At 40.9% G+C, this 121,896-nt stretch overlaps 2 protein-coding genes and 1 long non-coding RNA gene across 7 annotated transcripts; 1 reads left to right on the forward strand and 2 right to left on the reverse strand.

Annotated features, from left to right (window-relative positions):
* Positions 1–68,559: 68,559 nt before the first annotated feature.
* FBXO15 (F-box protein 15) lies at positions 68,560–97,157 on the reverse strand. Of its 5 annotated transcripts, none has more exons than XM_075416563.1 (10): positions 97,099–97,157; positions 93,620–93,739; positions 91,621–91,725; positions 87,219–87,461; positions 86,741–86,950; positions 84,760–84,889; positions 82,393–82,475; positions 80,572–80,717; positions 74,889–75,013; positions 68,560–70,236 (listed from the first exon to the last, which is right to left on the reverse strand). In XM_075416563.1, the coding sequence occupies exons 2-10, from the start codon at positions 93,649–93,651 to the stop codon at positions 69,967–69,969; spliced, it is 1,344 nt and encodes a 447-aa protein (XP_075272678.1). In that variant the 5' UTR covers positions 93,652–93,739; positions 97,099–97,157; the 3' UTR covers positions 68,560–69,966. The 5 variants fall into 5 exon arrangements, with proteins under 5 accessions (XP_075272678.1, XP_075272674.1, XP_075272675.1 ...); XM_075416559.1 differs by lacking the exon at positions 97,099–97,157 and adding an exon at positions 96,478–96,602; XM_075416560.1 differs by lacking the exon at positions 97,099–97,157 and adding an exon at positions 96,048–96,346.
* A 63-nt stretch (positions 97,158–97,220) lies between these two features.
* Positions 97,221–103,255, forward strand: TIMM21 (translocase of inner mitochondrial membrane 21). Its single transcript, XM_075416565.1, has 6 exons — positions 97,221–97,641; positions 98,891–98,953; positions 99,053–99,150; positions 100,471–100,544; positions 102,575–102,680; positions 102,775–103,255. Exons 1-6 carry the CDS (start codon positions 97,374–97,376, stop codon positions 102,865–102,867), a joined length of 702 nt encoding a protein of 233 aa, XP_075272680.1. The 5' UTR covers positions 97,221–97,373; the 3' UTR covers positions 102,868–103,255.
* Positions 103,256–108,004: 4,749 nt separating this feature from the next.
* On the reverse strand, positions 108,005–121,602 carry LOC142360867 (uncharacterized). Its single transcript, XR_012763472.1, has 2 exons — positions 121,552–121,602; positions 108,005–108,752 (listed from the first exon to the last, which is right to left on the reverse strand). It is a non-coding gene; the product is annotated as an uncharacterized LOC142360867 (long non-coding RNA).
* Between the last annotated feature and the right edge of the window lie 294 nt (positions 121,603–121,896).

Raw genomic sequence — 121,896 nt, forward strand, 5'->3', positions numbered from 1 at the left:
AAGACTCTCCGTGCCTCTCACCAGGATCAGCAGGGTCCTTCATTCACAGTAAGTACCATTTGTGTAAACCTACACAGAGCTCTGGGCCCCAACAGGCCTCTCCCCCAGCTCTGGTCACCATCCAACATCTCCCCTGAGGCGTGCAGTGAACATCCCTGCAGAGGTATTCTCAGGAGACTACAAGGAGCCAGCTGGATCCCCAGGATGACTGTCCAAACTTTCTCCTAGAAAGGTGACATGGGGTATGCTTCCCCAGTAAGACAAACCCAGATGGCTCTCCCTGGAGACTGTGTTCCTGAAGACACCACCTCAGGCACCAGTGAATGACTTTGCACAAGGCGTCATGCAGGGGCTCCAGAGGCTTAGTTTGCAGATTAATGCACTACTATAAATTAGGTCTCCTGTATACACACATTGAATTAATTCTTCCCACTGCCAGGTAGCTCAGTCTACTAGCCCCGAAACAACAAACAGGATTTACTTCATCTTTTTGTTTAGCTTGTCTCTGAAGCTACAAGCTAGCCCAGCTACTTTACAAGTTTCTGCAAATACAACGAATTACTCCCTGCAACTGAGCCCTTTGAAGTTCATTTAAAATTAGCCTGGGTCTTTCCAAAACTATCCATAGCACCAGTACCAGAGCTTCCTTTCTTTTTCTCTCACATCTCACTTCTCTCAGAAGTGCTGGGTTTTTTTAAAGTTTACTTCTAAAATATACAAACTATTTTGTAAGCAAAAACCAATGCATCTTCCTCTCCCCATCCCCAAAGAACTAAGGCTTTATCAGATAAGGAAGGCTCTCTGAAAAGAGTCCTATCTTCTAGCCTGAGCAATTAATCATCTCAATAAGAGCAGACTGTAGAAAAAGTCAAAGAATGCATTTCATAAAAGGAAATTCTATGTTTTACGGCTTCTCTCTTTAGAAAAAAAAAAAGAAAAAAAGCTAAAAAGAAACCCCCAGACTGATGAACTCTGAAACAATGCATCTTCAAAGCTTTTCCCAACCGGCAAAACATACCGGATGGTTAATAAATGTGTCTGTAAATAGAAGGATGAACTGCTAATGGCAAGCCACAGATTGTGCCCCAGTTTCTTAAAAAGCCATGTTGAGTAAGGACACATTTTTGACCCAACACACTTGCATAAAGATATCACTATTGCTTGAATTGATACTGAATACTGAAAAGCATTTTTGAAAAATAAAAATAATCAAGAACTCCAAACAGCAACCAAAAAAACCTCATCCCATGACGTTACAGTCGTACTGTCCAAGCTAACTGATATAAGCTGTTTGCTAAAAGGCTATTCAGAGAAGGCCATCGTCAGTACTTGATAGCTGACACGGACCATTGAGTAGGCAAAGCATCTATGTTCTGCAGACTGAAAACTGCTTACCTGGGATAGGTCTATTAGGCTGTACAGCTTCATTGACAGGAACAGAATTATAAACACGACAGTACCACCGAGGATATTAGATCTTAAAAGAATGAGACTAAAAGATCAGTGTAGTAACTGATGGACTGTTAAGGCCGGTTAAGTCTATTATTTTTTTCCACTCCTGATTTCTTAGCATTATCATTCTGCTGCTAATTACCTAATTAAAGGAGCTGTGTGATATTAACAGCACATCTACTTCTTGTGGAGAGCTGAGAAGACTGAAGATTAAGAACATATGGTCTCTTGCCACCTTTGGAGCAATAACAGAACCAACATTAGCAAAAGAAATAACATGCTTTTTGCTAAAAAATCCCTAAATTCTCCAAGAACATCAAGTTCACAACCTGCTGACAAACAGGCACCTGCGAGTTACCTCCAGCCTCAGAACACCAGGCAGACAGCATGTACAGAGAGACGCAAAGTTTACAATCCCAGTGTAAGATGAGGAGCAAACACTTCATGGGGAAACAGATAACTCCTCTGTCATTTTAGGTATTGCATACCATGATTCATAGTGTCAGCATATAGATGCAAGCTTTTACTTAGCAGCTTACAAACAACTGTCAGGAAAGTCTTGGCATGGCTTGATTTGCTGATAGGCTTGGGCTGCAGGCAGAGCTCTCCGTGGGCAGCAGAGGCCAAGGATCCTGGAAGTTAGATTAGTTCACAAATATAAAATGGTAGCAGTACTTAGTGCACTGCTTGGATTTCAAACACAGTGTTTATTAACTGGAGAGCTATGTAAGATTATGCCATGCAGAGGAAGCATGAAAAGATTTCTGGTTTGAACTTTTTCTCCCTAGCAGTGTGAGTGGGTCATAAAGCAGGATGACTCTCTGAAGGAGCTCAACTTTCTGAAAAACAAAACATGGACCAGTAGTTTTAAAAGTACTTTATTCCTATCCACTTTGTGCCATAATGATCAACATCAGCTTATTCCTCAAGCTTGGCCTAATTCAACATATCTGCTAGTGATACTGACTGGCTTAATTTTTAGATGTTCAATTAGCAGCATCTTAAAAGAACAAATCTCCTTTTGAAAGGCAAAGCAGTAATTCAGCATTTCTAGAGAGAAAAGAGTGCAATACAGATGCCTCTCTTTGTGCATAAAATTAAAGCATGCAACTGTTCTAATTATTTTTGAAAATACTGGCCTTAGTGTTGAGCAAAATGAGGACATCAGGACAGTTGCACATATTCTTCTAGCCAAACTTGCAAAAATTCCACTCACTTTACCTCCTATTCCCTGCTATTCCCAGTTTTTCTCTTGCCTTGTCTGCAGCCCTTCCAAAACATATAGCTGACAATACCCACAGAGTTATTCAAACAAACAAAACCACAGTAGTGGGACAGCTCTTGATTCCATCTTCATAATTTTTGGATTGTGCTCAAGAACTGAAAAATGGTTTTTACTTTGATTGATTCATGGCCAATAGCACGCTTCACAGGCTAAAGGACTTATGCAGGTTATCATAAAACATTTCCTTGAATTTCTTAAATACTGTAAAATTTTTCATTGTATTATCACAAAGTCATTAATTTGAGTATATACTCATTTGAATAAATGGTCAATTCATACCTGAGAACTATACTTCCAGTTTTATACAGACTCAGAGGTGTACATACTACCTTTATTCCAGTAAAAAATTTAAACAAAATCCTTCCAAATAATTTCTATTTAATGATATTCATCATTACCATCACCAGCAAGCTCAGATTCTGGAATACTGACAAGTATTAGCACTTCATAGTGCCCCCTAATATTTTTGAAATACATTGTAGAAACTGACCCTTCACACCAAATGTTTCCAAGCATAGCCTCTAGAATCCACATTAAAAAACTGTAGCTCATCAATTTAGCCACGCTGAAGAATGTTTTTACAGCAATTTTTCACAGTATCTCCAACAGACGTAGCATTTCTTAGAAAACATTAAAATTAACCACATCTCCTAGTCCTCAAAGTATGGGAACCTCCAATTTAAAATACAAGCACGTTTCAGCAAGCTGCTGTTTCAAAAAGGTCCAGCGGCAGGTGACCTTAGAAAGCTCAAAAATGTTTTGTCCAAGCATGAAGGAATAGATTTGTCATAGTTTTGGTCTGCATTATATAGGGTAGAGAGGAATTAACCTAACAGCATATTCAACCATTGAGCAGAATGACTGCAAATTTACTTCCAAATTCATCATTTTGAGTACTATAGCAGTTAATTCTACAGTTGAGATTACCAGGTTGCAGCATTTACTGTAACAGAAGAAAATATTAAATCAAACCAATTCATCTGTCCCATGAGCCAAAGACCTTGTCAGAAGCCACAAAACCCCAAATTTGTTCAGTCATGCGGACTTCTCCACAGTATATTTTTACTAACTGCACCATCTACTGGCAGAATCTTATAACTGTTTTCAATCGATTCCCCCTACATACAAATTTGATACTTCAGTGGTTCTCAATCACCTAACAACCCTTGAAAGATCACAGGCTATTTCTGTGAAGTTCATAAAGGCAATAAGAAAAGCAAATCCATTCTCAGACTTAAATTTGCTATTAGTGTGCCTTCACCTCAAATGGAAAAGGGTACCTAAATCAAAGAAAACTGAAATCACTGTCCTAGTTCAACTATTAAAACAGCTTTAGTAGTGTTTTCTCCTCCCTAACACCTCAAAAAAGAAAACAAAAAAAGCTCCGTAAGATCCAGAAGACACCTAAACATTTCCACAGATCTGGTTAGTGTAACGTGCTGGACACACAACACAGGCCAAAAAAGTAGGACCACAGTAACTCTACTTTGAAAATTAACTGGTCTGAGAAAACAAATCTAGATGGTGTGCACAGTAACTGAGATAGGCAATGGAAATATTATAACTCTTATTTTTACGTTTGCATGCATTTAAAGCTTACAACTCACACTCTTGCCAAAGCAGGCAAAGTGAAAACAAACATTCTGTGATTCTGTGTAAATAAGTCAGCTGTGTACCATCTAGCCTACAAACAACAACCAGTACAAACATTACACCAGGAGCATCAGTGGTTGATTACTGGAGCATGACAGCAGTAACAGATCACTGGTAGGCTTTCCCCAGACAAAACACTCTTTATTTCCGAGTATTTTGTGTTTTTTTAAAAAGTCTTTTAATGCAGACTGGATCTGTCTTAAGCTGTATAGCAACAGGAACAGCAAGAAATTCACATTTCATCCTCAGAAACAGTCACTGAACATAGTAAGCTCCCCCTTCATTTTTATCAGGTCGCTCGCATTTACTTCTGTCCTTGCTGATGTTTTACTGGGCTCAAAGTCTTTCCCTACTCTTGTCTGTAGTGCCCCTGCCATTCTTCACTGGAAAGAAACCAAAACAGGGGCCAAGTTCTCTGCCTGCTTCTCTCCGACACATCAAAAGATGTCATCACTTCTGTTCGGAAGGGGCACTTGTCCAAAAGGAACACCTTTGGAAACACAAGCTGAAGCTTCTCAAAATAAAAAACCTCAGCATATAACTTAAGATACTTTTTTAGAAAGCAATCATGCACCTCTTTTACACGTATCGAAGAAGTTTTTTTCTGATTTCAAGAGAGCAACATGGTTCAACTGCATAGTGCCATCAGAAGTATTTCTTTTTCTTGGCATTAGAACATACATAAGTATTCATTGATTCAGTGAAACACATGGTCATATTCAACATCTTTGGTGGTCTTCATGTACTCTCTCACTAGAAGCACCCTTGGGCAGTATAAATTAACATAAAATGGCTTTACCAACTACACAAAGTCACCGAGGGATGTAGAAACACTTCTCAGCTTCCAGTAGAGATGCACACCGTAACTGCGTAACAGAGCAAGTCCTGGGGGGGTTCAACACTCCCTTGCCTTTGAGCCTTGGCTTCCTTACGACAAGCAGCAGGCGTAATTGCTCCCACATGCTCTGGCCAAGCCCTTGATCTAGAGGAGTCTGGGTTGGGGATCACAGAGCACGCAGCATGACAAGGGCGTTGTGCTGTTGCATCAAGTACAAGGATGCGCAGAGAGAACGGAGAACATGGTCACACCACCCGGCAAGATCACCCAGCTATTTGCTGACATACAAGAAATGCTGGCCTCTAAAGGTTAGTGTGCTGCATTGCATCCTTGCGAGGTACCTAGAGCAAGCTCTGTGGATCCTCTCCTCACTCTGCCACAAAGCACCTGCACCAGCAGTTGATCACAGGCACCACACCTTTGCTCATGTCAAAGAGCCAAAACATAACTATCATATGCAGATGTAAGGAGGAGCTAGTCCAGGACATCTGTAAGAGCTTGAATTAAAAAATGCTTCCATCTTCCTCAGAAGTTTTGTCCATTCACGTAAGCAAAATACAAGGCTAGATAAGCTACTGGCCCTATTCCGAAAGGCAACATCTATATTCCTCAAGATCTATGTTACCAATGGACTGTTTGTACCTCAGAACAAGGGACTAAATAGCCTTCCTACACACACCAAGTGTCGCTAAATTACCATGAGATCTGCTCCAACCCACACAAGAATCTATTTGTATCCTCACTGCAGTTTTGGCAGTACACCAATTACTTTGACAACCCTTACAACTATAAGAATACGTATAAACCTTGATCCAAAGATCACAGAATCACAGAATCACAGAATAGTAGGGGTTGGAAGGGACCTCTGTGGGTCATCTAGTCCAACCCTCCTGCCGAAGCAGGGTCACCTACAGCAGGCCGCACAGGACCCCGTCCAGGCGGGTCTTGAATATCTCCAGAGAAGGAGACTCCACAACCTCCCTGGGCAGCCTGTTCCAGTGCTCCGTCACCCTCAGAGGGAAGAAGTTCCTCCTCATGTTCAGACGGAACTTCCTGTGCCTCAGTTTGTGCCCATTGCCCCTTGTCCTGTCACTGGGCACCACTGAAAAGAGCTTGTCCCCATCCTCCTGACACCCACCCTTCAGATATTTGTAGGCATTTATAAGGTCCCCTCGCAGCCTTCTCTTCTTCAGGCTGAACAAGCCCAGTTCCCTCAACCTCTCCTCGTAGGGGAGATGCTCCAGTCCCCTCACCATCCTCGTAGCCCTCCGCTGGACTCTCTCCAGTAGCTCTTCATCTTTCTTGAACTGGGGAGCCCAGAACTGGACAGAGTACTCCAGATGGGGCCTCACCAGGGCAGTGTAGAGGGGAAGGAGAACCTCCCTCCTCCTGCTAGCCACACTCTTCTTGATGCACCCCAGGATCCCATTGGCTTTCTTGGCAGCCAGGGCACACTGCTGGCTCATGGTTAACCTGTCGTCCACCAGGACACCCAGGTCCCTCTCCGCAGAGCTGCTCTCCAGCAGGTCCACCCCAAGCCTGATGGAATATCAAAGATGAAATACTGCTTTCATTAGCTTAAAATAACATTAGATAAGCAAACCTGCCAGCCATATTAGAACACTTTGCTGGTTTATTACGGTCTAGGGGAATCATCTCCTCCATTTTACCTCCGTCCTTCTGGTAGTTTGCGGCAATACACAAGGGAATATAAAGAGCTCAAAACCTGCAGCAGACTCCCCGTGTCAGCCATGCTAGTTCTTTACTCCAAATGGCTTTTATTCAAATTCAGCAGCTTGCAAACATTCACTGTCCATTTGTTAGGTGAAAGCAAAGTGGTGATCTTTTGTTCTACACAGTTTTAAAAGGCAGATAATTGCAGACAGATAATCATGGGTATAGTCTGTAGCCTGCCATCACTCCAGAAGAACATCCTGCTGACCTGTAAAGAGACAGAAGTCAGTGTCAGAAAGATGCTACCTTATGCATTTAAAATGCTCCAGGGGGGAAGGAAAGAAGGCACCACATATCTCTCCATTTTTACTTCTTTCTATCAGAGATTATTTCTGATGTTTCTCTGGATTTAAAGACTCAGTGACTGAATAAACCAATTGTCTGTGCTATGTGTCCTTGCCCCTCCTATCTGTACAGCTCAGTAATTTGTCCCCCTGCAAAATGTAATGCAGTCTTAAGGATTCTTGAAATTTTACACCACCAACTACACATCCACTAGATGACTCCAGGTGCCCCAACAGTGCAGCTCAGGACATGGCTTTGTAGCTTCTGCCCACTGCCACCTTCCCCAAACTTTCCAAAGTTACCTGTACTGGGATGCAAGAGGCTGCTCTACCCTGGTCACAGCCCTGCAGCTCCTGCCACCCTGAAAAGGCTCTCCTTGTTGTAAGGAGTAGCAAACCTTCAGAGCACAGTGACACTCAGCTCTTTTAACACTGCTGATTTGGGAAACATCACGTTAAAGGCTGAAGTATGAGTCTCCTTCTGTTGTTAGCTCTACATCTGCACCACCAACAACTGGTCTGGTCTTTCTTTTGCCTGGGGTCTTCAACTGCATCCCTGCCTCTCCAGGCTTTTATATTGCCAGAGCTCTTCTCCCCCTACAAAGCATGCCTGCCTAGAATATATCAAAGCTGACTGAAATGTGAAAAAAATCAGATGGTCAACCAGAAGTCGAAGATTACAGAAAGTGGAAATTTTCTCTCTGACATATTCAAATAGTCTAATTTAGCAGGCAGGTGAATATAGTACGTGCAATATAGCATAAAAAAAAATAGTTAATCTCCTTGCTTTTCAAGGAATTGCACAGGATTTTGAAAATGCACATAAATTAAAAAGGCTTTTATCCCTCTTTCTATTGATAGCACACCTTGAATACTGTAAAAAAGTTAATTATATTACTGATACTGCAGTAAGATCATTAAAGAAAATATACCACTCAGAAAACACTGTGCAGCAAGTAAATAATCAAGGATTATTTAATAATAAAAGATAAATAGAATGAAAGAGGGAATTGAAGGACAGCAGAGGAGAAAAGAAGGAGAGGAGAAATATTTATGGCAATTCTGTGATGGAAAAGTATTTCATTATACTGTTAAAACAAAACAGCATTTTCACAGTGCAGTTATGCCACAGAGTAGGCATGATTTCACTAGAAATCCACAGGCATGGCTTGCTGGGCTTGAGCAGGCAGAAAGAACTTCTATCTAGATGGTCCCTGACACAATACTGTAAGATAACACCTTCTAACTTTTTTAATTAATCCCACACGCATCTCCATATACTCTTGGAAATTAGGAACTGGAAGAATGTATTTTTCCCTAAAGTCATGAAAGAAGAAAACATCTTTTTGCAAAGTTCACCATTTTCATTTTGTAAAGCTCCCTGTCACAGAGGGAAGTCCCAGGTGAGGCTGCTCAGGGCAATGAAGTCTCTCAACCAGTTAAGGCTCCCAGTGCTCTCTAGGCCATCATAACAGGCATTCATTGCAATGGCATGATGCCATGACAGCAAACAATGCTCATGGCTTTCATTGGCTTGTTTTGTGACATTCAACTTTGCCTTTTTCAGTACAAGTGCCTTAGTTAGCCTTGTCTCTTTACTCTGAGATACACACACACGCTATTATTTAATCCAAACTGTTTTCCATTTTCCTGCAAGAAAGGAACACCCCGCACAGGACTATCTGCTTGCCTCTCCTAGGACAAAGAGTTTGTGCTCTTGACGAGAAGATGAGGAAAAAAGAAGACACCTCACTACAACTGTAGGACTCTCTTTTCTTCCTTAGCTATATTCTTTGCCTTATCTCTGACCAAAACATTCAAACCATAACAATTACTGATAGTCCTTTGCGATTAGTCACCATTTGCTTCTCTACCCTGTGATCTCTCTGACACTTTCTGCTCTGACCAAGCTGCAGAGCTACAGAACAGCAGCCAGACAGCTATTTTAGCTGGGATAGCTGCCTTCCCTTATTCCAGAAAGACAGTCCCAAAACTGCCTTGAATCTAACCAACATCAAGCAGAACGATGCAATCTCCATTCTACAGTAAAGGAAGAGCATAAAGAAGGTACGTTTTTTTAGAATTCACATTTTTACATATTTAAGAGCAAGAAATAACATCTGGTCCAGAATATCTAACACCAAATTGTATTTAAATAATGCCATATATATGGAATTCAGAAACACAAAGGATAAATAAGAGACACTTGGAAAGGAAACACAGCTTCCAGCGGGCTAGTTAAAAATACCTTTACTTAGCCAGTTTTAATGGTTTTTTGAAAATACCTCACCTATCTGTCATAACAGTAGTATCAAAAAGTACTTTGTGAAGGCAAAGTGATGTACTTTTATTCTATTAAGCACAACTATTTTCCATTTGTTAAAGTGGAATTTATAGGTGGTGAAGGTGAGCAGAGGTGTTTGCAGTTGCCTCAGATACTTCCCAGCTCAACTGAGGAGTTTCTAAATGAAAGAACCCAGTAGGCAAGTACTCTGCAATCACACAAAGTCATGAATGCATATACTTTGTATATGATGTCAGCATAGTCTGACAAATACAGCAAAGCATTTTAAATACATCAGGAGGGAGAATAAAAGAGTTCTTTGGGGTTTGAACTGATATTTGAGTTCCTGATGCCCAAGAAATTTGAATTAAAGCCTGTTTAACAACACAAACCCAATATTTATCTCATTGACCAAGTCAAAGATGAAGCGGTATAAGGATGGAAAAAGCAAAAGTTAGCTGCAAATTCAAGGGCATAAAGAGCAATGTCTTCACCCACATATGATATACCTTGTTGAATTCAAACCTATAGCCACCATTTAGACCAAGCACCCTCTAACAAACATAAGGAAACAAGACTGTCGAGAAGTGTTTTTTCACAATAGAAAAAAGCATTTTAAGAACGCTTACCAGTACTGCATCCAGCTCTGGAGCACTCAGCACAGGACAGACATGGACCTGTTGGAGCGAGTCCAGAGGAGGGCCACAAAAATGATCAGAGGACTGGAGCACCTCTCCTACGAGGAAAAGCGGAGAGAGTTGGGGCTGTTCAGTCTGGAGAAGAGAAGGGTCCGGGGCCTACAAGAAATGTGGAGAGGGACATTTTACAAGGGCATGTGGTGACAGGACAAGAGGTAATGGCTTTAAACTGAAAGAAGGTAGATTCAGATTTTATATAAAGAAGAAAATCTTTACTATGAGGGTGGTGAGGCACCGGAACAGGTAGCCCAGCAAAGTTGTGGATGCCCCCTCCCTGGAACTGTCCAAGACCAGGTTGGATGGCTTTGAGCAACCTGCTCTAATGAAAGGTGTCACCGCCCATGGCAGGGGGGTTGGAACCAGATAATCTGTAAGGTCCCTTCCAACCCAAAGCATTAAATGATTCTATGATTTCATGGTGTGGAATAATTACTTGGTGTACATCAAACTGAGCTGATGTTCAGGGAGATTTACCGAGCCCTGCCAACTGTGTGAATCACACAATTCTTTGTCTTATTCAGCATCTATGCTTTATTTTGAATACAACTACAACAGCCATGTAAATCTGAAATAAATCTAGTAAAGTTAATGGACACAATTCAAATTTGTACCAGTTTGAGAGTACCAGTTTGGGCCTTCAGTAGACAAATGGATCACAGGCTGTGAAACAAGCATATTGAGAACAAGAAAGTCCATTTATTTCAGGATAAGGATGAAAACAAATATGCACAGCTGCCTCTGTCCCTCGCCAGTCCATCTAAACAAGGCAAGGTTCCAGCTGGAAAGAGTTGCACAAATACATTGCAGAGCATATGAAAGCACTAAAGGCTGCAGAGACATCTTTACTGTAGATGTTTCCTGAACTGTAGGGTCTACTTCACAAAACTGGAGCCTATTCACAAAATAAAATCCTTAACTTTATAGTTATTTGAGTGAGTCCTTAAGTTCTGAAAACTTTCTGCTTGGCTCTCTTTCCTCTCCCCACTGAAGTAAATCAAAAGAAATTAACTTAAACAAGGCACACTTATTTGAACAGGGATGGTGGTGGCTGTCTTGGTGTGGGGGGAATTCTACTCGATTGTCTTCGCATTCATCTCTAATTTTCTTTGAATACATATAAATATATATTTATGTGTGTATTATCCCATATACATGTAAGGATCCATTTTTTGTGAGCACTTCAGAGAAGACTCAATGTTCTTTAGCACCTACCACCCACAGAGACCCTGGCACCCAGCTAGAGTTTCTAAGCAAGTGGATAGTATAATTATAAAAATAATACTTCTATACAAGATGTCTTCAAAGTTAGCAATCCAATTTAGCATTGTTCCTATCATATTCAGAGCTGTCCATATATTTCTACCATCCTCTTCAGCTGGGTAAACACATAGCAGAAAAGTACTTTTCAGTGGAACTATTACAGGAACAGCTGCTTCAGTTTCCAGTTTCTACAGAAATTTCAAACAGCCGTAGCTGATATATGTTTTCAGTGATAACCAGTGAAAAGCCATGAGCTCAGAAATCTCCAGAGAAAATATCTCCTGTCCCCTGTTAAGTGATATTACAGCAGAAACAGAATTACTCACATGAAGTGCAAGCATTACCACTTCTAACATGTAGTCTTCTGCCCTCATCCTCCCATCCCTAAGCTTGCTTGCTTTCTGTCACCTTAGCCTGTTTTAAATCCAGAGGAATGAAGCAATAACTCACTTCAGTTATGATCCACAAATGTTGAAAAACAAGTGATCCATATCCAGCCTGTAAAACCAGACTGGAACAGCAGTTAGTAGTAATTTTAACAGTCTTTCAACAACTCACATTACAGGTTGAGAAGCTTATCTAGTACAGTGGTTTTCCTTTGAGGCTGAAGTATTTTGCCTACAGAGAGTAACTGTCCTGTCTTGGCACCTCAGCAGCTTAAAATACCCTGAATTTCTGTCTGTACGTTAAAAAAGAAAATTTCTGGGAACTTTCTACTTACTTGTGCACCACTAGTCAAGTGTCAAGCCTTTGCAAAAAGAGTCCACGGCTCTATTTGCAGTAAAGTAGTGCTAAAACTAGATACAGCGTTGAGAGGGAGATGACCTACTAACCAGTATCCGTCATGGCTGCCAGTACAAACTGCTGCCGTCAGCAGCGAGGATAGTGATCAGTGTGCTCTTGGAGCGACCCCAGGGCATTCATATCAGGGCCCAACACAGAATTGCAGCGGTCTATCACAGAAGTTCCGATTGTGGATTATCCTTTAGAGTAATCTCATTTTCCGGCAGATCCCTTTTCATACCATGGCAGAGAAAGGAAGAATATGATGCAGCTGTGGATGCATGAACTCTTCTGCAGCAGGAGAAAAAGTAAATGGGGAGCAGCTTTCCTGGTAACAGTAAACCTGCTTTGGTAAGGATCACACAGTACATACAGTTTGGTCACCATTCCATGGGTGGTTGAACTCTCCCAGCTAATCCTGGGACACTATACATCGAGCAACACGTATTTTCCTGAGATTTAGGAAGATAAGTATCAAAGCAACCATAGAGGCATACTGCAGTAACTAAGCATGGTGAGCAATAACCTTTCCTCTTCACTCATTGAATCATTAATTCATATACCTTCAGTATGCATTAGCAATGCCCAAGGAGCAGAAGCAGAATGCAAGCAACACACAAAGCTCTTCTCTGCTAAAAGTGTCAAGTTTCAAATAACATATTTGAAATATCAGTGATCTTAGGTTAAGCCAACTCATTGAATTAATTGCTAGACATCTGAATGTTTCGGAAGCTATTAAGCAAGCGAGACTCTCCCACTAACTCAATAAGCTTTGGAACAAGTCCAAAAATCATTAATACGTAGGAAATTTATCTATGCTCGATCATTCCTTTTCAGTTACTCAAAATGCAGAAGCTGCAACAAGAAAAAAAATCTCTCCAGCAGCAAAACTCAACGCACGGTTCTACCCTGCAGCCCATGCTATACGTGTTTAGTTTGCTGGGTAACAAGTACAGCAGCTTGGCTCATTCAACACAGCAAGTTGTCTAAGCCAGAATGATGCTCAATGAAGTTTTCTGTAAAAACTCTTGAGTTCCTAAAAAAACAAATGCAGATAAACATTAATGCTTCCCACCAAGAAACTACTGAAGTTTTGCAGTCAAGGAAAAATGGCTGCATACGGAAAAATTAATTTTATATACCTGCAGTCCCTTCCATGTTGTAGATTTGAAACATTGACACCCTGTGGCAGCAATTTGACAAGTCATGAGAAGGCAAAAAAGGAGCCATAAACCAAGCATGATGTTCAGCTCTGCTGCTGGATAATAATAAATTTACCAGCACATTAGCAGATCTTCTTTTATCCAAAGCATCTTCAGTCAGCCACAGGCAAACTATAACCCACACCTCTGTATCAAATTATACACACAAATCACGCGTCTCTACACCATGTGCGTACGCGCACACACACTCCCTTTCATTAAATTGCAACTGCTGAAACTGTCACCAGTATAGCATGTGCTTAATGGCACACTCTTTTCTTGTATAGTGAATCCACAGACTTTCTTCAACAGCTGCCAGATTCACCCCACGTTCACTCAGCAGGATGTGAACCTCGCTGTTTAAATGGTTTTGAGTGAGTCAGAAAATAATCTGTCCTGTTACAGTTCTGCTCCAAAAATAGCACCGTGCTCATTCACAAACATTTCAGCAAGAGATGGGCCAGATATCTTCCAAGTCTTAGCCAAGAAACTAACTGCATCAAGAAGCCATACTAATTGGTATTTACCATATTCAATTCATTCCATCTGCGGGGAGATACAGATCAAACCAAGAAGAGACAGTTCCACTGAGTAGCACCGTTCTCTCCGGCTCTGGGAAAGCCCTGGTATCTTAATAGTCACATGTGGCTATGAAAGTCTGAAAAGTAAGGCATGCACTTATTGTCTTAGTTCAGCTCTAAAGGTCTAATTTAACATTAGCTGTCTAGAACATGGCTACATTCAAGTCTTCTCCATTCTTTCTACTAAATTAGACAGAGTTCCTTTCTTTCCCCATAGAAGCATCACAAATGCGGTGGTTTAGCACTTCAAAAGTCTCCCATAAGCCTTTGAACAAGTCAGATAACGTCAAGTTTCAGAACACTTCACAATTTTTATTCCCTAAATTATTTCATTTAGTCTTTAAAAGCTTGTGAGTATATTTAGATACTTGGTCAAGAACTTCTGATATTTGAAAACTGGACCTACCAGAGGAAACACTGAAAAGGAAGCGAACGGGACATTGAAAAAAAACATTTTCAAAACCAGATTACTACAAGTCAGCACTAATGTATGAAATCATCTACAAATGTTAATAAAAGACTAAGGTCTCCCCTGAAGCAAGTCCACATCAAGATATCAAGAGGTGTGACTGCATACTAGGGGGAAGAACAAGATTTGCAAGACATCCTACCACTCCAGGGCTGATCAAGTTTTCTGTCTTCTGTAATAGAAATAGACAGTTTGGAAACATTTATCAAGTGTAGGAAACCTAATCAAAGATCTGTTGTCAGGCCTCTGTTCTTTGAGCAGTCAGAATAAACCAAAAGTAGCAACCAAAATATTCTCCTGAGCTCAGTTAATTCCAGTTATGTTGTTCTCTTTCTTTCAAGACAGACTAACACTGAATAAAACATTTAAGCTTTTCAAGAAAAATCTTAAGAAAGGATTAGCTGACAAAAATAAAGACCTTCATTGCTGTAAATCAATACATTAAATTTATTGAAATCCAAGCTCAAAGTGTACAGAAGTCTCCATCTATGCACCTGTAAGGACTGAAAACACACAAAAGTAGGCAAGGCATAAACTTAAGCACAACTGCAGATAGTTTTACTTTTAAATAAGCAAAACCATTGTAATTTAGTGAGACTAGATACAAGGCAACAACAAAGTAGATTTTTGAATTTAAAAAAAAAAAATCAAACATGTTCTTGAAATACGAATAAGATACTCTTTCCTAAACAGCTGAATACCTTTATTATGTGCTGGACAAAAGTAAGAGGGTAATGCTAAGAAAGTCACTCTAACTATGCATGTACTTATGGTAGGGACTGGACAATGCAATATATGACAGCATGCCCCATGCTGTGCAGTAGGTCAACAATGGGAAAAAAAGTCTCTTGCTTCTTCTGTAACATTCATTCATTATTATATATCAAAAACACATCTGAAAAATCTCACTGAAGAGGATGACTGATGCCTTCATACATACACATAGATATATTCTAAACGAGAAAGCTGAGCTGTAGAGACAATCTCTAGTTGAGCTGAGCTGCATTCAAGAATAATTCCATTGAAGTTAAGTGACAGGTTTTCCTTTTCTAAAGAAATAATTAAACGACAAATGTATTCTGCAAAACAGTGTTTAGGGTCATACAATGAGTGGCAGATGCAACCAACACTCAGGAAACCCCAAGATCAAAGACAGCGCACTGACTAACTCTTCTTTAAAGTAAAGTTCATGTTCTTCCAACGTCTCCCAGCTGATTGATCAGCATGGCTCACATGAAGCATGCCTCCCTTGCTTATCAGGAAATAAAGAGCACATGTATTCAATAGGTATGTCAGGTGGAATCACAGGTATTCCAGGCAATAAAAGTGGTGTCATGTCAGCTCTGCTAGAAAAGCAGTTTCTTGTAGGAGGCACATCAGCCTTGCAACTGAGAGACAGTGAAAACAAACTTTCCTGCAAAAAAGCTAAAAACCAGCCCCCCCAACCTTTATAGCTTTTTTCTTTTTAATCACAGATCCACTTTCAGAAAACAACCTCATTTTTGCTGTAGTGTTTTGAAGTGAAGTTCAAGGTAAGACAGTGCAGTGTATGTTGGTCTGGTACAAGACTGAACACACTGCAGCATTTACAGGTTTGTTAGAATTTAGCACTGCTCAGGGGAGCATTTCACTTTAACACCTACTATTGATTCTGAAAGACTGGTGGGATAGCATGATCCTGCTCATCACTCCAGGCTATGCACCTTGGGATTACCATATTTGTCCAAGACGGTTACCTCTCCTTCTTGAGCCTGATTTCAAGTTATTTCTGTACCTAGAGAGTGATAGGTGGCACCACTCCCTTGTATAAAGGCTAGTGGATGACTTTTGCCCAAAACGCCCACCATTGAACCTTGGGCGATTTGCTACATCACATTCTGAACTCCACCAGAACACTGGTACTAGAAATCAGAATTTTGATCCTAAAAGTGTCAACACGGCTTTCAATAGCTAACCATCTGAGCTCTTCACAGGCCTTTCAGCTTTCTGCTTTCAGTGCCCTTCCAACAGCAGAGGCAATGAGCAAAGTGCAATTTAATAAGAACTCTATGTCAGAGAAACAGGCTGAATGCACCTCAGTCTCCAAGACTCACGTCTGGCATTCTAGCCACTAAGGCATTCAGCCTCTCTACGTTCTCCTCTGCTGAAAGCTCTCACCCTAAAAGAAAGTCTTGCACTAGCAGTTAATTTACTTGGCTTAGACTATGCTATTTCAAAGTGTTATCTTCACACAAAGAAAAACATCATGAAACAACTCAAAAAAAAAAAAAAAAAAAAAAAAGACATTTTCTTCTGCACTTCTCACTCTGGAACGCTGCCTTATTGGGATACTGCCACAGGGGCAGGCTATGATATAACACTGAAGCCAACGCTGAATATCACTTACTCCCTTGGCACTGACAACTGCAAATGCAAAAAAGGCCAACTGCGTGTTGACATTTTGTGTCCAATTCACACATTTATATACCTCATTTTCTGGACTCACTATTTGTACTCTTTCAAAATGAGACTGAAAAAGGGTTGTTTCATTTAGGGAAAATGGCATTAAAACAAAAATGAGTGCAGCTGACTGAAGAAAAAAAAGAAGAGCAAAAAGAGCTTATTCTCAAGGTGTCAAGAATATTTCTCTGCTTTTAAACTTCTTGGTTTTTGATTTTCACATAAGACCACATTAAAATTCATATCAGCATTCCTGTCAAGTCATACATATGGAAGCAAGTAGTTATTTAAAATCATGCTTACTCTACCATTGCTCATGAAAACTGATTAAAAGTCATTTGCTCTCATGGCAGCACTTAAGTCAGGGTTTGTGCTATACTGGCACTGAAGAGATTTTGTAAACTTGCATGAGTGCTGAAATCCTGGCCTGGCCCATGAGAATCTAAAGTTCAAGTAGTGTTTCTTTGCCAGAGGCAGGTAAAATCTACACTAAAAACCTTTGACTGAAGCTGAGCAAGAGCCTGAGTCAGTGTATCCCAAATCCAATATCCAACCACCAGACTTTTGTTTCCATCTCTATTTATTGAAATCTCTACTCTTCTTGCCTTCTGAATATTATCTACTAACTCTACTCAGATCAAGCCTAGCTTCAAGATCACAGAGGTAAATATAATTTCTTTGCATCTGTTTTACCTAACACTCCTTTAACAGGACTGCGTATAAATGTAACAGTCTATACAGACACAGGTGTATGCTAGGCACAGAAGGAAAATTCCAAAAGGTAACAATAAATTTCATGAGCAGAGACCTAAACTGAGATCTAGACCATCAAATCCTGATGCAAAAAAAAAGAAATGCTGTTCTAGAGCCTTTCTGACAGCATAGCACTTCTATCTAATCAGCAGCCACCAGTAACTGGACCACATTAACTCTGAAACCCCATGTCCTTTCACCAGGTGCTAACTACGATCAGCCCCCAAGGCACAAAAAAATTGTTGAGCATGATTCTCTTCAGTGTCAGTTTGCTGAGGACAGCAATCATATAGCTCTGATACATCACTATAGTTCCAGTTGCATGCTATTTTTTCAATTTGTTATCACAGTGGTCTTTGAGAAATAGAAGCACTATCTAAAATTCAAGATGTAGTAAAAATTCTTCGTTGGCAACAAATTGTATTTTAAATGATGTGGTTTGATTTTGTGTTTGGTTTTTTTTTTAAATAGAAGAAGCATACTTTCAAGGTGAAGTTCTGACAGGGATACACTGATTGAGAAAGAATAATTTTACGCAAGCTTTCAATCACCCCTACAGTCAATCCAACCCTGTATTGATTCCCCCACCAACTGCTACAGTTTCCTAAACCTAGTTTCCTGTGATTTAGGAAACTACGGTTTCCCACAGTAGGAAAACTATAAGGATTTCTTCTAATGCTATACCGATCTGTGCCAAGAAACAACTTAGTATAGAGTTGCAATAAAATCTATTAACTAGTTAAGGAACAGAATATCTTTATTTCCTCTAATCAGTGTATGTGTGTATTTGATAGACTATCAAATTTTTATTGAAGATGGACTACACTGTTTGTTTTTTAATAAAGACATGGCATAACAAATTAACATTTTAAAGAGATCTCAAAGCAGTCTTTTTCAACACAGTTAAGAGCATTAATATTTTCCCTTGACTTCAACGAAAACAATGATGTTTACACCTCTGATGTTTTTAGCCAATCTTTATTTATCCAAACATCTGCAAACTATTACACTGAAAAGAAAAATACATTCAGGAGCTGTTCATATTGTCCACAGCTGACCTCACTACCATCAACACCATCTCCTTGGTTTGAAATGAAAGAGGTAACAAATAAAAAGAATGAAAGAAATAGATACAGGTCAAGAAGGACTGCAAACCTTGCACTTCATCAAAGAGGCTTATTGAAAACTGAGAACACAGCTGAGAGCCAGCCGCTGGCACATTGAACTGGTATTAATCAAGCTGAACTGGGAAACAAAGAGAGAATTACAGTTTTTTTCTTCTCCATCTCCAATTGAACCATAACAAGTATACACTTGAAAAAAAATAGCATCTCTTTAATTGTATTTGCATCCCACTTTTCACATGTTAGTGAAAGAAAGAACAAATATGTGAGAGCTAAACTGCAGCCCAAGGTAGGTTTATAGCTGGTGATACAGAATTATCACCAAAATCTTCCTCATTAAGCTCAAATGACCAAGCGAAGACTTGGAAGGAAAATCTCAAGCAGCTGAGAACCAAGTTAAAAGTATCTGAAGCAAGAGGAAAAGAAAAATTTGTTTATATTTCTCACTGCAGAAACGGACCAGCAGACTTGCTGAACACAAGGCCATGACAAGGGCTAACCCAATAGTACGCTAGTAGATAGTGATTACTTCCCTCTGTGCAGCACCTACAAACTCTCACTTGGAACAGTGTCCAGTCTGGGGCTTCTCACTGTAAGACAGACACTGACAAACTGGTCAGTGGAGGAACACTAACATGGCTGGGAACTGGAGTACAGGGCATACACAAGCAGAGGCTGAGGGCAAGGGGTGTCTTTAGCCCAAAGACAGGAAGGTTAATGGGACAAAACTAGTGTCTTCTACCTCACAGGCGCCTATACAGAAGATGGAGCCACATTTTTCTCAGATGAGCACAGTGAAAGGACAAGAGCAATGGTCACTGGTTGCAACATAGCAACTTACTGCTAGATATAAAAGGCAAAAAAGGTTCTCGGTGAGCATGGATAAACACTGAAACAGCTTGCCCTGAGAGTGTGGGGATCTACATTCTTGGAGCTATTTAAAATTTGGCAGAACAAGGCCATAAGCACCCTGACTTAACTTTGAAGCTAGTTCAGCCCCCGTTTCAAGCAGCACAAGATGAACTTCATTGGTCCCTTCCAACCTTATCATTCCAGAATTCAAGGATTTACAGTCTTTATTTTTACGTATGGTTGCGCAATATTATACTCTAGATAAAGCTAGACAAGTTATTCTTCCATGTTGTCAAGTGCTGAGAATGAATCTACACAGGTCATGCATCCAGCAGGCATGAAAAAAGTTAAGGTACCTCCCACCCAAGGACTCACATTCTGGTATGCTCATGAACTAGCGCAATGTAAATGACAGTAGTGACAGCTGTCACACAAACGGGTGGTAGAAATGGAGCGATGTCCATGCCAGGCAAAAAACCTTTCTGTAAACAGTTGTTGGAAAACATATCCAGTCATTGTAGCCCCAGCTTTGTAGCTGAATTCAAAAGGATTTTATTTTTTCCTTCAGATTCGTTATCTGTAGCCAGACTGTGTCCTCCAATGTCAGCCATGCATTAGTAGTACACACCCCCATCATGAGCTAGCACACAGAATATGGAGAACAACCTACAGCAGCAACTCACCATTCTACAGGTTTCAGTTAACTGCACCTACCAAATTGTTTTAATAGAGAAGTTCAAATTCCCCAGTGATTTGTGTGATTGTCCTGTCCGGGAGAGCGGGTCTGTTGTGCGAGTTTGTGTCCTATTTTCTCCTTATCTGTGTCGTTGTTGTTCCTGTTCCCTCTGTTTGCTGTTCTGTTAAACTGCCCTTATCCCGACCCACCAGTTTCTGCCTCTTTCTTTCCATTCTCCTCCGCACGCCAGCAGGGGGAGGGGCGGCCGCGTGGCGCTTTTGTTGCCGGCCGCAGCCGAAACCAAAACATTAAATTGGCGCCCAGGTGTGGGGCGGGGATAACGGCAGGGCTGAGCAGCGGGTGTTAAAACTGCTTTCTTAGATTTTGTTAAGTTTTGTTATAGGCATTTTTCTGTGTTAGTTAACTAGTCGCCGGTAAAAAATGTTTCTGTCTGTGATCAGATGGCTGTGGTTTTTGAATTCTTACTTGCACTATGTTTTCCCTGCGGTGCTGTTCATCATCATGGGGAAAAAGATCAGGATGATGATTTTGTACTGTATGATATCGACTTATGACATGATAACATCACTGTGCATGAAATTAGGCTTGTATTTGCATGTGGCACTGCGGTCATTTCCATACCTCGGATCCTATGTCTTAGATTTTGTTAATAATCGAACCCAATCTGCAGGGAAAACCGGAGGGGACACCTTCCCCCACTGTTTCACTCCCCCCTCTCTCCTTCAGGCTGGTCCTAACCGCTTTTGAGAATTTCGAGTACCAGTGGGTTTCTATTGTTATGCTTCCTGAATGGGTTGCAGGTTTTGTTTAGGGTTAAACAAGTCGTTAAGAACATCGTGCAGAGACCTGTCTCGGAGCCAGATAGCTGTGAGTGGCTGGGTGTGTGGGACAGCATGGGCAAGTGTCTAGTCTAGAAGAGTGGGCACCTGCGGTGTGTTTTAAACTCACCCCTGAACACATACAGAATCCGGACAATCTGGTAAAATATCTGAAAAAAGTGTGCTGCCACCCTGGGAACTCCAGAGAGACACAGATCACCACAATGTGCTGGGATCTGGCCCTTGCCTACCGAGCCCTGGTCAACACTGTTCAGTGCCCTAAAGGGCAAAGGGGGGGAAACGAAGCAGCAGGCACTGCGACTGGCGCTGCCCCCCCAGCCGGCCCTGCAGCCCCTCCAGCCCAGCAGGCAGTCACAGCCCCCCAGACCGGCACCGCCGCTGCCACAGTTGCAGGGTCTGCCTCGGTTTCCCCGGCGGGCACAGCAGCTGCTCCAGCCCCAGCTCCAGCCGCAGGCATCACAGCTGAGCCCAATGACCAACCTGTGCCAGTAGCAGTCGCCCCCGTAAAACTAAAGAAAGATGCAAAGAGAGCAGATCGCTCCGGGAGGGATGACGATGAGCCAGGGTCATCGCGGGAGACAGAGACAGAGATCATCACCCGGTCCCGGTCCCTGGGCAAGCTGCGAGACATGCAGAAAGATTTCAGCTGCCACCCAGGCGAGCACATTGCCACCTGGCTGCTGCAGTGCTGGGATAACAGGGCCAGCAGCTTGGAATTAGAGGGCAAGGAAGCCAAGCAGCTGGGATCCCTGGCCAGGGATGGAGGCATTGACAAGGCCATTGGGAAGAAGGAACAAGTCTTCAGCCTCTGGAGGAGACTTCTCTCAGGGGTGAGGGAGAGATACCCCTTCAGTAACGATTTTGCATGTTACCCTGGCAAGTGGACCAATATGGAAAGGGGTATTCAGTACCTGAGGGAATTAGCTGTGCGGGAGCTGGTTTATAATGAACCAGACGATGACCAGTTACCCACAGACCCAGATGAAGTCCAGTGCACAGCATCTATGTGGAGAAAGTTAGTGCGAAGCGCACCCTCCTTATATGCCAACTTACTGGCAGTAGTAAACTGGAAAGGTAAAGAGGCACCAACAGTGGATAAGGTGGCTGTCAGACTCCAGCAATATGAGGAAAGTCTCTCTTCCTCCCTTGTCTCAGTTGTGAATAAATTGTCCCGGCAGTTCCAGCGATTCAAAGAGGGTATGTCCTACTCCCCACCTGTGCGGGCCCGCCTCTCAGCTATTAGGAACAAGCGTTTCTCTGCTCAGGAGAGGGAATACAGAGGCTACACACCATGGGGCACCCTGTGGTTTTACCTGGGTGACCACGGAGAGGACATGAGGAAGTGGGATGGAAAACCTACCTCAAGTCTAGAGGCACGAGTGAGTGAGTTGCAAGGTAAAACAATCACCAAAGGGAATTCTGTTAGGAAAAATGCCGCTCCAGTTTCCAGCAGCCAGCTCTCCAGACCAGGTAGACAGTTTGATTTTGATTCCGATCCTCTGGAGGGGACCTCCAAGTCATTTTTACAGCAGGTGAGCAGCAAATTCTCTGACCAGGATTAGAGGGGCCCTGCCTCCAGCCAGGTGGAGGAAAGGGACAACCGTGTTTATTGGACGGTGTGGATTCGGTGGCCTGGCACGCCAGATCCACAAGAGTATAAAGCTCTAGTGGACACTGGTGCACAGTGTACTTTAATGCCATCAGAGTTCAAAGGGTCAGAGTCCATTTGCATTTCGGGAGTGACAGGGGGGTCCCAAGAGCTGAGTGTACTGGAGGCTGAAGTGAGCCTCACTGGGCAGGACTGGCAGAAGCACCCCATTGTAACTGGCCCCGAGGCTCTGTGCATCCTTGATATAGACTATCTTAGGAGAGGGTATTTCAAGGACCCAAAGGGGTATCGGTGGGCTTTTGGCATAGCTGCTGTGGAGACGGAAGAAATTAAACAGCTGTCCATCTTGCCTGGTCTCTCAGAGGATCCTTCTGTTGTGGGGTTGCTGAGGGTTAAAGAACAACAGGTGCCAATCGTGACCACAACGGTGCACCGGCGACAGTATCGTACCAACCGAGACTCCCTTCTCCCCATTCATCAGCTGATCCGCCAGCTGGAGAGTCAAGGAGTGATCAGCAAAACTCGCTCACGCTTTAATAGTCCCATATGGCCAGTGAGAAAATCTACTGGAGAGTGGAGACTGACAATAGACTACCGTGGCCTGAATGAAGTCACACCACCGCTGAGTGCTGCCGTGCCAGACATGCTAGAACTTCAATATCAGCTGGAGTCAAAGGCAGCCAAGTGGTACGCGACAACTGACATCGCTAATGCCTTCTTCTCCATCCCTTTGGCAGCAGAGTGCAGGCCACACTTTGCTGTCACCTGGAGGGCATCCAGTACACCTGAAATCGACTGCCCCAGGGGTGGAAACACAGTCCCACCATTTGCCATGGACTAATCCAGACTGCACTGGAAAAGGGTGAAGCTCCAGAACATCTGCAGTACATCGATGACATCATTGTATGGGGTGACACAGCGGAGGAGGTTTTTGAGAAAGGGGAGAAAATAGTTCAGATCCTTCTGAAAGCCGGTTTCGCCATTAAGTGAAGTAAAGTCAAGGGACCTGCGCAAGAGATCCAGTTTTTGGGAATAAAATGGCAGGATGGGCGCCGTCAAATCCCAGTGGATGTCATCAATAAAATAGCAGCTATGTCTCCACCAACCAGCAAAAAGGAAGCACAGGCCTTCCTGGGTGTTGTGGGTTTTTGGAGGATGCACATCCCAAATTACAGCCAGATAGTAAGTCCTCTGTACCACGTGACCCGGAAGAAGAATGATTTTGAATGGGGCCCTGAGCAATGACAGGCATTTGAACAAATTAAACGGGAGATAGTTCATACCGTAGCCCTTGGTCCAGTCCGGTCAGGGCAAGATGTTAAAAACGTGCTCTACACCGCAGCCGGGGAGAATGGCCTAACCTGGAGTCTCTGGCAGAAAGCACCAGGGGAGACTCGAGGTCGACCCCTGGGGTTTTGGAGCCGGGGATACAAAAGATCCGAGGCTCGCTATACTCTCACTGAAAAAGAGATTCTGGCAGAGTACGAAGGCGTTCGAGCTGCTTCAGAAGTCGTCGGCACTGAAGCACAGCTCCTCCTAGCACCACGATTGCTGGTCCTGGGCTGGATGTTCAAAGAGAGGGCCCCCTCTACGCATCATGCCACCGATGCTACGTGGAGTAAGTGGGTCGAGCTGATCACCCAGCACGCCCGAATGGGAAACCCCAGTCGCCCAGGAATTCTGGAGGTAATCATGGACTGGTCAGAAGGCAAAGATTTTGGAGCATCGCCAGAGGAGGAAGTGACACGTGCTGAAGAGGCCCCACTGTATAACCAGCTGCCAGAAGATAAGAAACAGTATGCCCTGTTCACGGATGGGCCCTGTCGCACTGTGGGGAAACAGCGGAGGTGGAAGGCTGCTGTATGGAGCCCTACACAACAAGTCGCAGAAACGGCTGAGGGAGAAGGTGAGTCCAGCCAGTTTGCAGAGGTGAAAGCCATCCAGCTGGCTTTAGACATTGCCAGTCGAGAGAAGTGGCCAGTGCTCTATCTTTACACCGACTCTTGGATGGTGGCCAATGCCTTGTGGGGGTGGCTGCAGCAATGGAAGAAGAACAACTGGCAGCGCAGAGGCAAACCTATCTGGGCTGTCCCATTGTGGCAAGATATTGCTGCCCGGCTGGAGCAGTTGGTTGTAAAAGTCCATCACGTGGACGCCCATGTCCCTAAGAGTCGGGCCACTGAAGAACATCAAAACAACCACCAGGTAGATCAGGCTGCTAAGATTGAAGTGGCTCAGGTGGATCTGGACTGGCAACATAAGGGTGAACTGTTTATAGCTCAGTGGGCCCATGATACCTCGGGCCACCAAGGAAGAGACACGACATACAGATGGGCTCGTGACCGAGGGGTGGACTTGACCATGGACACTTTAGAGTGATGATCCATCGACTAAGGGAATGATATCTGAAGACAGGAGAAGTGGTGGTAATCAACTGGACAATGGGGGACCTGGGCACGACGTAGATGGTATGGAATAAGGGGTGGATAATGTCCTGGGTTTGGCCAGGACAGGGTTAATTTTCACCGGACTCCAGGAAGGGGCACAGCCGGGGGGTGGGGGCTGACCCCACCTGGCCAAACAGAGCCGGGTATTCCATACCATGTGCGGTCACGCTGGGTTCCGGTGGGGGGGGGGTCGGCGCGGCGGGAACTCTCTCGCGGCTCGGGAGCGTGCGGCGCCGGTCCTGTCCGGGAGAGCGGGTCTGTTGTGCGAGTTTGTGTCCTATTTTCTCCTTATTTGTATCGTTGTGGTTCCTGTTCCCTTTGTTTGCTGTTCTATTAAACTGCCTTTATCCCAACCCACCAGTTTCTGCCTCTTTCTTTTCATTCTCCTCCGCATGCCGGCAGGGGGAGGGGCGGCCGCATGGCACTTTTGTTGCCGGCGGCAGCCGAAACCAAAACAGTCATATAACTTCAACCAATACCTTTTGTTTGAAAGCCAGTTAGAGATTATGGTGGTTTCTGTTTTGGTAAAATAAGAATTTAATTATTTTGAAAGCCAAGAAAATGGAGGACATAGGAAAACTTGGAGGGACTGCCTTTTGCAGCAAAGATCTTCTGTGCCTTCTAAACTTGGTCTATGTTCTACCCTGCCTGGTATGTGTCGCGAAATGAGTGGTTAGGTAGCTTAAAAAAATCACCGTTAATGATATTTACAAGAATTAAAAAATTATAAAGTGGGATTTTAACAAACTTTGTTGGCAAGGTTCACTCTATTACTTATTAAATGACTGGAATACAAAATCGAAGTAGGATTGAGGTCGAATGATTTACAAAGATTGGAAATAGATGTAAGAGGTAAGGGAGACCCTCCCATTGGGTCACAAGGTTCATAATGAACCCCCTTGCTTTCTAAACTCCTTCTCAGGGAGGAGCCTAGATGCGGCTGGATCCAGCCCTAGCCTCAGATCACAACAGTTTATGTCTAAAGGATACGTATAGCAGCAATTTAAGGTTTGTTCATAGTTAAAGAGAGAGAAAACCAGGGGAATTTAGCAGTAATTAACTATTGGTTTCACTACAAACACAATAATAGGGTATTATGATTTGAATGGATTCACACACACACAGACAATATGCACAGATAAAGGTACCTGTTAAAAATTCCCCTTGAGTTCATTAAAATACTCACAACAAACGATTTTCCCCAACGGGCAAAGGTTGAGCGTCAAGGAGTGAGGGATCCCTGTAGTTCAGGTAACCTTGAACTTCAGAGTTCAAAGTGCTCTGAGAGGCGTGCCGCTCAGCGGGAGATGCTGGGAGCAGCCCATTGCCATCCAGGAGAGTTCAAAGGGCCTTCCTTGGTACCGCTGTTTATAGGGTCTCAAGATGATTGACTTTCATCAGTAAGTTTGACTTTTCTCAGTAAGTTTCCATCCTGGCCATGTGAAGCAATTCTTGCCAACAACAGGGTAATCTTGATGTTCCTCAGACCATGCAGTTCTGATCTTTACCAAAAGGGTAGCAGAGGTTCAAGATACAGTTGGGGAGTGTCTGATGGTCCCAACTCACAGCTCTCAAAGGCAAGAAAAACAACTAATTATGCCAGCTAATTGCTAGTCATACCAGCTAATTGGTTTTGCAGTACAAGCAAGAATACAATGTTGGCTGGTTCTGAGATTGCCAGATGGGCGGGGGCTGCACCACCACAGTATGATACTAAATACTTCTTATCCACAATGAGTATCATCTGGTTCCTTCAAACAAAAGGCCTCCTCTTCATTAATTAAAAACAAAGAAGTCAAATTAAACTTACTGTTCAGTGACAGACGTTCCATATCTTAAAAATAGTTACTGGGATACTGTGTTATCATTTAATGACAGCAATACCCAGGCAAGTGGAAACCATGCCCTGAGGGAATAACAAAACTGCCTGAAAAGCTCATTTATCTAACATAGTAAGAAATATATGTATTAATAGATTTAGTCATCAGGATTAAACATTAAACCAGTGTTCCAGTGGAGAACTGGCAGAAAAAAGACCCTAGAGTTTGCATTTACATCCAACTAACATTTATCTTATTTAACATAACATTGGTTCACGCTTCCTCTTCACTTCCGTAAATAAAAACACATTTACTCTTAGAAATTTATTTCTGGAAATGTAACCCTCTCTCCTCCTGCCCACTAGGTAAATTTTCTTCTTGTAAAAATCAACACCTTCCAATGTATTTCTTGTCTCATTAGAACATAACTTACACCTAGCAGTCACAGCAACCCCTCTTCTCCCCCGAGAACCCTTGGGGTTGCTTCACAGATCTCTTCCTGTCCTTCATCTGATTAAGCAAATGTTCTGACAGCACTCTACTCTGAGAAGTTCTACAGAAAAAACACTCACCAGCCCTCCGAAGAAAGAAATGTCATTATCTGGAAAGTAATGAACAAGCAGGAGACCAGTTCTTCAGCCTCAAGCTCAGGTGACCTTTAAAAGGGAAGCTAGAGCTCCATTTCATGGTCTCAAGATGTTATTGTTTTGATTACACACACGGCCCTTGCTGCTCATCCAATGGCTAACCAAATATCAGATGACATTTATCTTTCTCCCTGCCCACATTCACAGCAACATGCAAAAGGTCAAAGTGAAGAAATAATTGTCCCTCACCTCTATGCAATAATTCATTATTTACTCATCTAAAGAAACGAAGACTGATGTTCAACTCCCTCTGCAGTTGACAGGAAGCATGCCTTCTCCTGTGTGAGACAAAGAAAGAGTAGTATTACAAACCATTTTTCCAACTATTTTTGACATATCAACCTAAATCTGTCCAGGTACAACAGGAACAATATGAGACCAAGCTTTTGTGGAAATAAGCTTCTACGCACAAGACGTACTGTTTACCTCCCAGAGGAACCAGAGCGAGACAAGATCTTCAGCTTAGGGCAGATCCCAGCATGAAGAGTTATAAAATGAAGGTAAACTTCCTAGCAATAACCAGAGTTCAAGTCAGAGAAAGTCAAGATGCAGAGAAAAGCAACAGGCCCAAAATGTTTTGGGTTCAATACTTGAGGGGTGGCAAAGGAAAGCATTGTCTTGTTTCTACTTAAGCATCAAAAAGCCACGTAATTTGGATGCCCGATGCCTTTTTCGTATGTAGCTGCAGAACCAGTAATATTACAGACCAGTATGACCATTTCATAAGAGGCGAAGGCTCCTCAAAAGAAAATTTACTGCACCAAGGCTGACATTCCTTATACAGTCAAGATTAAGAGAGTTCATAGTTCGAGCTTGCAGTGTTTCTTCACAGATAGGAAAAAGAACCAAAAACCAGCAAAATCAGCTGCCAGAGCACTGAACACAGCATTTCTTCCCATACCCAGAGGCCTTCAGTCTTGGGAAGGCTCATCCAACAGAGTATCTCATCAGGCTCCTGACAGACTCAAGAATTTATGTGTCAGTACTTCCAGTACCAACTTCTGTTAGCCAAAGAGATAATAAACAATCAGCACCATATGATTCCCTAAGGCAGAAGGAAAATGAAATCGATACTCATTTCTGTGAAAGTGTTATCATTTTCATGGAGAATTAGCTGCTCGTGACCATCAGGTGCTCATCGCTGCTGTTCAGCAAACAGCTCATCACCCAGTAACAGGGCAGAGAACAGAGGCATTCTTCCTAATGACTTCCAATCCCCATTTCCAAACACACATACATAAAATGCTGTACTTTCAGGTTTCTCTACAATTCATTAATGTTCATTCTCTTAATCAGGTAAGGCATTCTGCAATCAAGCAACAAATTCTTAAACAGAAAGCCTGCCCAGCTTTCCTTAGAAAACTTTACTTTTCTCTCTGAGCAGGAGTCATGAGTGCCCCCACTTTTTTTTTTTTTTTTAAGAAAACATCTAGGAAGTAATTGGCTGCTCTTCCCAACACTTCTCCCTCAACAGCAAGGCAAGTGCTATTTCTTACGTAGCTGTGTTATGGCTGCACTCAGGGATACTCCCTGCTATATTGCAGAACCTTGTTTATTGTTCTCACTTTTTCCACAGGCTCTTCCCTGTCGCATCAGTGCAAAAAAAAGAGAGGAACTGAAGTCATATTCTTGGCCACCAGATACCATGCAACACCAGCTGTTACAGTCATAAGCAAAACTCATCTGATTTTCACAGGAATCAAACAGCTGCAAAAGAACAGAAATCTAAGCCTTCACCTATCATAATTTGGTAACAAATATGTTAAGTGTACACACACATAATTGTTGAAAGGTTGCATATCATGAAGTACAAGGGTATTGGGACATCCTTCTTCATACAGGAGCCATTTTCAAATGACACCTCAACCACATGCTGAAATTTCTAATAGGAATGTCACAGAAGTACTGACGAGAAAGGGCCAAGCACAGCTTCATCAGATTCATGGGTTTAATTCAATACTTGTGGCTAATACAAGTTTTTCTACTCATATGTATTTTTATATTGGAAGAACTTTGCTTTTCAGATGCATAATATTCTGTGTGTCACTTCCTTTGGGTTCAATGCTTTAAATGTGATTTTGCCTATTTCACAGAATCTGCTCTTCTGTTTCAAAAATGTCCCTTCAACAGGGATTAAATGAACAAATATTACCACAAAGGAGTACCACATATACCCAAATGTCCTCACATTCAGAATCACCAAGTAATTGCAGTGATTGTTCTGACCTTGTAATTCAACTTAGCAAGGATGCTAACAGAAAAATGCCTTGACAAGTTATCCCTCTACATAATCTGATATTTTGGATCAAATAGTGATTCGGTGTCCATTTACATCTTCTTTAGTCACAGTAGACAGAACTACAGCAGTTTTACTTCTTACAGCTTTTTTTTCACAACTGTTGGCTGAACCAAATGATGATGGTGAAACAGCATAGTACTGACATCTTCTGGCATAGTTTTATTGAAGACCATGAACCACATAGTCTGACCAATTTAGCCAGTGGCCAAACTCAATACTGCAGGCATTGATCAAGTCCAGTCCAAAAATATGTATGCCTTCATCTTATCCCATGAATGGGCACAGACACTATGTAAAGAAAACAGGAATTTACTACCATGTCCCAAGCATCATATCACACCATGGTTATGCAGCGCATTGCAAGCAGTCGCATTGCAGAGTCTATTTTCAGTGTCACCATCTACAGAATGACCTACACTTGATATTTCGTAATTTTCCACGGCAGACTTGCTATGTCTCCACATTGATGTACAACGAGATCTCAGATGAAAATGTTCAGGGGATTTTTCCAGTCGGGGAAACTGCAGTACATATTCAATAGCTGTCACTTACTTTCTGCAGAGCTTCAATGCTTCCATACATGATAACAAAACCACTTTCATGCTTAAAATTAGTAACATGCAGAGGTGTCTGTCTGGATTAGGCCAAAAGCATGGTTAAACCAGTGACCCTGCTGCATGGTTTAACACACACACACGAAAACCATCAAGACCTTTGGGAAAGATGCAGGGTTCCCAAGCTACTGTCATCACAGACCCCATTTTTTATTTCGCAAAAGATACACTAACTTCAGTGTTGCTATTTAGTCAATGAATGTGATCATTTGACTCTGCACATTTAACGTTCTGCTAGCACATTCAATTGGCTAAGATGACTTTACTCCTAAAAAAAAAAAAAAGGGTTGGTGTCCTGTTCAGTATAAACCCATCATCTTCCTCTCTAGAGATACTTCTACTTCAGTGACAAGCAATGAGTTTGTTACATCCTAGGCCACTGGTTTGTTGCTCTGGGGTAATGCTAATGAGGTACTTGTAAAATGCTCATAAAATATAACCAAGAAAACCAATCTTATTTCTACCAGAATTTTATGTACAAACCCATAGAATGAAATTTTTAAATAAATGCAAGAACAGTCCATTGCTCAAGCAGACAACAGGTGAAATGCTCTGCACCCCACCTTGATCTAAGGTGGTCTAACACCAAAATGTATAGTTTCACTACTGAAGGAAGACATCTCCAGACATGGAAAGCCTCATTCGTATTTGCATAATTGCCCATTTGTAATAGAACCGTGTTCTGCAACTCGTACGTGTTTTGAACACTTTCCTGGAGATGTAGCCTCATCAGAATCAAACATGACCTTCTAAATATGCTCTAACTCTTCTAGTATTATTCAGAAACAACTTCATTTAAATCAGCAGAGCTGCCTGCAGACCAACACGCTGCTGAGCTGAATTAAACAGGTCTTTGTATATCTAATTGTTTAGTACCTCATCTGTTAGAATGAAAACAGGAAAGAGGCTCATGTATGAATTATTCCTACCAACATGAAAAAAAAATGTTGTGATTCAAAAATGTTTAATTCAGTTTAAAAAAACCACCAAAATCACAAACTTTTTCTTTTTTCCTAAGAGCACCACAACTTCAAGGAATGTGTAACTGTTTCACATCTATCCTCTGCACGTAGAAGATGCAGGAATCATGAACTGAACGCCAAAGAGCTTGAGCCACTGACTTCCAGCAATCTACAAATTCTTGTGGAATCTTTAAAATCATTAATTACTTAGAGGGCTTCCTCTTCCCCCTGCACCTTCATATTACAAATTGAGAAGAATAACATGAAGCTTGATCTCATAAACGACAACAAGTCAACAATCCTAAAGAATGACTGGTCAAAAGACAGCCCAAACCTCTCATTCAGCTTACAAACTCATACAACCCCATCTTCCAGACCAAATGTGCAGGAAATAAGCCGATTCCTACACTTTCCCAAATTTAGGGAGGGAGAGAAGAAATCTAGAAGTGCATCTGCAGATCCTGCAAAAGCATTTGCAATGCAAGGATTTACTGATGTTACACATTCTACCAAAGCTCATACTCTCACACAGTCAGTTCAGAAATTGAACAAAAACTGAGAAACTTGATGGACAATAAAAAGAAAATATAGTTTGAATAAGGAATAAATTGCTATAAAAATGGTTAATAAAGGGCCAGACTTGAATGGAACAATGAAGTTGGTCCACTCTCAGACTTTATATAAGCAAAGTTCAGATGAGACACAGGCAGCAATTTCTCCCACGTGAAGCAGGCACAACCTGACCTAGGTGCTCTGTCAGCAAGTGTTGCCAAGGGAGCACTCACAAGTCTGTAAATTCTTCTTAATCGTTGTTAAACTAGTTTGTTGGAATTTTGGAAGTATTTCACCCACACATAGACAACCTCCCCAAGTTCACTGATGTAGAGCAGCTTCCATAGGCTGAGCAGCTGAGATCTGGGGGGAGAGGAACAATGACCTGAAGATTTTCTTATTTTGTTTCCATATGACATATTGAGGGTGTGGAGGGGGGTAAATACATCAATATCCTGAAGAGCAATGAAAACAACTAGCCTGCCAGTCTGGTTAAAAACATTCATTTTTCTTTTTGAAGCCTTGCAAAAGCCTGTAACTTACACAGTAAGAAAACTGACTAAATATTACTATGTATTTGGTTCTCTTAAGAAAATGCTAAATGAAATTACTGCTTCCAAGACACATATAGCGTTGTAGCTCCTGTCCCAGTAGCTTGTTTCAGTGACAAACATCACTACTTGGCTATGAAAAGCAAAGAGAGATGGGAGGCTTACCCAGTATATAACCTCCACCTTTCAAAAAAGGCAAGGTTGTTTCTACTTTGACATACATACATACAATGGTTTCAGATTTCTCTATTTTATTTTATCCTTATCTCTCGTAACTCTAAGAAATCTCTGCCCAGATGCCAACATGAAGCAAGGAACTGTCCCATCAACCAATGCAGCCCAGGTGATAAAGCAGAGCAGGAAAACTGTTTTCCTGCTATTTGCTATGGCTCCTCCCCCTCTCCCTATCTAAACACTGTTCCAAATAGATCCATATAACCCATGCCCTGCCCCCCTCCCCCCCCCAAAAAGAAAAATCAAGAACACCTCTTCCCCAAATATCCTGTACAACAAGAAAATAAAGAAACATTCCTGAAAACCTCTGAAAGCACTGGCATGCAGGGCAAGACTCTCTCTAAAACCACAAAGTAGTATTTAAAATTTTGGCACTTAAGAATTTGCCTTCAGTGCACAGGAGTGGTTTAGCTAACGATCAAACTTCAAGGTCATCAGAGTATTGGGCTATCCTCTCAGTGGCTCCTAATTCATAAAGAAAAAGAATTACACAGGAAGCTTTTGATCAAGAAGTGCATTATGTGGGAGGGTGGTGATAATTTCATTCATTACTGTACCTTTCCTAAAGTGCAGGACTGAAAAAAAGCTATTTTCCCAGTTCAGTTATATCTTAAATAGACTGTAATTAGTAATTGGAAATTTGTAGCTTTTATAATTTCTTTTTCTCAAAACCATTCTGAATAATTAGTAGACATTGTCAACTGTCAAATACTCCTGAAGGCATAACTGAGGACAAGCAAAATGAACCTAACTGCAATGGTTTCTTTCGTAGCTTCCACACATCCAAAGCAGACAATTCTGTCACACAATGTGATAACAGCATCTTGTAAAATTAAAAAGAAAAACCACACAAACCAAACCTGGAATATTAGCTAGTTGGACATAGCTTTCATCCATCAGATGTGGAGGCAGCTGGTTCAGAAGGAGTCAAGACTTGCAGTTAATTTGTTAATTCATCTTGTAGTGTGAAAGACTGTCACTAACCTTCTGCAACATCATTATAAAAGTATGCCGTTCGGTACAGACAACAGTTTATTGGTCTAAGATTAGGTAAAATAAATAATAGTAATAGATTAATTTCTATTTCCACGGTTGCCATTGCCCCTTATTTTCCTTTTTGTTTGTCATCATGGAGCTCTCCTCTCAGCTCTCATGAATTCTATAAACTGCTTCTTCTGGAAACCGACACATCTAAGCCGGCTCTCTTCCAAGCCCCAGCACCAAGCAAAAAGGAAAGGAGCACGGTCGCTCTGTTAACATCTGCCAGCTTCCTCCAGGCTGCCTCAGGTAGAACACATTAAAAGCAAATACTCGTACAGAGATATGTCAGCAAGCAGTTCTTAAAGAACATGAATTAAAATGGTTTCCTAGTTGATGGGATGGCAGTCATAAAAACAAGAAACACAAATCTGAGACATCACCCAGTTATGAAATATTTATCCCTGTTACACCTCACTGAAGTCATACATCACTGAAAATGGTCCCACCTATTAACCAGCCAGATTCTTGCACTTCAAAAGCAATTCACTGATCATCAAATGACTTCTCATTGCCTGTCAGACAGACCCTAGAACATCCAGCACAGTAACACACCAGCATTCTTCCTTTTGCAGAAGGGCTTAGGGACTTTAAAAAAGCAGGATTAGCAGAAATTTCTCCACGGTCACTTCCTCTTCCATGCCACTTTCTTCCACAAAACCGTAACCAGAACAACCAACCATCTGACAGAATTTTCATTTTCATGCAAAGATTTCAGGTTTTCAGTCATTCCTCCCACCAAGGCACCTCTAGTGTAACTTTTCTCATTCTGAAGTCAGCACTTGGCTTCAATTAAAAATAATGACTCAAACTAAAAATGTTGCAATGCAAAAACATGGATTTAAAAAAACAAATAGTTTCAAGTTGTGCTGAGATCGTTCAAATTAAAAAAAAAGTAATTTCTTGTAAGAGTAGTTCTTTCCAGACCACTCAACCCCAGGGGCTTCAGCGCTACCCTACCTACCACGAGAAAGCTTGAATGAACTCTGGAAACCCTTGACTATTCCATAAGTGCCAACTCAGTTTTTAAGAGGTGCTCATATAAAAGTATGAAAATAAGGAGGGTGAGAATGTGTTTTGTTTTGGCCTGGATAAATGCCACATGCCCACCAAAACCACTCTGTCACTCCTCCTCCTCAATTGGACAGGGGAGAAGAAATAGAACAAAAGCCTCGAGGTTTGAGATAAGGCCAGGGAGACATCACTCACCAATTACTGTCACAGGCAAACAGACTGAACTTTGGTGAGAAGAAGGAAATTTAGTTCATCACAAATCAGAGTAGGACAGTGAGAAATAAATTCAGATCTTAAAACACCTTCCCCCGACCCCCCCCTTCTTCCTGGGCTCAACTTCACTCCCGTTTCTCTACCTTCTCTCCTGAGCGGCGCAGGGGGACATGGAATGGGGGTTACAGTCAGTTCATCACACATTGTCTCTGCCGCTGCTTCTTCCTCAGGAGAAAGGCTCCTCACACTCTTCCCCTGCTCCAGCATGAAGGTTCCTCTCACGGGAGACAGCTCTCCACAAACTGCCCCAGTGTGGTTCCTTCCCACAGGGTGCAGTCCTTCAGGAACAGGCTGCTCCAGCGTGGGTCCCCCATGAGGTCACAAGTCCTGCCAGCAAACCTCCTCTGGCATGGGCTCCTCTCTCCACGGGTCCACAGGTCCTGGCAGGAGCCAGCTCTGGCACGAGCTCCCCATAGGGTCACAGCTTCCTTCAGGCATCCACCTGCTCCGGCGTGGGTTCCCTTCCATGGGCTGCAGATGGATGTCTCCTCCACCGTGGACCTCCATGGACTGCAGGGGGACAACCTGCTTCATCATGGTCTCCAGCACGAACTGCAAGGGAAGGCGCTCTGCTCTGGTGTCTCGAGCACCTCCTCCCCCCTCTTTCTTCATTGACCTTGGTGTCTGCAGACTTCTCTTTCACATCATCTCACTCCTCTCTCTCTCTCTCTCTCTAACTGCCGTCTCCCTGCAGTTTCTTCTTCCCCTTCTTAGATATATTATCACAGAGGCGCTACCACCGTCACCGACTGGCTCAGCCTTGGCCAGCAGTGGGTCTGTCTTAGAGCTGGCTGGCACTGGCTTTGTCAGACATGGGGGAAGCTTCTCGTACCTTCTCACAGAAGCCACCTCTATAGCCCCCCCGCTACCAAAACCTTGCCACGCAAACCCATAACAGAATGTTAAACTCATGATGTGTCACAGGAAAGAATCTTTGAAGATGAAGACATCACAGAAATATCTGCTTACTTTTCACCTCTCTCCTCAGACCAAGTTTTCATACAGCAGTCCACATACCCCTAGACAGCACTGCACTACACTGAGTCAATGTCACCACGGAGTTCATACTAGAAATTCACTTTTGAACAGGACAGCTCAGTCATCCCCACTTCCTATACTTTGGTTTGATTCCTGAAGTGGTTGTAGAGCACAAGTTGGATTCCTTTCAGGTGAAGCCAAACCAGAGGTGCAACAACTGCTTATGGGTCCACAGGATCAAACTAGAATAAACTCAGGAAAGGTCTGTACCCGTACAGCATGGGTACTGGATCCTATGCACCAAATGTTTTGCCTTTGAGACCCACTGAAAATGAACTCCACTACTTCCCAACATATGCACAGGCAGTAACGGCTCCTGCAGAGGCAAGTTACCTGTGTGTGTTCAACCACCAACCTAAATGAAATTTTTGAAATGCTCTCACTGGAGAATTTCATTCTTCCTAGTTCCATAAATCAATAAGGTCAAAACCAAGTGCCCTAGATAGTTATTATTACAAAGAATAGCTATACATGTTTTATTTTCAGAAGCAGAAAACCACACATTCTTTTTGCCTCTGTGCCAGAGGCAAAAAAAAGGTTAACTTCACAGTCCTGCTCTAAAAGCCAAGCTGAATTCTTTGCGAGCTCTGCATCCCTCACCAGTGAGCAGCGACTCTATAGCTTGTGCCTGTAGTTTCAAGCCAGTAGGAAACCCAGCTTTGCAAAGGGGAACATATTTAACTAATTGACAGTAGCAGAAGTTGAAGGGTATCTTTAAGTCCAGAGAGAAAATGCTAAAAAGTGCATTTTTCACTTTGCCTGTCCTACATTAATGATTAATTTTATGTCAACTATGGTAATCGCTGCTCAGCTCCTCACATCTTCACCACAGCTGTAGGAGAAAAAATTCAGAATTAAATATTTACATGAAACAATCAAAACCTTCTTTAGATTGCTGTTGCACACCCATCAGTTACTTATTCAACGGCACTTTAGCTAGAACATGTACCTTGAACTAAACTTCAAGCTTTCAACCATTCCATAATTACATACATTCTCAAAATATGACAACCTTGCTTTTTTAAATTATTTTATTATACTAAAATCCTCTTTGCTTCATTTCTAGATGTCCAGCTATTTGAATCAAGTATCTCTCAAGCTTCTAAAAAAGGGAAAAAAAAGCCAGCCTTGTCCTTCAAAAAACCCACCTATGTTTCACAAAGCTTTCATCGAACAAAAATGCCTCTAGTTCCAAATGCTATAGTTTCCTAAAAGACATCTTGCTTCCTCAAAAATAGGGAACTGGGCTAATAATCTTTCAAAATTCTTTATTATATGTCCATTTTGTGGCAGTTTGACACATGCAAGGGCAATTGTTAAAATTGTACCTCAGTACAGAATCACTGAGACTCAAACAAGGACAGGCTTAGTATCGCAACCCTAATATACCATTTCATTTCAAAGACTTTAGCACCTCTGTGATGCAGCAGTCTTCCTGTACTCAAAAAAGCAGCAACAGGCCTGCTGTTACGTACTGTGATTTGTCCCCTAGCCTCTCCATGCAGTATTCGTAGCTTAATAGGAAAAGTTTCCTAGCTTCGGGAAAGCCAAACACACTGATCGAGGGTAAGTCTCTCCCTCAAAGGAAACCTTTTTCAGCATTCACAGAACTTTCAGAAAAGCACTAGTACAGGAGCTGGAAGAAGTGTAGTATCTCACAGCTTCTCTAAGTCAGCCTTTGAAAAGATAGTACAGAACGTGGAACTATTTTTATAGAAGCTAAATTACTGCAAAACATTTAAAAAGTACCAGTTAAAAAAAAAAACAAAAAGAGTTCATTTATCTTAAGTTTCCGGTCCCTTGTCAGTGACATGGAACAGCAGTACCGGAAAGTTTAATCCCTGGCTTGCTGCTGGGGTCACTGTTCCCGGAACCCTCTTCCTCCGTGCCGCTCACACGGACTCAGCGGGGGGCTGCCCCTTCAGCTTCCTGCTTAAAAACAACGTACAAGAGAAGTCTTACGGGAGCAGCGGGACAAATACAGTGCAATGATAGTTTGAGATAGTACATCCACTCTATCTTTTGCATTAAGTTTATTACCCAGCTGCACAGGTCAGGAAGCAAGCTGCGGCACACTCCAGCCTGGTCCCAGAGGCCGTGTCCCTGAAGCATCTACCCAGAGACGGACGACCTGCCAGCAGCCCGAATGCACACACTCTACCTCCTCGCATATCCAAAAGCACCGCGCTTTGCTGGTGAGGGCCAGGTGGACGGAGCTGCCGTGAAGCACATGGCTGGTCAGAAGTGCAACCTTCTGCTCAGAAGGAAATTCCAAAGAAGTTTCTAAACTATTCTAAACTTTGTTGGCCAAGCAAAACTTCTGACACCAACCGCACTGCTTCCAGGCATGCAGCTGCATGACAAGCACCAGCCCAATTGCAAACGTCGCATCAGAGGTAACAGAAACTTACAGGTAGCAACGGAAATAATTTTTCAGCCTTTGCCAGCTAGGGTTTTAGTTTCCATTAGAAAGGAAAAACATAATTGGTCAGTAGTGACAAACAGAGCTGACTAACAGACACATAATTCTGCAATGTAAGGTGTGTTACTTGCCAATAACATATTAAACCAATAGCTAAATGACCCAGTCATAAATCACTACAGCTCATTCAGTTGTTCTTACCCATATATAAACATTCCACGATTTAAAATATGGCACTAGATTTACCTTGTGGGACCAGATGAGGTCTGCACGGTGCTCACGCTCTCAGAGCTCCATCTGCAAATCCAGAAAGCAAAGTGTTACGTGACCCAAGTCAAAACCATCAGTCTATTCCAGCATAAGAAATATTTACCATCCACAGCTGCTTACCTAGAGGTCTTTATAGGCAACAGTAGGACGGATTTCATTTTTCTCACTTTCTTATTCAGGCAAACTGTTTTCATCTTAGAAACTGAAGATCATCCTTTTCTCTGACCAACTGTATAGGTAAAAAAAAATACCTGAACAAGGACCAAAAGTTGGTCCACATTTTCCCACAGCTACAGACGTTATTCAAGAACATGCTTAACCTGTCAGCAGTCCTAACAAACTGAAGGTACTCTTATGCCTACCCTACTCAGCAAGGTACATATCAATGTTTATGTTTGCACTGAAAACCTCTTCAGCCCACTAACCAGAACATCATGATGAAGGAACAAACGAGATGGCAAACTCCTGCAAAATAGTGACTTTAGATATTGATTCAAACATCTAAACTACATTTGCATCAAGGTTTAGCTAGGGGAAGAAAACCCCAAAATCTATTATGCATAAAACTCTAAGGTGCTTGCACATTCAAATAAGAATAGTATGCACGTTTAAACACATGAAGCCAAAATATGCTCCTAGAGTTTCACATTATTTTTGAGATAAAGCTTTTAAAGCACTTTGATGACACACAGCTTGGGTTTCCTTTTCACTGGGCCTTCTAACATTCTCATTATATTGCCAGCTCTTTTTGTCCTCCAAAGCCTTTATATCACATTTACCAGACAAAAGCCTGAAATGTTGAAGTCACTGTTACTGAAGATCTCACAAAACTCTTTCACCTCCGGGGCAGTCTGTGCAGGGTGGAAGAAAGAAGCCCAAAACAGCTCTTCAGCCTTCGGCCCACCATGTTGACCAGAGTTTCAGCTCTTCAGCATCCTCTCTGCTCCAGTTTTAACTCCTTAGCCATGTGTTTTAGCTTAATAAAGAGACCATCTCACATGCAAATCCACCACCTCATTGCATGTGATATTTCCTATGTTACAGCACAGTAAAAAGCTGAGTATCATAATCTGGTCCCTACAGCCCTTTTCCCTAAACTCACTACAGCATATATGTAAACTGCCTATGCATGGGTAGCCAGCTTTCATACCAAAAATAAAAATACAAACTCGGTCTAAACCCCAAATAGATTTATAAAAGAAATGATGTGTGAAACACTGGGTGTATCCCTTTAAAAACAATACTCCCCTATATGTAACCCTCGACTGAGTACAGCAGCAGTTATCACATATAAGACATGACTTAAATACAGCCACAAGGAGTGGAAAAATACAGAACGAATTCTTCTGTAAAGAAGGAAAAACATACAGTCAAGTGCAAGCTATATAAAAAGAGGACTGAAATGTTCCAGAAGCCTGCTTCAGATTTTTCCACAGTTATCAAATACCTAACTCTACTGTCAAGCAGGCAATTTGCAACTAAATCTCTGCAATAAGTGATCAAGGAAAAGAAATACAGCCCAAGAAAATACCCCAAGGCTGATTCAAACTAGTGTGGACTTCAAGGCATAGGTATGCAATAATTCAGGCTGTACCGTAGAGAGATACATTAGAATATATAGAAAATTATTCACTGGTGAAATGACATCAGAGATAAACTGAATCAGCATTCTGCTACACTAACTCTCCTACCAGGAAACAGATGAACCTTGATTGCCTCCCCTGGCTCACTGGCTGGCGTAACCCAAAACATTCCAGGTAGACTCATCAGTATGTGCAGATGAGCAGCAAATTTTATTTATTATCTACAAGCCAGGTAGAAGCTGTTTCTGAAGTTGCTATTCATCTGAAAGGAGAAAATGAATTTGAATTTATACTTGAGAAGAGCAAAAGGTACTATGAGAAGACGCGATAGAGTTGGAGCAGACTATGATGTCCATCTTCTAATATCTTATTTTGAAAGCTGTATGGAGGTTATACAATTTTTGCTGAAATATCACAAGCTTTCAAATTAGAGCTCTAGACAGAGGCTGTCTGTATTGAAGTTTTGTTTTAGTTAGAACTGTCACATCTGTAATGTTAAAATGCAATTGTTTAAATAATTTCTGACATGCTAAGTGTGTGAAGTGCGTCATCAATGCACTGTTTCCAGAACAGGAATTTATGTGTCACTTGCTGAAAAAATCAAAATATTTTATTTTGAAACATAAAATCTCTGCATGTTCAGATTCAGCTATTATTTGAGCCAAATGAGTTCCTGCATTCTACAGTTACAGCTAACAAACAAGACAGACCAGCTTTAGCAACCAAATTATAATTGCAGGAAGGTCTACACCGAACCAGCTTCCACAGATTCCTACCAAGATCAGGATACTTACATCCTCCTTCTAAAACAGAAACTGGAATACTTCTAAGTCAAAGCAATCAAAAGGTTTTTTAGAAAAAGCTTCCCGCAAATTAGTTCAAATTGAACTTGGATAAGCACTTCTCTGCAGAAAAGTGCTCTACCGAGACTTTAAAAGCAACTCTGAATTCAATTTCTCTCATAACAAACCTGACGGTCTTCGCTCCCGGACTCTGTGGAGCTGACTTGCAGACACCTTGGTTATCCCCGCTCCTGCACCTTTCACAAGCCCTACCGAAGACCATTCAAAACACCAGCACTGGGCAGAACTCGCACACCACAGAGGGAAAAGTGTGGGCATTTTGGAGTTGTCAATGCAAACAAAACTAAGCTGTGGCCTTAGTCCGAATCAGTTTATCTCACAGGTAAATAATTTGGTTGATAAACCTTGCTGGAGAGTGGAAGCTCTCTCTGAGGTGCCCTCTGTGTTGCGAGACGGGGGCCTTCTGCAGCATAGGAGCAGAATATTACCAGGCCTTTGCAGAGTCCTGCCAGCAGGCTGAGGGAGGTGTTCCTTCCCCTCTACTCAGCACTGGCAAGGCCACACCTGGAGTGACAGGTCCAGTTCTGGTCTCCCCAGTACAAGAGACATGCTGAGGGAGGTGTTCCTTCCCCTCTACTCAGCACTGGCGAGGCCACACCTGGAGTGACAGGTCCAGTTCTGGTCTCCCCAGTACAAGAGACATACTGGGGAGAGTCCAGCAAAGGGCCACAGAGATGATGAAGGGACAGAAGCATCTCTCCTATGAGGAGAGGCCAAGAGAGCCGGGACTGTTCAGCCTGGAGAAGAGAAGGCTTGGGGAATCTCATCAATGTACACAAACGCCTGAAGGGAGGGTGCAGAGAAGATGGAGCCAGGCTCTTCTCAGTGGTGTCCAGTAACAGAACAAGAGGCAATGGGCACACACTGAAACACAGGTGGCTCCACCTGAAGATAAGGAAACACTGCTTTGCTGTGAGGGAGACCGAGCACTGGCACAGGTTGTCCAGAGGGGTTGTGGAGTCTCCATCCTTGAAAATATTCAAAAACCATCCGGACATGGTCCTGGGGAACCAACTTCAGATGGCCCTGTTTGAGCAGGGGGACTTGGACCAGATGACCTCCAGAGATGTCTTCTAAACTCTACCATTCTGTGATTCTGTACATACACGTCGTTGTTATTTAAAATCCTAACGCAGTAAGAACACAGCGGGTGGGGAGGACACACACACACAAGACTACACACTTTGCACTATACACAGAGGAAGAGTAGGGTCAGTGTTTGCAAGCTGGTTTTTGCCATTTTGTTTACACCATTGCCTTACTTAAAACAAAAGCAATACTAAGCTTTTCTATCTCATGGTTTGCACGAACTCTACATTCCTACCCTACCTCCGCCCTTTAAAGAAAGAAAAAAAGTATCGACTTTAACCCCTCTAACAAGATGTCATAACTGATCTTTCCTGTGCTGTGCAGTAAAAATAGTTACTGATAGCCACAGAAAACCTTTACAAAGTCTCAAGGTGAAGTCTCAGGTATTTGTTCTGACAGTGATGTTTTCAAAGGTGTAAAAAGGTAGTAAGAATGTAGGAAGTCTCCCATAAATTAAAAATATATTTAATTCTGTTCTTAAATCTTCAGTTCTGGCCGCTCTCCAAGAGCAGAAAACAAGCTGCAGTTTGTAAGAGTGGGAACCAATCTGAACAGTCATGGGTGAATGTCACATATAGTCCAAACAAATCCATTCACCACTCAATAAATGAGAGACTAATAATTGATTATTCTTAGAAGGTGAAAATTTGGTATTTCCAGAAATCACATTAGATTTTTCACTAGTCATAAATTCATATTTACACCCGATTCCACTGACAAACACTTATATAATAAAAGGAAAATATTGATCCATTTCATTAGGCACGAAAAGCACTTAATATTTTTGCTGGATGCAAGGGCAAATGTAAACATTTTGAAACAGTGGGGTTTTAAATATTTACTCTGAATAAAGAATAGTAGCAAGCTGCAAATACATAATTAAATCAAAGTAATAGTATGCTATCCTACTAATCTGGAAATAAATTACACTTTCATCAAATAACATCCCTCATTTAAAATCACTTTCATTGCAAAGCATTTTCCTTGTATCTTTTTCCTTCACCATCCCACTGTTTTCCTGTTTTAAGTCGAACTGGGTTTTGTGTGACCTTAAGAAACAAAAGAATAAAAGACTGAGAAAAAACTAAGAAAATAAGAGCATGAAAACCTACAAACTGTCTAGTGAGGTATCTGAAGGCTTTTAATGAAGGATCGACGGAGATGAGTGTCATTTTCTGGCTGCTGAGAAATTTTTAAAATTGTTGTTATGACTAGATTATTATTATGACAGAATTTAAGAAGACTGATATTTGGTGAAAAAATTTGGTTTCTGTCAATAAGACTGCAAGAGTTCATGTATTTTCAAAAAGATTACAAAGAAAAACAATAAAATATTCTAATTTTTTAATACATACACACAAGTTTGGATTTGTAGCTGCAGAGAGTAGTCTACCAATACAAATCAACTTTACCTATTTCACCTAAGCACTTGTGGAAAGGTAGTCAAAATAAGTAAGAAAATCACAGACATATCTGAAAATACAGACTAGAGGTAACCCAGTTAGGAAAACTTGATCTTACAGAAACCTGAATTCCTAAAGTATTTTCCCAATTTACTAGAAAAGAAAGTTTTTCCAACACATTCAACACGGAAATGGAGGGGGGGGGGGAGGGGAAAACACCAACCAAACAAAAAAAAACCCACAAAGCAAAAATGTGGGTTTCTGTCAATAAGTTTTAGAACAGCCTAACACAATAATGACACTAACTTGACCATGGCATGCTACAGTCAAAGAAAACAAGCTCCATCTGAAGGCAATAAAAAAGTCATAGTTATGAGCTAGATTTTCAGCTCATTTGTGCCAACTGAGAATCTCAGTCATATCCTTGTGTAACCACTGTGTACAGGTGTTGCTGTACTCCCATGGTGCTATGTAAGAGTAATAAACACCTCTACCTGCAACTCAATTACAGATGACAAACTATTAATCACCAGCTTGTTGCAGCATCAGAAGCCTCAAGATGTGATCCATCATGTCTGCATCTCAAGAAGTAAATTAATCCCTCTGTTTTGTCTAGCAGAAGGCATATATTTATTACCTTTATTTATAAGCATGACACTATTGCAAAAAACAATTAGGACTATGATTGTCTTGAATATTGCTTTTGCCCGTTCTTCTGTCACTGCCTATGCCATTTTGCAGTGATACCATTTGATATCCATCCCATGCAAGCATAAAACTACATAAGGTGCAAGGCAGTGGAGAAGCAAGTATTACATCTTAATACAGAGGGAATCCCACAGGGCATTTGCTCTTATGAAGAACAGTCATATTCATGCACTTCCATGAACTAAAAAAACTTAAACAATATAATCCAGGCACATAAGATTACTAAATGTTCACTGAACAACATCAACTACTTATACATGTGTGTACCTGTATATAAGCACAAATGTATTTTATCAAAACCACTAGCTATCGTAACCTAGGCAAAAGTGGTTCTTTAGATTCTCACTCTTAGATGTTACAAAAAAGTTTGAAAAACATTTGGAAATTTAACAACCTCATATGAATGGTGACAATCACTCTTCAGTGACAGTAAGAAGACAACCAGAATTTGACAGGGGAAAAAAAAAAAAATTGACAGTTGAAATCAGCTTAAATCCTGGGTTACTAAATATGGGTTTCCCACAATTATTATATTTCATTATTCTCCAGGCTCATCCATGTTGTTTTACAATATAATGGTAAAGGTCAGGCATGCAGGCAGGAACTTTTTAATGTGAGGAAAAACTGGCTGGGCCATGCGAACACTCTGCCAGGAAGAACAGCAGTCATTTGTGTATCATAAGACACTACAGCCACAGCAGGACTAAATTACTCTTCAGAAACAAACCTCCTTAACCATCATTACTGTGATCATCAACGTGAAGCTATATGCTGTTACTGACAATACAAATGTAGACCTTTCTAGTCCAGCTGAGAAGCCGCCGCCCATATTCTAGACCAAGTCTATGGATATTAAGAAGGCAGTGAAAAATGTTTTGTCGTTTCCTGTGAGAAAGGCATTTAATACAAAGAGTATTTGGGGGGCTTTTTGTCTCTCCTTTTTCAGAAGGTTTTAATTGCCCATTATGTGCACTGTCATTTCCAGTAGCACAGAGTTGTGAGTCCATGATAAACCAAATGCCCCGCAAACAGAAGTACAGACGTAATCTGACATGTCAACGTTTTGACCAAAAAAATCCCACAAGTATTACCTATCCAAAAAAAACTGTCATAGCAGAAGACTACCAAGAAAAGCAACAATAACACAACAGCTGCTTAAACACCAACCAACCAAAAACCTTTCCAGTCTGCAACAGGATGCATATCTTCACACGATACACAATATTGTTACTGGTAGTAGAGAATCTTCACTAGAAAGGGTCAGGAAGATTACGGATTTAGGAGATTAATCCTCCAGAAGGTTCCAGAAAGGGGTTGCGGTGTCTCATACATTTTGTGAAGAAATAAACTCCTAATTTAAGCAAATTTATAATCACATGTTAATTAAATTACAAGGTGTAAATCAGGCCTTACTGCAATAGATTGCGTATTTCTAGTAAAAGGCTCAGGTGACTGCTGCCTTAAATCCAAGGCTGATGAAAAAAACAAAACCAATCACAACAGCAGTAGCACTTACCTTCTCTCCTCATCTTTCAGAGAGCAGAATCTACTGGGGAGTTCAAAGGATAAATATTCACAGCACTGCTCTAGCTACATCCAGTTGCAACAGACTTGTGTTCCCAGGTTAGGCTTGCCCTGTCCTGCATGAGGGCAGCAGCAGACCCACTCCCTTCATTACACACACACTCTCTGCCAGTTTTGAGATCAGTACTACAGAAGACACAAACAGCTCTGTGTTGGTCCTTGCAGTAAGGCAAAGAGGACTTGGACGGATACAAGGCCTAACAATCCGCAAAAGTCATCAGCAACTTATCCACTGCATTAAGTTCTGTGTAAACAGCCACCCTACTAAAAGCTGTTTTAAGTTTCCTCAAATTCTCTGCACAATTGATCCATAATCATCTCTGTGCTCAGTGAAGCTCAGTATCCTCGTTTTTCTCCATCGACTGCAAATTGCCTGTTCAGTTCCCTAACCTGTGTTTCAGCCAACACTGTGCTCAGTGGAACAGGCTGTTCGCAGCGTCTAGCTATTCTCGAAACCGTAATGCAATCACACACGGTATGCTGGTTCTGCATTTGATTCCTTTGAGAAGTATCCTTGTTGTTTTCTTTCAGCCTTTGGGGGATATACAAATGGAGAGTTTAAACTGAGTCCATGTCACAGGTTCCCAAAAATCTATATGGGACAGCAGGAGAGCTATCTGAAATCTATCTGAAACAAGATCACTGAACTCACTACAGTTAAATCCCCGTGTACAAGTGCTAACATCACAAAAATGACTATCAAAACTGGAAATAACTGGCAAATCAGCTGACAAACTTCCTAAAGAAGACATGAATGGGAAGGTCAAAGAGACAACTACCTTCTTCCCCAAACAGCGGTAAGGCAGAGTTGAGCCATTACGGAGAAATATAGGACTGCCACAGTCACCAATATCTGTGCTTCATTAATTAATTTCTAGGACTAAATTTAGTTAATTCAGTTTCTAGGACTGACAAACACTTTTTCTTCAGAAGGCAACAAAAATAGAAGGTTCAAGTTAAAGTTCTGATGAAGAGTATAACCACGCAGAAAAAAAAATATAAGTCCTTTAAATTCATATTTAATTGCAATTAATTTGTAAAGAAAAAGCAGAGCTGTGTGATCCTGTTAGTGGTGATCCAAGAAAGAAGCAATTGTGGTAAATATCAGATCTGTCTGAAGTAAAACATTTGTTTAGAAACAATTAAACCAACTGTGTTCTAAAGAGAAAAAAATAGTTAAAAATTCTGTAAACGGCAGCAACAGCTTCAAAAACTATTTTAATGCCCCTTCCACTGCCATTTCTTCCCCCAAATCAGTAAGCAAGAAGACAGCTGTGTAGCCTTTGGGGTACAATTATTATTTATCTTAAAAAAAAAAATCTAGTAAGCATTAATTCCTCTCCAATCAGAGGTATCAGGACACAAGGGCGTGTGCTATTTTCTTTGTAGATGGGCCTAATCAAAGACTGGCCAGAATTCACTACGATGAATGTTGTTCTTTGAACTGTTTGAACTCAAACTACTTTAACTGAAATTTGCATGTTAAACAAATAAACACAGCACCCTAGCCTGTCACTGATAATGAGAAATTCAACAAAGCCTAATCTAAAAAATTAATTGATTCAGAGGTTTTCTTGGTCAGAAAGTGCATTGGTGCCTTTTATCTTCCCTACCAATCGGCAGTGATTTGCAGGATAACTAATCCAAGTGAAAGAGGGTTCATTTGTCTCTTGACTAGCAAACGCACGGTTGTCTGGAGCTCACACAAAATAGTTTTCAAAGGAAACCCCATTAAACTGGAACATATATTAGTTGTTCTTACATTGTTTCTAGCAGAACAGAGACATGAAATTCTGAGTTTAATTAAACTTAAAAAGACAATGTACCTACACTTCTTGTTCTTCCTTCCTCAATCTCTCAAAGCTTGTTTTTTAAGTCTCAGAAAACCCTGTGCTCAGAGAAGACAGGAAACTTGTAAATTATTGCTAACTTTTAAGTGAGGTTACCTATAACTACTTTCAAAAGATGCTAAGTACTTTTGAAGTTCTCTTTCTAAACTTTAAACTTTTTGCAAGGAAGATTTCCATTTAGTCGTTTAACCCTAATGATACATAGGGGCAACAACTGACACTGCACAGATGCCAGACTGCAGCTATCCCTCTTACCCCACAACACTTCTCTGGTTCCACTGAGCAGAGAAATTCAGGCTACCATCCAACCATCCAGCAAAGAGCACGCATGTAGCTTCAGAAAATGAGCAGCATCATTAACAGACCTGCTTAGACATGGGCGTGCATACATTGTAAAATCAGATCACTAGTTTACTACTACCATTTAGAAGTTTATGAGCACCCTCACAGGGCAAAGAGAAAAAGCAAAAAAAACCCCACTGCAGTAATGAACATATTAATGGCACTTATTACTTAAAAAAAATGGTAGACTTCAGTACCAAAGAAATTCATGTACCTGTTCACCTTCCTAAAGCAAATCATTCTTATTTTTTTTCCTCCAGAAGCAGAACTAAGTTCAGTTACTTGACACCAGATTCATCCTCCTTGAAAACGCATACATAAGCTACAGCTAGTATTTCAGCCTTGCTCTGCTTGCACGTGCACACAGTTATCTACTACATTAAAGAATGACAAAGCTACTGTGCTGCACACATGGCCTAATTTATAGCTTCACTGTTCATGGACTGGAGAGATGCTTTTGAGGATGTTTGCCGTTATCTCTCTTTTCATCCATTCATGTATGCACCAGTATCAGAGTACTTACAAGAGAGGCTCTGAACACCAGAGGAAATTGGTTCGGTGTGTTTCTCCCCAGAGCAGCCCTGAAAGCAGAGGTGGTGGGAAGTGCTGCTTGACCAATTACTCCCAGGTTGCACTGCAGCAAGAGACTTGAAGAAGCCTGCAGCAGAAGGCATAGTGACAGCAGATCCTCCACAGACACTTCTCTGACAATAAGATGCCCTATTAGATTAATAGAAACCGAATTCAGCTTTAGAAATCCTAGTGTGAAAATGGTTAGCAGGTGGGAGAATATTCTGTCAAATAATCATTACAAGCTTGTTCTAGCCTCCTGCTCTCCCCAAAGCTTTCTTTAAGCCACTGCCGAGGAAGAACAAAAGAAAACATTCTTCTCAAAGACAGCCTGCTGAAAAAGACTTGGACTGCAGTCAAACAGCTTCCCCCAGGACCACCACCCTAATGTCTTTAAATTCACATCTAATTATTTTCATTTTCTTACTACCACAAATTATGATTTTTTTTCTGAACTAAATGCTGTGCACGAACACAAACTCTGCCTTTCGCTGCCGCCTCCTAAGGCATCAGACTTGTGCCTTCAATACCATGGCACAAGTTTATTAAAAGAGAGCGGTAAGTTAGCTCAGAGTTTGCTACTACAATTTAACAGATATTATAGTAAAATCTGAATAAACAAGTTACACTAGCAGAGTGTACATTGGTACAGCTTAACACAACATTGTGACGCATGAAAAAGACATTAATTATAAGATCAGAAATTCTAGATACTGGATAAAGGGTTTTTGCCTTAAACTGTTCAAAAAATACAGAACTCACACTAGATTCTTTAGTTCAATTTTATACGAGCTGATGGAACAAAAACCAAACTGATCAGGAAAGGAATAAAAATCAAGAAGCAGCAATGCAATTTATGCAGGTCTGACAGAAACCAGCAGAAAATAAGTATTTACGGGTTATAAGTATTACAGGCTCTAAAATAAGTATTTATGGGCTCTACAGTAAGTATTTACAGGCTCTAAGATCAGGTCAGACTCAGACTAAAATTCAGCCCAAAGCAAGGTTTTGCAGCCACATTCTGCGCTTCCAAAGCCAGGTTTTATTGGTGAGAGCCGCTGACTCACTCACCTAGAGCTTTACAAATGGCATTTCTGCAATCCTCTCCCACCTCTGAAGGAAGTCCTACCATACCGTGAAACAAACTTCTGAGCTATTCGTCCATCTGCTTCCACATCTCTTCCACTCGCGTGCTTCTCTTGCATTTGAGCAGTGCTCGAGGACTCTAAACCAGCAGAAATGCTGCCATCACAGTGAGTATTTTACGAGGCCTGTGAGAGGTAATGATTCAGGATATGCAAGTCCATTAATTGATTATTTTACACCTAGCTCCAGTAGGCAATCTTAGCTATGTGCTGAGCCACGGCAGTTACTTTCTAAGCAAGCGTTTTCTCAAGTGAATGCTCCTGTACTTTCAAAACAGCCTTGTCTTTGTTAAAATAATCTTTTAAAAGAAAAAAAAAACACCATATCCTGCAGAAGACTGTTTCTTCTTTCAAAAACTACTTCCAGCTGTGAGGATTTGACTGGAACTGTAATTTCACTAGTACAGCTACAGCACACAAACTCTCCCATATATATTCTTTCCATTCATGTTTTAAAATATTACCAGTTTCTCTGTAGGTGCCTTCCAACTTACTGCCTGCTCTCCTCTTTTCTAATACTATGACAGACTCACAAGACAAGTATTTTGTGCTATGAAAAAACTTCTTCTTGCTTATAGGTCTAAGTCCAGCCTTCTCTTCGCAGTTCAGTGAGGGCACATTGCAGCAGGCCAGGATTTTTCTAAGTTCTTTTAACTTATAAAAAGTGTGAAACTACATTCCTACAAGAAAAACCTTAGTATATCAATATCAGTTAAGTTTTAATCAAAACACCCCACATCCTGTAGGCTTTTACTTTGGCTTTCATTTTTTAAATCCAGCTTTGACAATTTTGAAAGTATCTCCCCAAGAAATTTCATGACTGACCTCTCATGACAGCTTGTGACAAATTTGAATTTTGAGACTTTGGAATTAACTTTGGAATAGTACATTTCCATCACCTCCACATCTCCAGCACCCTGGCAAGCCCAAGTTAACTGTCACTCAGAATGCCTTTACTTTTAATTCATTTTACTCTCAGAAAAGCAAACCAAGCCAACAGAAACTCAGCTGATCAAGTTCACAGAAGAAAAACTTATGCATGTCTAAGCAACCAGCATATTGCTGGGCATGTAAAATATTTCTGTTTTGGAAGCTTCCAATAAACTCCTGTAACACGGGCCTTCACCTGATGCAGCAAATAACAGAATACAGACACTTCACAGAATGATTGTACCAATCAAGTTTTAACAGATCTGGAAAGTTTTGCCATTTCCTAATGCTTACTCAACATAAAGTAAGGCACACACAAAAAAACCATTTGCGTACATAGCTATGAGCTGTGAATCAATTATCACTTTGAAACAGTAGAGCTTGTGTTTTCTATGAAAATACCAGTGCATTTATTTTTGTGAGTCAAAAACCCCCAGATAAGTCAAATATTGGCTAGCTTCTGAGGGGGATCTGAGTGATGTCTATAAAATTGAAAGTAGAATGGAAACGCTAACACAGCATTTACTGATATTAAATGAAACTAGCAGATGGTAAGTGCAAAAAACAAATCAAGGAAATACCACTTCACATGTTGTGTGATTCAGCTGTGGAGCTTCTTGCCCCAAGTTATTATGAAAATAAAAATTTCCAGTCAAAAACAGAATAGACAAACTCATTAAGGAAGGGAAAAAGCATATCCACATTGGACTACTAAATATAAAGACATACACGTTTGTCTCAAGATATGCTTAAGACAAATAACTGGAACTTAGAAGACTGCTTGACAAAAACTATCCTCACGTATTTGCCGTAGACCTGAAAATCTTACGTAGGCATCTGCTACAACCAGTCTCGGACCAAGAAAAGGAGAGATGAAACTCTGGTCTCATCTGCAACACTCTTCCGCTTACAAGTAGATGTATAAGAGGTTATCTTATGCAAAATCTTAAATACGGGTCTTAATCTGACAGTTCACAAGCACAGATAGGCCTTTAAACACACACAAAAAAGGGAAGTAGCTCTAAAACACAAAAGGGCTGGGAAAGAGCAAAATATATGACATCTCAACCCAAAAAGAGCCTAGGACAACCATGCACAACTGGGATATGTTCCAGTTACTTATAAACATTTGAATTCTGAGTAAGAAAGAGCGTGGAAAAAACTGAAGAAGAGAGGGCATTGTGGAGGGAAAACACAGATGAGGAAAAAATTTAGTGCAAATGTTCAGTGAAAAAAGTGGCTGTGAAAGAAAGGTCTGAAACCAGAAGAAAGCAGCCCTCTGATGAATTAATGGGAGAGACCCTTCCAGTGCTGGAATAACAACAGAGAAGGAACGAAGGAAAGAAGGATGGGAAAAACTGCTGAACAAGGGACAGAAAACTTGCCACCAGACTCAAAAGGAACAAAAATATGATAAAGATTTCCTTTAGCTCTCAAATTTCTTAACTGAAAGTGCAACAGTCCTGATGCAAATCCCTATTTGCATCCAAGAAAGCAACCAAGAAAGGACAAGCTGTTATATCCAAGAGGTATGAGACCGTAGGAGACTACTACCAGGAGAGAGATGCACAGAAGGCTGAGGGAAGAGGGGAACTGAGCAGGAGGAAGAGCAGCACAATGTAAGGATCATCACAGCATTCTTCTTCACTCTGTGGGTTCATGATAAACACGTTGTCTTTTTTCACAGACTGGGGCTCCAGTGAACTTCGAGTCCAGCTAAGTCTTCAAATACTTCCAGGAGTAGCTGCAAAGAACACAACATAGGCAAGCAGCTGTCAGAAGCGCTCATTCTATGAATGGTGCAGATCACAGCTGTAATTTAAATGTGAAGGATAATTTAGCACACGTAACATCAGCACCTTTGCATAGCATCTAAACTCGAGAATTCAGTGATCTAGCACTTCATTTTCCTGATGCACTGAGACATAAAACTTTTTTGCACTCTTCATCAGTATAATCTACATTGCCCTAAGTAATGATGTATCAGTGCCACCTTGTATCTTTTATATGCAACTTAATCTATTCTGTTAATTAGCATAATCTAAGAATTATCGATGGAAAGTCATGTTGCATAAATAACGAACCTGCTCAGAAATCGTAACTTCTAGAGTTACAACTGCCGTTTTTGAGACTAAAATCCTGCTTTGCACTGGAAGAATTTGAGTCCTAAACTATAACAATTTTATTTTTTACCTTGTTAAAGAGGTAAATTCAAGTAGATCTTCAGTTCTTGCTGATACTTAACAAGAAGTTTTGTTTGTTAAACACTTAAGCTTCTGTAGGTCTTGGTGGTGTAAGTGAGCACAGTAATATTATCAGAAAGAACTGAAAAAAACACCCAGTCCCTACTGAAAATACTGAAGGAAACTCTATTTGCATATAATAAGATAATGCAGAGATATTGAGAATAAATTTCTAATTCCACAGGAAGATTTTGCTGAAACAATAATATCTGACAGAAAAAGTCAGAGGCTTAATGAAATAAGGCCTCAAGATGCAAATAATAAATAATACACAGTTTTATATCTTATTATGCAGTTTTGCACAATAAGGTACTTTGCAGCGCCATAATTGGTCGTCCTAAATGAGAAAGTCCTAAACCATCAATCTAGCATCAAAATGACTGATTGTGATTTATTTTGAGAATATTCAGATATCAGCTACCTAAGCATTCTGGGAAATGTAGTATAAAATATCCCTCAGCTAAAATATTAATGCTGGGGTGAAAAGAATGGAAATCATTCTGAAAAAGTGAGTAATTGCCACAAGGAGGAAGAGAATTTGCACAACAATCTTTAATGACAGCAGTTACTTCTCATACATTTGCATTCTAAAAGGCTTCAGGTAACCTACTGAACTGAAACATGTAAGTCTTATCAACGAGCATTTCCACAAGTTTACTCTTTCTCCTCAGCTATTACAACATGAGAATGACAAACAGGAGAATGTATCTGCCGCCTGCCTCTGTCAGTGCAACACTCCTGCAATTAGGTTCTAACCACACAAGCTGTTCATTGCCAACAGCATCTACCTCGGTGCAAGCACTTCTCTCCCTGCCTCTGCTAAAATATTCATTTTAATTGAAGAGAAATATTGGCAATGTAAATGGAGAGTAACAAATACAAGCAGTAAAAAAAGAGGAGTTGATGTCATGTACATTGTACTAGACATAGATAATGTCGCAGATTTTTTTTTTTTTCTCCTTTAAGTCAGGCGTCTTAGAATCAATTCATCTCACAGGGGCAGTTTTTAACAGCTGAAATATTTGAAAGCCTTAATTAAGTCGATCTTCTTATATCAAAGTATTTGTCTATTCTGACCACGCACATTTTATGGTTCTATATGCTACAGATTTTCAAAATGTCAGAAAGCAACTGCTTGACAATTGCTTTCTTTTTTTGGATGGGTGAGGGAGCAATTATTTCAGTAGTTTTATCATAAAGCACCTTGCAAAAACAAAAAGGCAGGGTTGAAAAAATGTTAAATGAAACTCTAACAAACTTCTGTCTTGACATTTCAGAAGAAGGTAAATTTAAAGAAGTGGCAACCGCCACCACCCACTACTCCTTACAAAGCTTTTCAAATGGGAAAGATTTACAGTAACTCAAGTGTTTTACGCGAGGACACCAGAACATCTTGAAGGCGTCAGCATCAGAGGCACTGTAACGCAGGAAGAGTTAGCCTACAACAGAGCCTGGCCCCTGGATTCAGTGATCAGACCTAAGCACTGCAGTTATCAGAGCCTTGAGCCAGCTGCTTTCCATAACCATACATTACTACTCTCTTAGGAGTTCACTTTGAATCAGCTTTTATAAAATAATGTCCAGTCATCTCTGGTTTCATCATTCCTCTCAAAGGGATGCTTTCTTCCCAAGGGTCCCAGAACATAGATGGATCGCAGGCAAGGGGCAAAATGAGATATTTATTACCTGTATTCAGTGTGTGAGATAACAGCACAGTCTACTATTCTCTTAGAGGTAAACACTACTCGACACAGCCACTTACAGAAATAAAGCCTTCCAAAACGTGGAAATGGCACATTATTAGTCTAAAATAGGAAGGCCGTTCCTGCTCCACTCTCTAGTGTTTGCCAGGTGAGGAAAAGACTACAAAGGAGACTGAGGAAAATACACTATGCATTCACATACTAAAGAAACATAAAGACTGCATACGAGAGTTACATTATTAGATTATCCCCTTTATAGCAGTCATTTTGACAGACAGATTATTATATTTTCATTGAGTCATCCCCCTATCTCTGATGCAGTTTTTTATTCTCCTCAAACTGCAAATCTACCTTTTCCCTTTTGGCCAAATACAGTCTGTTCTGTGCTGCAGTTCTATCTTTATTCCCATGTGCTGCAATGCCTGACAATGGGGTTCCAAGACAACAATGTTAATGTTTCACACAGTGCAGATAATTATGAGTTTGCACGAGTCTGCATTGTCCACATCTATCCATTTACTAAAATACATACCAAAACCAACAGGGTGCACTAAAGAGATCCAACTGAGTCCACAATGAAAATGTTGCTCTACCTCCCCTACAAGGAACATCTACCACTGTGAACAATTCAAAGCCTTTAAATGACATCAGCATGCAAGAAAATGGAAAATTACATGTCAGTGTATACCACAAACTCAAGTGCATTTTCCAGCTGCTAAAACAAATTACTCTCACACGCATGACAGAGAACATTTGAAACAAATCACATCATGCAAATGTCTGATTAAAGCCATCTCCATTGAGTGTAGTATACAGCATGCAACAAGTCCCTAACACTAGAATACCAAACGTGTCAATTTTTTGAGAAGTATTGTGGCCAAAGCATTACCATAATTTCCTAATAATAGTTTATAGCTTATAAACAGCAACCACAGCATTTTCCGCAGCACCATAATGAATTATCCCCAGTTTCCATCTTACAAGAAGCTTGTTGTTAGGATGTACATCTTGTTTCTTATCTCAGAAAAGGATGTATTTCTTGCTGTCTCCTAGAATCCTCTTTCAGTTGTCACTGTGGCACTGCGTACTACTTAAGGCCAATCTACTTACTGCAAACATCCACTTGCCATATTATTGGCTTTCAACACTAGCTAAACTATCCTTGTCCATCAGGTATTAGAAATATTGCACATTGTGTCACGTTACAGTTGTGTCTAATTTAACTTCATCACACACAAAATACACTGACTCTTGGCTACCTTCAGATGATGTACATCGATTCCAGAAGCAGCATAGCCTGCAGATTTAATTACTTTTTTTTTTTTTTAATCAGAAGGACTTTCTAACAACTCGGAATGCTTACAGTTTTTCAGCCCTTGGGGCTGCTTTTTTTAAATAAATAACCAAATCATTTAACATTTTGTTGCATGTTGTGCAGGGTAATTCAGAAGAACACCCAAGCTAACATTATGCTTCCAGTTCCAGAACTGTATCAACACAGTTCTATATGAACACATTAACCCTGTGTTGCCATAACTATACTATTCTGCAGATGGATCTACTTATCTACACTAAGGAACCACATTGCCAAAGGCTGCACTGCCAAAGGCATAACACAAATTACCAGATCTTCCAGACCCTATATTAAAAATAATACTTAGGATTACTCCCTAACAATTTGGCTTTTTGAGGTTTTTAGGTAAAACAGGACATTTTCTGAATCTATCCAACTTCATGCTGTGCAGAAAACCGAGCAGTTCTAAGGGAGCACTAAGCAACAACATTGTTATGATACCAAAGAGATACAAGTCGTTTGCAGAGCATGGGCAGTAAAGAGTTCTAAAATCTATACAAACTGTTGATTCTTGGTTCTTTGATCAAAGATCTGCTGGCATAAGAAACATTTCAAAACAATCTCTTGCTTCAGCTTAGATGAACAATTGTGTTTCAACCATACAAATTAACCAAGAGGAAGTGAAATATATCCCATTTCATATGCAAACCTTGGCAGCAAAGCCCAACTCTGACCCCACTTGCACATTTTACAGTGGAACCACCATGACTCTTCCACCTAGAGAAAGTGACTTCATATATGCTATAGAAATTAATGCAGTAGGATATAGAAACAGTGGGATTGACCCAGGTGTAATAAAAACAAGGAGCCTGGAACAGAATTCCCTGAGGAAAGAGGCACTGTAGATCGCAGCTACAGTGCTACTGAAAAAGCAATATTCCAGAGAAAATGTGCAGAACCCCAAAGGTCACAATGAGTACGAAATAGAACTGTACACTCACTGGCTAGCTCTTCAATGAGTGACTCCAGGGCACTGATAAACCAGCACATTTAAACAGATGAATCCTGACCTACAAACTAAAGATTGCTCATCAACATAACCACATTGGGAGAGCAGTTACTAGGAAAGGATATTTGTGTGACTACCCCTAGATTTACTGCTGTAGTTTCAACATACGTTGGCTGGAAGGGGGTAAAGGGAAAGGACACGAACTTCATTTTTCTCAGCCCAGCAAAACTGGCTGAGCTACTTTTAGAATTCTTTTCAAGCATTCAATTGTCAACATTCACTTCTCAAAAACATCGGGGTTTTTGACAGAGACCTTACAAAATTATCTTTCTCACAGTAACTTGATTAGGAACCATTGCAAGGGGATGCATTTTACCATTACATTATATGACTGCAGGTGATTCAACACAAGAACAGTGCTTCTTATGTAATGCTGGAAAGACAAAGAAAGAAATTTTCCAATGAGCACAGGAACAAACCTTCTCATAAAGGCAATGAGGGAAATGTGACCACAAAAAGCAAATTATGTATTGACAGAACCTTAGACTTTTCAAATGAACACTCACATGTTTAATTACGCTTATCACATAAGTCCTGCTGGGATCAAACCCTTTCCCACAGATATGCTTCCATCACTATTCTCACTTAAAAACATTTGGGACTACAGGAGAAACAGGTGGTGATTTTATTCCCAAAAAGCTAAACTAGATGTATTCATAGATACTCAAAGTAAGATTTTGCAGTAGATGGTACCTTTCAAGTCACTGGCTAAAATCCAGTCAAAGAAATTCAATAGTCTTCTTTCATTATCAGATAAGATACGGTACCTTACAGTTATTTCAAGGCAGCAGGGTAAGATTAGCCACACAACTGACAAGCAGGTAACACAGACACAAACTGCTTGCCTGTAAAAACCTGTTTCTCCCCACAGTTAACTGCAGATTGTAACCAAACTGCAGGTGTATGCTACTGCAGGATGGAATTTCTCCATGATGACGATGCTGACTTGCTGCATCACCTTCAGTATCTCTAGAGGTAGCAAAGCTGAAAGGACATGACTGCTGAGCTACTCATGTATGCCCAGAGGTGACATTCCCAGGGCGAAGTTACTGATGAACCTTAGTGCCACCCATGCCACACCATTCTTGATCTACTTAGAACTTCTCTGCCTGAAGGAAGCACTTTCCACAGCCTTAAATTCACTTAAAATGCAAACTAGGAAAACCATTGCCTAGAATATCAACAGGAAATTTTAAACCCAATGAATAAGATTAACCAATTTCAGTGCAAATTACAAAATTTCTTTCAGTTTAACTCATTAAACTCCCTTACGTGCTAATCTTCTTAAGTCTAAATGATTAGTATGCAATTTCTTCTACTGAATCAGCAAGCCGCAAGAGAAGTTAAGCTAAACATTTTCACAAAAGGACCCTCTCTTTCCCCCATTCCCTATTTTAAGACTGAAAATTCTACTAGCTGACAATCTCCCATGCCTGTGTGACTTCTCTCGCTGTCTGTCACAAAGTTATAGGAGTGTAATGTGAAAAGAAGCACTAGTCAAAGTAGCAGGGAAAAGGGCTGGTTTTTGATTTATGTCCTTCACAGAATAGATGGCCAGAAATTTCACTAAGTCCCTGTTGCCAGATTGCAGCTACCAAACATATAAAATTCATGCTTCAGTTCACATTTTCCTTACAAATGGCTGAAACCTGTTCTATGAACTATCCAATTCTGCCAGTAGTAAGCAGATGCTACCAGTGTCACATATTTTGCATAAACTTTGCTGTTTTACATGTTCGTATTATAACAGAATCTCCTGTCTCTCAGTTGATTTAATTCACCTGACAGCTACTGTTGCTTTCATCAAGGACATCAGGAATCGCCCTACACCTCTATAAGATATTCAGTTCCACACCTGTAGGAAGAGATCAGAGAAGATTTATTGTAGTCACTATGTGGCCAGACCATTTGCTGGACACTGATGAAGCTACTAAAGGTCCCGGCAGCTCCCAGCAGCAAAACTGCCAAATATTCAGCAGATAAGTGAAGAAGGGACATCCCCCTGATCCCCTCTACAGATACCACTTGGATTAAGATAAGACAGAGGCAGTATCTGATTTAAAAATGTGTGGTAAGAAACACGTAAAGAAGCAAAAGGAATAGGGGAAAAAAAAAAGAAAAAGAGGTGGAGGTTGACACCTGAAGTATAGAACTTTTTTCCACCTTCACCTGCAACCTTTATACGTGCCATTACACACAGTGACCTTTTTCTTGCAGTCTGCAGCTCCTCCTTGGAAACTACAGCAGGAAAGATTACCATATGTTGCCTACATTCGTTGTGCCAGCCTTACATTGCATTTCCTGAACCCTCAATCATAGTCCGGAGACTGGACAGGGGACTGGTATCATCAGTAACAAAATCAAATTACAGAAGTGCTAGTCCAAAACTCCAGTAAATTATTGCTCAGTAAATCACCCTGCTCATGGGTAAATTTTGCATTTTGAGAGACATCCTAGAAATAAAAGAAAGTCACCTCTCCGTAAGCATTACAACAAACCAGTGGGTTCCATGGGTCATCCAAACTGACCTTCTGCTTCCACCCAAACTCCATCTCTCTTTTGGGACTCCTGTCATGACAAGCTCTTTGTTCTACCTTGGTGCAAGAAAGCTTGTGGACTCCAATGCCTTAGATGCACCTCACCTGCCCCTACACACTGCAGCGAGTCACCTAGGGTAGGAATCATGTTACAGTCTTTTGCTACCTTCATTCATTCCCTATGAGACAGCAGAACTCAGTACTGCTCTCCAGTTCAAGTCTTAGCCTGCTACATGGGAAACATTGGTAGCAACCAGTGCCTAAAAGTTATCAGTTGCTACCTATCCTGTATCCCCTTAGTAGTAAAGAAGTTCTTTGCTTCCTGATACAAACACCTTTATGAAAAATACGCGTAGGAGGAGAGGGAAGGAGAGAACAGGTAAGCATGCAAAAAACAGAAACATTCAATGTAGACAGGTTACAAGGCCAGCCTGTCTACCAGCTATTCTGGTGCCTTGAGATGAAGCACCCTAATGGTAGAAAAAATGAATGCTTAACAGCAGGTGACCTTGCACAGATGCCAGCTGCTACCCATGTGAAAAACAGAGTGAACTGTCATGGGTGATTCTCTACGAACAAGACTGTGTGCAAGTTACTGTGTGTTATTTTATATATCACACTAAAACAATAAAAGGAAATGAAGGGAATGAGATTGTTCTACAGAGGAGCTGCCTGGAAAGCGAAATGCATGACTAGGTTAGTAAAAGTTGGTGCGTGCTTCCACAGGGCTGGGGGGAGGGGGGAGGGAAATCAGCAAAAGGAGTAAAATGAGAAAATGCCCTGTCTGAAATTTGCTGCAATGATATGACATAGGCCTCTAGAGCACAAAGGGAAAAAAAAAAAAAAAAAGACAAAAAAAGAGGGGAGGAAAAAAGTAGGAGACATTCAGTGTCTTAAAATCATCTCTGGGTCTTGAAAAACAATTTTCCAAAAACTCAGTCCTTGCAAAAGATTCAAATTGCAGATTTAAAGGAGGCAGCATATTATTCACAGCTAGAAAATGTATTATGATTACCTGGAATTATAAATAAGTTTTCACATACATATGTAAGTATGTCTACACTATGAAAACATAAATGTAACGAAAGCTCAGCAAAAATTAATAATGAATGACAAAAGGGGTAAATCAACTTTTGTTATTCTTATCTCTAGAAGAGAAGCAACTACTTTTTCAGATAAGAGCCTCAGAAGAACAAGTAGCTGCTACAACAGTCAAGTGGTGCGCATTATTTCCAGTTGGATCAAGCAGTCATAAATTTGGGACAGCCTGCTAATATCTCAGAATTAGTTTCTGTATAAATTCTGACCAAAAAAAAAGCAAGAATCAAGACTGGTTTTACGCTAATACTCAAGTATTAGTTGGAAACAGATCATTTGCTTGAATCAGATTTTTAATAGTCAAGGCGAAACTATCCACACGAAATCAGAAAGTTTAAATCTTCTTCCTCTTACTGAATGTAATTCTGCCCAGTTTCACTGCCAGATAATTTATGTCAGCTCTCAGATATGAGGTTATAAGTGACATCTACACTGGAAATCCCTACTGCTGAATTAGTAGGAATAAAACAAAGAGCTGAGCTAAAGCACCGACCGCAACTTCAATTTTAATAAATCCTGGAATAAATGTCTCATGTAACACAAATATGGATGTGCAGTCTGACTTGCAGATGGGTCTGTCTTTGGACTTAATTTGCAGACATCTTTGTCTTTGCACTGAAATATTACTGTACACGATTCGCACAAAACTACTGCAGGTGCAAAATGAGGGACTGAAGCACAGCAGAAGAGTCTCAGAGCATGCTTTGTGACACTAACTTAAAATTCCACATATAAGAGTATTTAGTAACTTAAACGGAGGACCCCTAGTACATTAGAGATTTCACTGTACTTGCAAACAGTCATTGTGGGAAGATGCCAGAAAAAAATCTCTGTCTCTCAAGTGATGAATTTTGTGGCACTGGGTTTTTTTCCAGTTCTGGTTGCTGGCTAACGATAATGAGGCATGAGAATGTACCCATCAGTAGTGGATAAATTTTTTAATTCATGTTTTTGAGAAAGAACTCACTGTTGCAGGCTGGCTTTTAACGGAATAGAGTTGCATAAAACAAAGAAAACTTTTTCATATACAGCTCAACAACAGACAGGTTAACCAGCTCTTCAGTTCTAAAGAGTATCCTAAACCAACCCACACGTACAGGTCTCCCACTGCACAGAACTGGAGTCCAGTACTTGAGCTTTGATCCTTCAGGAATATGGAGTAAGCTGGGCAGAATCCTGTGCTCCACAAATTCCTACACAGATACAAAAAACAGTCAACACTGAAGGCCCAAATAACTGCCTTCTGCTCATGCTTTGTACATATCCAAGTCTGTTTACATAAATTTATCTGCAGGAGACTTACTACTACTACATCATTCCCCCTCAGACACAAACATTGCTAGATTTGTTACACTATCCTAAATTCCAGCTTCACTTTCAGCAGTCGGAGACTGGTCATATGCCTAATTTCCAATTAGCTGAACCATTCATTTCACATCAGATGAATCTTTGTTCTGAAAAGTGTTGCAAATCCTTAATTGTGGTTGGGACTTTGAAAATATGTATGTAATTCATTTCTTCAGGATACCATGGAGGGAGAAGTGAAGCAGAAAATGGATTATTAAGACCAGAATATCACCTGCTTAAGACACAACAGGAGGTAGGATTCAGAAACAAATCTGCTGGTCGCAGAGCAAAACACAGATCATGGTCAGTAGCTTAACAGCTTGTCCATGCAAGTACATTTGTGACATTGTTTTTTTCAAGAATGTATATAAACTGTAAAACTGAAATGCTGAGATTATAAAAAGGGGCAGGATGTAAATTACTTCTACTACTTTCTAAGCACAGTGTATTTCCAATTCAGTCATCACCGTATGTCCTACAATATGTGAAAGCAGATGCAAAACTAGAAATAAAAAAAAATTGTATTATTCTATTACTTATTCATTAAATGTCTTTTCAGGATAGCATAACATTAGCATTGCAAAGTTCTCTCTTTCCTCACACATAAATATTCCACTCTTACAAATCTACTCCACAACTGAATTAAAACTGTAATTTTAAGATCCTTGTATACATGTGTAAAAATCAGAACAAAACATGGTGGACATGTGGTATAATTACTATGATGATTTTTTTTCCTTAAAAACATTATTTTACTTGCCATATCATACAGGTAGCAAACTTGGAATAGAATTATTTAGTTTCAGAGTACCTTACCTGTCTCAACATTTTTGTTAAACGTTTTTACTACGTATACAAAAACACCTCTCTTGGTACATTTCTAACACAAAAAAAAAAAGGGAAAGTTGTAAATCAAGGTGTTATAAAACAAATGAAATAAAAATTTAAAAATGCTGATAATCATTAATAAGAGTACTGATTTTATTCATTACTTCCAGATTTTTCTGAACATCAAGACTGTTTTTTTCAGCATACTTGTAAAAATGTATTTTTTATCCTTGGTACAGAAGAAATATTGATCATACTGAACTCAGGTAAGATAAGCACTTGCTTAGCTTGAGGGGTTTGGTGGTAGTGTTTTATTGTTTAATAGTTAAATACTTTCCAATCATAGAATCACAGAATGGTTTGGATTGCAAGAGACCTTAGACATCACCCAGTTCCAACACCCCCGCCATGGGCAGGGACACCTTCCACTAGACCAGGCTGCTCACAGCTCCATCCAACCTCGCCTTGAACACCTCCAGGGAGGGGGCAGCCACAGCTTCTCTGGGCAACCTGTATCAGTGCCTCACCACCCTTAAAGAAAATATTCCTTATATCTAGTCTAAATCTACCCTTTTTCACTTTAAAGCCATCACCCCTTGTCCTATCACTACAAGCCCTTGTATAAAGTCCCTCTCCAGCTTTCCTGTAGGCCACCTTCAGGTACTTGAAGGCTCCCAGAAAGTCTCCCCTGAACCTTCTCTTCTCCAGGCTGAATAGCCCCAACTGTCTCAGCCTTTCCTCACAGAAGAGGTGTTCCAGCCCTCAAATAATTTTTTGGGGCCCTCCTCTGGACCCATTCCAACAGGTCCATGTCTTTCCTGTGCTGTGGGCTCCAGAGCTGGGTGCAGGACTCCAGGTGAGGTCTCACCAGAGCGGAGTAGAGGGGCAGAATCACCTCCCTCAACCTGCTGGCCATGCTGATTTTGATGCAGCCAGGATACAGTTGGCCTTCGGGGCTGCCAGCACACCTTGAGCTTCTAGTCAACCAACCCCCAAATCCTTCACCTCAGGGCATCTCTCAATCCATTCTCTGCCCAGCCTGTATTTGTGCTTGGGATTGATCCAAGCCATGTGCAGGACCTTGCACTTGGCCTTGTTGAACTTCATGAGGTTCACACAAGCCCACTTTTCAAGCTTGTCAAGGTCCCTCTGGATGGCATCCCTGCCCTCCAGTGTGCTGACCGCATCAATCATCTTCGTGTCATCTGCAAACTTGCTGAGGGTGCGCTCAATCCCACTGTTCATGTCACCAACAAAGATGTTAGACTGTGCCAGTCCCAACACTGACCCCTGAAGAACACCACTCATCACTGGTCTCCACTCGGACATCAAGCCGCTGACCGCAACTCTGGAGTGCGATCATCCAGCCAATGCATTAACCACTGAGTGGTCCATCCATCAAATCTGTGTCTATCCAATTCAGACAAGCATGTTGTGCAGGACAGTGTCAATTGCTTTACACAAGTTCAGGTACATGTCAGTTGCTCTTCCCTTATCCACCAATGCTGTAATCCCATTGTAGGTGGCCACCAAAGTTGTCAGGCACGATTTGCCCTTAGTGAAGCCATGAAGCCATGTCAGCTGTCATCAATTACCTCCTTATTTTCCATGTGCCCTAGCACAGTTTCCAGGAGGATCTGCTCCATGATCTTGCCAGGCAGAGAGGTGAGACTGACTGGCCTGTAGTTCCCCAGGTCTTCCTTTTTTCGTTTTTTTCAAAATGGGGGTTATGCTTCCCACTTTTCCAGTCACTGGGAACTTCACTGGACTGCCACAGCTTCTCAATATAAGCCACAGATAGTGGCTTAGCAACTTCATCCACACCTCCCTCAGGTCCTGCAGATGCATCTCATCAGGTCCCTGCAGGCTAAACTAATTTATGGTATTTCAGTGAATAAACAGGACATTACCTTTCTATAACACGTTCTTCCCTACCTTGCATTTTTTGGACAAGATTTCATCAAGACAGCTGAATTTATCTTTTAACTGATTCAGGAGAGAAAAAATTATTAGCATGCATTCCAAGTGGTCTGTATGCAGAACAAAAGTAATTCTACCTGCAAATATACGATAAGTACCTGACTCATAAGTGCATTTCCCTTCAAAAGGTTCATCTCTGTTCACAATGAGATAAACAACTTAAACCTAGAAAGAGTAACTCCCATGTTAGTTTTCTTTGGTGCATTTAAAAGCCTTACAGTTTTCGAATTTATTATAAAAACTTCTACAACTGAATACAAAGCAGTATTACTCCTTTTTCATGGGCATTTCAAAAGAGGCACAGCATGAGAAAGGCTCCTAAATAGTTTAAAATTTGAAGAAAGAACAGAATAAGCAATGCTTTGACATTCAGTACAAGAACTCACCACACACAACTCACTAATTATCCTTGTTGCCACCATCTCCCATTCCGATTTATGGTGAAAGCAAGAACCAGGAAAAAATGACAGGATTTAACTTTCCATATTTGTATCCTTCCTACACACAAGCAGAAATTAAAACCCATTGCTTGTTCTCATTTTAATTTCCCTGTTTTATCTGTGCAGTTTCTAATGCAGTCATATTTGAGCTCAGATTCAGTTATCACAATTTAGTGAGTCACTAAGTATCAGCTGAGCTACAGTAATATGCCAGACAGGTGGAGAAGCAAATGCTTTTACCTAAATTTCCTTCTAATTGAATCTGATAGAGCACCTAGTAAATACAAGGTAGGCTACTACATGACTTTCGATTGATGGTAACTCATTAAGACATACCTCAGATATACAATTTGAGCATTTATCTAGATTCTTAATCTGAAACAGCATTAATCCATTTCAGCTCATGGTATCCTTATTAAACTACACATATATTTTTGCCAAGTACTCAATCACTAGCATCAGATAGCCATGTAGTGAATAAAACCAAAAGAAAAAAAGACAGTCCTTGTCTCAAAAAGCAAGTATATGACAATGAGAACAGTTTCAATGAAAACAGGACCATACCTCAATAATCTAATGGATGAGTGCAAATCAAAATATGCCTGCTAAATAGGGAAAGAAAGGCCAGGCGGGAGGGGGGAAATCTGTGATGAGGCTACCCACCATTCAACTGCTTTCAGTATTCAACCACATGCATCAAAAGTGCATTGGAACAGAAATGCATTATAAAAACAGAGCTCGTTCTCTAATAGCAATTGCAAAAAGATGGGAAGAAAAAACAAAACAACTGAAAGGCCAGTTTGAAGAAAAACACTGTGATTACTAGCCTACACTAAAAATACTTCAGAAATACATAGCTGCCATTAGTTTCCCACTAAAGCAAGCCAACCACAGTAAAGAGCAATGATTCCAGAGTGGCAGTGTTAAAGACAATTCTTCAGATGATATAAACCCACACTGTTCCAGCTTGTATCAATGGAAGACCACATTAGGTGCCCAAGAACATTAATGAATTGTTCATTGAAGACATTTTCAAGTACTTCTTTTTAAAAAAAAAAAAAAAAAAAAAGAAAATCAAGAACACAATACGGAAGCATTAGGTATACAGCAGACATCTGGCAAAACAATAACAAAGACAAATGGCAGGATTAACATTTAGATGTAGTTGTATTAAAAAGATAACTCCTCCACTGTTGGAACAATCTCATAAAAGCCCTTTCATTAAATCACTCTTTCATACTAATCGATTCCTTTTCAATGCAATTTGAACTCATTATGTTAAATGAGTACTATTATATCTGCAATAAAACAAACGTAAGTACCATTTTTATTCTTGCCTACCAGGTAAATCACCCTTCCAAAAATATTACAGTTCTATCTGTTGCAGAGTACTTGAACATACACATTTAAAAGTTCGTGGTGGTTACTCTTTTTTCACTTGGATGAGCTGATGCCTGAAGCACACACAAATACCAGCAAAATCTTTAACTTTTAAATATTTTTCCACTTACAAGTCCTTATACTTTCTCTCACAGAAACTGGATACTTGGATAAATGATCCAATTACAACAAAGACATTGTCCTCTCTTCAGTATCAAACACTAACAAAATCACTAAAAGCAACTGCAAGAAATCCTGAGGCATTAAGAAAAAAAATGTGATGTAAGGCTTAGTGTCACAACCAGTTGTGTATTTTGATGATCAGATTTCAACCGGTGCCTCCACTTTTCCTGTTTAACGATTGTCTTTTATACAGCAAGAATCTTTTATCACAGAGTAGGACATGCAACTCATCCTACCGCCTTTTGCACCATGTACATAACAAGGGACTTAACTGAAGATTAGCAGAAGATTTTATCAAAACATGTAGTTTTTTGGAACAGATTATATTTTCTTTCATTAAGAGGGCCAGTGCAGTTTCCTAACATCACCCTTTTTCTTTGTGGAGGTTCAGTGTATGTCCTTACTTACAAAAAGAAAGGAAGAAGGAAGCTGAAGAAAGAGAATTTTGACTGAAGCCACATGTAACCTTCCAGGTTTGATCAGACAGGTGGTAACTACTGAGTTTGCTTCTGCTGTGCAGGTTACAAGCAACTGTCAGCTTAGATTAAAGCAGTGTACACAATCCATAATACTACAGCAGGTTTAGGTCCATCTCAGGCCTATCTGAATAAGTAAAAACGGATTCTTAGTCTTTGTATCTTCAGAAAGGACAAGACTGTGGTCCTGTTACTCCAGCCAAGATGCACAAAATCAGCTCTGCTGCATACACACATTCTTGTTTATGAACATCAGAAGTTAGTTAGCAACAGCCTGAGGAAACTCTGCTATGCCTTGTATCACTTCTTAGGTTAACAGTGCTGCTACAGACTTACCCTCTTCGTCATTAATTCAGTTAGTAAACTTTCAGGCTACTAGATGGGAGTATTTGGATTAGGGACAGCATACTCTCATTTCCAGTAGTGACACTAGAATTTTCTGTGAAACATTCTGTTGTATAAAACAGTCAAATGCTTTAGAAATTGAAATTGTCTTTTAAGGAAAAGAAAGTACTCAACATTTAATAAAAAAAAAAACGAAAACAACTAAACATTGAAAATGAAACAAATTCAGATAGAATGAGCAGCAACAGAACTCTTACCATTTTATGGCTGCTGAGCGCCCGTTGACTTTGGCAGCTTCACAGCATGTCAGAGAACATACTTGCACGTCTCAAAGGATCAATGCAGCCAGAATAATTCTACATCTTCATTTACAGGCTTATCAGTGAGGCCAACGACTGAGAGGACTTTGGGGCAGAGGTACCATTTCCTTGCTAAAGCTGGTGCCTCAAAGTCTAACTTCAGGCAAAAGAAAATCTTGACTGACCACTTGTCTGTGCAGCATGAATTTCAGCATCTGTTCATTCACATTCACAGTCATCACACCCAGTTCACTTGTTAATACATTTATGTTACTTTAATGGATCCCAGTCACCATCAGCAGTGAATAAGCAAGGAAACAGAATGCAGCTGATCATGCTTGTTCCACCGGCTAACCACCAAACAGAAACGATTCTGTGCATTAGGCAAGGTTATACAAGTCAAACTAACACTGAATCAGCCTTAACTTTATTATCTTTGAAAGTTACATCAAGAAACCACCCTATCGCTGTAGTACAGATCCTCCACTGTCTCTGTAGTATAGAGCACAAGTGCTTACACATAAACATTGCTTGCATGAACCAATTAATGTACTTAAATGAATTAAAAAAGAGAGAAATTATTTTTAAGGAAATCACTACCATAATGAATTCGCAGAAGTCAACAACACAGTTGTGCATTTTTCTTAACAGAGTACTGTGAAACTACATAAATTTGCTGTGGTTTGTAGCATGTTATGTAATGACACTGGCATCCCAACAGCATGTCGTTTTGGGTTTTTTTTTATACAGAGAGTAGAAGATTTGGTCCTAAAGTTACTTCAAGGTACCTGAAAGATCAGGCACATACATTCAATTTTTATATAAATACTTATTGTCAGACAAATGGTATCAGATATGCATTGTTTCCAAAACAACTGCAGGTTATGTACATTGAGTAAGAGCAGACATCAGCTCAGCTGTGCTGATAATTGGGACTCTTATTCACAGGCCAATACATAAGGCAAGTATCTATGCTCAAATCAGACAGAAGGTTAGAATACGGTAAAACAGAACAAACACGAATTTAAACAAATTTCATAATAGATATTACATGTGATTTTCTTAACAAATGCCTTAACTGCCATATTGTTCAGAACTGTGACTTCCTGTCCACTTTTTAAATCCTCTACTAGAAGACATATATGAAGTATTTTCTGAAAAAAAGTATTTCTGCATTTAACAAAACTTGTCAAAACCTGTTATTTACCAACAACACCCTAATGAATCTGAAGGGAACAGTACACACGCTGGTTTACTACTAGGCATAAAAGTCAATGTTCTCAAAAACAGTGCCGCTTACATAAGGCAAGGCATCTTCACAGCATGGCTCTCACAAGCAGCAATTCATTAACCACAGTAACAAGTATCTATAAAGAAAAATATTCCTAAAAGCAGTTTCAATATACCCAGTACCAGAAACAGACTAACCATGCATCATTCAACAGAGAAGAAAAACATCCACTTCTACCAACATGTGTCTCCAATCCCTCCAATGGCAATTGAAAAAAAAAAAAAAAAGTAATTCAACTTATTACGGAAAAACATGCAGGAAGGGTCTTACTCATTGGTATCAATTTTAAGCATCAAAAGTTTAGCGTGTTTTTTGTTGGGTTTTGTTTTGTTTTGTTTTAAAAGCAAGGAGATTAGTGACCCAAATTAGTCAGTAATTTGTTCCATACCAGTTATTTACCTTTTTGGTGCTTATATAAAGCACCAAATTAACTATAAAATACTCCTTAGTTTCTTCCAACCATACCAACTCAACAGAGACTTTACCCTCTGAATCTGCATAGTCTATGGTATAGATATGACCCATGTAGTCAAAAAGGCTGGATCCCTTGGAAGACTGTTCCATGTAGACTGGGGCACTGAAACACCAGAAGGGCTTTCCAGTTTCATCCAAGAGAGTAACATCCATCATGTAGCAGTCCTACAAACACAAACACAGGAGATTATTTCCCTATGCCATGGCACTGCAAGCAGATCTGTCCCTGATTTTAGGAGAAATATCAACGGTTAGAGAGTAAATTTTGGTATGAAGACTAAAAACTCAAAATATAATTGATAGGGCTCCACTGACTACAGCAAAGCAACAAATACTTATTTAGAGATTTCTTAAGGAAATTGAAATTGCATCCTACAGACATCAAAAACTATGCTACAAAAGGCAGCACTGTCAACCTAAATCAGGCATTATTTCTTGAATGTTTTTTAAGATTTTAACATCTGTGTTTCTCAATTATTAGTTTACTATTCAAATAATGATAGTCCTTTCAATAAGAGAAAAAAAAAACTAAGCTTAAACTCGAGTGCTAAACATGCAGCAACGTTTGCAAAGATACTCAAAGGGACCACCCCCAAGGCAGTGTACACACACAACAATTACCCTTATAAGCAAACTATAAAGTAAAGACATACAGCACTTTCTGAATGACTGCAAGCTTCAGTTCCCAAAAAGGTAATATTAATATATCTTTCTACCCTCCAGATAATTTTTTCTTTTAAAAATTATTGAAAATATTTCTTTACAACACTACACAATTACACCACTTTATAATGCTAAAGTCAGGATGTCAGTTCTTCAGCACTTGCAAACTGATGGTTTCACAGGCACCTTAAAAGCACATGGGTTGTGTGTCATTGTTAGGATCAGCTGTTACCTATTCTCATGAGTTCTGAATCACTAAATGAATCAGATCATTTCAATAATGCTGTACATATGCACTACTTCCAGGAGTGTCATACGCTCCAAAGCATAAACAAACCAACATCACAAATTCCATGCCAAAAAAATAATTTGGAATGCTTTCTTTCACTGTACCACATAGTTGTGCTTCCATTGCTTTAACATTTCTTTCACTATTACTGTACTTCAATCAAGCAGTACAGAGCAGATGGCACATACGTAAGAGGTAATGTGATACACAAAGTTTTCCTAAGTTTGTTACTGTAGACTCTGCTGAAAAAAAAAAATCAAACCAAATCTCATGATCATTTAACAATCTACGAGCTATAAATTTGCTTGAAACAAGAAAGAACTACTATTTTCTGGACTGACATCTTGCATATCAAAGACCAATTATGAGAAGTAAAGCAGGGTGGCCTTGAGTGTTGGAGGGTTTTCTCTTCCCTTGTATTTCCAACTATCTGTACTTCAACAATTAATATTTTACTAAAAATATCCAGAAGCAATGAAAAAAGATATTCTTTTTCCCCTTAAAGTATTGGACAAATAAATAAATACATTCAAAGTAGTGGCATGTTCTGCTGCTGTGGCTGATTTTATTTGGTCTTCACGTTTTAAGCATTTTAGAGATTTATGTTAAAAGTCAAACTGAATTCCACCCCCAGCTATGTGTTGACATGTGCAATCTCTCATCACAAAATGAGGGGTTTAAAAAAAAAATATTGGTATTATTTATTTTTTCCTAGTAACAAATATTCAGTATAACTTATGCTGTAAGCACATAGGACAGAGCTAAAGACTACAGCCATAGCTCTCTGTTTCCTCTGACAGTTAATTTCCCAGACTTTTATGAGCTACTCATCATTATTTGCACGGAAGAAAAAATTTCTGCCAAGCAGCTGTAAATCTCATAGAATCACAGAATGGTTTGGGTTAGAGGGGACCTTTAAAGATCATCTAGTCCAACCCCCTGCCATGGGCAGGGACATCTTCCACAAGATCAGGTTGCTCAGAGCCTCGTCCAACCTGGCCTTGAATGCTGCCAGGGAAGTGGCAGCCACAGCTTCTCTGGGCAAGCTGTGCCAGTGCCTCACCATCCTCACCCTAAAAAAAAAAAATTCTTCCTAATGTCCGATTTAAATCTACCCTCTTTCACTTTAAAACTGTTGTCACTTTTCCTGTCACTACAGGCGCTGGTAAAAAGTCTCCCCTGGTCTTTCTCATAAGCTTCCTTCATATATTGAAAGGTCTCTACACAGCCTTAATTTTCTGATATCTGCCCAACACAGCAGCAAGATATCCTACCTCCTATCATATGCTTTACAAGCAAATGAAGCATATTCTGTAATTACGTGGTAAGATCCCACTAACTTTAAGCACGCAAATACTTCTAAAAAATTTAATGGGATACACAATAAAAATAAAATAAACTAATTCAAGTCTAAAATTTTTCCAGAAGTCTCAAAACCGCACCTGTCCTGCATTATGGTTCTCAATGAACATTCACAGAATCACAGAATGGTAGGAGTTGGAAGGGAACTCTGGAGATCATGTAGTCCAAGGCCCGACAAAGCACCATCACCTACAGCACGCTGCACAGGACCTCATCCAGGTGGGTTTTGAATACCTCCAGAGAAGGAGACTCCACCACCTCCCTGGGCAGCCTGTTCCAGGGCTCCGTCACCCTCAGAGGGAAGAAGTTCTTCCTCATGTTCAGACGGAGCTTCCTACGCTTCAGTTTGTGACTGTTGCCCATTGTCCTGTCGCTGGGCAGCACTGAAAAGAGTTTGACCTCATCCTCCTGACACCCACCCTTCAGATATTTATAAATATTTATTAGGTCCCCTCACAGCCTTCCCTTCTTCAGGCTGAACAAGCCCAGCTCCCTCAGCCTCTCCTCGTAGGAGAGATGCTCCAGTCCCCTCACCATCCTCGTAGCCCTCCGCCGGACTCTCTCCAGTAGCTCATCTTTCTTGAAGTGGGGAGCCCAGAACTGGACAGAGTACTCCAGATGAGGCCTCACTAGGGCAGAGTAGAGGGGAAGGAGAACCTCCCTTGACCTGCTGGCCACACCCTTCTTGATGCACTCCAGGATGCCACTGGCCTTCTTGGCAACAAGGGCACACTGCTGGCTCATGGTCAACTTGTCATTCACCAGGACACCCAGGTCCCTCTCTGCTGGGCTGCTCTCCAGCAGGTCCACCCCAAGCCTGTACTGGTGCATGGGGTTGTTCCTCCCCAGGTGCAGGACCCTGCACTTGCTCTTGTGAACTGCATCAGGTTCCTCTCTGCCCAGCTCTCCAGCCTGTCCAGGTTTTGCTGAATGGCAGCACAGTCTGCTGGTGTATCTACCACTCCTCCCAGTTTGGTGTCATCAGCAAACTTGCTGAGGGTACATTCTAACTCTTCATCCAGGCCATTGATGAAGAAGTTGAACAAGACTGGGCCCAGTACTGACCCTTGGGGGACACCACTAGTTACCAGCCTCCAACTAGACTCAGCGCCGCTGATGACAACCCTCTGAGCTCTGCCATTCAGCCAGTTCTCAATCCACCTCACTGACCACTCATCCAGCCCACACTTCCTGAGCTTCTCTATGAGGATGTTATAGAAGACAGTGTCAAAAGCCTTGCTGAATATTCATGGCAATTAAAGAAAGATGGCAAACAATTGCCTTAAAACTGTTTTCTTGAACTCCTAATTGTGAACATATTTTTATTAGCACACACAGGGGATTCTTTTGAACACAAACATCTAGCTCAAAAAAGTTTAGTGCAAACTGAGAAAAAATATAAGTGAACAAACTTGTCACTATGCAAACAAGGAACCTGAAGAAAAAAAAACTGCCGTGAGCAGTTAGAGAGGGAGGACTGAATGGAAACTGTAATCCAAGCTCAACTGAAGTTGATGTTCCTAACAGATACTAGTAGATTACTAAGTTTTAAGATAAATTTTACATTCCTCATTGCACAGGAAAGCTGGCTGACACCATAAACTATAAACAAGTAAACATCTATATGCAAAATACTAGGCTAAGAGTATTCCATTCCACACTTATGCAGGATTAGCAGAAATGACATGTTTATTAATTTCTACTTTTTTTCAAAGTACGTGCCAAAATTGAAATCGTGTTGAACCAGATCTTTTTTCAATAGTGCTTAAGTTACATTTACTAGAATTTTTAGTACTTCTGACATATTCCTGCAGCTGAAGTATATTTTAAAATATGTGCCTTCACCACTATTGCAAAATCTACAGAACTACTCCCAAAAATTTCTTTAATAATTCTTTTAGGAATTTTATACAAGAGAACAGTTAGAATTCCTTTAAAATACAAGCAGTTAATCCAGCTGACCCATGACCTAGGTGCTGACTGCAGGAATGCAGACTGTAGTTTCTGCTTGTGTCCATCAGCATTTTAACACTCTCCAACAGTTTCTAACTTTCATTGCACATACATGCTACAAAAGAACTGCAAAGTATTTCCCCGGGGGTTCAAGACTTATTGCCTAAAAAAAAAAAAAAAAAAAACAAACCAAAAAAAACCAACCAAGCCAACACACACTCCCCCCCCCAAAGCACATCTGCAGCACATTTTTTTGTCCAGCATTTCCAAGCAGTGCTGCTGAGTCACAGCATCTTTACTGAATGGAAAGCACTGGAGTCATTACACATGCATAGTGGGTCTATCAGGCAATCTAGACTGTAAGACAGAAAGGATAAAATTTCCCCCCCCTCAAAATTCACATAATTTTTGCAATATTTGAACTGAGTTTTTTCTAGTTAGACACCTTTCACATATATAAACATTCTTATAAAATCAGCATATTCAGGATGCATAAACATAATTCTGTTTTGAGATAAACATTTCCAGAAACAAAATATTTCTGACTGACCTTTACATTGCCTTTAAACACACCTGTTTCCCAGGATAAGCCAAGCGTCCCAATAAGAGGCAAGTGCTTTGTATTATCCTTCAAGCTTACAACTGAGAGCCTCAAATATCCATTTGCAATGTCACCTGAAAATATTAAGGATATTTAACATTATACTAGTACAAATCAAACTAAGCCCAAGTACACTGTAAATGTTCTCTCTGCTTCTCTCCATGTTTTTAGTTTCCCCCCCACTCCCCAATAAGGAATCCTGACATATACAAAGGGCTAGGTATCAAGCACATTATAGAGAATTTAAGTCATAGTTCAGGGCTTTGATTCTGTGACCCACAGTAGAAGCAACAGCTAAAAAAAAAGATTTGGTATATTTGAGTATAAAAATCTTAATGCCACCTAAAGGATGGCAAGGATGGCACCTAAATGCCTACACAAGGATGCAAGGAGTAAATTCCATGTTCAGTATTTCAATTTCATGCCACAAGAGCCTCCATCACTGCCCACTTCCCAAAAGTAAAGCTCAACACATAACACATGAAATAAATAATGAGATACCACCACCATTTTTTTTTTTTAATCTCTCTGCTTTATCTGGTAATTTAAATAACCCTGTACAACAGGGTATAAGGACAGCTATCAGTCCTCCCGGGAAAGGATATTGCATCATTTAAACTGACAAGCAGCATGCCTTGATTTAAGTTTTTTAATTATGCATTTTTTCATTTTTTTTAAATAGCTTTTCAAAGGCTCACTTTCATTTTTTGACAGAATTATTAATAATTTATTTGTGATTTTTAACACACACATAACCATATTTCTTTGGTATGTCTTCGTCTCCCCTCAGAAGAGATCAACTTTTTTCAATTTTCTTTTTTCCCTGGCTACCAGAGGAGGAAAGTTAACCAGCGAGTCCAACAGTTTAATTATAATTTGGAGTACAACATAAAAAAAAAAAAAAAATCTCTGACTACAGAAAAAAAAAATGCATCACATTGTGACACAAGCAAAATTCATAGTAGGAAACCTCTTAAACAAATTTCCTTGAACAAGAGATACTCTCTTAAAAGAATGAAAATGGAAGCACTAGAGACCTCAAAGAGAAAAACAAAAAAGGAACAGAATTAAGTATCTAGCACTTGCAGGAGGCAGATAGCAAGGGAGAGAAGGAATTCCCAGGAAAATACTGCTTGTCAGGATCCAGTGGATTGCAAGATGATAACTGAAGTGGCTTGTAGAGGTTTAAGACGCAAGTGGCAAAAGTGAAAAAAGAGAAGTACTTTGCCTGTGGTTCTCCTTCAATCAAGCCCAAGCAGCAGCATGAGGCTGAAGACAGAAGTAGCAACATCAGAAAGGCTGGCTTTGAGTTAAAAAGCTAAAGCCTGTGTGAAGGAGCAGCAAAAGCCTTTGCCTGGTGGCTGGTGAAGGCAGGCAGCTGGAGGCAAAGTGACAGAGAAAGAGAGACCACAGTTTACGGCAGGAGGCAGAAACTTCTCTGAATTGGTACTGTGGGGCCAAGCAACTCCCAAGAGATGCTTGGCCACAAACCAAGGCTGGAAAGACATCACTCGCAAGCAGGGAGTCCAAAGAACACTTACTGTGTGGAGGAAGCAGCCCAAGACATTACAGAGGAGAGAAGCAGCAGGTTTTTCAGTACAGACACTGTCTGGAATAGGAGCATGAATACAGTGAAACCAACATGGCTATGCCTAGGAAATATTTTGTATGCCTGAAGGAAAACAGATCACTTCACACAGCGATACCCACTGTTCTTGCAGTGAAGTCCCAGAAAACTCAAGAGAGGAAAACGTAAGCAGAATTCACTTTCAGGATCCAGCTCAAAGTGCAAAAAAGGCTATTAAGTTGATACCTACAGAAACAGCTCAGTTCCAAACCTTGGTAAATCACATCCAATTACAAGATCTCATTCAAGATAAAAATATTTTAGATAGTCAAGCTTTACTGAGTGAACACCGAAAGCCTGCATTTAAAGTTTAGCTTTCATAAGGAGACTTTAAACAACACCAATCAACAAGCATTTATTCCAAAGGACTATTCAGTTATCTGCAATTCAGATTTGAATGGAAGCAGCTATTCCTCTCACTCATTCAAAACACAGGAAAATTTTAATGGACTAAAAACACATTGAAAAAGCATACTGCTAATAAACCAATGAAGCACAGGACATCACTACCACTGCATGGCATTAATAACATGAACTGCTGCCCTGCTAGATGAGTCACCTAGCTAAGGTGCAAGTTATAAATCCCCTATTGCAGTTACTTCTTGACTTTAAGCCAGAATGGATATAGGTGACAGGTCAGGAATCTGAAGGCTAATTATTAATGGTTTAGTTAATCCTGTCTTCTTTTTTTTTAATATAAAAGCTCCATTGCAGTCCTCATATCCATAAAAAATAAAAAGTATGCCTGGAAACTAGCAAGATGCTGAAGTGCTAAGTACTGAAAACTGCCCTTCCTCACCCTAGTCAGATGGGAAAAGGAAATCAGAGGGCAGAGCAAGCCATGTTAAACATACCAAGGGAAATGCAGAGGAAGTCAACTGGACAGGGCTTTCTTCAGCCTCATCTAGAATTTGTTTCATTGTCCCCTTATAGTATCTACGATCCAGAGTTTATGCAAGACACATATGGCAGCAAAGCAGCCCTTTAATCAGTATAGGTTACAGGGAACAATAATTTCCAAATAAAGAGAATACCAGTAAGAGAACATACATCATGTAGACATACCTCCAGGGAAAGCAATTAATAGGCCAGTAGTTCAAAGGCACTTATTTTAGCTAAAAGCCAAGCGAGTTTGTTTTGCTAACCAAGCCTTTGCTGGAAGTTGTAATTTGATTGTTATTTTCACAGGGAAAGCTGTGCTCAACACTAATTCTGGTGGCAACAACTAGTCTTACCATGCCGAAATGGTCATTTAAACTTGCAAAGCAATCTTCAAGGTCAAGCAAAAACATTTCAAATACATGATGTGATATTTTACAAACAAATCTTCAAAGCTCTCTAAACACACAAAAAATACCCCATTACATTTTGCCAGCACAACACATCAACTTACATCAACAAGGAGTAACACTGAACAGGCAAAACTTAAGACTACCATATGGCTACAAATTTATGTTTAAAAAGTTGAAAATCTAGCTAAATACAAGAACATTCATTAGAAAGCTAGATGTAGTATTCCTGGCTTTATGAGTCTGTCACAGTTTGTTGAACACAAGAAAAGTTTTCTAATACTTTCAATTCAATTTGGAAGTATTAGCATATTCACCCTACAGTTTCTGTCAAGAATATATTACCAATTCTGTTTAAATGGAAGGAAGCACAAAATGCTAAAAATCAGCCAAAACAGAGTGGCAAAACAGCTAGTTACTGCAGTGCAAGTATTAATAACAGAAAAAAAAAACCAAAATCTGAAGCCACATATACTCCACTTGGTTCAATGAAGTGTGATGTAACTTTTTAAATTTAATGTTAAGAATTTTGCAGAAAGAATTGAAAATAGAGCAGCAAAATGAAGCACAACATTAATGAACACTAACAAAAAACAGACAAAAATAAAACTAAATGTAAACAAATAAATCAGTTATTCTGCAGAATAACAAATGGGCACTCCCTGGTAACGTAGGAATGTCTGCAGCTTCTTAATGGAAACAAATAGATAAGTAAGCCCCCAGTATAACAGCTGACAACTGATCTGTGGCTCAAGTTGTGGAAACTGCCATTGGCATGTCACATCCATAATTTAAAATGAATCTGGACTGGGCAGAGAATTCTAAGAAATAGCAAGACTTCTATGTCAGAAATCTCCATGCTTCAGAGCCCTCACAGAGAATGGGAGAAAGTGTGTCATTAGAATGGAGCCTAAAAACAAAATGCAAACCATGAAATACAGCCAGCTTGGACAAACCTACACTGTTGGCCACATTCAGGAACACCATGTTTACCAGAAAGAGCAAAGCAAACAACAAATTACTGTGAAGATACGTGACAACAGACAGCCATAAGCTGCCTCACTCTATCACTTCTGAACACAAATTATGGAGGAAATCAAGCATTTTCCAAAAGGAATTACTGTGCAAGTACATGGAAGGGACTAGATGACAAATGAGCTCATTGCCTGCAGAACCATGGCTTCAGCTGGCTGATTTCCTGTGAGAGCAGAATCTAGCGGCTGTCACACAGCTAAAGGACACAAAACCGAAACAGTTCAGAAAACAGCCATGGTCATAAAACAGATTCTCTAACTTTCAAAGTGAGATGGCATCACAACTGTAGCTCCTAGACATTTGCTACAATCTGCATAAATATCAGCTTAATCTTTAACAGAAGTAGTTTCCAAGCAGCCAAAATGCAATAGCAACAAAGAGAAGCATAGCACATAATGCTCTCTCTTGTACAGCTGTATTGCTAGGAGCACAAAATTATCATTTTAGAAAACAAAACATGACATTCACCTCAAAAAAAAACCAAAACTCAAAGCTCTGGTCAATTTACAGAAGAATTATTTTTTCAAGGACTCCTGTATTGAACAACAACTCAGGAGAGATTACTGTTGCTACATGGGATAGAATTTCACTGAAGTTTTACTCTTGTAAGCACTCCTCTGTTTCCAGCTTGGAGCTTTTCGGGAATCTGAAAACGTGTATATTTCAAACTTAAAGGACTACAACTAGACATTACGCACAAGCCTGCAGTCTAAATGACAGTTCCACGAGTCATCAAATCCAAATTAAAAAAAAAGTCACAGGGAAATTTTTTCTAACACTTCGAAAACACTGAAGTCTGATAACAGTGCCTTCTCCTCTCTTCATCAAAACCACTATTTTCTGAAATCAACAGGAGGCTCATTAGTACTTATCAGAAAAAAAGTGGGAAGCAGTAACTAATTTACAGTGTTTAATTTTAAGGTTAATATTTTAATCTGTCTCTGCTGACAGAAAGACAGGTGTGTAGCTGTACGCAGGGTTGTGCTGAAGCTAAGGCAAAAGAGAGATCATCCATATATTTTGCAAAACCCTAGCAGAACTATTAAGTTGAGCTGAACATGAACCACAAGGATAGCTAAGTCTCATTAAAAGAAATGTTAAGAACTTTAGAAAAGCAGTTCAGTTAAAAACAATCACTTAAATTGTTCATCACACAATGAAAGGATGTCAGAATAAGCAACCTTAAGCTGACCTAAATAAAAGTGATATATATTAAACTTCACAATATCTTCTACAAATATTTTTAAATATTTAATCTGTCAATGCACCTAAAGTATACTTGAGAAAAATTCTACAGAAATAGGTCTCCAAAATGTATAAGTACAAACTCACGCTCCCTTACAGTATACAAGTGGAAGGAACATCAATCTGAACCAAAAGCTGCACCACTGCATTAACAACTCAGCACTGAACCAAATGAAACCATCCTGATAGCCTGCAGAATCTCGGGCCTGACACTGTGCCAATATAATAGCAGGCAGACTTTATATACAGCAATCTTAAAACACCACAGAACAAACCATGCAGATATAAAGAAATCACCCAACGAACAAAAACATAGTTTTCTCTTTAAAAATCCATTTCAGTTGCTCCCCTTAAAAGAGACATATTGAATTTAAGAGGCAAAACCTACCAGCAAGGACCATTTTAAAAACAGACATTACTGTTCTGTCAACTCTACCTTTTCTGCAGAAGAGGCTCTTGAATGTTCCACACAGGTAGGTGCAGCTTCTGCCGTGCATATCAAGATGTAGATTGTAGTCATGCAGTCCATATTCTGGGTCAACATCATCAAATATAGGTTTATTAGGTGGCAGGACATACTGACTTTAAAAAAAACAATAATAATAGAATTAAGCAAGGGGGAATGACTTAATAGAAAGCAAAATAGTAAATAGCCCTACTCTGAGACTATCGTCTTAGAAGAGGTTATAAGAGGGGGAAAAATTACTAGAAGACAAAATTTTTCTTCTTTATTAATGTTTTTGAAAAATCACAGTATCACAGAGTATCTCAAGTGGAAGGGAAACACAAGGATCATCAAGTCTAACTCCCTGCCTCTCACAGGACTACCTAAAACTAAACCATACGACTAAGAGCATCATGCAGACACTCCCTGAACTCTAACAGGCTTGGTGCTGTGACCACTTCCCCGGGGAGACTGTTCCAGCGACCAACCAACCTCTCAGTGAAGAACCTTTTCCTAATGTCCAGTCTGAACTTCCCCTGACAGCTACATTCCAATCACATCAAACATCTCTAGTACATCATACTTCTTTTAAGCTGCCTCATACAGTGTCTAATACTTCTGATCAGCTGTCCAGTTTTAAAAGGCACATCTATTAAACTCTAAAATATGGACTTGTTTACACAAAAAATACATCTGCGTAGCTACAAATCTAAAAGCCAACTAGCTACAGAATTCTCTGGAATAGCAGTTATTGAATAATTCTGTCTGTGCCTAACCTAAAAGAGAAACTACTGCACACACACGACCAGAAGATCCCAACTCCCAGAGGCAACTGAGCAGCTCCTACATAAGATCCTACATGGTAGCAAAGCAGATGGTGGTGTTAACTTCTGTGTGAAAAGAGCCTTAGTAAGTTATAGCAGCCACATGAGATCACCAGTAGATTCAACAGTATCTGATCAGGAAGCTGAGGGGGTGGGCTGGGGGGGGAAACAAATCCCCAAAATTATCCTCTAAAGCTAAAAAACTCTACATTTTTAAACAGTTAACAGTGTATAAACAGATACTATATTATACACTGCAACATACACACATACACAAATACTTCACAGGAAATCCAGCTAGTTTTTCAATGGGACTGGAAGATAAATGCAGGCACCTTACCAGTTTATTAGATTTTTTTCTCTTAAAGATTATTTTTCTACTTCCTAAAATGTCTTCTGCTTTTCTAGGTCTTTCAGACAGGAAGAGGAAATAAAAAGACTGCTTGCAAAAAGGAAGAAAGTATGGGCAATACTCAATTCTCAGTACGGTGAGTACTAGTACACTTGTATGACTAAATTCTCTTCTTAATAGCATAACAATGGCAATATTTTAGTATGAAAATACTTCTACAGCTTTGTACATAGTTACCATAACTGAATAAATCTAAATAAACAACATCAACACTGTTGTCCTCCACTTCTTTCCTGTGTTTTAAGTACATGGACCAGACAAGTCCATCAGAGACCCAGTGAGTCAGGAACCATGTAGTTATGTGTACTTCTCCTCCTTTGCATTCATCGTATGGAACCACCAAGTAGTAGCGGATGTCAAACAGGTCTATCAGCGGCTTGTAATTATAAAGCAGGAAGCCTTCAATGACAAATATATGGATATCTTTGGAGGCTGGCTCTTTGTTTATATTAAACAAGAATAGTTAATTACTGCCTAAATATAAACCTCTTACCAGCAGCCAATTTTAACTGAAAAACTCAAAGCTTTATTCAAAATGTTATCTTTAATACCCACAATGGAGAAACCACAACTTACACAGTAGCAGAACCCAAAGTGCTTCTCTCAAGAAGTTGATGATAATGAAGACTCGCCATAACAAAAGCAATTTCATTTTTCTCCTGAAAAGTTAATTGAAGTAGATGTAGTTTCATCTGGAATTTTTTTTTTCACAAGGTCTTCCTGAGCATTAAAATTCATAGATAAATGCTTCTGCTTATTAGTCTGTCAGTTACTGTAATAATGTTAATAATGGCTTGCTTTAACACTTGGACTCCTATAACCACTACTGTCTTTTCACAAGACTACAGAGTATATGTAAAAGATCACAGCATTTCTGTATTATGGGAAAAGGGAGGGAAACTAGCTATGCCAGGGCAAAAGTTATCAGTAGCAATCCATGAATTGTACCTCTCTAGCTTCTACTTACCACTTTAAACCAGATACCTAAAGAGTCAAACAGGCCTTACTCCCAGCTACCAAACACCTAAGCATCAAGCTTATTTTCATATGTAAGGAACTATTTGCAAAGAGGGCTAACATCAGTGAGGAGTACAGAGCTATTCAAAGGAAATATTGAATTTCAAAGTAAAACCCTAGATGTCTTCACCAGATTACGTACTCCTGGGAAAACGGTAAGACATACCTTCTATAGGCCTCTATAGCTCAAAGAAAACTTCAGAGCTCAATGTAAGAACAAATCAGAGCCGAAGGTATCCATTTACTTCAAGAACACAGAATACTAGGATTTTAGGTCTTTTTTTTTAAAAAAAAAAAAAAGAATGCATTTTTAAGTCCTACATTTGCAAACACGTAAGTCAACAGCAAAAGTATTCACTGCCATTGGTCTGTTACTGTCCTGAAAAGTGGCTACTCCTGTACTTCTGTTGTGCAAAATTACAGCTACAAAAGATATGACAGAGATTTATCAATCACATACAGTCTCTCAGTCTTTATCCAAATACCAGAAGGCCCACATAACCTATCCTTGGTTGTCAAAACTACTATCATCAACAATTTCTGTTATGCCGCTAAGCTACATGTAAAAAACAAGATATGTGGCATTTACGATTATTACACCCATCTACAGTTAACTGCCTAATGTTACTCTGCCCACACAGAGAATCAGAATGGCTGTTTGGAAAAGTAAGCAGGAAAAATATACTAGAGTGAGGCAATCGATGCTTAACAACTTTGCGGAACTTAGTTATGACTGACCCATTCCCAGGTGCTGAAAGAGTTCTCTTTCCAAGCATGGGAAAGGGTAACACACTAGCAAGACCACAGGGACACCAATCTACCCAACTTCTGAAGATTAACTAAAGAAACGGTTGTTCACTTATCGGAGCTTTGCATAGACTGAGACAACCCGTAACAGACTCACGCAGGTCAGCCAGTCTCAAGTTTTATCGGAAATGGACACCTTTAAGTAAGGGCGAAACAAATATTCCTACTGTGGTTTTAAAGAAATCCTCTGGTGATTGTGCACATTTGAGGTAGCAAGAGTTTCCAGCTGGAAATGAGAGACAGCTTAGAGCAACTCTTCACAGGCTCCCTGAGGGAAGTTCCTTGCCAGTGCTGAACAATGTAAGTCTACGTCATGAACATGGCTGGCAGAGGAAGAGAAGACTGCCACCGCTGAATTCTGTCCAAGAGCAGAACACCTGAGACAGGCTTCTGTAGCACCTAACCGTATGCAACTTCAGACAGACCCCAGGACCCAGCACATTCAGTGCAAAGATGCAGACTCCCTTCGAGTAGAAGTCTACTACAGATACTCTGCACTGCTCTCTAAAGACGTGCATCTCTACACACAGCCTACAGAGACTAACCCCGTAACTTAGACACTTAATACTTCAAATTAAATACCCCCAAAAAAGACACAATTAACAGCATTCCTACTGCTGGAGCAGGATATGACTACCTGGTGATGCAGATTAAAGGAAACAACTAGCAAAGTAACCTTGTGGGAATTCATCACATTGAGTGACGAGGAGAGAGCAAGAAACAACTGTCTCCTCAAACCCTGCTATTTAAAATGTCTACAGGATATCAAACTTTGGCAAATGAAGACTGCAAAATAAATACAATCAAACATAGAAATAAGATCAGTATGGTATCTAATATACTATGATATATAACTGTTCTTTTAATTAAGAGGTGGATTTTTTTAAAAGTATACGTACTCCCGCGACAGGTCTTTACAATAAATCATCAACCAGCTGTCCCTGCCTGCATTTTCACATTGTTAGTTTAGACAAGATCCTTCAAAATCTAAAGAAAAAAAGGAAGATGAAAAAAGCCCAACACCAAAACCCAAAAAAACTTCCAAAATCCCAAACTACATGACAAAAGAATCTGCTTCTCCAAGTCATAACAAAGTATTGAAACAAAAAGTTATCTTACCTTCCAAAGTCCTATTAAGAGTCCTGGATTCAGACTGAAGAGCTGGACAAGCTTATCAGCACCAACTGCTGCACTACTTTCAGTCAGGTTAGCAAGATGGTATTCAGCAATTAAGGAACGTCGACGAGGTCTTTGAAAAGAACATACAGAATGTGGCAACAAGACTATGTCTCCTTCTTTACGTAAAAGTTCAGCTTCATTTCATTTTTAACTCTGAAGTCTGACCAATAGCACATGATGAAAATGGTTTTGAAAGCATTCAGCATGCACAGCCACAAACTTCACTTCTGAATAACTACAGCATACTAGCAGGATCTCAACACCTAACAGGAAAAGAAACACAAGGACCATAGGATGGCCTAATGTACTGAAGAAGAAAAAATTATATGCTTGCCCAATACTTCAAAATAGCTACAGAAATACTTTATAATTTTTAATACTATGTTGGTACTAGATGGAATCGCTGAACATTTGCCAGTATGAAGCAAGCTACTAAGAAGATAAAAATCTTCCTCCACAGAATCAAAATTCCAAGGAAAGGATCAAAATGTACACACAATAAATTAAAAGCTTTCCTTTTTTAGAAAATTATTTCTAGATTTGTCTGTAATTAAAGCGATTTAGCTCCATAACAGCCTGTAACTAAAGTTCATACTCCACAGGCGTTCTTATTGGCTAACGAAGCATGAAAAAAGAGCAGAAAGTGGAGTCTGCGCTACCTATTCAGAATGGAGAAATAACTCTTTCTAAAACCCTTCACAAACAGGCTCTTATTATGTGAAAAACTGCTCCCACATTTCCCAACAGTATCACAGTAATATCACCTACCACTACACACTGCTAGCAAGACAGCAACCCACAGGATCTTTGTCACATTACCTTGAACTATAAGACTAGGGGCAGGAATAGGACATCAACCCTCTGCATCTCTAAGGCAATCAGGCTGGTATAAATACAGAGACGTTCACAAAGTCCCTGCACTGGCTCCTTATAGTCTTAACATTCCGAGTAACATTCTGATATTTGTGAAATTATTGCCTTCATGCATATTCGCAAGTTCTAACAACTTACAATTCTGTGAAATAAATAGTACTAACTGCCTGCAAGTTTTCTTTTACTATTTTCTACATACGACTCATCATCTTAGTAAAATAACTACATTTCCCACACAATTAGACTGCCAGACTTCTTTAGCTGACTTTACACAAACGGCTTCTGCTGATTTTTTCTAGGCAAATACTTTGCTTCTACTTGAGAAACATGTTTTTGTAGGTGAACAACCATTCTCTCTTTTCAGAGCTTTCTGCTAGCAGTTTTGTGTAAGCAGCATGTAGCTGATACTGCATGTACTAAAACAACACGTAAGACACAGGCACGCGGAAAACTCCTTGACAGTAACCAAATGCACACACACCTCAAATACACACTTTTAATTTAAAACACCTTTTCTCAGAATATAGGGCCAGAAAAATACTGCACACAGTTAAAATTACAAAACAACAGCTATCCCACAATAGTGCTGTGGACTACATGTTTTTTATATGCATGTACTTACATTGTACTCACAGCCAAACACCAAGTTAGTAACACAGATTACCTGATCGTAGCCACATAAACATTTGATGAATTGTTCTGATCTAAATGTCTCACATTAAATTCTCCTAGATTTACATGTTTGTTTCATGCTCATTTGTATCTATACCTTAAACCCAGCTTTCCAAGGCAGGACCCACAGGTCTGTATCTTTCATGTCAGTAACTAGATTAACTTATGAATGCTATATCTTGCTGGATTACATCGATTTCTTACTTAAAAGCTCTACCAATGAAGAGAAGGAAATAGGCTTTGGAAATATACTACAGAGAGACTTTCTAAGAAAGAATTCACTTGTTAAGTCAAACCAAGGTCAGACAGCTTCTAAAGACATATTATCAACCAGTTACACCAAAAACCTATCAAAAAATGCTATGTTAAAACTCACCCATTCTTGCTGGGAGCTCTGCTTTGGTCAGGAAGCAATGGCACAACTCCAAAGAGTTTTAGGGTTGACAGGATGTCTAAGCATGGCCAATTTGTACTAGACCAAAGTACAGTAACAGATGTGTCCTTAAATGATAGGTCTGCCTTCTCCACTACATGTTCCTTTCCACTTTTGTCCTTCAGAACAATCATCCAGCTCAAGCCAGTGGCTCTGTTATTTAGGAATTAAGAGGGGAGAGGGGTGTTTTAAAAAAAGAGATTCTCAATGTGACAAAACTTCAACCACGCTTCCAACAGAATTTTTAAACTTCTACTAACTGCTACACATGTTTCTCAGGCTAGGTCATTTATAGGCTATCATTGTATCTTCCCATTATGATACGCATTTTATAGCTCTATTTCCATATGCCCCCAGCATTTCCAAAGCCATTAGCACATCACTCTCGAGTAAACATCTTCTGTGACAAGGTATTGCTTACTTCATAGCTTCTTTGTTTTTACATGGAAGACCTGTGTAAGGATCTACAGGTTTAACAAGTCGCATTACTCTACTTTTGACAGTAGCTATTTGTTTGAAGATGTATTCTTTCTTCCAGTACCCAGGCTTTCTATCATGTAGAGCAGTACAGCCCAAGGAAACAGCTTCTTTTTGTTTAGACTTCATTGTCCAAATTGTCCTTTTTGGTTGAAAACAACTGGAATAGATTTTCAGCCAGATTCCACTGAAAGTAAAAATAAAGATGAAAATCACATAAATTATGAGAATAACTAGTTAATTATTCTTATATGCATGCCTCAGCTGCCACTGAACACAATGCTAGGAGAAAAATATAAAGTCCTAGATTATCAGCAAAACGGGTTTGAGCTAAATCTGAGTTTACAGAAGATCAGAAAATGCAAAGGCACAGTTGTACACTCTTCACCATTTTGACCTTCCAACACCTCGTATGAGGTCAGTTTCCCTGGTGCAAACATGAAGGCTCAGGAACCAAAAGATGCTAGATGTCAGCATTTCTCATGGGCTTACTAGGTCATCTCAAAATATCTGAACACATTTCTTGTTCTGGATTATACATGCTAAATGAGATCTACTTACGACTTTCTGGTCTACCACAGAGAAAAAAGGGAAAAAAAAAAAAAAAAAGACAAATGTTACAGAAAATGTTTGACTAGTGCTCGAGCAAGTAGGATCATCAGATATTGGGAACTTCCCATTGCTTTATACCTCTCAATAGCACACTAGGGTACGTGGTTTTTAAAAAGCCTTCCTTCACCTTATGCTGCTACTTCCTTCACAGACACTTATCGAAGCAGATTTTTTCAAAAAACAACAAAACAGTACATATCTGAGAGGAAACAAAGAAAAGGTAAGTCTTGTCTGTCTTCCTGAAAATACAGGATCCAGGATGAAGCTCAGAGACAGCAGAGCCATACTCAGTGACTTAAGTGAAAACTGGTAAAGGTTAAGCAGTTATTTTTTAAAATTCCACCCTAAGACAATGATGCATTCTCCACACACAGCATCAGTTAGCGGAAGAAGTGTTTTATTACCTCTTACTCAACAAAGACAATCTGGACCCCTCAAGTTTCTCATACAGATCCAGTTGAAAGTGGGGTGGAGAACGACAACTAGAATCCCACATTTGGTGGCGGTGCCACTGTCATGTCAATCCTTTCTGCACTCTCTTTTGAAAAGCTCAGAGATGTCTTTTTGAATAGAACAAAGAAGGATGCAACAGGAATGATGGGTTCACCTCTCTCCTATTAGGAAAAACATGTGCTCATATATATGTGAATGACATCAATATTCAGGGAATATTGAGTACAAGAAGTTGCAAGAATTCAAACAACAATCTGTGAATAAAGGTTTCCAGTAAGTTTGCTAATTTTAAAGTGCTAGCCACACAGTCTACATAACTGCACTAAAGAAAATGAATAGCAGAGAAAACAAATTCTTAGAAGAAATTCTCTACCATTTATCAGCAAGATTACTTTTACCAGTCCTCACTCATCCCCAGGCAAACTTACACTAACATGCTTTGCAATGCATTTTTCCCCTCCTCCAAGCATTCAAGGACTGAAACCATTCCACACTGCCTCCTGCCCCCAAAAACCACTCTCACTTCATCAGCTGCTGAGAATAAGTCCCCCTATACTGAGAGCCAAGCTGTTTGTTACTGATGCAAACATGCTCAGGAATTTTGCAAAAAAAATCCAGCCTGCTGCTCTGCAGATATATGTACAGTCTCCCACTGCCATTTTTGTGAGTCAAAGCTGTTTAAAATGCACAGGCCCATAAGCTTCTATGACTGGTAATGGGAGGTTCACGGTCAACATGAGCTTCTGACTTTGCTTTCACCAAAATCTGGGGGAGTGGCAGACATGGAAGAACACTCCATAGTAAAACAAAGATTTAAGGTACTTCAATTTTGAGACCAGAAAAGACAACACAGTTATCAGATAGCATAAAACATTTCTGATGGAGTAAATTCTTTTTTAACTCCAAAGCAGCTACGAACTGTGGGATGACGAACACAGAGACGAGATGTCCTTGACACACTACCACCAGGGGAAACTGAGCTGTGGATCACCCAACTGGTCTTATTCAGCCTAAAAAGCCCTGTAAGATGTCCTCCTATAACCCTCTGCTGTTAACTGAAAAACCCTTCCCAAGACAGACGTCCTCTCTTTTGTGGGGAGGGATACTCAGCATCTGGCTGCATGATGCTGAAAAGAGAGGTTTTAGTAGTAGACATTTCTTGCATGTTGAAGGCACAGTTTCTGACAAATGGAAGTTGAATGAAGACAGACTTGCCACCAATACCTAACACCCTTCTCCTCACTCTCAATTACATATTGCTTTTTCCTTTCCCAAAACAGCATTGTGCAAGCAGCTGAGAAATCAGTTCTAGAAGCTCAAAAATTCAGTCGGGGCAGGGAGGCAGAGGAGAAAAAAAAATGGTGACTAGGAGTCATAAGTGTTTAAGGAGTTTTCACTGTCCCTTCATCCTCAACTTCTGAAGAAATCAGGGCAGACAAATCAAAAAAGCATCCAAAAGAGAAGCATGAATTTGCCTCTTTCACAGCGGAGTATGTGCCACTTTTGCCTCAAAGCGTTAAGTATAATATTCATCTCAAGGCCTCTTACTGGACATTGTTACATCAAGCCAACTCAACCTCTCATTGCTAACTCAAACGCCAGAATCAGACACGCACCACTGTCAGTCATCACCTGACCAAAATGGCAAAAAGATCCTCCCCTGTGCTCTGGCTTCTCAATTCCTCTTATCCAAGCACTTTCTGCTGGTGATCAAAACCCTCAGGCCTTCAGACTGACCATCTATGTGAGCTTCCCACACTGCATGACAGGAAGGCTGGAATAATACCGTGTGCTGGGGCAAGAAGGGTGCAGAAAGAGGGGTCCAAAACATTTGCTTGTCTTCAATAGTTACAATGAAGACACGAGTGCCAAGGAACTGTTAAAGCACAGACTTTATCTGAAGAGTCCAAAGACGAAGCACTGTATTAGGCAGCACAGATCCATCACAATGAAAGACTGACAATCCTGTTGCATCAAGAACAGCATCCTGCACCTCCAGGACAGCAAAAATATCCTCAAAAAGATACTCTGTCTAAAAAGCAAGATCAGATTTGTCACAGAGATATGCAGGGGCTTCAATTAAAACTTCTGTTAATTCACCAAAATATTCAGGGACTGAAGAAGGTCCATACAAATCCAGTGGGAAGAAGTGACCCGGTCCCACTGAACCAGTCTGTCTCCTAGATAAGGGAAATATCTCCTCCTCAGATCCCATCTGTGCACATACAGTAATCTCTGTTGAGATTAGAAAATGGAAACAGACATTGTTGAGATGGAAACAGATGAATCTGCTTCCCTCGAACAGCCACAATGATTTTATCCTACCTTACTATCCTGAAGTGGAAAATGCACATTAAGATATATAACCTGTGTCAAGTATGCAATTTTTATCTATGTGCACCTCCTGACAGCCTCAAACAAATAAATCTGGCTTATGGCCCTCCCTTTAAATTCATCAGTTCTTAAGGTGTCAATGCCAATGTTAACCAATTCACTGTACAAGTTTTGGCAAGTAAGTGAGAAATGCATGAATATCAGGTGCAGCAACTACCTATATAGGAAGATATTTTCTCATTTAAACAACACTAATGTAGCAGAATTCTAGAAGAAAAAATATACCCAGATGTCGTAATTATCACATACCAACCAAGGTCTCTCTTCTCGATCCTTTCACAAAGTTATCACGATACTGGTAGGACCAATTTGTGACCTCTGCATAAGCAGTTGCTTAGAAAAAAACATGTCAGCACTTACCTTTGCCCCTTTTGTTTCCATTTAGAAGTCACCAAAGTCTGACAGAAAGAGCAACAGATAAAACCCACTAGCGAATCACTTAACTAAATCAAAGCCTCTGCAAAACCTTGATGAAAGAGCTAGGTAAGTAGGGCTTCAAAGTGATGAAAGCTATGACAATTCTACAAAGCTACTGGCTACACACCACTGAGGACTGCCTGAACCAAAAAGCCTGTGCAGGTGCATGTGAATAAAAACAAACGTATGCAAATTTTACAACAAAATAAATGCTAATAGCAACATTTCAAAACACTGTGTTTAGTTTTCGCCTCATAACTCCCATTAAATTTAACAGGGCTTGCACAGCCAGAACTCCATACAACACATTGTACTGTGAGCTATGCAGTATATTTTGAGCAGAGTAATTGCCAGTAGGTACATGCATCAGTGCTCTGGCATCAGTGAAATGGAATTAGAAAGGCACATAACTCAAGTAAACTCAACTGCTGCACGATTAAGATTAGCACTTATCCTTCCCTCCTCCTTACTTGTCATTGGCCAGGTGATAGAAGCGCTTATTCACACAACCAACACACAACAGGGACACAGCATCCAAATAGGAAAGTATATTCACCAGCATTTCTGATGGCATGCTGGAAAACAAGAGAAATACCATTAGACTTGCCTGCAAACTCCAGTAATCACAACGGCAAAGAATTTTAATCCCAAATCAGAGCAAAACAAAGGAGACTGAAACTACTAGCTTGTAAATACACAAATCAAAACTCACCTGAAGAGCTGATTTGCAGAGTTTGGGTTCTGATTTGTCCCTCTGATCTCAAACATTTGCTTAAAACCATTCACCACAACCTATTCAAGCGGCACAGCGTAATTATGTGAAAAGGTATGGGCTTGGATTTTCATTAGTATTAGTTTCATGCCAAACGGGGTTAAGGTTAAGAATCTCATTCAACTTCAGTTTCTTACTCCTTGTACCACGATTTTCACACTTAATCCATAACCACCAGCGTTTTCCAGAACCGCATATACTCACTCTCCTCCTGACTGGTGTCAGGTCTCAGGATGTACCAGGACAGAAATCTCCTAGTCAAACAGTGAGATCATGCTCCACCTCATCAAAAACTTCAAACCACCTCTGCTCAGGGGTCTCATACAGTTTTCATTTATGTCAACAGAAAGATGTGAACTTCAAAGTAAGACCTGCGTTGTATTCTCGAGAACATTAACGTTTCTGTGCACCTGTCAGGCTGCCTGAAATGCAGGTGCCAGCCTAAGTATAATAAGCACAACATAACCTGGACATGAGCCACCGTGATTTCTGTATTAACAGACAGATGCCACATACCATCTGAGTAATATCTGGTAACTGCACAGAGTTTAAAAAAAGATGTATTTTATAGTATAACTTCTTGGAGCAAGATACTATGGTAACATCAAAATCACCACTGAAAATACAAGCTGCTGTGAAAGTCAACACCTCAGCTGTGTCTCTTGTCGATTTACTACTGTGTCATTTACAATACTTGTTGATTTATAGTATTTCATTCCAGAGGCATATAGCTTTCAAGCACAGAGTGATAATAATGCCAGTACTCCAAGTTTTGTTTTAAAACTCAGAGCCTTAGTTGCACTGAGGCAACCGTGCCAAAACGTGCAGTTATTATGTGAAATAACTCTAATCCCAAAGCAGTGAGCACATTTATTCCAGAGAGAATTTAGAAGTGATCCTTTAAAAAGCTGCAAATTAGCTAATATGCTTGATCTAGAATTCTCAGCAGCAGTTTTCAAAACTATATTATTTTTTCTTTGAAGGAAGCTGACGGAAAGGAATTTTTTTTTTTCTTTTTCCTCTTGTCTTTCACACCAAACTAACAGCATAAGTGACTGAACCAGCCATCCAACAGAAAACAAATAAATGACTACACAGGAAGCTACAAAATGTATAAAGCAAAGAAAATTAATCTTTAATGTAACATATTCTTAGATTTTTTTTTTTTTGTAGCAACATAACCAATTTGGGAAAAAAAAAACCTCACGATTACATTGAAAGTGCCCTTTCACTGTCAAATAGTGTGGGAAACATTTACCTTGCAGTGAATATGCAGCAGCCACTTTATTCCTTCCCCTTCATCCCACTCCACCACCCTAAGCCTCTCTATATAAAGCAACAAGCATCAAGAGAGTATCAGAATTCTAATTCCAAACTGGCTTTTATTCATGTAATACAGTAGCAATTTTTATTCTCAAGGAACATCACAGCCCATGATTTGCAAAAGAGCTCCTGAAGGCTTTATATGACTTGGAAAATGCACATACTTCAAATGTACTTAGAAAAGGAGGTGAAAGAAAATGACGCTTGAAAACATTAGAACGTCAACGCAGGATCACAAAGTAGGCCAGGAAAGCAATCTTTTCTTTTCAACTCAGAACATCTGACATGGAAATATCCAAGGTATGAATATAGTAACTGTAAGCAGTCAAAAGATGGCTTACGGTGTGCGCTCTTACTCCTAAAGACATACTCACCTCTCAAGGCACAAACTAGGTTTTGGTTTCATGGAAGGTGTCAAATACAGACTTTTAATTCCAGCATTTACAGTTTCAGAACATTCCCCAGGACTGGCAGCAAAGGTCCTTGACCTATTTCTAAAAAGGAAAAGCTGTTAGGAGCCACATCATCAGAAAATGAAGAAACATGCAGAGTGTGCACACCCAGACACCATGTCTCAACTGACAGGAGTCATGGAATACATCACTTGGTAACTCATTATCAGCTCGAAAATTTGAACAATTATCACTACGTTAAAACACCTGACATCACGAGGATGTCAGATTTAAACTCACAGGTGCCTCTCCTATGATTAACCTCTCACAGCAGTCAGAAGGCAACAGAGCCACACAACCACATCAGTTCGAATAATCAAGCTCCAGACAGACCCCTGCAGTAAAGTCAAACTCCAGAGATGTTTTTGAGCCATCCAACTTTGCTAAGCTACTAAAAGATACTAAATAAAACAATACCTCGAAACTTTCTCAAAACCTGACAAGGCTCAAAAAGAATTCCCTCGACTATGCAACAGCATCATATTTGAAACAAAGTTCTAGTTTCACTTCAGATTTTCCCCTGCTAAAATAATCCTGCAAGACAAGTTCAACAGGCAAGATGGGTATCAATGTTTTTATTGCTCAATAATGCGTAACAATTCAGAGAGAAATTACTTTCTTTTACTAAAGAAAGCAACTTTGCACATTTCTAACACAAATTCCTACAATCCAAGTGGCCACACTTTTTTTCCAAGTTTTCTTGTGGTAAGAACTTTGTAAGCTGTAATTACAAATACTATCACTAAACCACATAGAAATATCCAGATGGAGTTTCAGTCTTAATCAGCTCCTTACACTTCATACCCACTGATGCCACCAAGGAGGCAGAGCTCCCCATACACTCTGTTAGTGATGGTTTGTACTGCCAGCTGACTTTCCAATGCCTGGTCAGTCCAACTATGGATTTCTAAGCAACCAATCAACGTGGGGAAAGAGGCAAAAAAGCAAATTTGAAGTACATCGGTACCATATACATCTAATGCACATTGTTCTTGATTTATGATTGCTTTATGCTCAAAGAAAAATTAAAATTGGGAGAAAAGAACAATTCTGCCTTACACTGTCAACTGTGCTATGCAAAAAAAAAAAAAATCCATGAACTTTTGGTAGGAATTGTTATAAGCACAATACAAAAAGACATGCACATTTCAGCTTGGTGCCAATCACTGGCAGACTAACAAAATTAACAACTACAAAGAAGTAACTGTATATCAAACACACCCTGAAGGTCAAGCAAATATTTTACTTCTGTATTATTATCAAGAAGTACAGTTAGTTCATGAGACGAGGCTGTAATTCCATTTTTCAAAAGCCACTAAAGGGATTTAGAGACTCAAGTTGTGTTCAACAGCAGCAGAACTACCACTTCTGTATCCTTCTGGGCAGCACGTTCCAGGCTGTTCTGCCCTGTAACTATGCAGAAAGCACGAAAACACCCAGTTTGGGCACACGCTGCAGTGACACACCTGGAGTCCGCATAGGTACAGGAGTAATTCAGATCAGGAGCCGGGTCCTGGATTTTGCAACACACTCTACTTGGTACAAGCATAACCTGCACCGCCTTGCACTCACTCCTCCTTGCTCTCATTTTTAACTACTCCTTGCATCCCTCTCTTCTTCACCCCAGGAAGGAATTTCTGAGGTAAGAGAAAAGTTGCCTACACATCTTGAAAACTTCAACATAATATGCACCACTTTTGTCAGCTTCCTTTCAAAAAAAGTACTGAATTTTTTCACCTTCCAGAATAAAAAATATCCTCCTCAAAGGATTTAGAAAAAACAGAAAATTCATTGCATAAACTGTTTCTTTCAAGTATTGTGTGTGCTCAGATTTGAAATTAGTATTAACAAAATGCTTTTACACTGCATTGACAAAGCTTGGCTGCTCAAGTTAAAAATCTATGACAGCTGTTCCTCCCCCTCTTGAGAGGCTTCTAGTAACAACTGAGATTTCTCTTGCTTAGAGGCACAACAGCCTCAATTGCTATTTCATTAGCTTTCAATTTATGGCACTCGGTTCTGTACCAGTATTTTCACTTTCATTCCCTGCAGTACTTGCAACACGACTATTTGAGTTTTTGCTGGTCAGGGAACAAATATATTTCAAATAATGTATAGAAACTTGTAGGTAGTGACAAAACCTATCTCCTCCAAATGTTAAAGCGCACCTGGGGATAAACAAAACAGACAGTAATGTTTTGACACCTGTATTTTTTTTCCTCAGCTAACAATTCCAAAGTCCTTAAAAAAAAGTGGGTATTATCCCTTCCATTTACAGGTTACAAAAACCAGGGGGAATGAAACGCTATGAAACCCAAGGTTGTATAGACGGGTTAGCAGAAAAACTTACTTCCCCAGCTCCAAGACTGGTGCTTCTGTACGTTCAGCCCGTACCATGAGAATGAAGCTAGCCGCACCTTCCATGGTGAAACCCTCCCATTTATTACAAAGGCACAACTACCTTGAACACGCTTAACTAGCCACTAAGCCAGCTCGCACTCTGTGGTCAGGCCACCGCCGACCACGCTACCTCCTCCGAGCTCCAGCGCGTACCCGGGTTTCAGCCCCACCACTCAGGAAGAACACGGGGCGCTACCCCCGGGCCTTCCGCCGAGCGAGCGGGCCCCAGCGCCGGAACCCAGCGCCCTGAGGGGGGGGGAAGGCGCTGCCCAAGGGAGAAGCACACACCGCACCCCGCGGGCACGGCGAGAGCTCCGGGGCGGCAGAGCACCGCTCCCTGCTCGACGCCCTCTCCTCAGACCGGGCAGCGAGACCGTTACCTGGGCCCGGCGGCGAGGACCGCAGCGGGGGTCAGAGGCCGCGGCGGCCCGAGCTCGGCGGCAGCAGGGGGAGCCGCCAGGCCGCGGCCGTACCGCCTCAGGGCCCTGCCGCGGCCCGTCGCCATGGCCGGCTTCGCACCGGGCGCAGGAGGGGGGCGCTGCCGCCGTCTCCCACGTGAGGCGGCGGGGCGGGGCCCGGGAGCGCGGCCCCGGGGAAGCGGGCGGGAACGCGCCGCGGGGCCGCGCCGTGGCTGCCCGCGGGAGTCCCCGTCCCCCGACGAGAGCAGCGGGGCGGAGCCGCGTCAAGAGGGCGGATCCGGGCTCCCAAGCGGCGCGGTGCGGCGCACGCGGAAAGCGGTGACGCACCGGGGGCCGCAGTGACTCCGGCCGTGAGCCCCCGACGGGGACACCACCACCCCCCCCGACCGGGGTCCCGCCAGCTCCCCGCCAATCCCCGGACCCCGCAGCGAGCTCCGCGCCGGTGCGCCCGTTCCCCGGGAAGCCGCAGCACGGTCTTCACGGGTCTCCGTTCGCGGAGGCGTCAGCTGCGTCGCTTGTACGCGTGTGCGCGTAAGATCACAAAACAAATTTGGAAAAATAAAACAGCTGTAACAAGCGCACCGTTTAACGGCCGGGCGCGCCGCGGCGGGCGGCCGAGGTGACCCCGCCGGGGGCCGCTCCCAGCGGCGGGCGCGGGGGGGAGCCCGCTCGAACTACGGCTCCCAGCGCCCGCTGCCGCTCCGCCCGCACGGCTTCCGCCGGGCCCGCTGCGGCGGGCGGGGGGCCGTGGCGGCTCCGGAGCTGAAGTGGCGGCCCCGAGGGTTCCCCCGGGGGGAGGCGGCGGCCGGGGGGAGCCCCGCGGACTTTCCGCCTAGCTCGGCTGCTGTGCGGGAGGCATGCTGCCCGCCGCCCTGCTGCGGGCCTCCCTGGGGAGGGGGCTGCTCGCCGCCCCCGGCTGGGCGCGGCCGGCCCCGGGGCCCTGCCTGAGGTGGCGGCACCAGCCCTCGCGCCCGGACCCTGCCCCGCTGCCCCGGGCCGCCCTTCGGCGCGTCGGGACGCGGGCAGGGGGGCCGAGAGCCGAGGAGGCTGGCCGCGACGGCAAGCGCCTGGCCGTACGGCGCGGCCGGCGGGAAGAGGCGGCTGCGCTGCCGGCCGCTCGGAGAGGTAAGGCGGGCCGCGGGCGGCTGGCGCGGAGAACATGGCCGCTGCGGCCGGGCTGCGAGAGCCCCGACGCCCTGGCGTTTAAAAACAACCCCGCCGTGCTCAGGAGAGCGACGAGCCCGTGTGTTCTCGCTTCGTGTTGTTGTCAGCGGTCGGTGCGTTTCGGCGTGCGTACTGCACAAGAAGGGCAGAAATTGCGTGGCTTCTTCCGAGCAGCTTGTGGGCTCGGCGTTCAGGTCACGTCGGGGCTGAGATGCGGTAGCCTCTCGTTTCCCTTGTCGGGAGGAAAGCCTGCCGCACGCAGCCTGTCTCGTCGCTGTGAGAGAAAGCGTGCTTCCAGCAAGGCTGTCGGAGCTCTGCAGGAGGTGCCAGCCTGCTTACAGGGCGGCTGTCGCTTTGCTGGGCCTCGTTCACTTCGGTGAGATGTGTTTACTACGTAATTAGCCACAGAAGTTCCAAGTCCTCTGAAAAAGTCTATGAGAAACATCCCCGACTGATTGGAAGGCCACAGGAAAAAGGGTTGTTAAAGTTTCCTTGGTGACTTGTACTGCACTGAAGGGCACGGCTTGTCACCTAACCAAATCGATAGTCTCTTTCCAAGTTCTTAAAGATATTTCATAACAGAGAATTTCATACTACTTTTTTTCTGGAGTGTGTACTGACACTTTTACTAGTACATTAGGTCAAAACTAAAAGATAAAAACTACTCTGATAAACTGCAGTTGGCGGTCCCAATAAATCAAATAACTATTTTGGTCTAATAGCCCTCCATTTTATTGTTCACTTGATTGAGAATTTATAAAATCAGTTCTTTTCAGTGTGTGCAGTTTATAAGCTTACGCTTTTTTATTGTTACTTTTCCCTTTCTTTGCATAAAGATTGCAGTGATTATGGGTTTATATAGTAGCTTGAATACTGCAGTGCTAAATACCTCATTAGTCCTTAAAGAAGCTAGCTCTCATGCTGCATGAAAATTAATAAGTGCTATTCTGGGTCTTGATAACACCTAGTAGGAAAATAGAAAGTAATAAGGCTCAATACAGAGATATAAATATGCCCTGCACAGCATAAGAGACATTCCATGGTCTCTTTCTTTTAGCGATGAGGCATTATGGAAGCTGTTATTGGAATTTTTTCTTCTGCCAAAGTGTTACTTGAGCTGCAGACTAATACAAGAAGGTTTATATAAGAAAGCTATGCAAGTCTTACTGTCCTAGGTTGTAACTCCTACATTGTTTTCTGTCTGTTTCAGTGAAAGAAGCAGGAAGAGACTTCACGTACTTTATTGTGGTGCTTGTTGGAATTGGTGTTACAGGTTATTTTTAAAAATTATATTCTTTATCAGAAGACGCTTTTCATTAATTCCGTCTGGATTGATTAGTTCTCATTCCATTTGCTGTTGTTTTTTTTACAGGTGGTTTGTTCTATGTGATTTTTAAAGAGCTGTTCTCTTCTTCTAGTCCGAGTAAGATCTATGGAGATGCCTTGAAGAAATGCAGATCTCACCCCGAGGTTGGTTTCTGAACCTTAGTCATAAGGTTTATGTTTCTCCGTAGCTGCTGTCTTTCTTTGAGTCAAAAGTTTGCACAAGGAATCTTGCAAGCAAAGCTACAGGAAGACCCACGTGGTGCTTAGCAGGCAAACGCCAGCAGATCTGCATATGCTTTTGGCAGGCCAGAGGTGGATCAGCTCCAGCTTGGAGTCTGTATTAGGACAAGTTAATGCAAGCACTGAGCCTGAGTGAATTAGCCTGCTAAAAGCAAAGTTAAGTGAGCGTACCCCAGCACAACTGGTGCAGATACAGTGTCCACCCCTTCAGAGCACGTGCTTGTGTCTCCATACAGAAAGTCTTACAGACATACCTGAGTGACTCCTTAGGTAGCTGTGCAGGTCAGGGAGGCAACTGGTCCCACCTAAGTTTGGTAGATCTAGCCTGCTGCCTTTCCTCAGCACAGATGCGCTGTTGTGACACTTCAGTAGGGTTCTGTCATTCTGCGAAGCACTGCATAACTATCCAGGAGTTTAAACTCTTCATCTGAAATGTGGTTAGCATTCCTGTGGCTAACAGGGAAAGAGAACAGCCATGTGATCACACAGTCACAGAAGACAGCTAGAGGTGAACAAAAATCAGTCTAAAACTAGGTTCTGAAAACTGCTACTTCAGGCAAAACAAGAAATGCATGAAATAATAGCTTTCAAACAAAGTTGCCGCAGATGCCACTGAGGATAACCTAGAAATGAAGTGACAAGTTGTCACTAGAATAAAAATGAAGACTGCTTTGGAACAAGTTTGTAGAATTAAAACTTCTCTCCAGTATTTATACAGTAAAAATCACCCTCCCTTTCTAACCAGCTTTAAGTTTAACACTATGTTAATTTGGTCTGGTTTTATAGATCTGAAAAAAAAAAAAAAAGAAAAGTCATTGAATTTCTTAAACGCTGGTGTTTTTTAAACAATGTGAAGGGCAGTACATTTGCATTTTAAACTTTGAAGCATACCGTCTTGGAGGAGGGAGACAAAGATTTCATGCCTTTTTTTTCCATTTTACGCAAAATGTCAGTAAAGTATAAAGTACACAGTAAGAAGAGAGATTAAAATGTCATAATCTCAGAGGATGGTACAAATGGAAGATATTAGTAGGATTTATTTTAGGCATTTAATATGACGCTAAAGAAAAGCACTGAAATACAGAAGAATTTTCCTTACGCTGTTTTCTCTCATAAATTCTTTCATTCTTGACCCATCAGACTCACAAGGGGGCGTGAGCTGATACTGGAATATCTGTTTGAATGCGATGCCTTGTGACAACTGAAACCTCTTTTCTCTTTTAGATAATTGGTGTTTTTGGTGAATCTATTAAAGGTTATGGGGAGGCAACAAGAAGAGGAAGACGACAGTTTGTCAGGTGCCCTTTGGTGTTTGCCCCATACAGACATGAGTTTGGCACAGCAAAGACATTTTGGGTCACATCATAGCAAGTTAGATGTAGGTTAACGAACTGTATGTGACGTACCTTGGAACTTCTGAGTGAAAACCAAAGCGGTTTTTTGCAGTACCTCTTTGTGGCACATACCACTAAATACAGTGCCTATAAAACTCCAGTTCTGAGTGCCTCAAAACAAGCGGAGGTCAGCATGGTAAACGTAGAACTAGCCTCTCAGAGAAACAGGACGAGCCTGAAGAGAGTAGGACAGAAGCCTAGGCATGCATCTGGGGGGCGGGGACCTGGCTGATTGTCTGAAACCTTCAAATACAGTCAAATTGGTTTTGAAAAATTGTTCATTGAGAGTTTTTCCTCCTTTTGAAGCAGTAGTTCTTATCAGGCCAGAAAAAGCAGGAGGTACAAACTTCCAGACTTTCAAGAATCCAGCTTGCTCCATTTAAAGCTAGGCTAGGTCTGACTCTACAGGGTGTAGTCACTACAGTGACAACACCGTCCCACGCTGATATGCGGTAGTGATTGCCCATTTCTTATATTGATTCTTGGCACTTGAGGCCACATCTCTACTGCGTGTTTAATACAACATCTCTCACCTAAACCTTTTGTGAGTGCGTCTATTTATTATTCTCCTTTTGAGGGAAACAACGGAACTAATTCTTACAAAATGTAAATCCTCGCTGCACTGTAACTCAGTAGGGGCTTTGTCTTTATTGGGTTCTTAGAGTTGAATTTTTTCAAGGAGGTGTCATGTAGGGTGGGACACATAAGCCCAGATACCCAACTTGAACCATGAGATAGAGACATTTTTTTCCAGGTGAAGGTGATTTTTACTGGTGGAAGTTTATCTTTTCACTAGACTGTGAAAAAGTGTTAAAAATGGAGCTGCTAAACAAAAAGGATGTGCACAAACGTTTTAAGCATCTGTCTGTGAAACAAACTATGTAAATAAGTTAGTGTACTATCGGCTTCCCTAGTATTTCATTTCCATCATTTTCAAAGTCTAATATTTTAAATAAATTTTTGAGCTGAGAAGTTTGCAAGATTGTAGCGTTTGTGTCTGCAGTGTAAGGATGACCTTAAATGTCTCAAAAATGCACAGATTTTTTTTGTGTATGAACAACTGGAATATGAATTTACTGCAGTAAGGCTCTTCATTCATCTTTGTTCTCTGTAACCCATAATGTTACCTTAAACTGTATTGGAAGTTTAGTTCACAGTGTGTATCTGGGCATGACTGATGGAAATAAGAGCCTGGTAGTATGCAGCAGTCAGTAATTTCAGTAGGAAACATAAACTGGCACCAGAACTCTAGTTTGACCGTTAGTTTCTGTAAGTGGTCGCCTTGAAAGTGACATGACCTTTCTATTTATCTAATATTTGAGCATAACCTAACTCCAGTCTAAATATCAGCATTTTGGCTGGAGATCTGGTATCAGTGCCAAAATTACACTTCAGCAGAACAAAATTATTGCCAAAATAAGTAAAGCATATAGTAAACTGTTTCCTTGTGATTTAACCAAGCTGAAAATGAAGTTGACAAAACATTCTTTGTGTGGTTTGGCCTGGTGAGTTAGTTTAAGTGCCTCAAAAACCCCCTGGCAGTCTTGGTGATGTGGGTGTTCCTTTCGAGACGTCAGGCACTGAATCTCGGGGGTTCTTCAGAATAAATGCAAGGAAATTCCAGAACCTTCAGCCATTGGATTGCTGTTGAGTTTTGAGAGGAGGACTGGGGTGAGGACGTTTAAGCACTTCATCTGTTAATTCTCAGCTGCCAATTAGTTCTTCTAACTCCACTACTCCTTATATGTTCATAGTAACACTTGGAAAGAGCAGTAGAGAAGGAACACATGGTAGCATAAGGACTGCATCAGAATACCCTTTCTCACAAAATAGTTAAGCAGCTCCTCTAAATAAGGAGTGTAAATTTGAAGTTTAACTAGCATATAATGTGTATCCTTGCTGGGTGTGGTTTTTTTTTGTGTTGCTGTTTTTAGCCACATTGAGTATGTAAAGGATGGACTGAAATATATGCGTTTGAAGTTCTATATAGAGGGCTCTGAACCAGGGAAGCAGGGAACAGTCCACGTGGAAGTCAAAGAGGTATGTGCAATTGTTTGATAGAGCTGACAAGCTTAAAGTTGAGTTTAAACTACCAAAGAGGAAAAAACAGAACCTGAAATTGTTTCCTTTGCAGAATCCTGAGAGTGGAAGATTTGAGGTCCGCTACATATTTGTGGATGTTGACACCCATCCTAGAAGAACCATTGTCATAGAAGATAACAGATAGCCGATTGTCAAAGTTGCTGCCTCATCTCTTTGAGTATTGGATGATACCAGTGTAGCCAGTCTACACATGAATTGTTCCGTGTTCTCGATTGTATCTTGCAGCTGTGGGGTTGCGTTGCAGGATGTAGCCTCTCAGGGTCTCCATTAAGGTCTTTCCTAATAACAGATGCAGCATTTGGACTGAAGCCAGTGAAAAACAGTAGAGCCATCACTTATGGCAAATACTTTTGACACAGGAAAATAATGGCTCGTAATAAACAGTTTCATGCTGGATAATACTTCTACACACCCAAAAACTGAGTCTTCCAAGATTTTAGGTTTGGATGGGAAGGGTTTTGTCTTTGCTTGGATTTCCTACTAGCACTTCAATAAAGAAAGCGATATTTTAAGTGTAGACAAATTCACTGTTTTCATTCTGGGTGCTTTTGTGTAGATAAGAAGGTAAAATAAGAATATGTTAGTGATGAAGGGGGTTCTGCCCCAAAGGCATGTAAGAATATGAATTGTGGAGACACACATCCATGGCAAATGACTGAAGATAAAGACTTCAATACTGGTATCTTCTAAATAGATTAACGGCACACAGAGCAGCAGTGCTGTCTGCTCCTTCCCATCCTGGCCATGCTGCTCCTCGAACTAATGGCAGCATTGTAGCTGCTCAGCACGGCCCACGGTTTTTCCATTAATGTAACTAATCTAACTCTGGGAATCAGATTCATACAGATTTATTCAAAAGCTCAACTCGTGACCAAATTTCTCACCTGGGCTTCTTCCTTAGTGCAACATGGCAGATGGCAGGCATAACCCTGTGTATCAATAGTCGGACTCAGTTGTGCCCATCTGTCAGTCAGCACCAACCAAAAGAATTTCAGGTTTTATCTTCTTGCATTTAACCATTTCCTTGTTTAAGGAATTAACTAATGCATTTTTTCTGTAGTTATGTTATGAGCTTTCTAGTTCACTAGTGAATTATCCCTATGTTAAGCACACACTGATGTTCAGTTATCAGCCCTTATTATGAGTTTATTTAATGGTACATTTGGACTGTTGCAAAGTTCATACAATATTCTCTCATAGAATGCCACAAATATCATATATACACCTTTAGTAATACTTCATTGGACTTTAGCCATCCCGTTCACGTGTCTCCCTGTAATCTCATTTGCATAGTCGTAACAAGTAAATATTTTGTTAGACCTGGATAGCTTTGCTTTATATTAATCACTGCAACCTTGACTTCAGTCAGATCCTCATATTGTTTGAAAGTATTCACTGGAGAGGAATCACACCTTCATCCCAGTTTGTGAGCAGAGCAGCCACCAAACTGCGAGGCATTCTGGGGTTTCTACACTCTGTGCAATGTAACTGACTGCTACTGTGCAGGCCAAAGGGACTTTACACAGCTTCGGACGTGAATTGAGACTGACTGAGGAGATTTCACATCCGTTAGTTTCAGCAGAGTTATAAATTTGTCTGCTTTATTTCATCCCTGAATGGGTGCTGGTCAAGACTAACAAGCCCACAACTTTACACATAGTCAGAAGCTATGGAAGTCTGTGTCGGTGTCTCCCTGTTGTAAGTATGAGAAATCGTTGTGGTGCTTGATACATCTCCATGAAGTAACTTTGATAAACTTTTATTTTTACCAGCAGTTACTGACATCATTAATGTCTGTTGGAAAAGTGTCTTTAAGTAATGAATAATGAAATGTTGAAATAATGAATGATAGCAATTAACTCCCACTGTTCTTCATGTTACTTTCTTGAAAGCGGTAGAGTCAATACCACCTTTGGACTTAGGACTTACGCTTATGACTTTTCCCAATTCTTAGCATTACTCTTGCCAAAACTTTTGTTTCAGAAGAAATTTTCAAACCAACTTGATTGATTTATAAGCCAGTAAAAAAAATTGAAAATGTCTGAGGCGCTCATTGTTTCAGTGCAACCTGCTGTGTTACATACCACGTTTACCTGCCAGCACTTACATCCAGTTGCTGTAAGCATGTGTCATACCATGGCGTTACTGAAAACTGCCTCTGCGAGAGTTTTGTCACGAATGCAAGATGGGGCAGGTTTGTCAGAGCACATCACAAATTTTGCAAGCTATGTAAGTTTATAATCTAATATTAAGATTACTAGCCTTAAGCCCATACTATAACTTGATAAAAATGTAATTGTGCAGCTTTTACAAAGCAAGACCATATAAAAATACCCAGTTTAAACAAGAAAAGGTAATACTAACATTGCCCGCCTTTTATGAGTTTCTGCCATATCAAACTGCCTGAAAGCTGTTGTAAACCTCTATGTCAACATCAGAACTGACAGGCTAGGTTTTCTCCTGTAACTGTGCGTCCCGGCTTTGCTTTCGTATTCATCCAGCTGTGGCTTGTTTTCAGTGGGCTTCACTGGTGGAGAAAGGAGTAATTCCTAAAGCAAGATGTAAAAAACTTTTTTTATAATAAATGGTATAGGTACAGCAAAGAGGCCCACTGTTAGGTTTACTTTTGTCTTGTTTTAAAGCCTTGTTTGCACTGAAGAAAGAAAATGTCACAACTAGAAACTTTCTGGGAAGGAAAAGATGATGACCTCACACAATGATGTTTTTCCAGCAGTACAGGTACGTGAAACTCTGTGTCAGGCTTGTGGGAAAACAGCAAGAATTGGCCATTGGGGTTGATGTGTATGTTTGGCTTCAGCTTGAGAAGACTAAGATTTTGATTATTTGCAACCAGATTTATTTATGGGTCTTTTCAGTAGCAAGGACTTCCTAACATACACAGAAATATAATGTATTTCAAGGGTTGTGTGAAAGAACTATTTGGAAATAGATCCCTGGTTGTTTGGTCCTTTTGAGACATCCAAATAGAAGTTTTTAGGTGTCTGTAAAGCTGTCAGTACCAAAGTTCTTGCACTAAATGCCCTTGTCACACTTGGGCGTTTGTGTCAGGCCTCGCTCCCTAACTGGGAATAAATGCTACAATTACAGGTGTCAAAAGACGTCTCAGCACAGTCAACATAATGATTTTGGCTGGCTCTTTGGCAACCAGTCCAGACCCGTATGGGAAAAATGGAGACAGACAAAAACTGGCAATAAGGAAGACACATGGGTATAATTTAAAAAGACACGAATGTGGAGTTGTCCGCAGCGCAACTGACCTTCGCGATTTCTCCATCCTGCTATGACTGGCTAAAAGCAAAGTATGAGTCTCTCTTTTACGCACTACATTTCAAGAAACTGGAGAATCCAGAGAAACGAGTCAGGGGATTACTTTCAAGCTTATTTTTTGTCAGGGTAGCCCCAGTGTGACAGGGTTGTAAATAAAATGTTTCTCATCCTGTACTTAGATGAAGTGCACTGTTGTCATTTTCACAACTCATCTTTCTCCTGTGGAGTTGCAAGAAAGCAGGTGGGTGAACACACTTGCTCAAAGCAGCAGGACACACAGCCATAGTGGCACCCTCCATGCGCTTCGTAACAAACGAAATATCTCACAGGCTGGAAAGAAGCTGCAGTGGAGGAGTGTATCGTATATAAATCATCTTTGTATATCATCCTGCTTTGTAAATAGCAAAACAGTAGAAAGGGAGGATACTATTTGCTTCTAAAAAGTGGAAACATTAAATTTTTGTTATAAATGTAAAATTGTAATTATCTCCAGGAATTGCCAATTGCTCATTCCTAACTAGAGCTTAACCCGCTTTTATTTCGCTGGGAGTCCAAGGAACATAGCAAGTCAGTCAGTCCCCCTGTGATGAGAAGGGGTGCAGAGCCCTTTCAGGGTGCCTTCTGTCATCCTCTTTGCTGAAGTTGCGTTGCACGCCCTGTCATGGTTAGGTCTGAAAGGCATTCACAGGCTAGGGGAGCTATAACATTTGCAGCCCTATTTCTGACAGTCTTCTTTCCTCTTGGCCACCTCACTCAACATCATCACCCCCACAGAGAAAAGGGAGAAAGACCTCAGTATCTGTAATTAGCTTCTGACATTCACGTATTTATAATTGCTGACATGGGCTGTGCCCCTGGATGAATTGTGTAACAGAATCATAGAATCATAGAATGGCAAGGGTTGGAAGGGACCTTAAAGATCATCCAGTTCCAATGCCCCTGCCACGAGCAGGGACATCTTCAATTAGACCAGGTTGCTCACAGCTCCATCCAACCTGGCCTTGAACACTGCCAGGGAGGGGGCATCCACAGCTTCTCTGGGAAACCTGCGCCAGTGCCTCACCACCCTCATGGGGAATAATTTCTTCCTAATATCTCATCTAAATCTTCCCTCTTTTAGTTTACAGCCGTTCCCCCTTGTCCTATCACTACACACCCTTGTGAAAAGCCCCTCTCCACCCTTCCTGTAGGCCCCCTTCAGGTACTGGAAGGCTGCTATAAGGTCACCCTGGAGCTGCCTTTCCTCCAGGCTGAACAGCCCCAACTCTCTCAGCCTTTCCTCATAGGAGAGGTGCTCCAGCCCTCTGATCATCTTCGTGGCCCTCCTCTGGACCCGCTCCAACACATCCATGGCCTTATTTTAGGGGTTGCGCAGTGCTAGTTACTCTCCTTTTGGCAAAAGGCCACATAAATAGGATTTTTAGCTCTAGAAATGTTCTCCTGTAATTTCAGGAGAATATTTGGTATTTCCTTTAAAGCTGCCTTTTCTGTGGGATAACCGAAGTGCCCAGTAAGCAGTGTACTCCATCAGTATACTTTGCTTTCAAGCCCTGTTACCAAAGTGCCAGCTAAATGCAACAGTAAGAGTCATGGGCATACACATACAAAATGTTCAAGAAGCCAAATAGTAGTGAGATCTTCACTGGTGTCTCTTTAAGAAAACTATTTTGCCCTAAATATTGTTACTTTAAAAATGTTCTGAAAAACACAATATTTCATTTAAACTTCTTTCCTTCCCATCTTGCCTATAAGTAGTATTCATTGTGATGTGTCCTCAGTCCGTGAAGTGCTCCTCATGATTTCTGTTTTACTGCCTACATCACCTCGCTAGCTAAACAGATACACAAGGGTATTTTCATTTTATTTCTGGAATGGGGGGACACAGCGCTAAAGGAAATCGCTTTTCCTGCTTTATGAAAAAGCTGACAATATACTTGGTAAAATGAAGGCAAAATTAAAAGTAGCAGAAGAAATCCACCTTTACCTGGGCTTTAGATTTATTAGTGTTCTTAATTTGGACAAATGAGAAATACACTGCTCAAATGCTTTCAAATAGTGGAGGAAAGCTTTTGGAGATCCTTTTTGTAGTAAAATCTCTTCAGCAAAGAAAAAAAAAGGAGCTTCAAAGCTTGATTTATTATTCTCCTCCCAGCTAGATACCTATCAGCAGTGAGATTATTTCAGGTCCATGAGATTTCAAGGGTATTAAAGTTTGGTGTGTATGTAGTTTGGCTGCAGAAAAATAAATCAGGCTCTTGCTAACATAGAAGTCTTGAGGGAACTAGTTACTTGTTTCCATATTCCTTGTGAGGCTGAAGTTCTCTCAGTCCCTATGGACTAAGCTGGGATCCGTGTTTGAAAAATTATCTTCTCAAGTCCTGTTTAAAGCAAGGAAGTATATGGGAACAGCTTCTTCAAAGTTACATGACATGGATTAGTCCAGCAAGACCTGCGGTTTAGAAACATTGATCTCTTCTGCAACACCGCTTGACCTGGCAATAATTTTGCCCTGGAGGAGAACAACTGTGTTCACCGAGTTTAAACATAATGATTGAACATAATGTTTTAGAACATGTAATTTTGAAGACTGTTAGCGTGGATTGTTCCTGAAAAAGTTGTCCCTGGTTCACTGGATCGTTGTGCTACCAGCAATCCGTGCAGCGCTCCATCTGCATGGCAAGCAGCTTCGAGTGCTCCGTCCTCTCACTGCATGGTGCTTACCTGGGGAGAAAGCAAAGTGACTGCAAGGTTCAGCTTCACTTTTTGGTAAATACAAGCAATAAACTTTTCAGTGTTTCCTTTTTAAAGCTCTTTCCTCTTTTTCTCTGGGAAAGCATGAAATTGCAGCATATGCCAGTTACTTTCTGATGTAAAACTGTCATGTTATTTTACTAAAGCTGTGCAAGAAAATAACTGCCAAGAAGTCAGAGCCAAAACAATGACATTTTCATGGAAATGAAACACATTTTCTGGAGTTAAGTTTTGATTGTTGCAGAATTAATAAAAATATATATGCTCAAAACCCCCTTCTCCTTTAGGGAAAGAAAATATGTCACTCACCAGTGAAGTGCTGTTTTTCCAGAAACATTGTGTGGCAGACTACTGAAAATATATTTGAGGTAGGCGTGCAATTTGGTCTTAACCCTCCCGTCTCTGCCTTCATTTTTGTGGATACCAAACCTTGTGTAGATAGCATAGGCAGCCAACATCCTTCGGGCCAGTTTGTGGGAATAATAATGTTACTCTTTCATCTACGTGACCTCTGTTTGAGTCTAGGCCCTGTGTATACTTGCTGCATCGTGACAAAAGGAAATATACCTTCAGGAAATTAGTTTTGTGAAAACTTCAAAATAACAAAAAATGCCTACTCTTTTACTCAGCTTCAGCAAACAGAAGTTCTTGCAAAGAAAATGAAATTTCACACTGGGAAGGAAAAATGTTGTTGTGCATGACTGATTGAGTTTAAAAATGACCTTAATACATAAGTAATTCCAGCATGGTAATGAAGTTTCAACAACTGATTCAGGCAATGGAGTCATGATCTTGGGAAAGGTTGCAAATGAATGCATGTCTGATACAAGAAACTTCCACAAACTCACTTCACAAGCAGAGAAGACAGGAATGCAAATAAGACAACTATTGTATCACATGCCAGCTGCAGAAATAAAAAGACAAAGAAGATGTGCTGGGGGTTTTCACGGTTCATTTCAATTCACTTTGTTCTCAGCCTCATCTCACTATCACAAGGGATGCCATACAGCCTAATACTCACGGGATTAGTCCAATGTCTAAATTATCAGCAACCTAACCTGTTGAAGATTAGGTCCAAAAAACATTGGGGGCACATTTTTAGGTCAAAGCCCGCTTTTAGGATTCATTGCAGCCTGTGAGCTGATGGAAATACGTACGAAAAGCACGAAGATATAAAAAAAAAAAAAAAGATTAAAGGATAAAGAGTTTCAGGGAACAAGCTTAAAGATGACAGTAAGGTCTCCTAACGGGGGCTGTGAAGTCTGCTTGAAGATTTAGAATACAGTTGGCACTGGAAAAACAGATAAATTTGAAAGCAAAAATATCTCCCCCCTTCTTTTCTGGGGGGACAAAATAAAAAGGCCTTGTCCCTAGAGAGATGTTCACTTGCTCAAAATAGAGAATAATAGAACTCCTCTTCTCTTTAGGCATATATATCATTACAATTAAATAAATTATGAATTTATGGTATAATATACCAAGAATTGTGAAACAATGATTCCAGACTGTACTACAAATAATTGAACAGCAGAAGTATTTGATAGTTTTCCTTAGTAAATTCTCGGGTGTTTTTTATTCTGTGTGTTTTATGTAAAATAATCTATAGAAATTATAGAAGAATGGGAAATAATAACCCCTTGTATTAAAATGCAGTATATGAGATACAGTTAAAAGTTGAAAATGTAGAATAAGTATTTTGCAAGTAAAAGGGAAGAAAAGGAAAAAAATATAAGAAAGCTTATTTGGAAGTTCTGTGGTTGTCCTACGAGCAATACATTTGACTCCCTTCATCTCACATAGGTCATCAAGGAACATTTGTAGCTCGACAAATAAAAGAAATAAAGACAAGTACCCATTTCAGTAAAGCAGTTCGGTTTGGAAAGTTTCTGTTTTCCTCTCAGTGTTCAGTATCAAGCTACTGCATTTCATTTTAAATATCCACATGAAAAATAATACCAGTTATGGAAAAAATGTAGTAAGTAGTAAGTAAGCTTATAATTATCTACATAAAGGAGATGACACAGTAGACCTAAAAAAAGTATCAGGGATTTTAAACTAACAGAAAATGTCAGTTTTAGTTGCCATATATGGCAAGTACAAATAGTTACCTGTCTATGGAAGAGTTTGTTGCATATACTTTGGTGCAGGCTTTTGGCTGAGGCAGCGGCATGGGGGAAGCAGGGAGATCCCTGTCCCCAGGGCTGAGGGTGGGATGCCCTCCCCTCCACTGGCCCAGAGCCTGGCAGTGGCAGCTCAGCCTGGGCCAGCCAGCTGCGGGATCTGGGTGGGAATGGGAAACGGCGGGACGCAGAAGGCTTGGAGTTTGGGGTGGAGACAGGGAGATCACTCGCCAGGTACAGCCACAGGCAAAACAGACTTCAAAATGAACTGGATTTATTGCCTGTAGTTGCTGGCGTTGCCGGCATTGCGGCGTGGGGCAGCAGCGTGGGCAACGCGCAGCAGCAGTGGAGCACCCAGGGGGGCTGGCGGCGATGGCATCTCTGCTCTCAGGTCACGTATCGCGTCTGCCTCCACATCTTGAAACCACCCAGTACTGCGCTGGGAAACCTTTCCGGGATAATCGTGTTTACCCAACCTCCATTTAATTATGATTCCCCTTTATCTGAATCACGATTATGTTCTCTAGCATGAGTCCCCACAATTAATTTTATTAACCTTCATTTACCCAAGTGTGTTTTCACTTTTTATAGGAATGGGGTTGTTTTGTAATTTCAATCCTAATTCTTTTTTGTCCACTAAAAACATAACCATTTCAGCCCTAACAATGTCTTATTACAGCTATTTTGTACACATGCTAAATACGTGGCTATATTCCCTGAGATCTGATTTGCTTCATTAGCGCTATACAGCATCCATAGAGGAGCTGGAAGTGAATTCCTACTTTGTCTGCTGTCTGGGACCACGCGTTACCCTGTGTTTAATAACACAAAACCAAATCCCAATGGCAGAGCATGGATTTGCAAAATCGCATCAATTGCTTTTTGGCGTGATACTTGGCGAGGTCCAGGCGCCCTCTCATCCTCTGTGTGGCTGCAAAGCCACCATATTCAGGCGTGTGACACTGGTAAGCATAAAAGTGGTGGAGAAAAATAGCAGAGACATGTCGAGATTCAAAACAGAAAGCAGACTTCTATCAACTGTCTTGAGCCTAAAAGCCTCATAATAAGCCACAACTATTTTTCCCTGAAAACATCCATGAAAGATGTCCTACTTCACTAATTATTTGTATTCTTCCCACTTCTTTCCCATGAATTTCTCTTTTAACACTTCTTTTGGGAGTCCTGCCAGCCTCTACATATACTTGTCTTTTCCTTCAAAATATTATGCCTAACTTCCATGTCTGCATTTCTCTTCTTTACCTATATTTAATTTAGCAGAATGAAACCTGAGGAAGAAATATTACACCTCCAGTTTCCAAGGTTTCTAGATCTGGCGACTTTTCTCCTGTGGCTTTCTCCAACTTCTCCATCATGCTGACTGACTTAAAAGGTAGTATGAAGTCCATGTCTACAGCTATAATTCAGCATCATCTGGATGATAAGTAATCTTATAGCTACCAAATATTCTACTATACATTAAGGTAAATAAGTGAAATTATTTCAGGGAAATCATTTTAATTTTACTGAGTGTCTGATTTCTGCATGAAGCATCGGCAGTATAACATTCATTGTATTGCCTATGAAAATCTGGAGCTAAGATTATATCAAGGTACCATAGGATACACAATGGTTTATATCCAAAATAAAAGTCAAAGAATTCATCCCCACCCCATCAAAACCCAGACAATTAATCCCAAAGAACAAGGTAATCAAAACCAGCCTTCTGCCACATTCTGCAACTATTTGCATTTTCATGTGGCATATGTCTCTACATAAATACATATATATGCATATACATATAAACATATACTACATAAATATGTATATATGCATACACATATAAACATATACTACATAAATAAATATATATGCATATACATATAAACATATATAAATATATAGTGTAGAGCATATATGTTATATAATGTATATTATGTATACATAATGGAAATACCTACCTACATGTATATATATGGATATATGTTCTTGACCTCGCCTTGGTAAGCTTTTCATGTAACATCAAAGTAAAACAGCTTCTGAGGCCATTCAGAAATGGACACCCACCATTACTGACCGAGTCATGTCAGAGAGCAGGTCTCCAGTGATGTTGCTGAGATCACTGTGATCCACGTAAGCCACATGGAACTCACAAGTGGTGAATTCTGGATGGTGGGTCAGATCGACCCCTTCATTTTTTAACTGATGTCCAGCACCCCATCCAAACCTTCAGTGACTGACATCTACAAAAGCTCCAGACATCTCTCAGTGGCAAATACTTCAAGGGGAATTAAAAAGAAGAAATCAGATAACGACAAGGATGTGACTTGAACTAAGATTAGAGCCAGTCATCTCTAACCTTCTCTCCCGCATGGAGTGAATCATGGTGGCAGTTTCTTCTTGATAATCCCTCACTCCATCCCATGTTGTTATGGTAAAGACCAGAAAAATAGTGCTGCATTTGCTGGTGGTTGTCAGGCTTTGAACAGAATACCAAAATGAAAGTATATGGATTTGTTTGTTGTGGTTTTGTAAAAGAGTGCGTTTTTCATGTTGAAAGTATTAATTCTAAACCAGCTGCGGATGTCACAGTCATCCCCATTTCCCCACTGGCTGGCCATCGTGCCGTGCCACCCACGTGAGGAATGTGACAGAGAGACTTCCTTTTCATGGAGGACTGGCCCCGCGCTTCCTGAGCAAAGCGTTCCTACGTGACGTCTCCAAAATAATTATCCACCACAGCACAGATACCAACACATACACGCACATGATCAAAGAAAAACTAGTACTCTAAGAAATGAAACCGTCATAATGTCAAGAAAATGCGTATGTATTCCATGGAGCGAAGTCTATGTTTTTAGATTTAACACACTTCTGTGAACATTGTCAGGCAACACTATAATTAGTGAGAAAACATGCCGTGAGAGAGCGTTAAATACTTTTGCTGTATGCCCAGGCTGCTGTGGTTACCGTGCTGAACCTTGCAATCGAGTTCAGGAGCAACCAGCACATGCATGTCCATGTAGAGGTCATTGTGATGACTTACAAAGGCTTTGGCCGCTGTGCCTGCTGGTGTCATGCTCACGAGAATCTCCACCTTTCAAATGACAGACACCTGATGGCTTTCGAAGAACTATATTCTGCTCAGTCTCAGAGCCCCAGGGAAGGTTCCTGTCTCTAATTACAGGGTCAGTCATCTCTTCCCTGGGAATAAGAGGTGGTCTGCTGGGGGCCAACTCCAGGCCGGTCTTTCAGACCTGTGCATACCACACAAGTTCCTCAGGCCATGTTTTCTGCATTGGATCTCACCAGGATTTTAAAGACTCACTTTTAAGCTCAGATTAAAAAGCAGAGTAAACCAAAGAGTTTTATGCATAACAATGAAACCTGTCCTTCGAGGACAGTATGAGCTTGTTTATGCATATAAGGAATAAAATAAATTTCTCTGAGCTGGATGCAGCTTTCTTCTGATGCGAACAGGAGCCACAGCACAGCGTGCTGTGAGTGGGAGCACACACGTCGATCCACGATACAATGGGCTGCATGACTAACAGCAATTAAAAGTCATTTAAGTGCCACCTACTGTAAATGACAATGCTGTAATTTACAAAATGTAATCTGGAAGATCACGTTAAGCTTAAGCATTGCATGGTACTGCAGGGTTTTCTTTTCACCTCTTCATAGCTTAAACCCTCAGCAAGGCTCCTTTCACTAACCCGGTGGGTCTGGCTGGGGAGGAGCAGGCGAGGCTGGAGCCCAGCTCCTCACCTCTGGGCGCAGGGACAGGGTGCAGGGCCGGGAGCAGGAGTCCCTTAGGAGCACAACTGCACCAGGGAGAGGGATAGGGAGAGGGGGGGAGGGAGGAAAAGCAGATCTGGAAACAAGATCCAGCTGGACACGGGTATTTTATCTTACACTGCAAGTGGTCTAACAGGTGGACGCTCGAGATTTTGCTCTCTCAGCTGACTTCTAGTGCATATCATGAAACACATGCAAAGAGAAATTTGCAGATTTTTGTCTCAGAGGTGCATCTCATGGAGCTTGATCTACAGCTGCTTCGGCCCCAGAAGGATTACACAGATGATCCCTGTGGAGCAGCTGCAGTCTGTGCACCCGAACTAAGCAGCACATCGCAGCAAACGACCAGGGAACAATCCACAAACTCAAGCCTGTTGGCAATGAGCAAATTATTTGTAAGAGTGGACAAATATATGGGAACAATAAAGCAATAATCCGCCCATCTGTAGTTTGCAAGCAAAAAGGACAGCAATAATTGATGAATATCTCTTCCCTGTAAATAGCAGGTCCAGCCGCATCGTACCTGAGTCTCGCTGAACGTTTGCTTAAAAGTTGGTGGAAGTAAGTGTGAACACTTACAACTTCAAATATCTTTTTAGTCCACACTTGAAAGCTTTACATTATTTCATGTCAATGCACATTAATTGAGCTATTGAGACATTTTCATATTAAATTCTCACTGATCATGGTGTAACCAGAGGGATGAAATCTGTTAACCATAAACATAAACCATGCTGCTAGTTATGTCCTAGCCCCTGCCCATCTGGACGTTAGGTCCAGGAACAGAGAGTTTGGTCTCTAGGTAATTATCAATGTTAAACAATAAAGGTAACAGGGGATTTTTAATAGAAATAGCATTACTATGTTTGCAGGTGTGTTTGTGGTTTTCATCTATTGTCTAAATTGACTGAAACAAAAAGTCCCATGTTTCCCACCTGGAATGTTAGTGGTCGCCTAGAGCCAGTCAAGGTGATCTAGCTACGGGACAAGAGCCAGAAGAGGACTGCGCATGTGCAGAAGCTGGGGTCAACCAGCAGACACTGTGATGAAGAGGATGAGCCTTCATCTTGGGACGCCCGATGACCACCACTAGGAGGCACTGCACAAGCGCGGGTGGGAGGAGTGTATGAAAATGAACTAATTTTACTATGAAAGGGATAAGTTATGTAACCTAATTTTGATCTATATAAACTATACGGAAAAGGTATGGGGTATGCACGTTCGGTGGAATTATCCCCCGTGCATCCAGCGCTGCAATAAAGAATGCCTGCCTTTTAACACTACATTGGTGTTACGAGGTTTTATTCCCGGATTTTCGGTGACAATGGAAAAAAATCACAAAGCTGAGAGCAGATCTTGATTCTTCTCACACAACAGAAGTAACAGATGCTGCAGAAAGAATTGAGCTTTCCTAACACTGAACTAGGAACTTTATTACAAGATGATAAATAATATTACCCTAAGATCATTCACCTTTCTTTTCAACTCCCTACATACAATCTTTCTGGATTTCAAGAAGCAGTAACTACCATCAGTAAGACTTTCTTTGTCTGCAAACAATGCGCTCTCCCTCGGCTTTTGCCATAATTTGTAGTTTAGCACCACCTTCCTAGACACCAAAGAACGACAGCTTTGCTCTGCCAGAACTTTTGCCTTGAAGCCTTCATACAAAAGCAAAGAAAAAGCAAAGTACAAAGAAGGGTGGTTATTTCCCGATCTGTTTTAACTAACTGACATTTTTAGTAATGAGATGGAGTTCTCCATCCACAGTAATTTTTAGACCTCAGCAGTTTTTAGAAACTGTCCCTGAGAATACTGCTCCCTGTAGCACTTCAGTTATAGCAGCTCTGTCGATAAGCTGTGACTCTGTGCCATCATGGTTTCAGGGCCCATGGGTTACAGTTCCAAGTAATGAAAACTGCAGTTTCTATGCAAACTGTAGTTTATGCGTGTTTTTGTGTTGAAAAGGAGATTGTGAGTGCTTGATCTGAACACAATACAGTTGCCCAGCATTCTAAGCAATAAGCTTCAACCTATTTTCTACACTTCATCATAAACAACTTTTAAGGAAAGGGTTTCAATGATTGCTTGAAAAACTAACAGAATTGACAAATGTGTTTCATTGGCAGCCTCGTGGTCCACGGTATAGATATGTTCTTCCGTAATACAAGATGACAAGAAAAACAGTAAAGATGACAGGCTTAAGGGTAACTGATCTGCATTAGCATCAAAGATAAGCCCATACCTCAAAGAAAATTCAAGTCAAACATCTAGATTTTTTTTTTACGCATTCTTCAGTTTTCTCCTTCTGCAAGTTACCCAGCGTGCCCTCACTTGCATGGGGCATGTCCAGGATCAGCTAACCAAGAATAAGCTTAATCACAAAATTACCTTACAGTCACCTTCTGCAAAACCTTCTTCTAGGCTGAGCTCCTTATCTTGTGACCCAGAAGCTGCACACACCACCCATGACATGACCTGTTTTACAAAACTCTCACATGTTGATACTTCATAAAACCAAGAAGTCTGTGTACTTTCACTTGGATTGGTGCTTCACTTCAGCAATCTATCAGAGGCTCACAGGAGGTGCTCCCCAAGATGTGGTCACAATATTCTGGGTGACACGTTGTGGCAGTCCTGCCTGTGTTTCTCGGGACAGCCTGGTGTCTAAGCCGCTCACTGCCATGCTGGATACTGAAGCTGCATCTCCTCTTAAGGCTTTGCTTCCCTCCCTGGTTGTTCTTTTGCACCTAGAAAACCCTTTTAATATGGGGGAAATCTCTTTGGCATTTTGTGTCTTTGTTTCTTTGCCTATGAAATTACTCTAGCGTAACCTGACTGAGAATATAAAGCAGTCCCTGATTTTCATCTCTTTCGAGGAAGAAGAAAAATAGTGATATTGCATATTAAGCAACAATTGCACTTTCCCTGCTAGGTCTCCACCCTTCTATCACATACTTAGTTTTCCCAAATCAGAACGCTAGTTGTAACTGACAGTGGTTTTAGTTATAGCAGTGAGCTAAGGTAATGACACACATTGTCATCTCATGAGTCTGGTCGACAACACAGAGAGAAGATGATAAAAGAGAAGAGAGGAGCTGTAGCGGTCAGCCTTTAAAATCTTCCCCAGACACCACATGTGAATCAAGTATGGTTTCTGCAGACAGTCTCAAGAAAATGCATGTGACTGAGTCTTTTAAGGTGATTTAGTTCAATTTCTTTACACTTTAGTGTGGATATTCTCATTCAGAATCAAAAAACCTAAAGTAGCCTTAATTTGATTTGCTTAGTTTCCAAGGAGAAGTAAAGCAGATCAAATTAAGGACACTGTAATTCTGGCTAACAGTGTCCACATAATACTGTGTAATGTAGTTTAATTATTGCCTTTTCAATTCGAATATTTAGTTTGTCTGGACTGCATTTGCAGCGTGGCCCTGAGAAGCCAAACACCTGTTTGAAGAATAATAGTCATAGTAGTGTGCAAGGGTAAGCAGACATGTATTATTTTCTTGTCCCTATTAATGGAGCCTATAAATATTTCCATAGACATCGCTACTCAATAGAGGTAACTGCATAAACAGATATGCATGCTCACGTGGCACATATTTTTGATGCTTCTGTTAAAATTTTAATTTTACTTTAATTGTACCTGGAGTTTGCATAGCAAATGTATTCTATCAGAGAGTTCTTTCAACTGTGTATGATATTTACACTTGCAGAAATTGCTATTTTTGATACAGACACACCAAGCGTAAACAGATTAACTCCTACTTAGCACAAAAACTATTTTTAGATGTCTGTACTTCCCTTGGCTCTCCAGACCTTCTCAGACACCAATCGTTACCTCTAAAACCCCTCTCAGATTCCTCAGTATCAGATCTAGACCAGCCACAGTGTGGGACAGGTAGCTCTGTCGGGAAAGCCGTGGGGAGGACTCAAGCGTCGTGGCATTTTCCAGTCATAATGTTTATATCACTGGTTCATTAGGTTAGTTTTGGCAGACTCTGACTTCTCTTTGTAAAACATTAGCACTGTAGATGAGCCAGCAGGTATCTCAGAGGTGTTAACACTGGATAGCAAGCCTGGTCCATCAAAAGCCATGGTCCTGGAAAGCGCAGTCCACAGAGCAGGTGGCTGCCCAGGACTGGCAGTAATTCTCCATCTTCCTCTCCATCACCCTCGGCATTGCTGGCAGTGGCAGAGGCCATGGCCTAGCTGTCCACACAAAGGGGAAAGCAGCACCTGGAGACTTTTGGGTCCTGTGAAAAAGTGGCCTGGAGAAGGGGCTGGGGGCTGCCTGTGAGAAATCAAGTCCAGGTTGAAACGGAAAAGCAATAGATTGGGAGCTATGGGCTCAGTCACTTCGCTTCAATGCTTTTCTTCCATGTAATCCATCTTCCCTCAGGAGTGACTGGTAAGTCAGTCAAATATTGTGGGCAGTAAGAGATTTCTACCTTGAATGTACCGGCCTGGTGAAGACATTTGTTTGCCAAGTGGTGTTCTGTCTTTCAGGTAAGTGAACTTTGCAATTAGCTCCCCCAGCATGGTACTTGCATGAGAATTGTGCCATTAAGGATGCTGTCTTTGTCTCCAGCTGCTGCACTTCAAATCTGATGGCCTAGCTGCGGTGTTAGAAATTTGAACAGAATGAAGGGCATACAGAGAGAACAGAAGGCACACAGTATTAGCAATTATTGTTTGATGAACACAAAGTGATAGCGCCAACTAAAAGCTAGAAAAGTCCTGCTTATAGTCGTTTAACAACTTGGAATTAAATTTTACACAACGAGCATCTGTTATCAGCCGATTTCCCCCCACACTCCTTCACCAAAAGCTTCACCCAAGATAATTTACCCATTTTTGGGGCCAAGGCTGAACAAAAAAATGTGTCTCTCTTTCTCCTGCCTGATGTAAAATACTAAGACCCTGTTCTGGCAACTCCAGAAAATCTGAAGCAGTGATTCTGGATTTACCTGGGGACAGTTCCTGCAGCAGAAATGTGGCTTTTTATTTCAACAAAAATCGCGACAAAGTTTGCTTATACACAAAAAAGTGATAATTACCCTTGTCTGCTTCCCACAGACCAATGCCAAAGCCCTCTGCCTGAGGTTATCCCCCAGTAACCAGGACGGGACAACCCTTCTTGGGTCATAGCACCATCAAATGCCCTGGGGTGCCCGAGCCAGGGTGACTATACCCCTCTCTGCCCTGGCCACGGGGTCGTACCCATGCGGACATCCCACTGGGACAGTGGGAAATCCCCCAGTGCCTCACAAACAGCCTTTCTCCTGGCATCTCCCTTTCCCCTGGGATTTATGGCAAGCAGCAGGGAATAGCTTTCCTGGAAAACTTTTTCATCGTAATATTAAAAGGTAACGTCTTATTCTTGACTGAAACTTTTCTGTGAGCTGACAGATCCTTGCATCCTTCAAGCTCAGGAGAGTGAAGCCAGCTGAGCAGCTCACCACTGAATCAGAGCTGTGCGGCTGCAAAACCATCCGGCAGACCCAAGACGGTGGCTGCAGAGAGCCCCGAACTCTACCTGGGCACCAAAGAGATGACTTCTGATTAAAGCTGAGCTGGGAGATTCTGCTACAGAGAAGAACATCGATAACTAAAAAAAAAAAATATTATTTAGAAATTTATTCTGACATGGATTTGTTCTTTTTTATCCTCTTCTATGTTGAGAGCACAGGCCGCTTATCCCCAGTAATTGCAGCAGTCCCAGCAGATGTCCCTGGCAGGGGCAGGGACTGGCAAATCTGGTTTAATTAGCACATCCCATCTTACCCTGGAGATGGGTGGCTCTTTCAGCCACCATGTCTCAGTTACACTCAGTCCTGTCCTTAAGTCCTTAGGTTTTTCCTGTCACCATAGAAAAGGCGAGAAGCAGAGGCTGAGGCAGAGGTCTATAGCAATGGAGAGGGATGTTTTTCCCAAGGAGTTTGGTAAACTGCCATGCACTGCTAGGAATTGAAAGATCTGATAAAATGACCGAATTGTCTTAGATCACGTGTATGAACAGTTTAACTCATACGCTGCAGGTATGCTGGGGAGGAGGCTGCCAGCAGACAGCAGTGAGGACCCACTGGGATCCATCATCTCTTCCCTTGACACACTTGGGTCAGGAGAGGATATATTTCCATGGTCTAATGACTGAAACTCCTTAGTTTTAAGCCCAGCTCAGACTCATTAAATCCCCTCTGATGCCTTTAACAACTCTCTTTTTCCACTTCAGAGTTCCCAATGTGGTAACTGGATTAATCGGTGTTTACACAGAGCTTTGTGATGGAAAGTCTTGGTAAAATGTGTTCTGTAGATTTAGCACTGCTCAGACTACAGATTCAAAAAATTGCAATACAAAGTTATTTAAGGGTCCTCATTCAGCAAAATACTTAGGAGCATGTTTAAAGCTGAGGATTTGGGTTAAGAACTCCACTGATTTCAAGCCTAACTTTATTAATTTCTTACACAAGATTAGCAGTTTTCCATGCTGGCATATATGCCAGATTTCAACAATGTTTTATTTAAAGGTGTAAGCAAATTACATTTTTGTCAGACAAATCCAGCTGAAAATGTGTCATCTGAGTTATTTTGCATAAAAAATTTGAAAATGTGTATTGGGAGATTTTAAATGTTTGGAGACAGATGCCTTTGCTACATCCCTGAAGAAAAATTGAGAATAGAAGTGTCTTTAACTGTTTAGAACAGATGGTAGAGCAATAAAAGTGTTGAACAGCTACAAAGCAAGCACCAGAAAATTACATCTATCAGAAAGGAGCCAGCAGCAGCGAGATGCACAAATACAGATATTAGAGAGAAGTTACTTAAGAGTAAAGAATGAGACTTTTTACCCCACATATCGTATTCTGTCAGGCTTTATGTCTTTTTGGTCCTGCTGATGCCAGTCTGCAATTGAACAATGAACAAAAAGTACAGTTAATTTCTTTATTGGGAACAGATCCATCCATATTCAGCATTTATCCCTCATGAGCAGCAGTGATTGTATGCTGTGTGTGTTACTGATTGCTTCACCCACTAATGCTGAAAGCAGTGAATGTTTTTCACTGTAAATTCAAAATATCCTACCACGCACCCTGAGAAACTGGTTTTCCTGCTCTTCTCCATCTTCTGCTCTGACTTGCCCTGTTTCCACTTCCATGCAGAGTGGGAAGGAGCCAGGTTTCCCTGCCAGGTTA

The sequence above is a fragment of the Opisthocomus hoazin genome, chromosome 3 (assembly GCF_030867145.1).
Source record: "Opisthocomus hoazin isolate bOpiHoa1 chromosome 3, bOpiHoa1.hap1, whole genome shotgun sequence".
In the NCBI taxonomy this organism is placed as follows: domain Eukaryota; kingdom Metazoa; phylum Chordata; class Aves; order Opisthocomiformes; family Opisthocomidae; genus Opisthocomus; species Opisthocomus hoazin.

Excerpts from the sequence above, each read along its gene's own strand:
- TIMM21 (XM_075416565.1), top strand. The coding sequence starts at position 97,374 with ATGCTGCCCGCCGCCCTGCTGCGGGCCTCCCTGGGGAGGGGGCTGCTC. Across the intron at positions 97,642-98,890 it reads GCTGCCGGCCGCTCGGAGAG|TGAAAGAAGCAGGAAGAGAC; the intron begins GTAAGGCGGGCC and ends TGTCTGTTTCAG. Across the intron at positions 98,954-99,052 it reads TGTTGGAATTGGTGTTACAG|GTGGTTTGTTCTATGTGATT; the intron begins GTTATTTTTAAA and ends TTTTTTTTACAG.
- FBXO15 (XM_075416559.1), bottom strand. The coding sequence starts at position 96,602 with ATGGCGACGGGCCGCGGCAGGGCCCTGAGGCGGTACGGCCGCGGCCTG. Across the intron at positions 91,726-93,619 it reads CCTAGTTTGTGCCTTGAGAG|CATGCCATCAGAAATGCTGG; the intron begins GTGAGTATGTCT and ends CTTGTTTTCCAG. Across the intron at positions 84,890-86,740 it reads AGAGCTCCCAGCAAGAATGG|ACCTCGTCGACGTTCCTTAA; the intron begins GTGAGTTTTAAC and ends TTCTTTTCAAAG.